Source organism: Pristis pectinata, chromosome 10 (assembly GCF_009764475.1).
Source record: "Pristis pectinata isolate sPriPec2 chromosome 10, sPriPec2.1.pri, whole genome shotgun sequence".
Taxonomy (NCBI): Eukaryota; Metazoa; Chordata; class Chondrichthyes; order Rhinopristiformes; family Pristidae; genus Pristis; species Pristis pectinata.
The window spans coordinates 47,396,698-47,540,876 of NC_067414.1; the positions used below are offsets into that span (position 1 = coordinate 47,396,698).

Here is a 144,179-nt window from a genome sequence, read left to right on the forward strand (position 1 = left end):
AGTCCAAAATGTCACAGCTGTAAGTTGGAAGGGACTGGGCAACGGGGGAAAAAGTACTGAGTTAAGATAGGAAGAAATATGTCTGAGGCAAGAGCAGGCTAGGTTATTCTCATACTCTACTTTTCCTTATCAATTTATGGATCCTCCTTTGAATTGTTAAATTTTCCCAATCCTCAGTGCTCTTTTTGGCAGCATTAAATGCCTTTTCCTTTTAATATTTAACCTCTCTGGTTTGCCACGACTGGAGCTCTTTTCCTTTCAGATTTGTGTGCCTTACAGGGGTACTGCATATGTTTGTTGTAAAATCTATTAAATCTTTAAACAATAGACAATTGTTTATGTGATATCGTAACTCTTTAATGTAGTTTCCCAACCTATCATCGCCAAATTGCACCTTGTGCCTCCATAGTTTGCTTTATCAGATTCAAGACTTTGGTTGTGGATTGAGCTAAATTGCTTTCAATCCATGTGTAAAATTCCATTTTTAATCACTCTTTCCTGAAAGTCCCTGTCCAACCAGATTAATCAATTAATTAACTCTTTCTCATTGCACGATTTATATATCTAAAATAGCTGGTTCCCTCTGGTTGCTCAACATACAAAGACAGAGACCTGGCATTGGTCAGTGTCTTACTTGGGCAGAGGCCTGTTGCCATTTAGCCCTTGTGGGTAAATCTGTGGAGCTGGATCACTGAAAGGCAAAAGCTGTGAGATTCCACCTCCCATCGGTGCATCGAGAGATGAGTTTGGTGAATGAGCAGCCAGAAGGTAACCAACTTAGCAACAGCAAGCCACTCTGCTGATCTGGATACCCACTGACTAGACACAAAACTAAGTACTGGCAGTTTGGATGATCCAGTCCTTTAAAACATCAGGCTGGAACGTTTGACCTGTTTCTAACCAGCTTCTTATCTGGCAGTAAAGGCCACAATGTGCACCTCGTGGCATAGCCTCATCCATTTAGCCTAACAGTTCCTCCCTTTAGTTGATGCCCTACCAGGTTGATCCCATTTGTGCATGTGGGAGTTAGCAGGTCCACCCTTGGAATGATGAGTGTTAAAGCTAGCCACTCCAAAATCTTGGTTTCAATTTGTGGACTGTGGGAATCAAGAAAAGTTCCACCATTACACATTTTATAAACACAGCAAAATATTTTATAGTCCACATTATGAATCTTAATGAATATCCTGATATCTCAAATGAAATCAAGTCCTTTGTAATGAAGTTTGAAAACCAGTTTTGTTTCAGCAAAATCTTCCAATGTGGCTCCTGTTTTGTTAACAGTAATCTTTAGAGCCTTTTGTGAGAATTAACTGTCCAATTTTTTTTTTGTACAGAGTATGCCTGTATATTTCTGTATATGTTGCCATTACTACAGATTTAAAATACCTGCAGGCATTACTGCACAGTCAATACTACAGATATAAACAAGTGAGAGAGGTGAGTGTTGATGAAGACTGTGATGGGGAATGGAGAGCCTTGGGACAAAGATGGATACCACACTGCCATTAGCAGCTCTCCTGAACCACCCACCCTTCTGCTCTCCTCCCTACAATATTCCTTATCATCCTCTCTGCCCCACAATGAATACATTATTTCTCCTTGTGTAAGGTTATGCAGGTACTGGGATAACCCTTGAGTTATGTGGAGATTGTGAAAAGCACTTTGTTTTTCCTACACTTGCCATGTTGGATCTCCTGAGTGGATATCTCACCTAATTTTACCTCCACTTAAATGGCACATTTGGACAAACAATCTTAATGATACGGAATCCTACAGAAGTAGTTACAGATTGAGAAAGTTGTTAATTATTTCCATGAATAATTTCAAACCAGCAACAAATCTTATTCAATACAGAATGGGACACAAGGACTCATTTTTACTCTGATTACTGATTCATGATAAGTAGTTAACAAGCTGATGACTGAATGAATTAATAGCAGAGTGGGTATCTATCTTTGCCCCAAGGCTTTCCACGCCCAATCACCATTTGCTGTATCCGGTGAAAGAGCAAAGCAATTTGTTACTGAGGCAAAGATGTTTGAATTAGCCAGACCATTAATTGCAAAGCTGCTGAAGCTTTTTTCCTACCTGCCCATCTTCTCCCTTTTGGAAACATGCTATATACCTGCAATCCTTTGTAGGTTAATTGCATTTGATTTGGGAAATTTAGAGCTGGTACGAAAGTGATCCTCTCTTTGCCTTGTGGTGTGATTGGGTTAAGAATGCCAAAAGAAAGTAATAGAAATTTCTGGTTGCTTTTCCTTTTTATTATTCAAGATGTGACATCCATCCTTCAGTTTCCCATCATACCAGGCTTTGTAGTACAGTTCCCTACCACCCACACTCCATTCCCTGAGGCATGACCCAACAGAAAGGAGCATTCACCAAAGGCAGGTTATGTATGAATAATTATTAGCTGAAGAGAAGAAATTCTGCATTGTTGTAGTTATGTTACTAGATTACGAATAACATGAATGGAACAAAGACTTAATTTAGTATTTACACATATAAAATGAAATTATTTTAATGAAGGAGAACATGGTAATATATTTGATTAAAAATTACTATTTGGAGATATTCCTTTCCCTGTAGTTGGCTAACTTTTATTGTGAGAGATTTGAGGGACTAAAAGCTCATCAGTAATGTATTATTTTTTAATATAGAACATAAAACAGTACAGCACAGGAGCAGGCTCTTTGGCCGATGATGTCTGTGTCAACCATCATACCAATTTAAACTGGACATCCGCCTGTAAGTGGTCCATATACTTTGCTATCGTATCTGCTTCCACCACTTCCCCGTGCAGTGCATTCCAGGCCCCTACCACTGTCTGACTAAAAAAAACTTGCCTCAAAGCTCCTTTAAATTTCCCCCCCCCCCCCCCCCCTCACCTTAAAGCTATGCCCTCTAGTACTTGACATGTCCAACCTGGAGAAAAAGACTCTATCTATCTAAGCCTCTCATAATTTCATACATTTCTATCAAGTAGGTGGAAAATCATGAGAGTGCCAATGTTCTGTCCTCCCAGCATACCAGGCTTTGAACTAGGACAATTAAAATAAAATTTTACCTTGAGTACTTTATCAGAGTTTTAATTAGGCAACTAATTAGATTAAAAGTGAGTGCAGGAATCAGTTTGCAAAATCCATTTTGCAAGAAAAGTATTAAACTGCTGAAAGTTCCCTGTGTTTGGTGTTAAATAATCCTTTATCTTAAACAAGTGACTACACTAGGAACAATAGATAAACAATCCAAGATTAGGTCATACATGAAGACATAAAGATTAAAATATTGTTAATTTCCTCAGAGTGGTGAGTATTTGAAACTTGCTACTTCAGTGAGAGTTTGAAGCACACAGTATGGATGTCCTTAAAGAGAGGTTGGACAATCTGAGGAATGAAAAGGGAATGGAAAGTTACACTGTTAGATTTAAATGAGGAATGACTGGAGGAGGTCCAAGTGGATCATAAACACTGGCGCTGACTGTCTGGGCTGAATATTCTACACAGCCCTTTATACCTATTATCATAACCATAGTAATGAGTATACTTGCTATTTAGACAGCATTAGTAAAAATAATCAACGATGAAATGTAAAACACAGCCATCTGACATGAGTTACATGGGGTGGTGCAGTATTGGAACAGTTAACACTGCTGCCTTACAGCTCCAGGGACCTAGGCTCGATCTTAGTCCTGGGTGTTGTCAATGGGGAGTTTGCTTGACCTCCTGTGACCAAATAGATTTCTGCCTGATGTTCCATTTTCCTCCCATTTGCCAAAGATGTGCTGGTAGGCTAAGTAACTACTTTAAATTACTCCTAGTGGAAATAAATAACCATTTAAAAAAAAGCAAAAAGCAGAGTTGATGGAATGTATGAGAGAATAACTTGTAGGGCCACAGGGAAATAAGGAGGGAATAGGACTGTTGGAAATGCTCTGAGAGCTTGCATCAATCCAGTGGGCTGAATGTCTACTTAGCTGCTTGGAAAATCCACAGAGGGATGAAAGAATTGTAATTAGTAAATCTCTTGCTTTCAGCATGTTCCAGTGCATTAAGCGGATTCTATCACCAAGGAGATTTTCTAGCCACTTGCACGTCATTGGAGTGATATATTCCATTATTTCTTTTTAAGATTCCCAGTATTTTATCTCATTGAAAAGTTTATCAAGTTTTTAGTAACAGGAGACACCTTATCAGAAATCATAAAGAAAAACTGCTTCAATACCAAAAGATTATCATGAATATGTTTGGACATGCGGACTTTCCAGATTCCCTTTGTGCCTTATCTTATACCTTGCAGAGAACAGCCTTGTTGTAATATCAATAAACTTATTTGAGAGATTACCAATTCTAAAATACTGGTAACAGTCATAAGTTAAAGTATCATTTACAGGGAGAGAACAGAATTGATGTTTTAAGACTATGATCTTTCATCAAATTTGCAGTATTTTGTCTGCTTTTCTTCCGGGAATGGAATTGTGATGAAAGGGCATCTGCCTGAAATGTTAACTCTGTTTCTTTCTCCGCAGTTACTGCATGACTTGCTGAATACTTCCAACGTTTTCTGTTTTTATTTCTGATTGTCAGGAGCAAGATTTTTGTCTCTGGATCGACGGTTTTGATCTACTTGCAACACACTTCTGCAACTTGTATTTCAGGAGAAAAGTGTTGCAGGGAATTTTTTTTTTCTGTAAATTCTAGCTGGAGGAATGGGGTATCCTTGTTGGGCTAAGAGTGAAGATATATACACGTATTTTGCGATTCACTGGTTCACATCCCACTGATTTAAATTGTGGAACACATTTTGAGTATCTGATAGCTATAAAAGGATTATAATACTATTGTCAGCCATGACTAAATATAAAGCATGTAAATTTGTATCAAATGATAACCATGAAAGAGGTAAGGTCATTTTCTGCATACTGGGACAAATCTTCCATTGCCCCAAATCTTTGACTTGGTGCCCTGGGCCATACTATCACAGCTTCTGCTGGGAGTCCAGTTGTCAGCACTGGAGCAGCAGAGTGAAGTCTCTCAGTGCAGTCAGGTTATTGCACTAGCACATTTGACAACTGGCAAGGGCCCAGCCTTGCCTGCCAAAGCTGTCATTGTTATAGGGGCCATTGAAATTTTGTGCACATCTTTGATGTTCATAGACAGTATCACTTGGAACCCATATGAAAAAATCTTTTCTTTTAACATTTAACATGTCAAACCACATGCATATATTTAAAAAACAAAAATGAAACAGACAAATAATAAAAGAAATCATTCTACTTCTGGCAGCGGATGTCTTTGTTTCATTTGACTTTTAACTTGGTGCCTGTTGAGCAGGCAGGCCTCACAGCCTAGCAGCTGGGAAGCCTGCAGAAGCTCGTATTGGCTTGTGGATTCAATGAGTAGTCCCCAGAGGCAGCTGCAGGACAGGAGGTGGGATGGAAGACACCACTGCTGGATAAGGCCCATGCCAGTGCTAGAAACAAGGATCTGTATGGCGAAACACAAGTAAGCTCCAGCATTTAGCACTGGCATGGAGTCTGGCGTTGAAGGTCAATATTATTTGACCATTGAAGGAAATGAAAAATACTAATGTTGGTCCTTGCATTGCCTGTTGTGGTTCCTGAGTCAGCGGGACCAGAGAAAATCATGCCCAGTCACTGAGTTGCTCAGGATGCACTAGTGTTTCAGATAGAATTTATGAAAAGTCAATGATGTAGAATGAGAGGCCACGCAAGGGTTTTGGAACTTCAGTTATGTTTTTGCTTTCCGTCAGGAAATGAGCTGGGTTGAATTGATGCTTTCTTAAGTGTTGTGCTTCTTCCAGTGGACACTTTAGGTATCTTTTGATTGAAGGAGATCTGGGTCTTGATATTTCACTTGCCTTGAATGCAACTGGGCAGGAAAAGTTGGGGGGGGGGGGGGGAATAAAAAAGTAGAGATTTATGCACATAAAGTAAACACAATTTGAATAACAGCATTTTGTGGGCATAAATGTCCTGGTATTTCTCCAGCTCTTTCATTGTAGCTTGACGTCCTTGAAACAAAAAATGGTAGAATATGGAACAAATGGACATAAATAAGAATGTATGTGCCTGCGTGTAGGACCAGATTCCAGGTAATTTACAGTGGGATGTGCTCCTTGCAAATGCATTTCCTGCTGATAATGTGGTATTGGCTCCCTAATACAGGCAGGCACGGTAGTGTAGCGGTTAACGTAACGCTTTACAGCACCAGCGACCCGGGTTCAATGCTGGCTGCTGTCTGTAAGGAGTTTGTACGTTCCCCCTGTGTCTGCATGGGTTTCCTCTTAGTGCTCTGATTTCCTCCCACATTCCAAAGATGTACAGGTTAGGAAGTTGTGGGCATGCTATGATGGCACCGGAAGCATGGCAACACTTGCGGGCTGCCCCCAGAACACACTACACAAAAGATGCATTTCACTGTGTGTTTCGATGTACATATGACTAATAAAGATATCTAATACTCTGAAGATGAAATTATGCCATGTGATTATTTTTATGTGTAATAACCCAAACTCTAGTACCCTGTACATGAATGCATCAATGCTTCAGATAGAATTTAAGAAAAGCCAAGGAAGTAAGTTCATCTGTCCCATATGTTGTGGTAGCCAACTCAGTTTTGAAAAGGGACAAAAGTGACATCATTATCAATTACTGTTGTCAGAAGGCTTGTGTACTTCTGATGAACCTTCTGCTGTTACACTCATCCTGTCAATTTTCAACATCTCATTTTAAAAAAGGAATGAATTATAATTTTTTTGTTTCAATTCAGCAATGAAGCAGAAAATGGGTAATGCTTATGGTGCAACAACACTACTATCTTGTGATTCTGGGTTCTCCAGTAATTATGGGATATAATCCAAGTGTTAATTTATTCATCCAATCTATCATTACTATTTAACTTCTATGTAATGGCACTTCAACGTCTACATCAATGCAATGACTATTTTTTTTTCTACATTTGTACTGAAGAGAAAATACTGGGTTGTGGCCAGATGAGCTTTTTTGAAATCTGAAAGGTCTGGTTACTTTTTCTGTCTTCGTTGCTACGACGATTAACCAGCTCATACAAATGCTCAGTAGCAACGGTTTAGTGAGGTACAATCATTTTCACAGCCAAGTAGCTCTGTATTTAATTTGTATGCACAGCACTGGTTTTTGTCTGAGCTTTATAAAGATTAAGCTGTGGGAGAGGTTAGACCAAAACCATTGATAAAAGAAATTGCCACAAAAATGTAAAAATCCCACTACTTCCACTGCCCTGCAGACAGAACGATTGAGCCTGTCACTCGTAAGAACATGAAATACCTTCAGTTTAAAAGGAATAAAGTCATTTCCTTACTTTAAAGGAGTTTTTCTGTCACAATTCCAATCTGAATTGGTAAGCTGAAACAGATCAGAACTTCATAGTGCAGTTTTCTTAAGGAATTAAAGTTTATGCTTAGCAAAGAAATATTATGGCAGCAGCAAGGAAAATCCCATAGCAACTGAACAAAGAAAATAGCCGTTGTCTTGCATTTTGATGCTGTTAAAGGAAAAATAAAGTTTAATCAGAACTATAGTATCTTAAGGACTAGATTTAGAGAGGATATGATTGGGCAAGTTTCCTAGTCATGGACTTATTGTTGAATTGTGAGACAAGCTACTGTGGAATTAGAGTTCTGATGTGGCCATTTAAATACAACCCATTGTTTGGCCTTTTCCACTTATTAAATAATGTCATGCTGCATAAAGTTAGAAGAGCAGCATCTTTTCAAATTGAACTAATTATTCTGGAAACTAAATATAATGTTTTAATCATACTTTTGCCACTCTTAACATCAAATACATTTCAGGGCAGTTTTAAAAACAAAAAAATTATTAAATCTGTAATTAGTATTCTAAATTTATTTTTGATGTGTTGTTGGCTCTCTGAACAAAAAGTTACTGTCATTCAGCACCATTGCTCATAAAGTACAATATTCCTATTGTACTCACTTTGAGCCAAAAAACAACTATTGAAGTATGAATAACAGCTGCCTGTTGTGCTGCACACTGATTAATCTTTATTCAGCTTGGCCTAAGAGTTCACAATGCTCTTAATGAGACAGACTGAACGATAATAACCTCTTGGCTTAGCCGAATAAGCCTGGGTATTCGTGGAGCTAGGGGTGGTTGTCATGAGCAGTCAGAATTGATAAAATATTAGTTGATACGACAAATTTACTCCAAGAGAAAGCTTCAGAGTTCAGGAAATGCCACCAAATTAACTGATGTGAGATTTTATTTAATGGTCCTTATCTTTTGTTGAGTTGCCAACATTTTGTGTTCTTAGAATGTAGTTAGTTCAGAGAATATTTTACAGATTGCCATTAAATTAATATTGAGTACTTCTTAATGGACATCTGCTACAGGATGCCCATTCATTCCATCTGTTGCTTCACTCAATCACAAAATTAGGTCCTTTTGTAGATTACCACTTAAATTTAATTAGCTGGTTCACTTGACTGTGACTTCTAATTACAAGTGTAGTTGATATTCTGTTCAAAGTCAATTTCACATTAAATAGGTACAATTTTATTTGGACAGAGTGAGCAAGTACCATACAAAGACTATGAAGATCAATCTTTTAAGTGTCCTGATGTCATTGACTTAATTTTTACCATTAATTGTTGCAGAAAACAATTTTCAAATATTGATACTTTGATTTTAAAATCTAAATATAAATTTCATTTTTATATTTTTCCTTCTGGCAATTCTAATTGCTTTGTAGATCAATAATCTGAAGTACTATCGTTTGGTCTGAATTGTTGCCTTTAAATTCCTTGCAAACAAATCTCATGGAAGTAATGAATAAATATTGTCTCTTTTAAGTTTACTTACAACCAGAATAAAAGAACTACAGCAAATATAGATCTCAAATTCATTCAAGAAATGGTTACTTATGTTCAGAAGCAGATAAGACGTCATGGTTATAATACTGAATATTCACAGGTTCATTATCGAACTCATCTGGAGAACGCTAAATATTTCATTTGTCCAGTAATACAAAATGTTAAAGAAAGACCATTTAATGTCACACATTATGCAATAGAATAAAATTCTCCATTTATCTCCAATGCTCACTACCACTATCTCAGTGCTGTCAATGAACAAAAATAACCCCAACTGACTATATATGGTAATCCTTGTCAGCAAAGGTTGCTGCAGATTTGTTCCATTGCAAATCCTGATTAATTAAATGCTGAAGAGTCAATTTCTGATTCCTATTTTAAATTCAGGCAACCCAATTTATGAAAGGAAATATATCTAAAAGGGCTGAGTACAAATTTACAAGGCAAAACTTTCACTTTCAAAAATTGTTCTAATGTCCTGTCAATTTTCCCTAGGTACTTTTACACTATTCTTTGCCAGTCTATGTGAAAGTAGTTTTATAAATTGAATGATTCAGTCTATTGTAACTATGTACACAAGGATTGTTGATTTATTTCCCACATGATGTCATTGAAGAGTGGGAAAAGTCTGCGCACTTAGTGGGATATCCTTTAGTCTCATGCTTCATTGCAGATCTGACAGTCCATGAATACCTTCCTTCAGTTTGCATTGTGTGCAAGGCCTCTCACTGGGCTCTGATTTAGTCCTAAGCGGATTGTGCTTCAAGTGGACTGAGCATGACCAGTTTGGTTGCAGCCACTCAGTGTGTGGTTTGCCAGTTACATCACCATCAGACGATGGATGCTATACAGTAGTAGTCACCTCTTCAGTCTTAATGATCAGCACTGAAGAAGCCTGGGAAAAATGCCATCTCGGCAACTTGGAGACTGTCTTCATACACTCAGTGCATTCTAATGAACGTGTCTGGAAATGAGCTTTCTCCAAGATGGGCCTGTGTTTCACTACAGTGCTATTCATTTGGAACAACTTAAAGAATCTATTTCTTAATGGTTAAGATGTAGGAATAAAAGATTGCGATGGCTAGGGAAGGAAATCGTCATGCATCAATTCCAAAAAATGTTTGTTTGATTCTGACCTTTCATTTTACTTTCATATTCTTACATGTGGAAAACACCCAAGGCAGGCTTTAAGTGGGTAGGGAATGGGAAATGAGAGTTAATTTAATAAACCAGTGTATAAAATTTAAATTAAACCTGTTCTAAAATGTAATTTACAAGGACAAAATAAATCATGAACATTTTAAGGGGCAACAAATGAAACCGGAAATTTGAATAGGTAAAGTGTTGCAATTGGAAGTATCAATCAGCATTTGAAAGGAAATGAGAATTTATTACTTTCATCAGAATTGATCTCTTTTAATAACTGGCCAGCCTGCTGTGCATTTCCAGCAGTTACCAAAAAAATTAATGTAATTTCAATAAAAAGATTAAATTTTGTAGCTTCCAGTGGCTTTGAATAATGTTTGTGAATGAAATTATTGCTTGACCTAAACATTTTATATGGGAATTTGAATATGTGGATGAAAATTTTAAAATCGGCCCACTGGTAGATTGGGAGCCAATGTAGGTCAGTGAGCATAAAGCTTTCAAAGTCTTTTCCTCTAAAGATGCTTGATGCAAGGTTAATTTTAATTGATAGGTTTTTGTTAACCAAATCTATGTAGGCAAAGTTGGGTGGATGAAATTGGGTCACACTTTTGTAAACAGGATTCAAACTACTTAAGGTAACCTGTCAATTCTAATTCTTGTTATTTTGCTTTCACAATCTCACATGTAAGAATCTTCACAGTTTCTTTTCTCACAGTTTATCATAGCTGACTAAGCTACCTTTTTTTCCCCTAATTACATGAAGAACAAAAGTGCGACAAATACACAGTATTGAAACAGGCATCTGTCATTGTATCTCTAACTTTGTCATTCAAGTCTTCAGCTCTGATGTGAGTGCTGGTACTGTGAAGATATTAGTCTATCCTGAAAGGTGTAAATTGAAAATTTCTAATTAGGAATTCTTAATATGGTGTATTTTTCTGAATATAGGGATTTTTTTATAGCTGTTAACAGTCTTTTCACAAGGCATTGAAGGTGATGATAGAATTCAACAAGGATCAGTGCAAAAGTATGAAATTTAATGTTGATCAGATTGTGGATCAACATGACAATATACTTTGTCCACAAAGCAGATCTGAGGGGTTTTATTGTGGAATGATAATTATAATGAAAATAAATACAGGAAAAATAGAAAATGAACAAAATGCTAATTTGTATAGCTAAGGTGCCTGAGACAATGTTGAATTTTTATCAGTCCTTGCAATATTATGTTCATTTGTGGTTGAGATCTGATCAAAGCCTGTCCTTCCTTGGACTTTGCTTCCTGCAGAAATGGAAGGTAATTGGAGCCCCATAAGACCTTTACAGGAATGGACAATTTTACTCAAGCAGTGCTTTCCTAAAAGGTGTCTGTTGTATTGACCAACAATCATAGTTCAAAGTTAAGGGCACCAAGAAAAATTAGACAAGTAGCCAACATTTGATGAGTAAAGCTGATTGAGGTGAACAGAAACTCATGTTGAGTTTTTACAAAAGTAACATTTCAAATTCTGGTTTATGAATTGGGAATGGGGCTGCTATTCCTGGAATTACACTGTGAAGCTGATATGAGTTTTAGATAGACTAGGTGATTTATTTTCTTTTGGCTAAATGCAACAGGTCTTTGGGTCCTGTTACATTATGATTTGTCCTTCAAGCAAGCAAACCATTCTCATCATATGTATTCACATTGTCTCCCTATTCTTTCAGACATTTTTCCTTTATCAACGTAACAACCTAATCTCGAATGCCATCATAGTTTCTGCTTCTGCTACCAACCTGCAGATAGATTCCGCAGCTTCTCATCCCTGTAGAGAAGTTTCTCCTGTTCTCATAGAATCATACAAGCCTATAAATTACACTGCTCTACCAAAAAGAGATCCCATTTTCCAAGTTTCCATTTGCATTACAGATACATCGTACAAGGCAATGTCCTGGTGCGACTCTGTTGTACCCTGTCTAAAATGACAATGCTTACTGTAAAGTGGATCCTAATCCTGCAAACTGTACTCTAGTTGAGGTCTTTTCAAGACTTTATAGTGTTTAAAACCTGAAACTTCAGCAGCATTTTGCAGGGCCATAGTAACCCAAGGCCTACCCACAAATCTCTCTGCTCCACTATTGGAGTAAGTCTTCCTCCTTTCCAAATGTGACTGCTGGGGTTATGTTTGCCCATATGAATACCTATCCCGTTGCTTCAAGAATATAAAGTGATAATATCACAAAAATATCATGGGTAGCTGCACTAATTGAAAAGCTGCTCTACTGAAGGCAGAAATTTGTGAACAAAACACATAAAATACCAGCAATGCTCGAGAAGTTGGGTGGCATCAGTGGGAAGATGAACCAAGAGTGTAACATTTCAAGGTTGATTACTTCCCATCAGATCTAGATAAGCCTGGAGATGCAATCAAAACAAAAATGCAAACGTGGAAATTTGAATTAAAACAAGTAGTTGCTAGGGATACTCAACAGGTCAACAAGCATGTGTGGAGAGAGAAACGGAATGAACATTTCATGACGAGGGTATTTGATCTGAAGTGTTAATTCTGTTTCTCTTTCCAGACATGGTGCCTGACCTGCTGAGTATTCCCAGCAGGGTCTGTTTTCAATCAAATTAAAGATGCAAGTGCTTTTAAACAAGTGGAAAGGCAGGGAAATTGGAGAGGGGAGGAAACCTAAAAGGGAAGACCCTGATGGGTTAGGAGGTAGGAGAGATTAAATGACAAAAGGATGGTAAAATGAAATCCAAGAGGTTGGTGAAGGACCAAGAGAAGAAAATAGATGGGTCCAAAGGTGCTGGAGTTGGAAATGACAGACTCATCCGCAGTTAAGTGGTTGATGTAAGAGTGGCGTGAAAACAGCATCACTATATTCTATCCTTGGTCTTTTCCCCACAGATTTAAAATAAAACATCATATTCATTCTCATTCCAGATGGGATTCTTGCTACATTTCTTTTTGAATTTCTGATATCCACTATCATGAAGTGCTTCGAGAGGCTGGACATGGCATGCATCAACTCCAGCCGCCCAGAAAACCTCAACCCACTGGAATTCGCCTACCACCGAAACAGGTCTACGGTGGATGCCATCTCCCAGGTCCTACACTCATCTCTGGAACATCTGGACAGTAAAGACACCTACGTTAGACTATTGTTTATTGACTACAACTCTGCCTTCAATACTATAATTCCAAGCAAACTCATCACCGAACTTGGAGACCTGGGACTCAACACCTCCCTCTGCAACTGGATCCTTGATTTTCTGACCAACAGACTGCAATCAGTGAGGATAGGCAGCAACACCTTCAGCACAATTATTCTCAACACTGGTGCCCCACAAGGCTGCGTCCTCAGCACTTTATGCCATATATACTCATGACTGCATAGCCAGATTCTGCTCTAACTCCATCTATAAGTTTGCAGATGATACCACCATAGTGGGCCGTATCTCAAATAACAATGAGTTGGAGTACAGTAAGGAAATAGTGGCATGGTGTCATGACAACAACCATTCCTTCAATGTCAGCAAAACAAAGGAGCTGGTCATTGACTTCAGGAAAGGGGGTGGTGTACATGTAGCTGTTTACATCAATGGTGCTGAGGTCGAGAGGGTTGAGAGCTTCAAGTTCCTTGGAGTGAACGTCACCAGTAGCCTGTCCTGGTCCAACCACATAGACGCCACAGCCAAGAAAGCTCACCAGCACCTCTTCTTCCTCAGGAGGCTAAAGAAATTCAGTATGTCCCCTTTGACACTCACCAACTTTTATCGATGCACCATAGAAAGCATCCTATCTGGATGCATCACAGCTTGGTATGGCAACTGCTCTGCCCAGGAGCGCAAGAAACTGCAGAGAGTTGTGGACACAGCCCAGCACATCACAGAAACCAGCCTCCCCTCCACGGACTCTGTCTATACCTCTTGCTGCCTTGGTGAAGCAGCCAGCATAATCAAAGACCCCACCTACCTGGGTCATTCTCTCCTCTCCCATCAAGCAGAAGATACAGGAGTCTGAGGGCATACACCACCAGGCTCAAGGACAGCTTCTGTCCCACTGTGATAAGACTATTGAACGGTTCCCTTATATGATGAGATGGACTCTTGACCTCACAATCTTCCTTGTTATGACCTTGCACCTTTTTGTCTACCTGCAATGCACTTCCTCTGTAGCTGTGAAACTTTACTCTGTATTCTGTTATTGTTTTTACCCTGCACTACTTCAATGCACTGTGTAATGAATTAATCTGTACGATCGGTATGCAAGACAAGTTTTTCACTGTACCTCAGTACAAGTGACAATAATAAACCAATATCAATTTTTTATATTGAAGGATGAAGAAACCAATGTGGGTTTGCCATAATTCACAGCAGAATAAGGGACTCACAATGGCCAGGAACTGAACATGGTTTAGTTATTTATAGCCATATTTAAAACAACACAGATTGTTTTTGTTATGTCTTGGAAGCAAGATAATTTTCTAGATTTGTGTCTCTGCACAGTTCTCACAATTCTTTCCACTGTTGTATTAAATGAAATATTTCTCAGCAGAGAATGATGCATGAGGTGGACGGTAGGAAAACCACCTAACTTTGTCCGTAATTTAGTTCATTCTTGTGGATCCAAACTCTGCAACTGAAATCATTGTGATTCCCGACTCCTTTCCAGCATCTACCAGCATCTGCCTTGCAGCCTAACAACATGAACATTTGATATGTCAGTCCTCGGCCTCCTCCGCTGCCAGGAGAATTACAAGCGCAAACTGGAGGAACAGCACCTCATTTTCCATCTTGGAACCTTGCAGCCTAATGACATGAACATTGAATCCTCCCACTTTAAGTAATCCCCACACCCATTCACCACAACCACCCCCCCACCACGCTTCTTCTCTTCTTCCCTCTCCTAGCCTATCTCTCTCTATTTTCTACCTTTTTTTCCCTTTCTCTCCTTACCTTTGACCCATCCCCCAGTGGATCTGCTCTGCCCTCCTCCCCCGCACCTGCCTATCACTATCTCTTACCTGCATCTACCTATCACCACCTTGTGCCCACCCAGTCTTCCTTCTTCTGTCCACATATCACTGCTCTGCTTTTCCTTCCTACATACTGGGCTTCCCCTTTTCCTATCTTCAGTCATGAAGAAGGATCCTGACCTGAAACTTTGACCACCTGCTTTTCTCCACGGATGCTGCCTGGCCTGCTGACCTCCTCCAGCATCATCATGTTTTTCATCTAGATATTCCAGTATCTGCAGTCCTTTGTTTCTCTACCAGTGTTCAATGTGTTCCTTTGTCTCATTTTCATAAAATGGTATACCAGAGGAGGAGGTCATGAAGCCCATTCTTATGAGTATCCAATTAGTCCAAATCCCCAGCTCTTGCATTTTGACCTTGCAATATTTTGCTGTTCCAAAATTTATACAAATCCTTTTTAGAAATTTTCACTGAAATTTTCAACACCCCCTCAAGCAGGCATTCACAGCTCACAAAGTAAATGGAGCAGATGTTCTTGGGAAACTGCAGCAACTTTACATGGATTTGTTGACATTTACAGAGTCATAGAGCTATACAGCACAGATACTGGCCCTCTGGCCCAATGATTCCTCGTCGACCATGTTGTCCACTCAACTAGTCCTAATTTCCTGCATTTGGCCCATATCCCTCTAAGCCCCACACCTCCATGTACCTATCCAAGTGCTTCTTAAGTGACACTATTGTATCTGCCTCAATGACTTCCTCTGGCAGCTCGTTCCATATACTCACCAGCCTTTGCATGAAAAAATTGCTCCTCAGATCCCTTTTAAATCTTTTCCCTGTCACCTTAAACCTATAGTCCCTAGTTTTAGACTCCCCTACCCTGGGGAAAAGACTGTTACAGTCCACCTAATCTATGCCTCTCATAATTTTAAACATTTCTATAAGGTTGCCCCTCATTCTTCTGCATTCCAAGGAATAAAGACTTAGTCTGGCCAACATTTCCCTATAACTCAGGCCCTCTAGTCCTGGCAACATCCTTGTAACTCTTTTCTGCACTCTTTCCAGTTTAATCACGTCTTTCCTATACAGTAACCGGGTGACCAAAACTGTACACAGTCCTCCAAGTTTGGCCTCACCAACAACTTATACAACTGCAACATAATGTCCTAACTCCTCTATTCAATGCCCTGACTGATGAAGGCCAGCATGCTAAACACCATTTTCACCACCTTGTCTACTTGTGACTTTCAACGAACTATGCACTTATACTCTTAGGTCCCTCTATTCCATTACACTCCCTAGTGCCCTACCATGTATAGTACAAGTCCTATTCTGTTTTGACTTTCTAAAATGTATCACCTCACACTTCTCTGTATTGAAATCCATTTGCCACTCCTCAGCCCACTTTTCCAACTGATCAAGATCCCCCTGTAATCTACAATAACTTTCTTCACTATCAACAACACCTCCTAATTTTGTGTCATCTACAAATTTACTGATGAAGCCTTGTGCATTCACATCCAAATCACTTATATAAATAACAAATAACAAGGGTCCCAACACAGACCCCTGTAGCACACCAGTAATCAGCAGCCTCCATTCCGAGAAACAACCTTCAACCACCCTCTGCTTCCTACCTCTGAGCCAATTTTCAATCCACCTAACTAGCTTTCCCTGGACTCCATTGGACATAACCTTCCAGACCAGCCTACCATACAGGACCTTGTCGAAGGCCTTACTACAGTCCAAACAGACAACATCCACTGCCCTACCTTCATCTACCTTTTGGTCACCTCTTCAAAAAACTCTAAAAGGTTTGTCAAGCACGACTTTCCATGCACAAAGCCATGCAGGCTCCCCGGTTCAGACTCTGCCTATCCAAATGCTGGTAGATCCTGTCCCTCAGAATTCCCTCCAGTAACTTCCCCACTACTGATGTCAGACTGACTGGCCTGTACTTCCCTGGTTTGTCCTTGCTACCCTTCTAAAACAATGGAACAACATTTGCACTTGCCAGTCTGCGGGAACTTTACCAGTGGCTAATGAGGAAGCAAATATCTCCACAAGGGCCTCTGCAATTTCTTCTCTAGCTTCACACAAAGTCTGAGGATGCACTCAGTCAAGCCCTGGGGATTAATCCACCTTAATGCACTGAAAGGCTGCAAATACCTCCTCCCTGGTAATACGAATTTCCTCCAAAACATCTACACTTGTTTCCCTTATCTCTTGTGGAACCACAATTTTCTCCTCAGTAAACATCAAGGAGAAATATTAGTTAAAAATCCCACCCATCTCCTTCAGCTTGAGATATAGGCAGCCCTGCTGATCTTGAAGGGGACCTATTCTCTCCCTGGCCTCTCTTTTACTCTTAATATATCTGTAGAACTCCTTGGGATTTTCCTTAACTTTACTTGCCAGATCCATCTCATACCCTCTTTGCCCTCCTGATTTCCCTCAAGTGTATTCTTACTCTTTTTAGAGTCATCAAGAGATTCACTCATCCCCAACCTCCTAAACCAATGTATGCTTCCTTCTTTTTCTTGACCAGAGCTTCAATATCTCATCAGCCAGGGTTCCCTAAACTTGCCAGGTTTACCCTTCACCCTAACAGGAACATGCTGCTCCTAGACTCTTAAAAACCTCCCACTTGCCATTCGTTCTTTTCCCTTCAAACAGGCTCAACCAATTGACCTCTGCTAGATCCTGCCTAATTCCCCCAAAATTAGCCCTGCTCCAGTTTAGGACCCTAACCGGTGGATCTGTCCTAGCCTTTTCCAGTGTTCTCTTAAAACTAATAGAATTATGGTTGCTAAAGCCAAAGTGCTCCCTGACTGCCACTTCAGTTACTTGCCCTGCCTCACTCCCCAAGAAGAGGTCCAGTATTGCACCCTCTCGTGTAGGACCCTCAATGCATTGACTCAGGAAACATTCCTAGACACATTTCACAAACTCCACCTTATCCAGCCCCTAACACTTTGGGTGACCCAGTCAATACCAGGGTAATTAAAATCTCCCACTAATGCAACCCTGTTATCCTTACAACTATGAGCAATTTCTCTACACAACTGATCCTCAAGTTATCTGTACCTCTGTTATGCCTGTAGCATCTGTATCCTGGAATATTGAGCTGTCAGGTCCTGCCCTTCTCTCAGCCATGTCTCTGTTATAGTTATAACATCCCATCCATGCTCTGAGTTCATCTGCCTGACCTGTTAATCCTTGTGCATTGAAATAAATGCAGTTTAAGTGAGTATTCCCTTCCCTCCCTTTACTGTGCCCCTGGCTATCCCGATTACTAAACTTGCTCTTGCAGGCTACTGCTTTATCCCATGACTCGTGCCTGCTTAGAGTCCCACCCTGACTGCCAACCTAGTTTAAATCCTCCCATGTAACACTAGCAAGGATATTCATCCCTCTCTGGTTCAAGTGCAACCCGTCCCTCTTGTACTATGGAAGTCTGCAAGCTCAGGACTCCTGCATAAATGTACATGAAAATGGAAGTCTTAACTTGTTGAGAGGTGCCCACTAATAATTTCATGACTGCACTCCAATATCAGACACTTAGAAGAGTGCCAACTTCCTGTAATTCCCTAGTGATTACATTGGGAAATCAACCTGCTGAACATAAGTTCAAGGACCAAGCGTTGCAGCTCTCAAAACTCAATGTTGAATTCAACAATTTCGGATAGCCAGCTTTGATTGTGCAGGTTAGTTTAGTTTCAATTTGTTCCTTTCATTTTTTTTCTTCAATGGCTGGAATTTAAAGTAATTCTAGCAGGACAGGCTAGAATTTCTGCTTTGTCTTTTCTGGTTCGCTTTTTCCATCTTCATCATCCACTTCCTTTCTTACAGCAATTTCCCATGCAACTGCAGGAGATGCAACAATTGCCCTTTAACCTCCTCCCTTCCCATCAAGCAGGGACCAAAACAGTCTTTCCAGGGGAAACAGCACTTGCACCTTGTCCAGTCTAGTTTCTAACATTTGGTGTTCATGATAAGGTCTCACCTATGATGGAGAAATCAAAGACATATTGGGTTACCAGTTTACATAACGTGCACGTTCAGTCCACAAGGGTGACCCTGAGCTTCCAGTTGCCTGTCGCTTTAATTCTCCAGCCATCTCCTATTCAGATCTCTCTTTGACCTCTTGTGTTGTTCAAACACAGCCCAATTTCTGCTGAAGGCACAACATCATATCTTCCGTATTTATTGAATTCAACAATTTCAAATAACGAGCTTTTCCTGTTTGAGTCAAAACTAGTCAGTTCTGATGTAAGGCCATCCCCATCTTAATTCAACTTTTTTCTCTCCATTGATGCAGCTTCATCTGTTGGACATTTCCAGCATTCATTTTTATTTCCAATTTCTGGTAACTGCTGTGTTCCACATCCTACAATTCCAGTATATTCATTTGCTTTTTGTTCTCTCTCTAACTGCCCTCATTTATCCATTAATTAGAATACTTTGAAACCATGTGTAACCTGGACAATTTGGTCTGTACCCTATCACAGACACTCTCTTTGTTCTCTTTCCACACCCCCACCTCCCATCCTCCAACACAAAACACTTATTTTCTCACTTTCCCTGTTCTGATGAGGAGCCTTACCCTGAAACTTTATCTCTGTTAATCTCTCTGCACACACTGGTTGACCTGCACATAACCAAAATCCCACATTTCTGGAATTATTTCAACAAATTTCTTCTATATTCTCTTGAAAACCTTTACAACATCCCTATAGTGTCTTGTGTACCAGTTTTATTGACTCTTATCAACGTTAATAATTTAACTCTGTTCAAGTATTGGCACTGAAGACTGGTTTCATATTTGAATATAATAAAATGCTTACTATTCAAAATCAAACTAATAGGTCTGATATTGCAATTCTTTTCCGATTGTAATGTGCTTATAGCAGTTATATAGAACAAAATATTGCCTGTGTTTCTGTCCAAATTGCAGATGATACAAATGATAATGAATTAATGTTTTTCTGATGTACAAAATTAATTGGTATTGGTATTGGTTTATTATTGTCACTTGTACCGAGGTACGGTGAAAAACTTGTCTTGCATACTGATCGTACAGGTCAATTCATTACACAGTGCAGTTACATTGAGTTAGTACAGAGTGCATTGAGGTAGTACAGGTAAAAATAGTAACAGTACAGAGTAAAGTGTCACAGCTACAGAGAAAGTGCAGTGCAATAAGGTGCAAGGCTGCAGATGCTGGATATCTAAAATAAAAACATAAATGCTCAGCAGGTCAGGCTACATCTGTGGGTCGAGAAACAGAGTCAAGGTTTCAGTCAAAGACCCTTCATCAGAACTGGAAAGGAGACAAAAGAAGCTTGTTAAGCTGCAGGGAGGGGTGGGGAGGTGTACATCTCCAGTTTGGTATAATCAGGGTGACCACTGGGATAAGCTGTCAACAAACATGTCTGGTCATTGAGTGAATGGGAGCAGTTAGAGAGTGAGAACACAGACAGAAGAATGTAGGAGTTGTGAAATGCAGGGCAAGAAAACATGCTTGGTAGGTTCAGTTGGGTATATCCTCTAATGCCAGAGGGAAAAATGAGAAAAAAAGGGGAAAAAGAAAAAAAAGGGGAAAAAGAAAACAAACAAGCTGAGCCAATATCACTGATGGACGACTGATACAGGCAGAAATCAAATTGTAGAATTGAATCCAGAAGGCTGCTACGTGCCCGGACAGAAGATGAGGTGCTGTTCCTCAAGTTTGCATTGGGCCTCATTGTAACAGTGAGGTAGAGGTCATTTGTCCACGAGGTCATCCTTCTTTCATCTCATACTTCTCTCTCACCATCTGATCATCGCCTTTTAACTTTTTTAATCTTTTTAACTTTGATAATTTGAAACATGACCCTAGATCTTTGATTTAACTTGCTTAATATATAAATATATATGAAGCCAAGAAAGAAGTAGACCCGAAGGAAAAGTAGATTGAAAGAGATCAAAGCCAATTACTTAGATGACAATCCCATGTGGTTTGTGATTAAGAGGTTGATTAATAATGAATGATAATGCAAAGTTTCAATAACATGAACAATGCTCACAAAGTAGTTTTGCAAACAGAGTGACAACAGTAGATGTCTGCTGACATTGCATTCCTTTTGACAGTACACCATGCGGTTCTGTTAATGCTGGTCCAATTTACCAGACTGGTAAATTTAAATTTTCAGTAAGCGAGGTATTACCACATTTTAACTGCAGGAAAATAAACACCCAAAGATATGTTAATGTTTTATCCTAATGACATGTTACTATGTATTAAACAATGGAATGCTGACCCACTTTACTGATATCCAGAAGCAACATGATGAATATGTTCTTTAATATTTTGTCGCCCCCTTACTGGTGGAATATATGCATTGCAGGCTCAATGTCTTTTTTATTAAGTGAAATCCTAAGAAAATAGGTTAAGAATAAGAGATAATTTAAGCTGTGAATAATCAACTTTTATACAGCTTGAAAAGCATTACCAATACCCTGAAATACCACACTCTCTCTCTATTAGCTTGCCCCTCCCTTGTCCATTGTTGTCACAGACACATTCTGCTGAATTCTAATAGTAAATTCTTTTTTTTAAAAAGTGTACAAAAATGAAAATCTAAGGTGTAAACACAAAGAAGAAGCCATCTTGCTTCAATTGGGTGGTTGCAGAATGTGGACATTTATAGGTAATTTTTCCAAAATAGGTTGCATGAGCTAAAATAAAGCTCGTGAATGAAATCAGTACGACAAATTCATACTCTTAGCAAAATGATCCTCATGATTTATTCTTTTAAAGAACTTTCAAACTGGAAGTGAAATAAGTGTTTCTCTACTGTTGCGTTTAATCAATATAACCACATTTAAATTATGGTATTGTCCTGCATAATGCATGCGTACAGAAGAAACCCCCCCCATCAGGAGTGATAGGGTCAAAAAACTGACTTTTCTCCTTTCAGGGTAGTCTAGCACAGAAGCTGGCCTTTCGGGTCAACTTATCCATGCTGACCAACTTGTCTATTTGAGTTAGTCTCATTTCCCTGCACTTGGCCCATATCCCTCTAAACCTTTCCTATCCATATACCTATCCAAATGTCTTTTAAACATTGTAGATGTACTCACCCCTAATACTTCCTCTGGCAACTCATTCCATATCCCCACCACCCTCTGTGTGAAAAAGTTGCCCCTCAGATCACTTTTAAATCTTTCCCCTCTCACCTTAAATCTTTGCCCTCTAGTTTTAGACTCCCCTACCCTAGGAAAAAGACTGTGACCATCCACATTATCTATGCCCCTCCATGATTTTATAAACCTCTATAAGGTCACTTCTCAGCCTCCTACGCTCCAGGAAAAAAAGTCCCAGCCTATCCAGCCTCTCCATATCGTTCAAGCCCTCCAGTCCCGGTAACATTCCTGTGAATCTTTTCTGGACCCTTTCCAGTTTAATGACATCCTTCCTATACCCAGACAACCAGAACAGAGGTCTATTCTGACTAAGTGTAAAGCTGATGATCTAACACTGCTGGACAGAAAACACTGAGGTATTATCCTCCCCTGCTACCCTTGACACTGCAATCCACACATCCCCACTCTTTAGGGTGGCTGCAGAATACAAATATTGGTTCATGTTAAAATATATATTGTCACATTTATATTTGCATAAATAAGTTGCATTAGTCTAAATGAACACATTTTAAAATTAAAGCTAGTTGTGGATGAAATCAGAATGACCTGTTCATTCTCTGAGAATAAGAATTGGTCCCTGTGATTTACTCTTATAATGAACTTGTCAGTTACTAAAGAGAGAGCCCTGAATTCTCCTTGCACTATTTGCTCCAAACTGTGGCAAGTTCTGTTGGTGTCCTGCCTCGAGGCAGTGTTTCTAATGCCTGCTATGAGGATTTAAATAGATAGCTTGCCCCAACATTGGAAAGTTTGGGTTGGAGTTAGTTATATATTTTCAATCCCATTTGGGCAGCTGCAGAGGTTGCTGGTGAGTATATCTTGATACTGTTTCACTGATAGTTGGCACAATAATATTTTAATCCATGCTAATTCTGTTACCTCTCCAGTGTTCAATACATTCAGTCACTCTATTTCTTAACCATCCCTCCTTTTCTCCACGCCAGAGCTTGGTTCCACATTTAGCCTGTTTGATTGCAGCATATCCATTGCTTGTAACAGTTCTTTTTGCTGATCACATTGTTCTCATTAGATGTGTTGCAAGTCTCCATCCTTTTCCTCCTTCTTAAATTTGCACGTAACTGCTTTGCAACAGCTTTAGCTGTCTGGGTTCAGCTTTGCACAGATGCTGATAACCTCCTGCTTTATTGCTCAATCACAGCTCGATTCCCTTTCCAACCGTTTGGAGTATCTTACTAACCTCAGATAATCTAATACATTGATGTTGCGGAGACCAAACCAATCTGTTTAGTTCTCACTAGAAGTTCACACTTTAACACCCTTCCCTCAAGCATCTTTTTCAACTCTCAGATGGAGGCTTAGTATATCTGTACGCAAAGACGTACTACAATTAACAGGAAAACAGGAGTAGGAACAGGGCTTCCGAGCTTGCTCTACTATTCAATATGATCATGGCTAATCCTCGATTTCAATAGCATATTTCCTCTTTCTTCCCACACCCCTTGATGTCTTTTGTGTCTAGAAATCTATCTCCTCCTTAAATATATTCAGTGGCTTGGCCTGCATTACCTTTTGGAGTAGAGAATTCTACAGCCTCATCACCCTCTCCACATATCCTGAGGCAGTTACCTCTCATTCTAGATCTGTCCAGCCCTGTCAAAATTCTATATGTTTTGATGGATCCCCCCACATTCTTCTAAATCCTAGTGAATACAAGCCTAGTCAACCCAATCTCTTCTTGTATCATGGTCCTTTCATCCCAGAATTCCTGCAGTCCTATAATGGCAACTATAGCCTTTCTTAGGTAAGGAACTAAAACTGCCCACAGTACTCCAGGGTTTGTCTAAATGTAATAATATGTCTCAGCAACTGTATACAAAATTTCTTGCAACAAAGATCGTTTGCCTTAACTGCTTAACACCTATATGTTTGCTTTCAGTAACTGGTGCACAAAAGCATCCAGATCCCTTTTGTATATCAACATTTCCCATACTATTCTCTTTTAAATAATACTCTGCCTTTTTGTTTTCCCTGCTGAATGGAATAACTTCAAATCTATTCATTTTATACTGTATCTGCCTTGTACATGTCCACTCACCCAACTTCTGAAACCTCTTTGCACCTTCCTCATAATTCATCATCCCACCAATTTAGTGATGTTGTCAAAGCTAGAAACATTACATTCGATTCCCTTTTCCAAATCATTGATATATATTGTTAGTAGCTGGGGCCAAGGATTTATCTGTACAATACCCCACTAGACGCTGCCTGCCCACTGCCTCCCCCATAGAGATGGACCCATTTATTCCTCTGGAGGGAAAGGAATGTCACATTTTAGAGTCCTGATGTTGGGTCTCAACCTGTAAACTTGACCATTCCTTTCCTCCCACAGATGCTGCTTGACCCTTTGAGTTCTTCCAGCTGCTTTTTTGGCTCCAGATTCCAGCATCTACAGTTTCTTGTGTCCCCATTTATTCCTACTGTGCTTCCTGTCTGTTGACCAATTTTCAATCTATACCAGCATATTTACTCCCAATCTTGTGTGACTTAATTTTGCATTCTAATCTCTTATCTGGGACTTTAAAATAGCTTCTGAAAATACAAATACACCGCATCTATTGATTTTCCCTTATCCATTCCACCAATTTTATCTTCAAACACTATTTCCTTTTCATAAATCTGTTGACTTTGTCTAATCCCATTGATATCTTATGTGTCCTATTACCACATCCTTTATGACAGACTATTATTTTCCCCACTAATGCTGTTAGCTAATTGGTCTATAGTTTCCTTCTCTCTCCTTTTTTCAATATATGACAATTTCTTTCAATAAATGTCCATGTCAACCATCAAATACCTATCTACACTAATCCCATTTACTAACACTTGATCCGTTGCCTTCTATGTCCCGATGATTCAAGTGCTTGTCTATATACTGCTTAATATTTTGAGAATACCTGTCTCCACCACTTTCTCAGGGTACAATCTCTTGTGCCTTCATTGCTACCTGATCCACTTGTGCTGTCATCTTCAGGGACCTTGGACTAATATGTCAAGGTCCCTCTGTTCCTCAATACTCCATAGGGCCCTACCATTGATTGTGTATGTCCTATGCTGCTTAGTCCTCCCAAAGTGCATTACCTTGCACTCATCAGGATTAAATTCCATCTGCCACTGGTCTGCCCATTTAACCAACTGATCAAGACCTTACTGTAACCTAAGGCTATCCTCCTCACTATCAAAAGCACCACCAGATTTTGTGTCGTCTGTAAACTTATCAACTATACCTACTACATTCATATGCGATTCATTAACATATATGACAAACAGTAATGTCCCAGCACCAATCCCTGTGGTACATCACTTGTCACAGGCTTCCTATCACAAAAACAACCATGCACCATCACCATGTGCCATCTATTCACAAACCCAATCTTGGATTCAATTTGCCAATTTACCTTGGATCACATGATCTCTAACCCTTTGGACTAGTGTCCTACATCCAAGGTCCTTACTGAAATCCACTTTTACTATATTAACTACACTGCCATCATCAACACATTTGTTACCTCTTCAGTTTTATTATCCTCAGTTCTTAAGATGCAAGTCAGTGAGGGAAAAAAACTGAGAACATCACTGATGCCCGAGAGCCTGAAAACCGAGGCAAGGCTATTCCTCAGGATGTGCTGTATTACTTACACTTCCTTCAAGGTCTTTCAATGGGAGTCACACCTTTGTATCAGTTGTTAAATAATTAAATGAAATGGATGTGAAGCAAGGAATAAAGAAGTGCATGTGATGAATGCAAGAAAAGATTAGCAAATGAAGCCCCCCTTGTTCATTACAATATGAAAAGCACCTTGAAATTGACATGTAATGTTTCGAACTATAGCAGCTATGCAGTTATGGGCCACATATGGATGTTGGAAAGAGAAACCTATTATTTTTGCTTCTCATGTTATCACAAGGAGAAAGTCCAATATACACAAGACAAGGAGGAAGTACTCAGAATAGTGTTTAGAATCAAGAAATCCCCTCTGATTCTTTACCTGAGTAACAGATCACAAGACATTGTGAATGATATGAGGTCTTAGATCAGTGATACCTTCTGTGGCAGCTCAAGGATGCAAAGACAGACAATCCTAATTTTTCGAATAGAAAATTCTAGGGAAGCTCAGCAAGTCAGGCAGCACCTGTGGACTGAGAAAGAGAATTAATGTTTCAGCTCAATGACATTTTATCAGAACTCATTCTAATTTATTATATTTTGAGGATGTACGGAAGGAAGCCAGCAGATAGACTGTACTTGGATTTTTAAAAGCCAGTTGATAAGATACCATAGAATGGCTATTACTCTGGTCTGGGGGGAAGTGAAATTACTACTTCTGGGATGTTCAAGGAAAGCAATTCTATCAGAATCAGACATATTATCACTGACATATGTTGTGAAATTTGTTGTTTTATGGCAGCAGCAAGACATAAAGACATAAAAATTACTATAAGTTACAAAAATAAATAAATAGTGCAAAAGAGGTATAACGAGGTAGTGTTCATGAGTTCATGGACCGTTCAGAAATCTGATGGCTGAGGGGAAGAAGCTGTTCCTGAAATGTTGAGTGTGGGTCTTCAGGCTCCTGTACTTCCTCCCCAATGGTAGTAACGTGAAGAGGGCATGTCCCAGGTGGTGAAGGTCCTTAATGATGGATGCCTCCTTAATGATGTCCTTAATGATGGGGGTCTCAGCAAGGAACAGTGTCTGAGACATATTGAAATCTGACATCCCCTGCCATCTCAGATGAGGGTGAGGATTACATTGTCACGGGCTATCAGGATGAGCAGCTGCAAAGATTTTTTATCCACTTGGCTCCTTCCTAAAGCTGCAACATGCAGCTCACTAGCTGGAGCACCCATCTTTTCAGGCAGAGCTAATTAATCTTTACTGTCTCTCGCCAGCAGGTGGCAGGAGACCACACAGTTTTGCTTGGATTAGAGGTGCAGTGCGCCATTGACTCCACATACATTCTTGGCAGATGCCACATATCCACTGAGCCCTCTACTGGGATTAAATGGAATTTCTTTTCTGTAGCTCATGTGTGTTCATAGGTAGCAAGGCATACAGTTCAATGTTGGGTATCCTGGCTGTATTTGCCATTACCCTGTGGCAGTCCACTGCCTCAGTTTCATTCACTTGGGAAACCAAAGAGTAGCTACTGGGCAGAGGAGACTGTCGGCTGATGACTCCAGTGCACAATCCATTCACAAGTCAGCAGCCGACAAACAGTGAAAGCCGTGCTGACAAATAAATACAAATGGCTTAGGTCATTTACAGTGATGAAAAACACATTGATGCTGGAGGAACTCAGCAGGCCAGGCACCATCCGTGGAGAAAAGCAGGTGGTCAACGGTTCAGGTCAGGACTCTTCTTCAGGACTGAAGGTAGGAAAAGGGGAAGCCCAATATATAGGAAGGAAAAGCAGAGCAGTGATAGGTGGACAGAAGAGGGGAGGTGGGGTTGGCACAGGGTGGTGATAGGTAGATGCAGGTAAGAGATAGTGCTAGGCAGGAGGAGGAGAGTGCAGATGCACTGGGGGATGGGCCAAAGGTAAGGAGAGAAAGGAAAAAAAAAGTAGAAATGTCTCTTCTTCCCTTTCCTAGCCTATCTCTTTATTCTACTTTTTTTTCCTTTCTCTCCTTACCTTTGACTCCAGTGGATCTGCACTCCCCTCCCCTGCACTTGTCTACCACTATCTCTTACCTGCATCTACCTATCACCACCCTGTGCCCACCCCGCCTCTTCTCTTTTGTCCACCTATCACCGCTCTGCTTTTCCCTCCTATATATGGGGCTTCCCCTTTTCCTATCTTCAGTCCTGAAGAAGGGTCCTGACCCAAAACGTTGATCACCTGCTTTTCTCCACAGATGCTGCCTGGCCTGCTGAGTTCCTGCAGCATCATAATGTTTTTCATCTAGATTCCAGCATCTGCAGCCCTTTGTTTCTCTAGATCATTTACAACACTGAAACAATGCATGCATTTTCTAAACAGCAAGTGAGGAGCTCTGCACTACATGACAAGTAAGTGCCAAGATTCATGATGGAATGCCTCATCAGGAGGAGCACCCCTTACCCATGGCTATACAGAGAACAGCCAAGAATACGAGTACAAGGAGGAGAATTACAAGGAAAAAAGGAAGGATGGAAACTTGGACAACCTTTATGCTTGGCCTGTCCATGGACACCAGTAGTCACGCCACAAGTTCATCTTCACCAACAGTCTCACCCCTTTTCTCTGGGTTCCTAAAAGGAGAGCAGGTTTGTGCTCCATGACACCAGGTCACTCTTTGGTCAGGTCCTTGGCAATCTTAGAAATCCAGTGGGCAGGTAGCTGGACAGCTGTGACATCTTGCAAATCTTTTCATATGATGCACTTCACAGTTATGACGTGAGCTTGTATGGCACTAATTTGACCTTGCATGACAGCAGTCTGAGCTTACATTACACCACTTTGGCTGTCTGCTACTAGTGATGCATCACCTGTCAGATTCTTCATCATGGATTCATCCGCAGTGTGACTGGAGTTAGCCAGAGTTTCCAGGCTGGAAAGGGTGAGCGAGTTCTGCACTAGATTGCATGTCAAGTTGGTGCCAGCCTCCATGCTACTTGGCATTGGACTCAGGAATCTGCAAACGTACACTCCAAGGTCCCAGTACTTCTCAGCCTTCCTATCACAATGACACCCATCAATCATTACTTTCAACTTCCTGCTACCAAGCCAACTTTGGATCCAACTTGCCACTCTCATGTAGATTGCATAGGCATCAAATGTATTGCCTTTTACACCCCTTTCAATAGCCTTGTGAAAATCCATGTAATCTGCATCAAACAAACTACCGTTATCAACACTACTTATTATCTCCTCAAAATCAATCAAATCAGCAATTCACAACCCTTCTTTGACAAATCCATGCTGACTGTCCTTGATAATCTGTGCTTTTCTTTAAAGGATGGTTTGTACTGTTCTTCAGAGTTGATTCCAATAATCACTGAAGTTAAACTAACTCGCCTGTAATTATTGGATTTATCAGTTCCTTTTTAAACAACAGTACAACATTAGCAATTCTCCAATACTCTGGCACACTTCTGTGGCCAAGGATCACTGAAAAATGATGGCCTTGGTCTCCACAATGTTCTCCCTTGCTTCTTTTAATATCCTGGGATATATTTAATTTACTTTTAGAAATGCTAACCCCTTTAATATTTCCCCTCATATGTTTATCCCATTCAATATGTCACACTCTTCCTCGTTAACTGTAACATCTGCATTATCCTCCCCTTTAGCGAAGGCAACTGCTAGGTATTCATTAAGAGCCTCACTCATGTTTTCAGCCTTTTTTGCACATGATAGACAAAAATCTTTTCTCTTACTGTTTACCAGCTTACAACAGATACTTAAATTTTCTTTGATTTTGCTTGCCAATGCCTTGTTTTCCTAATTTTTAATTTCTCCCCTATGCTTTCTACAACCTTATAGATGTCCTGCAATATTGAGCTCTCCATATCCACCACTAGCTTCCCTTTTTTGCCTCATGTTTCTTTTTGTTACAGGTCTCACTTCTTGGATCCCTTGAAAGAGATCATTATTTAGGTGGCAAGGGTACACCTTGGCATCAACAAAGCTTTCATTCTGTTGACTAGTTTTCCTTAGAGAGGGCAGGATTCTTGAGGAATAAATTGTTTCACGTCTAGCTTTAGCATGGATGATGCTTTCCATTCAGATCACACACAATTTAAAAGTTTGGCAAGTGGTGCCTTTCCAATTAAAAATATTAAGGGCATGAATTTTAGGAGCTTGCATTCCTACTGGGACTTCCATCTTTTGAATCTTGTTTATCAGGAAGCCCCTCAAAACAATGAACTAAATGGTGGTATTATTCTCTTGTTATGTCAGGCTGGATGTATTTCCCAGCTCTTTTTGAACTATTATCAGTTACCGTATCAATTCATGTTAGAAGGACAAACTGAATTATATTCAACAATCTCTTTGCTGAACCTGTAACATTATTTTGTTAGGGTGTTAGCCTTCACAGCCACACACAGAACTGACTGGACTGCAGCTCTTCATGAAGTATGTAGTGTTGCCCATCAGTGCCCCTTCCATACACAACTCCTGCAGGGTTGCAGAGGCTGTAATGTCTCGTAGGGTACTGCCTCCTCAAAGATGCTTCATTCTTGTTTCCTCCATTTGAGCTTCTGGTCAGGGGTGACCTCCAAGATGTTGACTGTGGGGGACTCAATACTGAATGTCAACAATAAGTGGCTAGACTCTCTCTTGTTGGAGAAGGTCATTGCCTTGGACTTTTGTGGCACAAATGTTACTTGCCACCTATCAGTCCATGCCTGATGCTTCATTTGGTGATGCTTCATTTGCTGAGACATTAATGACTGGAGGTGAGCATTATGCTATCATCATTAAATATCCCCACTTCTGACCTTATGATGGAAGGGAAGGTCATTGATGAAACAACTAAAGATGGTTGGGCTTAGGACACTTCAGTTTTACCGGGACTCAAGGGCAGCTACTGACAACTCGTTTCTGAATTTCAGCCCTTTGGTCTATACTTGGACCAAGACTAATGAGGTCTGGAACTGAGTGGTCCTGATGAAACCCAAACTGTCATTGGTGAGTAGGGGATAGACAGCTTCCATCACCTTATTGATGTTTGAGAGTAGACCAGTTGGGCAATTTTCCATATTGTTTGGTAGATGCCAGTGTTGTAACTGTATTGCAACAGCTTGGCTAGAGGTGCATCTAGTCATACTGCACAGGTCTTTAGTACTACAGCCAGGAAGTTGTCTAGCCTTTGTTGCATCCGGTGATCACAGTCATTCTTTGACATCGCATGGAGGTGAATCAAATTTATTTAAGATTGTTTTTTTGTGATGGTGGGGATTTCAGGCAGAAGTTGAAATGGGGTCTGCTAGAAATTTACATTTCAAAGCCTTTGGATTGATGCCATCATACTGAGGTTATTGGGAATAAAGGGGAAACATTAAAATGGCTGGGGCCATCCCTCACACCAAGGATGATGGGCTGTGGTGGTTGGAGGTCAATCAGCCCAGTCTCAGGGAATTGCAGGAGTTCCACAGGACAGTGTCCTCAGCCCAGCCATTTTTGCCTGCCTCATCAATGACTGTCCTTCCATCATAAGGTCAGATATCGGAGCTCTCATTGATGATTGCAGAATGTTCAGTTCCATTAGCACTTCTTCAGCAAATGAAACTAACTGCACGTTCACATGCAGCAAGACCCAGACCACATTCAAACGCAAACTGATAAGTGGCAAGTGAGGTACATGGAATGGCACAGTAGCACAGCTATTAGAATCATTGCCTCACAGTGCCAGAGACCTGTGTTCAATCCTGACCTGGCATCCTATCTATGTGGAGTTTGCAGGTATGGGTTGGCTACATGGGTTTCCTCTGGATATTCTGGTTTCTTCCCACATCCCAAACACATGTGGATTGGTAGGTTAATTGGCCGCTCTAAATTACCCCTAGTGTGTAGAACGAATTGAAGAATCTTGGATAACGAGAACATGGTGAGAATAAAAACAACGGAATTTATGCAGGATTAGAGTATATGGATGGTTTATGGTCAACGTAAGGGCCTGTTTCAGTGTTGTATCTCGATGACTCTACAATTCTAACAAAGTGCCAGGCAATGATCATTTCCAATGTGAGAGACTCTAACCACCTAACCTTAATATTCAATAGAATCATCATTGCCAGGTCCTCCAACATCACCATCCTGGGGGTCACTATTGACCAGGGAATCAATTGGACCAGTCACATAAATACAATGGCGACAAGAACAGGTCACAGGCTGGATGCTCAATGGTGACTGATGCACTGCCTGACACCCCAAAGTCTTTCATTCATCTAAGATGTGTACTTCAAGATTGTGGATACTCTTTCACCTACCTGGATGAGTGGAACAGCACTTGGTGGTCAGCGCCAGAGACCGGGGTTCAATCCTGACTTTGGGCACTGACTGTGTGGAGTTTGCACATTCTTCCCGTGACCACGTGGATTTCCGCTGTATTGCTCTGGTTTCCTCCCGCATTGCAAAGGCATGTGGGTTAGTAGGTTAATTGGCCACTCTAAGTTGTCCCTAGTGTGGAGGTGAGTGGTAGAATCTGGGTAGTGGATTGATGAGAATCTAAGGAGAACAAAAAATGAGATTAATGTAGGATGTTGATGGTCGGCGTGGATTTGGTGAGTGAAAAGCCTGTATCACTCTATGACAAAATGGTCACTCGTTTAGGCTCCTCCCAAACCCTGTCATCTTTGCCACCAAGGAAGACAAGGGCAGCAGGCAAATGGGAATATCACCTCTGTGAGTTCCCTTTGAAGTTGCACCGGTCCTTCATCACTGAGTCTCTATTCTAATGACTTCTTAAGAGATAGAAGCAGGCCATTCAGACCATTGAGTCTGTTTTGGCACCCAGGGAAATCTTGTTACTCCACTTATTTCCCTGTAACTTATTATCCTTCACATGCCCATTAACTCCACCCTGATTCTCCTAACCACCTACCTATGGAAAGTGTAACTTATGGTGACTAATTAACCTCCCAACCAGCATATCACATGAGGGAGACCGATGTGCCCGGGGGAACCCTTGCGGTCAAAGGGAGAACATGGAGAGCTCTACATAGGTCAGGTTCCTGGAGCTGTGAGGCAGCAGTACCTCCTGTTGCACCATGACACTGCCCATAAATCCTGAAACACCCTTCCCAACAGTGCTGTGGGGGACTACAGCCCTTCGAGAAGGTAGCTTACCTGCATACTTCTCAAGGACAATAGGGACACCTATAGATGATGGACAGCTTTTCAGGCAATGCCTGTATCTTAAAAATTGAATGAATAAGTAAATTATCCAACACAACACAAACTCATGTAAGTGACTTAATTCTGCTATGTTAAACTTATGGGAAATATACAGGATCATTATCAAATATATCCCTCATAATGCCTAATAATTATGTTTGTGATTATAATATGCAACAGCTTAGCATGTTCATGTGCTGTTCCTCCATGCTACTTGAAAGAGGCTTTAAATGTTTATTTTAAATGGTTTAAGAGTGAAAGGATGACTATCATAATAACAATTGCTCGGTAACATCACACCAGCCATTTCGACCATATAAAAGTTCATTTTATTATGCAGTTATGCCAGTGGGAATTGGTTTTGCATTAAAGCTTGCCCTTGAGATAATACCACTGATGATCTTTGCAGGATTTAATTCCCTATGTGAACATAAGGGAAGCTGCTGAATCTTTAAACTCAACAGCTGTTTCCATTTCATCCAAAGGACGCAGAAAACCACCGCTGGAAAAAATATTGCATTGGCAAATATGCCATCACAGTCAGGAGGGGCTGTAGTTAAAAACCTGCCTTACATTTTCAGCTATGACAACTGTGAATTCTTTGCTGCTTTCATAGGAAGCTGTGATATTATTATATGCAACAATATCATAATTTAATGCCAATGCATCCATCACATTTATGATTTATAAAATTTTTATTTGCATCCATTTATGCTTTTGGGTAGGAAGCATATTTGCTGTTTGGTAATGTGTCAGCATCATGTTTTTCTCTACAGAAACAAACTGAGTATTTGAACAATATACAGTGAAAAATGGAGCTTATGAAAAGGTATCTGTGATCATAATTAATAAGAAGAAAAAATGAGTCTATCACCAATTCAAGCATTGTTCATTAAGGAAGCATACTAGTTATTTTTTAAAAATATAAATCTATGCTTGTGGCTAGAAAATGTAACAGATCAACAACATTCAGAGTAATAAAGTAATGCAAAGGGCAAGGAACATACACACACACACACACACACACACACATATGATAAATAATGCCATTATCAGATACAAGACACTGAGAATACAAGTAGAAGGGGAAGTCTTCTATACCTAAGTAGAATAAAAATAAAATCTACCTTGTTGCATTAGTTTTTTTAATCAATGACTATTTCCCTGTTTTCTTTCTTTGTTAAATATGCTTGTTTAAGCTTGCTGAAGGATGAAAACATTAACATTTACAATGGCTCACTGAGTACAGTGTCTGTTGCCTTTAATGAATACAACTATGCGTGATTTGCTTATAAGTGGAGTGTAAATTTAAGTGCCATGGTGGCCTATTTCTTATCTGGGACAAATTGCTCTTCATTTATCCTTAGATGTTACATGGATTTCCTTTGATAGCTTGATCTATACTCACTGTTACTTGTGTCCAATTCATTTCTGTGGACATAGAGATTTAAAATATATTTCATAAGCTGTCCCCTGTTTTTCCAAGAAACTGTCAATGCAGAGCAGTCAGTTGCTTCAGCTTTTATTATTTAAAAAAATCCATTATGCATGAATAAATCTGGTAAAGCTTCTGATGCAAAGCCATTGCTAGGTTAAGCTGTATTTCCTAGAACTATTGCACACCTGGTGGGCATGTTATGGTATATACTGTATATAATACTTAATATCATTTTAGTGAACCTTGGTAGGTCATGTAATCAATCCTTCAGTAACTAACTCACCTGCTGACTCAATACTTCCTCACCCATCACTAGCAACAAGCCAATAGGGTGTTGCATCATTTCCATATTGCCAAATGCAAAATTTGCCATGAGTCAATACATGCAATGTAAACACAACGGCTACTTCAATAGTTATGTGTGGCTATTTGGTAAATGTTGATTAGGATAGACAAATAATAGAGTAGAAATTCATGATGTGGAATGGAAGCAATTCTAGGTGGAATTTGGAGTGATATTTCCAACTGCACTCAAAACAGAACCACAGTTATTCTAACGGATTACAGCCAAGAACTTGTCTCATTGAGTTAAATGTGGATCATTTATTTTTAAGAATTACTGATTCCTGTTGTTTTACTAACAATATGACTATTTTCAATGTATGGATTAAAAGGGGGCTAGGTTCCTTTACAGCAGGCCAGTTGATCAACAGAAGGATTATTGCATCTGTTGGTCTGATATGAACAATTAAGAGACAGTCAAGAAACTGAAATGCCAGTAGGTAGATTAGGCCAGCTGTTCCCTCTGCAATATTACTGTAGAATCAGTATTAAAGTGACTGAACTATATGTTGCTGCAGAATTAAAAGAGGAAAAAAGGTTCATGTATGATGAGATGTTGGCAAATTGGATGCTTGGTGCTTCATGAGTAAGTGGAAGCAGCCACATCAGTTCTGAACCTGGTTAACGTAGAGTGCCCTCATAATGCGCAGCCCAACAAACCTACAGCCATCATAATCACTGCAGCTGTTAACAAGGACACATACTCCTTCCACTAGGGATCAGTCTGGGACCCTAAACAGTAGACATTAGTTATGAAGAAGAAATGACAAACATATTGTCACTATTCATGCATCACTCAATTCATTCGATGCATTTTGTTCTGCTTAATGTCTTTGCTAATGCAGTACAATATGGCACCACACCAAAAGACAGATACTAATGTGGAGAAATAGCTGAAGATATTTTATTAAAGGGACTTTGACCAGATTTTTCAGTGTATAAGAACCAAAAAAGATGCTTGAAGGGGCAGGTCAGGCAATCATATCTTTCAGTGGCATGGCACATCCATTTCAATGTGCAAAACTGTTTAGTGAGTGATTTCCACTGGCTCCATTCTCATCTGGCAACCTTCTGAGCAAGTTATTCTTCCTTCATGCTTGGATGTTACTGATTGAAGTTGTGAGTATGTAGATTACTACAATGAACTTGGGCAGGATGTACTGCTATCTGCTTTGGGTGGTTTGGGTATTTGAGGAGCTGCTATACGATTTCAGTAGAACAATCCTTGCCATGGCCTGGCTATAATTATATCTCCATTTGATTTTTGGCAAGGGTTGCTGAGACGTTGTCTTTCATCATCTCTGAATGAAGAATCCCCTGTCACCCCGAAACCACCCTCTATATTTCTCTTCAATTCCTATTGTGTTTCATGTGGAAAAAAAGTAATGCCTGGAATCTCACATAAACAGCTGTTGTCTACTTAAAAACCATTACTGCTGACAACAGTCATTTTATGGCTGGAAGGATCACTTTGGATATGACACTTAAAAAGGTTTCATTTTCCATCTCAGATAATTTTCAGATTAGTACAATATTAGTATCCCTAATAGATTTAATGAGTGAAATTTTAACTGTTCTTATTGGGGATAAAGCAGGTAGAAACAAAATCAGGAAAAATGCAAAGTTAACTGTTGAGTGGCTATTACCTGATAAGCAATTGCAATAGTGATCAGAACAGAATTCTCCTTTTGAGCCTAATCCTGGAAAAAATTACACTTAAGTACATTGAATTACTGCCAGTATAAATTTCTTTACCAGCACAATAACGTAAATAGGACTTAGCCTTTGAAGTTGCTTTGCCATCCAATAAGCTTGTGGCTCACTCAGAACAACTTTGTTGCCTAATTCCCATATCTTCTAATTCCCTTGGTGACCAAAAGTCAACCAATACTTGCCTCAAATAATGACTGAGCACCCACAGATATACAAGATGTCAATCACATTTCCCACGACTCTGATTTTATAAAGTGTTCTCTGATTAGACAATTCCATAATCCCTGCAATATACACCACACTTTAGTAGCATACATTTTCGTTTGTTTCAGGTTCACATTCAAACTTATTTATCAAGAAAAGCAACCAAAATCTTCAGAGAAAATAAAACAGGGATATGGTTTGGTTTGAGCTGTTTCTGCCTTGTAAAGACATTCTTGTAGCTCCCATGACTGTCTGAGTCCTCTGTCAGTGACGTGTTATAGGAAGCATCTATTGCTTCATCAATTAATATCAATAGAAATGCTTCATTTTGCTGCATGCTCATGAAGCAATGAGGAATGACTACTATAGTAATGCAAAGTATCTTAAAATATTTTGTCTGTTTGGCAGCTGCAGAGGTCTTGTTTTGGCAGTGACAGCCTGTATGCTTGTGAGGCCAGCACTAACTTTATCTGCCATCTTGACATAGCCTTTTCTAAAATAACTAAAAGGATGCCTCTAGATGTCCCCAGTGTCCTCAACTGAAAGCCAAGCCAAAACCTTCACTTTTATGAGGGGCATGATTAATAAAGAACTTAAACATAAAAGCAAAGGCAATTTAGAGACTTGAACAATAGTGAGTTAGTGTCCAGAGTGTACCCAGTCCCACTGGTCACAGAAAACCTTCAGCATATTTTTACATGCCATCAATATTAAGAGACTCTGGATCCCAAATGAATATATTTCTTTGTAATGTTTATAACAGAATGCAGTTTGAAAGAAAGAAAACTAAAACAGTAGGATTTTTACTCTGAAAGGATTTGAAAGTTGTATAATCCTAAACTGACGTTAGTGAGGACCTCACCACGGGAAAAGCATGCTTCACCAAAGAAAATAATAAGAAAACTGTATCAACTGCTGTGTTAAGGTCCAAACTTATTATTATCTGCCTGGAAATCTCTACCAATTGAAGTGAAAGACATCAACAATTAGTGAAATTTGATGTCAATAGTAACATGTTTTTTCCAATGTTAAAGCTAGTATTTATCATCATTTTGAATTGTACTTGCCACTAATGACTGGTGGTAGTATTCAACACCAGCATAATTATGAGCTTACTGAGCTGGTAATTAATGAGAAAATGGCAAGTAAATTACTCCTACGTGACATTCAGCAACAATTTCTGATGTTAACCTTTAGCAGAATATTGAACCAAGTTGAAGTTACATATTAACATTTTTGTAGAAGTTATCAACAGTTTCATTTATATTAGAAGGGTCATAATAAATGCAGGAGGAAACACTATTTGAAAAAAAAACAACAGGATGCTGCAGGAATTCAGCAGGCCAGCCAGCGATCGTGGAGGAAAGCAGACAGTCAACATTTTGGGTCAGGACCCTTCCTCAGAACTGAAGATAGGAAAAGGGGAAGCCCAATATATGGGGGGGGGGTGGGGAAGGGGGTGGTAAACAGAGCATTGATAGGTGGACAAAAGAGAGGAGGCAGGGTGGGCACAATGTGGTAATAGGTAGATGGAGGTAAGAGATAGATAGGCAGATGCAGGGGAGGAGGGGAGAGTAGATCCACCAGGGGATGGATCAAAGGTATTGAGGCAGGCAATTCTGGCATCTGCAGTCCTTTGTTTCTCAGGAAGTACTATTTCACAAGGTCTTCATGATTTCCTTAACTTACTCTAAAATGACTAGGAGGCTTTAAGTTCATAAGAGAACAAATTAATTTGTCTACAGTGACAATACACACTCACCACCACCTTCAGAGGGACAGTCAGGACTCGGCAACAGATATTGGTCTTCCCAGTGATATTCACAAAAGGTTTTGTTTTAAAACTAAATGGTAATATTGTTATAATTTTACCATGGTTTTAAATTATCTTTGAATGGGAATAGAAACAAGTTTCATGCATTAGTTCTTTCAGTGCCATATATTAATGAAGCTGGAATTAGTTTAATCTGTTGTCACTTGTAGTAAGTAAAGCAAACAATGAACCTGATTAGTCTTTCTCTTCAAAACATCCAACAACTAGTGAACAAATACACTTGAAAAGTCTTATCTTAACTTTCTGCAGTGAGTTTACTTCTTACAGTAGAAGTTTGGGAACTTGATGCTGTTCAATGCATTTAAATAAGGAACCAGATAAATTAACAGAGGAGCAGCACAAATGAGCTAGCTGTTTCTTAATTTCTGTGTTTAATCCCATGTTAATCTTTGCCTGTTGATGTGCCATTTACACTTGAGTTATATCTCTTCTTAGGCAGTCCTTCAGATCAAGGATTTCTCCTTCCACTTCATTGCTGAACATGAGAATGCCTGAGTGCTAATTCTTTTAACATGAGATGGTCAGACACACACAAGGATATAAACATATGTGATCTTGCTCAGATCCCTTTTCTCGACTCCCCTTCCTGCCTTGCTTGTCACCCTGATTCAGTTTTCCCTCCCATCATCTCCCTGCCCATGCCCTCCCATCACTAATTATCTCCCTCAGTCTAACCCACTCCTGGTCCCCATCCTTCTCAGTGCTATTCCCCTTCACACATCCCCTTCCTTACCCTCTCAATTACCACCATCCCTCTCACACCCTGATGTCCCATCACTCTCCATCTGCCAATTGCTCCCAGAATGAGGTTGCTTCCAACTACCTCCATTTGCCCTCTTCAAAGTTTCTCTCTCATTGCCATTTGCTCTTTCCTGAAGCCATGCTGTTGAAAGCCCACTGCTCAGCAAAAACCTCTCAAATCTCCTAACAGAACATCTTGAGGCAATCCTAGACCACCTACCTGGTGCTGCCTGATATTGGCTGTTTGCATCCTCCCAGTGCTCTGAGGATGAGCTGGTGGATCCCATTGCATGATTTCTTGGCTGACTGAGGTGGATTAATCCTGCAGGAATAGGAGCATCAGCTATCATCATCACAGCATCTGTACACATTGGCTACCGAATCCAGTTGTATATAAATCCAGAAAAAATTGATGTGAGTAGTAGTTAATATTTCCTTACTCACAATAAAATAGAAGTTTTTTTATATTTCTAATTTTCCAGGAGTAAAAGGATAAAAGAACAACATTGCCAACTATTTTATTTCATCTTTCATTTTCAAAGAGCTCTAGTGAGGTTATTTTCCTGAATCACAACATCTGAGTAGATCAATGGTCTTTTGAAAGAACTTTATTTTGTCAAGTTGTAGTGAGTTTATCTGTTTCTTGGTCTCATCTTCATTTTGTAGATGTTCCAGAGCAAATTGTGCAGAACGGTTACAAAGTCTCACTTTTCATCTCCAAAACTCAGAAAGAGTTGTAGATGGGAAGAAATTGTCCATCCATTGACTTTCTTGTCAATCATGTTGTTTTTCTGCCAGTTTGATTATATTGGTAGCACTCTCATCTGTTTTGCATCAGATAAACCATTTTGTGAACCAATATTCCAAAGTGGCAGTCAATTTTGTTAGCAAGTATCCAATCTGATGAAAGGTCATGCGACAGTACTCAATAAAAGAGAGCAATTGGAAAATAATAATATATTTTGATAGAGTCATCATGGATTTATGACAGGTGAATCATGTTTGACAAATCTGCTGAATGATTCCAGTATTTTGTTTTTATTTAAGGCAAACTATATGTTGACCTTCATTGCAAAAGCATTTGTGCACAAAATTAAAGATATTTTGCCTTTGGTGAGATTGGATCTGGAATATTGTGTACAGGTCTGGTCTCTGTACCTAAGGAAGAGGGAGGGACATCAGTATTATTGAGATGCAAGCTAACTCAGTTCTTGAATGGCCCATCAATTTTGACCCAGCTATCGAACTACTGAAAATGAAATAGTATAAGAGGTAAGGATTAAAAATAAGAAATCATAATAAATAGCAATAGCACACAATAAAGATTAATGTATAAAATCTTTGACAGGTTGATGTGCTTGTGAATATTTGTGCCTTTTCATTTCTTAATGAATATTTGAAGGTATACTTCTGAAAGAAATAGAAAATGTACAAAAGTATTTTGAGTTTTGACTATTTGTGAATATTATAAAGGCTTTTTGGTGTCATTATTGACTCAGGAGGTGGATGTGTCAAAATAGGATGCTGGGCATATATGCTATATTTTATGCTGATGACTATCACAGTCTAGTTCATGGATTTAAAACATACTGTAGCATCTTTTATTTTAAAATCAATCCTCATATATGCACAACATCATCCTTGATCCAAGAATCACATTGATATTGCTACAAAAACTTTAAAACAGTAGTGCTTGCAGCATTATGTTTATTTTTCAATATATTGCTGAAATATATAAAGGCTTCTGTTGCATGCTTAATTTAGTTGGTGTTTATGATTTGTATTTAAGTTTTAATCACATATGACCAGAATGAAAATCAACACAGAAGTTATATTGTGCATTATTCAGCCTGATGCTGTGAACTTAAAAAACATAAATGATTCTGCTGCTTAATTTTACCAAATGAAATCACGATCATTCAATTTTGCAATTCCTGATGTCCATCTTCTCCTGACCTGAGGCTTTAACAATACATAATAGCCTTGAGCATAATAAAAGCACTGAGAAGTATTAAATTACTTACAGGAAAAGTGTGAGACTTACCTACATAATCAAACCTGATGTACATTTCTGAGCACCTTCTGTTGATTCAGGACAGGTATTGGCAGATTGCTTGAAAAATAAGTCACATGGGCCTTGGGAATAAATGTAGTAGTCGACTCACTCCATCCCCTGTTTTCAATTGCTGACAATGAATTTTTAAGGTGGGAAAAGGGCAGAAAGCCCTTGAAGTGGATTTGAGTGACATCAAGTCAGCCATGATGCTATTATATGTTGGAAGAAGTTTGAGGAGCTGAATGGCCTCCTTCTGTTCTTCCTGCTTAAGGTCTTATAGTTTTATGGTCCTTTGAAACTTTGTTATGTCTTTCAGCAGGCTGCAGGTACCAAGTTCTGGCCTGTCTTCACTTGTTGAAAGTTTCCTCTGTGCTTCAAAAATGTGAGTCTATTCCATATAAATCTTTCTGCAACATTTTTGCAAGTGGCAGGCCAGTTTGCTCTTTCTTTAGCCCCTCATACCCCTGCTCATTAGTTCATTTAACTCAGATTTGATCAGAAAATGTATTATCATAATTGGATTGGAAACCTTTTTTTTTCTCTAGCATAGACACCAAAAGCTACAGTAATTTTGATTGGATTCTTGGATCAGTCATAATGTCTTGCTTATGAAGCTTGATTTTAAAATTTAAAAAATGTTACACAATGCACTGAATCCATGAATTAAGTCGTTCATTGAGCAAAATCAGCACAAAATACAAAACTTGTGCACACTATCCAAAAACTGATGTGCCTACTTCCCGAATCAATAATGACATTGAGAAGCCTCTGCAATGCCCATAAAGATCCTACTGAGATTTTGCACATATTTAGTATTGAATCTGTTGGTTTTCAGCCTTGTAATACTTGAAGTGTACATTTTATTCAATAAAAAAATATCTGTTCCGTGTTGTTGATGGATTCTTGCTCTTGTACCTTACTTTTCAGGTCATATTTCTATTATATCCAACCTACCGATTATTGTGGAGGAAACAGAAAGGGAAGTAATTGTGAGATTTCACTAATGATGGAAAAGCGGGTGGTGACAGAGCAGGGGCACAAAATCAGAGCAACAATGCTGCAGCACTGTCTTTAATCACCTTTGTCCTACAACATTCTGCACAAGCATGAACACCAACAATTTCTGACTTTGATAGCAATTCTTCATTTTACTTAAATGACCATGATGTGCCACAGAGCCATTGCCTGTTTTGAAAGTCTTACCACCATGCACTTATTTTAGGAAAGCACTGGTTTGTTGGTGTTGGTAGTGAGAAATGGATCCAACGTAGAGCAGTACCAATGAGCCTGTTAGAAATTTACTGACAAATAGATATTATTATCATCTCTGATGATTGTGGCATCAGACCAATGCCCCAAAGTGAAGCTCACTTCTGCCATCTGTTGACTATTATTGATTCCGCCTCCTGGAAACTTTCTATTGTACTGTATGTGTATACATGTAAAGGGGCCCAACATATCAATTAATATAGTAGATAGATAAATATTAAATACTTTCCAGCCATTGAAAATAAAATCAAGGAAGTTATATAATGAACTTGTGCAAGATGTTGAATTATTTTGTACTCTTGTGTATTCAACATATGTAAAGAATTGTAAAAGATATTATAACTATGCAAAATAGATTTAATAGAAAAATACCAGGATTAATGGAAAATTATACAGATTACGGATCAGAATTATGGACTCATGGATAAATTCTCCATGCATGTTTGTGCTAGGAATGCTACATTGTAAAATTTACCATATAATCAAGGTAAGAATTGTAAAAAGTGGACCTGTATGACTGAACAATACAAGCAGAACTGCACTTAAGGTTCCTAATATCCCAGCATTGTTGTACCTAGCTTGCCAGTTCATTGACACCTTCAAATAGCCTAGAAATATTTTCCTTACAATCAATCATACAGCAAATTTTGGTTCCATGGACAATCTTCTTAATTTTGACTCCAACAAAATGTCCAAATCATTTATATATACCCTGAAAAACAAGGACCTAATGCTGAATCCTATTGCATAAAACATTCCAGTCACAAAAATAAATTGACTATTATCCTTTGCTTCTTGCCACTGAGCCAATTTTTAAAATAAATCATCATTTTCCTTGCATCTCATGGACTTTTACTTTCTTCATCAACCTGTCATGTGGGACTTAGTCAAAAACCTTGCTAAAATCCACATATGTCTCATCAAATGCTCTCCCTCAACAGCAATCCGTGTTTTTTGTTTTAAAACTTCAATTGAGTTAATCAGACACAATCTTCCCTTAACAAGTCCACTCTTTGCGGTCCCTCAGAATTTTTCACAACAATTTGCCCACTGTTGATGTCAGACTGATTGGTCTGTAATTACTCCATCTATTCTTTCCTCACATTTTAGACAACAGAACCACATCAGAGATGTTCCAGCTCTTTGGCGCCACACCTGTAGCCAAAGAACACTAGAAAATTATAATTGGAGCAAGTGCTATTTTCTCCTTCTGTTTCTTCCAATAAGTATAGCAAATAAGGTAAAAACCATAATTTAGATCTCTGTGATCCCGAGATAAAAGATTGAAATATTTGGATTATTCACTCTAGTTCTGAGAGGTGGTTATGAAGAGGAGAGTAGAATTCACATAATAGATTGCAGAAGTCTCCAGGTGGTTCCAAATCCATTGACTGCCATATTCTGTCAGGAGGTAGATATCTGATTTTCAAACTATCAACGCAGGTGCACCGTTAAGACTCAGGATGCTACTTTGTAGTGGAGTCTCTTATGCAACTTGGTAGCAAAATCTTTGTGAAAATCCAAGTGGACAATGTCTTCTAGGTTCCTATCATAAAGTGTGATTTCTTTTGATAACTTGCTTTGGGTTTCCCTCTTAAGACCTCCTTGAGCTATAAAATACTTAGCTGATGATTCCTCAGACATGTAAGATCTCACGGATGTTGACCCACACATATGCAATTTTCTTTATCACCTTTTTGAAAAATTGGAATTGTATTAGCCTCTAGTCTAAGGGAGCAAATCACAACACAAAAGAAACTGTTAATGTTATGATTAAGAACTTGCATATCTCTTGGTCCCGTCTCCGTAAGGACCTCCCACCCTGTTGTCACTTGAATATAATCATCATTTGGGGTATCCGTCATACCCTGGGAATCTTTTTTGATTTGTCTCTGAATATTTTTCAATGGATCAGCAAATTTTGATGGTTCCCTGACTCTTCATGACACTGAAAATGCTTTACCCCTTGTTATTAAACTTATCTGCAATGCCTTTTTACAATGAATATCAAATAAAAGTAACAGTTACTTGTAGCTATATTTAATATTTGCCCTACTATTTATTATTTACTTTTTGTTAAAATAAAAGTAAGAGTCAAGAGACTGATCCTTAGTTGAAACATTGAAAATTTGGAATTATTCAGTCTAGAGCTGAGAGGTGGTTATGAAGAGAAGTATCACATAATAGAATACAAAAGTTAAATCTGGAATATTACTTGAAGTTAAATAGATAAATTGATTGATAGATAAATAAAATAGGTAGTTAAATTGAAGTTCAAATAGATTAAAAGAACATGGATCTGTAAATGAAAAAGGTAAGTTTTTGTGGGGGGGGGGGGAATTTGAACAACTTGGAACAATTGGATACTAAAAGTGGGAACCAGAAGATCTCTCTAGAAATGGACCTCCAGACTGAGGGAGGAACTTGAACACCTGAGTACAATTAGATGCTGAGATGGGAAATTGCACCATCTATCTGGATTTATAAACAGAGATACATAGCCTTTTTCATCCATCACTGTCTTGGGATTTTTGAATATTCATTACTGTCTTATTGTCATGAGAAATTAAAATTCTAGTTCAAAAATCATATTAGATTTTCTGACAGGAAAACCAGTAGGTAGCCAGGATAGAACCCAGTATTATCTCTTGTTACTGAGCTCAGATAGGAAGTGTAAAGAATGTGTAATATGTCATTGTTATTGAAGCCGAGGCTGCAGGTTTACTGCAAAGGGTTCATTCATTCCAGTGTGTAACAGAGGGACTGGCCAGATCCTCTTTATCTTAACTTTGGGCACGTATCAACTTCACTTCAATGCCATTTTATTCAAATTAAGTGATGACTTTCAGAGGTGGTGCAGGGGGCAGTGATTCAAGTTCTTGGATCACTGGGATCTCTTCTGGGGTAGGGGTGATTTGTGCAAGAGAGACAGGTTGCACCTGAACTGAAGGGGGACCAATATCCTGGCTGAGAGATTTGTTAGTGGTACTTGGGAGGTTTTAAACTAGAGTGTTGGGGTGGACCATGAGCAGTAGAATGGCTGATGAGAAGTCAGGGGATAATAAGTCAGGGGACAATGAGAGCAAATTTAGTCATCAGGATAGACAGGAGCCCAGTAAAAGGAGAGGAAGGACCATTGGTTTAAACTTCATTTATTTCAATGCAAGAGGCTTTACAGATGAGGTGGATGAACTCAGGGCATGGATTGGCTCTGGGGACTGGGATTTCATAGCCATAACAGAAGCATGGCTGAGAAAAGGGCAGGAGTGGCAGCTCAATGTTCTAGGATACAGATGTTACAGGTGTGACGGAGGTCCAGGTAAGAGAAGAGGGGAAGTTGCCTTCTTGATGAAGGAGGACACAACAGTCCTTAGAGAGGATATTCTTGGGGAATCATCCAGTGAGGCCATGTGGGTAGAAATAGAAAGGGGATGGTCATTCTGATGGGATTGTATTATAGGCCCCCCAAAAAGTCAGTGGGAATTTGAAGAGCAGATATGTAGAGAGATTGCAGATAGTTGTAAACATAATAGGGTAGTATTAGTGGGAGATTTTAACTGCCCTAATATTGACTGGGCCAACCATAGTGTGAAAGGTTTGGATGGAGTAGAATTTGTGAAATGTGTCCAAGGAAGCTTCCTTGATCAACATATAGAGGGACCTACTAGGGAGGGTGCAACACTAGACCTCCTCCTGGGGAATAAGGTAGGGCAAGTGGTAGGAGAGTCTGTCAGTGAGCACATTGGGTTCAGTGGCCATAACTCTATTAATTTTAAAATAGTTATGGGGAAGGATACAGTCAGTTCACAGGTTAATGTCCTGAACTGGGGTAGAGAAAATTTTGGAACTATTAGGTGGGATGTTTCAGTGGATGATTGGGTGAAATCTTTTGCAGGGAAAGGAGCGTCTGCCAAGTGGGAGGCCTTTAAAAGTGTAATGTCAAGAGTTCAGGGCCTGCACGTTCCCGTTAGGGTGAAGGGCAAGTCTGGCAGGTTTCAGGAACCCAGTTTGATAAAAGATATTGAGGCTCTGGTTAAGAAAAAGAGGGAGATATACACTGTGCTTAAGCAATTGGGAACTAGTGAATCTCTTGATGACTATAATAAGTGTGGGAGTGCACTTAAGAGAACTTAAGAGCACTTAAGATGTTAGGAGATCAAAAAGAGGATATGAGAAGGATCTGGCAGGCAAGGTGAAGCAAAATCCCAAGAGATTCTATAGGTATATTAAGATTAAAGGGTGGCTAGGGAGAGAATAGGTCCCCTTAAAGATCAGCATGTCCGTCTGTAAGTGGAACCAAATGAGATGGGTGAGATTTTTAATGAATATTTCTCATCAGTTTTTACTGTGGAGCAAACAATGGAAGTTAAGGATATGAGGGAAATGAGTGGTGATGTCTTGGACCACATACACATTAGCAGGGAGGAGGTATTGGAGGCTTTAAAGTTCATTAAGATGGATAAATCCCCAGGGCCTGACCTGGTGCATCCTCGGACCTTGTGGGAATCTGGAGAAAAAAATTACAGGGCCCTTGCTGAGATTTTTGCTTCATTTCTGGCCACAGGTGAGGTTCTGGAGGACTGGAAAGTGGCTAATGTGGTACCATTGTTTAAAAAGGGTAGCAAAAACAAGCCAGGAAACTACATACTGTTGAGTCTGACATCGGTGGTGGGTAAGTTGTTGGAGGGGAATCTGAGGGACAGGATCTACCAACATTTGGAGAGACAGGGTCTGATTTGAGACAGTCAGCACAGCTTAATGTATGGGAAGTTGTGTCTGACAAATCTCTTGGAGTTCTTCGAGGAGGTAACCAAGAGGGTAGATGAGGGTAGGGCAGTGTCTTTATGGTCTTTAGGAAGGCCTTTGTCAAGATCCCTCATGGCAGGCTTGTCTGGAAGGTTGCAAGGGATTTGGGGGAGATAGCTGACTGGATTCAAAATTGGCTCAGTGGTAACAAGCAGAGGGTGATGATCAAGGGTTGTTTCTCAAACTGGAGGCCTGTTCTAGTGGTGTGCCACAGGGGTCGGTGCTGGGACCTTTATTTGTAATTTACATAAACAGTTGCGCGGCATGGTAGTGGTTAGCGTAACGCTATTACAACGTCAGCGATCAGGGTTCCATTCCCGCTGCTGTCTGTAAGGAGTTTGTACATTCTGCCCATGACTGCGTGGGTTTCCTTTGGGTGATCTGGTTTCCTCCCACGTTTGAAAGATGTACGGCTCAGCAGGTTAACATGGGTGTAATTGCATGGCGGGGGCTCATTGGGCCGGAAGGGCCTATTACTGTGCTGTATAAATAAAGTTTTTAAAAAGTAAAAGTTTAGATGTGAATGTACAAGGCGTGGTTAGTAAGTTTCCAGATGATACTAAAATAGCTGGTGTTGCAGGTAGTGTAGAAGGTTATGAAAAATTACTGGGGGATCTAGATCAACTAAATACGTGGGCTGAGGATTGGCAAATTGCTTTCAATCCAGATAAATGTGAAGTATTGCATTTTGGGAGATGAAATCAGGGTAGGACTTGTACAATGAATGGTAGGGCCCTGGAGTGTTAGGGAAAAGGACCTAGGAGTGCAAGTGAATAGTTCACTGAAAGCGGAGTCACAGACAGATAGGGTGGTGAAGAAGGCGTTTGGCACACTGGCCTTCATCAATCAGGGCACTGAGTACAGGAGTTGGGAAGTTATGATGCAGTTTTTTAAGAAACTGGTGAGACCGCACTTGGAGTATTGTCTACAGTTCTGGTCACCCTGTTATAGGAAAGATGTTATTAAACTAGAAAGAGTGTAGAATGGATGTTACCTGGATATGGGGGCTTGAGTTACAAGAAGAGGTTGTGTAGGCTCGGACTTTATTCCCTGGAACGTGGGAGATTGAGGGGTGACCTGATAGAGGTATATAATATCATGAGGGGCATAGACAGGATGAAAGCACATGGTCTTTTTCCCAGGGAGGAGGTGCTAAAAACAAGAGAGCATAGGTTTAAGATCAAGGGTGACAGATTTAAAAGGGACATCAGGGGCAGCTTCTTCACACAAAGGATGATGTGCGTTTGGAATGAGCTGCCAGAAATAGTGGTTGAGGTGTGCACATTAGCAACATTTAAAAGCCATCTAGGTAAGTACATGGATAGGAGGGGTTTAGAAGGCTATGGGCCAAATGCAGGCAGATGGGACTAGCTCGCTGGACAACACAGTTGGCATAGACCAGTTAGGCCAAAGGGCCTGTTTCCATGCTATATGACTCTATGACTCTAAATTTTCGTAACAAAATCATGTAAAATGTCTGTAAACCAATCATAATAATTACCTGTTTGTCTTCCAGATGTTTTTAAGACATTTAAATGAAGACAGGGTTGGAAATGAAGTGTATTTTTGAACACAATTTAGTCTGCATTTGGAAAACTACATAAATAATGGTTTTAATGCGCATAAAATATTGCCATTACGCCGCATCTTCCAATGTGAAGTGAGAAATGGTAGTTTCTTTATGACCTTTATTCCTGGAGATAAATAAAAGGATTGAGAGGAGTTTTTTATTTTAAATGTTCAATAATGGATAGATTGGGCACTGGGCTGAGTTCGACGGGAGAAGGTGGTGCTGTTCGCCCTCTCTCCTCCAGCCATTGTACGCCCAGGTTTCCCATGAAATTACATCAAGTCACTTTCACCACCACCTCCAGCACTGACGTAAACCTGATAGGACGCAGCAGCAGGCCGCCGAGTCACTGAGACGAAACAACAAAAAAAAACACACACACACACACATGCACACGGGTGAAAGAGATGCACAATACGAGTGGGACAGCTTCAGGTCGACGAGGATCCTTCCAAGCAACCGCATGAACGCATTTCTCCTGAAATGCAATAAAATAGTTGCTGAGAATTTAAATACATCTTGCTGCAGGGTGCCGCATTGCCTGGGTGATGGTAGGAATCGTATTCTGCAATGTGGTGGCTGTTGTATTGATCTGAGGTGCATTTATCTACTCCATGCGTGCTAGTTGGCTGGATATCTTAGCGCTGGGTTACAACGCCCATTGTCAATCCTGTACATTTTAATGTACATATTTCGATTGAGTTACTGAATTCGCACGATTCTGGGGGGAAATCAACAGCGAGGATGATGATCGGAAGCTGAAAGGCAGGTTGGGTGCCTGTTCGCTGCACGGATTTGCACTGACATACCCTGCACAAATTACAGAGGGAGCAGGAGAACAATGACTCACTTGCAAGCAGGGCTTTCGCCAGAAACTCTGGAGAAAGCCAAACTAGAGCTGAATGAGAACCCAGACACCTTACATCAGGACATCCAGGAAGTGAGAGATATGATTATCACCCGACCAGACATTGGCTTCCTTCGGACTGACGATGCTTTCATCTTAAAGTTCCTACGAGCCCGAAAGTTTAACCATTTCGAGGCGTTCCGCCTCCTGGCTCAGTACTTCGAGTATCGTCAACAGAACCTGGACATGTTCAAGAACTTCAAAGCACCGATCCAGGGATCAAACAGGCGCCTGAAAGATGGCTTCCCTGGAGTGCTTTCTAACCTGGATCATTATGGCAGGAAAATCTTGGTCCTCTTCGCTTCCAACTGGGACCAGAGCAGGTACAGAGCTGCATAATCCATCTGAAAAGCACCAAAACCTCCTCCCCTTTTCCCCTCCAAATAAAACAGCATTGTATCTAATCATTTCAAATTTAGCTTGAATGCTCGGAAACATTTTACCCCCGATATTAAGCTCTTTTACCGAGAAATATCCTAGCTATTAGGACCCACTTATCATAGAATTACTAATGGGGAAAAAAGCAATTAGCCGATAGATATAACCATCTTTGCAACAAATAGATGGAAAAAATCCGAACAATCCTTTGGTTTTGAAATCTGAGACGACAATTGTATATTTATTATTAAACAAAATACATTCCTTAACCAATATATGCCACTAACGGGGCTAGCTTCCATAATAGACAAACTACAGCACTTGTTTGCCAATTAAATTGTGATTAATTTTTGAATCAAAGAAAAAAATACTCAGAAGGCATCATCAGTAAGTGTCAATTATCACCACCACCACCACCATATCATGATTTTTTTCCGAGTGCAAAATTTGCTAATGAGGTTACAAGTATCAAATAATCGCTGGTAATAAAGCCAAAGCTAAGGATTTTGCTTTACATTTGAGCTGAGAGTCGGGTGGAGAGGGGATGGGGCAGAGGCGAGGGAGTGCAAAGTCTAAAATGAACACATTTGATATGAGTGCTTTTCTACATACTGATATTGATGCATAAAAGCAAAGAATTTTAATGTAATATTATTTGATTAAAAATTTCTGCAGGAATTTATAATGAACACAAGGTTAAGCTATACTATCTCCAAATTAGTCAATGACATACTTGTAACATAGGAAGGTGAGGAGGATATATGTATAATTATACTGTAATATAATTCAGAACAGAGCTATTATAAGACTTGCAGGAACAAGTATTGTGTTTCTTGCTTCCCCCATTCCATCATATGCCATGAAACTTGGATGTTGGCACATTTCACATACTAATGGCACAATGATTCAGCCCGTTACATTAATTTAACAGGAATGACAGCTATATAAGGCTAGGACTTCTCAGGATATAAGTGAAACAAATTAATATCAAAATTTGTTTTCAACATAAATATGTATAAAAACTTCTCAATGGACCTAACTTTCATTGCATTATATTTCTGAATAAAATATAAAACTACAAAAATAAAAAAATACAAACTATAAAAATGAAGTGAACATAGTTTAATCACATTATATATAAAACGAGGCTGCATATTTCTCAGTTGCCATGACACTTCAGTGGAGCCATATGTTGATTTTATGGGTGAAATCAATTGTAGCTTTAACAATTTCCAGAAACTTCTGTAATCTTATGGTTTTCGTTGCAAATCAACAAACCAGGACCACACATTTATAAATTATTTCTATTCAAATCCATCAAAATGCTTGAGGCACTTCCATGTCCAGAGTCATTGTTTACAAACCCATTTTTGTGACTAGCTTGAACATTACTACACCTAAGCATTTCAGCAAGCTTACTTCTGCAATTTGTCAAATTTGAAGATGGTCTTGACAGTTTGGCTCAAACAAGGGCATAATGAACTGTATAATACTAAGAGTTTTATATGTAACCCATCATAAATGAAAGTGTCACAAACCAGAAATGTCCATTTTGCATATTCTGTTATAAATTGCATAATATTATGGCAGTTTATAATAGAAGATGAATCCAGCCAAGTAAAGACTACAGATTACAATGTTTTTTTTCCAGCTGGCATGGGCTAATTGTGACAGTCAGTCTGATGATAATTAAAAGTGAATATTATTAGAAGTAATGTAATCTCATTCGAAAGGTAAAGTTTATTAAGAAAGTATGATGTCTGCAAACTAAACTGTAGCCTACATTAAAGGAAGAAAAAATACATTGGAATATTTAAGCAACACTGTACTTGGAACAGTCATTGCAATTTATCTAGTTGCTTCCAGAATCCAGAGGATTTTATATGTTATTATAATACTTATGTCATTCAATTGCTGTAGTTATTAACAAAGTCTAGTTTTTAAGTGACAATTTACCTCCATTGTATTCCTGTATCACTACAGTTATGCAGTTAAATCTAGGTATCTGTTCCCTTTTCCTCTTTAAGTATAGTAACAGAAATTACTTATACTTCTACAGCTGGAGCCAAGTTATTATTCTACACAGCTCATGGTCAGGGTCTTGAACTCTGTCTTTTTATTGTACATTTTTGGGAAATGGATATTGCTTGCAATGGTGACATTTATTGTCCACCTCTAAGTGTCCCTGGCCTGACTGACTGGCCAGGCCATTTTAAAGCAGTGATATATCAAGCACATTGGTGGATCTGAAGTCATATATAGGCTAGCACAGTAAGGATGGCCAATGTTCTTCTTGGAAGGACATTAGTGGACATTCTTCTTTGAAAATGATAATCCAGTAGCTTTGTGGTTACTATTACTACTATTAGATATTTAGTCCAAATTTATTTGCTTAATTACATGGAAATTCACCAGATGCCAGGGTGAGATTCAGTCTCAGGTCTTGGATCAAGAGTTTAGGCTACTTTGTACTAAGCAGTAACCTCATCATTATGTTGCTATACCCATATCCTCTGGCCATATATGCATTCCAGCATCTTATTTTCTGCTTTTATTGTTGCAGTACCCTGTGCTGATGGTATCAAAGAGTATTATTTAGCATTGTTCCAGCCTCAACTGGATTGTTCAGTTCATTATAGGAAGGATGTGGAGGCATTAGAGAGGATCCTGAAAATATTTATGAGAATGGTTCCTGGACTGATGTTTACAAGGATAGATCGGAGAAGCTAAGGCTGTTTTCTTTGGTGAAAAAGAAGGCAAAGGGGAGACTTGATAAAAATATATAAAATGTTGAGGGTTTGGACAGAGTGGATGTTGTTCCCTTTGGTTGGATGGCTTGGGAACAAGAGGACACAAGTATAAAATAATAAGGAAGAGCATGTAGTTTGAATCTCGAGTGCATTGCCTGCAGGTGTGGTGGAGGCAACTTCCATTGTACCCTTCAAGAAAGAATTAAATGCTGGAGGAAAAATTGTAAGGTTACAGACAAAGGCCTTGTGGATGAAATAGGAGAGTTGCTCCATTGGAGAGCTGGTGCATACATGATGGGCTGAATGACCACCTTTTGTGCTGCAATCATTCCACAATTTTATGATTCTATGCTGTCCAGCAGCATCCTTGGATACGCTCCTAAATTATGTGTATAAAATTCCTGTGATGTTTTTGCCTCCCACAGTCTCATCATCTTGCATTCCTGTTCTTCACGTTGCACTTGGTTTAGCACCCCAGAGCTGTCAGTCTATATTTGGCCTACTTACTTATTTTTAACTTGTAAGTTGTTAAGAAAATATGGAGAGGTTATGTTAACTTTATATTGAAACTTGATTCAATCACACTTTGAACTGTGCACAGTTTTGGTCTTCATACATAAAAAAGATACAGAGGAATTGGAGAAGTTACAAAAAAGATTCACAAGATGAACTGGGCTTTTTCCAAGAAAAGGGAAAGTTGGTGGTTAATCTGTGAGAGATTGTTAAAATTGTTGAAGTGTTTGCAAGCAGAATGACAGAGAAGATACTTCCATTTGAAATCACAAAACCAGGAGCCATGGATATGTATTGACAGTCAGCAAGAATTCTTATAAGAAATTCAAGAGGAACTCTTTTACTTTGGCATGATAAATGTTATGGAACTCCCTACCTCAGGGAATAGTGGAGTCATAAAGCATTGATACTTTTAAGGGGAACCAATAAATACATGAAGGAGAAAAGAATAGGATGTATTGATGGGGAAGATGAAATAGGATAGAGGGGAGGCTCGACTGATGCATAATCGTTGGCATGGATTAATTGGATAAAAAACCCATTTCTGTGATGAACATTTACTGTAATTTATATAAGAGTTCTGAGTTACTAAAAAAAAACAAGATGAGTTTCAAAACTATGTCCCAATCTTTCCTATCTTTAATTTGCTTCCAAATTGACCTGCTCTGCAGCCTCAGTCAGTCTTTAATGTTAAGACTACATAAACTTCAACTCATTCATAACCTGCTTTCTATTCTTAATTGAACTCTGCTGATCCACATCCTGTGCCTTTGCGAAGCCATCTAGTATCTCCTCCCTTCAGTGCCTTGATCTCAAAAATTCCCCATCTCATTTACATGTCTTGGAATAACTCCACCACCACCACCACCCCCCCCCCCCCCACACACACACACACAAATATTTCAACCTCATGCAATCTGAAGAAACAGTTCAGACTCTCCATTGTTCAATTCTAGACTTTTGTGGAATGTCCTTCCTTTCCTTTCACCGTCTATGGCAGAACCTTCTGCCATCATGGCTACTTTTTATGAATATTTTTTTGCTAGAACCCACTATTTAATTTTACTAAAACCCTCTACTTACAGAAGTGTTTTCCAAACATTCCCCTTTGACCATGCCTCATTAATCCAAGGTATTTATATAAAACAACATTCTGAAGGACGGCACTTTCAAAAATTAAAAATGTGAGAATGATGGCTGAAAAGCATTGTTTCCTTCTCTGAGTTCGTGGTCAGTTTTCATCCAGCCTTTACACCTGACACACATCTTTGCTCTGTTTTCAAAAATTAAGGGTAGAAGATATTCAATTCTTTCTTTACATCTTGCCCTTACTTTAACCAATAGAAAAATTATTTTGTTGATAATAGTACAAACAATTGATAAGTAATTTTCAGTGCTTCCACTTAAGTTCAAAATGCTAGTCATTTGATTGGAGAATCATTGGTGTATTTTAATCCCTAAAGATGTTGAGATGGGAAATGTGGGAAGGTAGAAACATATAAGAACTCTGAAAACCCACTGCTGACCCATGCACAATTTGCTGATTCATCCACTGTGATGATTGATTCATCCCACAAATTCTTGCAACAACCAATTCATCCCAGCATTGAAGATCAATAAGGGATGGCCATTAAGTGCTGGTCTCATTAGCAATACCTACATCACATGAATGATTACAACTTGAACTGTGACTGTTCATTCTGACATGAAAAGGTAAATCTTGAGTTCATGAAATCTGGTAAAACATTTAGCAGCAAGTAGGTAGGCTCTTTGCATCTCTCTTAATTGTTATTACAACTTTACATCATTGCACAAATTAAAATTGACCCCATGGTGTCTGAAACAGGAGGTTAACTGATTTCCTTTACTTTGATGAGCACAAAATTGGCAGAAAAATATAACTGAAATCAGGGCAGTGTTTATAATTGGCTAGTTTGGACTATAAGTATCTTAAGAGAATCAAAATGCATGCACTACGTTTGGTGGCTATTTGTACTGTGCACATTTAGCGGGAGTGTAGGTGATGGTGCAGAGCTAGGGAGGAGGCCTAATTATTCACTTGGCAGTTCTAGCTGCAGATGTTTGCAAATGTTTTATCTTCCTTTTGCATTCACACATTGGATTTTCCCATCATGGATGATGGGAATGTTGATAGAGCATACTGCTCTTGTTAGTTATTTAACTGTCTTTTACCGTTCATGCAAAAGCAAGGTATTACAGATGCTGGAAATCAAAAATAAAACCATTTGCTAGAAACACTTAGTAGGTCAGGCATGAAGGGGACATTACAAGGTTGACTGGCCCTGATCTGCCCTCAAAATATTTGTATCTAATGTCTAAATTGAAATCTTGTGAATGATCTTATGAATGGTTAGTAACTTTACAGATGACATTAAAATAGGTAGTGTCGTGGACAGTGAAGAAGGTGGTCAAGAATTACAGCAGGATCTTGATCAGCTGGGTAAATGGGCTGAGGAATGGCAAATGGACTTTAATTCAGATCAGTGCAAGGTGTTGCATTTTGGGAAGTCAAACCAAGGTAGGACTTTCACAGTGAATGGTAGGGCCCTAGGGAGGGTTGTAGAACAGAAGGACTTAGGAGTATAAGCACATAGTTCTCTGAAAGTGGCATCACAGATAGACAGGGTGGTGAAGAAGTCTTTTGGCACGCTGGCCAGGGTATTGAGGATACAGTATAAGTTGGGTGGTTATGTTCAAGTTGCAGCTGTACAGACATTGATGAGGCTACACTTAGAGTATTATGTTCAGTTTTGGTCACCCTGCTATAAGAACGATACCATTAAGCTGGAAAGAGTGCAGAAAAGAGGATGTTGCCAGGACTTGGGTTATAGGGAGAGGTTGGGCAAGCTAGGACTTTATTTCTTGGAGTGTAGGAGACTGAGGGGGGATCTTATAGAGGTATATAAAATCATGAGGGGCATAGACAGGGTAAATGCACATAGTCTTTTCCCCAGAGTTGTGGAATTAAGAATTAGAAGGCAAAGGTTTAAGGTGAGAGGGAAAAGGTTTAATAGGAACCTGAGGGGTAACTTTTTCACACAAACGATAGCATGTATATGGAACAAGCTGCCAGGGGAAGTGGTTGAGGCAGGTATAATAAGAAAATTTAGAAGATATTTGGACAGGTACATGGATAGGAAAGGTCAAGACAGACATGGGTCAAATGCAGGCAAATGGGACTATCTTAGATGGGCATCTTGGTCTGCATGGGCAAGTTGGTCCAAAGAGCTTGTTTCCATGCTGCATGACTCTATGACTCTATCTGGTTTTATTCTTATTGTATTTCTTTGTACCTGTTTAACTGAATAGTTTCCACAAGAATCTGCCATATTACTGTAGGTTTGGAGTCATGTATACACTAGACTATATAACAAGAGCAATTATCCTTTCTTAAAGGGTGTTAGTGGACCAGTTAGATTTTTCAATAATTTTATAGCTTCATGGTTATGATCACCACCCATAGGATATTAGTTATTTTTGGATTTTAATTTTTAAATTTGAATGAAACATCACAACTTGGTATAATCAGATGTTAATTCATTTGATTTTTAACATAGACCCCTGGATTACTAATTCTGCAACATAATGACTATATTGCCATACAGCTCCACATTTAAGTTGTTGGTTGCTCGATAAACCAATTGATGTATAGGACTTCAGTTAAAGAACTTTTCTTGATACCCTGAACTGTTAATAAATACTAATCACAATTATGCTTATCTCCAAAAATTTTAAGTTAACCAATTTGTTACAGTTCTTCAACCACCAGACAGAAACATTTGCCGTCCATTTCTAAGGTCACAAATACAATTAATTGTGTCTTCATTTTCAGGTATACGCTAATAGATATTTTGCGTGCCATACTGCTATCATTGGAAGCAATGATTGAAGACCCAGAACTTCAAGTGAATGGATTTATTTTGATAATAGACTGGAGCAACTTTACTTTCAAGCAAGCCTCTAAATTAACACCAAGTATGCTCCGATTAGCCATTGAGGGACTACAGGTACAAATGTTTTCTATTTGTAATGAAAGTATTTAATTGATGTGTGGAGAATTTCAAAACAGTGGTGTGACTGCAATTTGTAGAAAATATTGCACTGTCCAAGATTTTAATTTTTTTAATGTGATAATTATATTTCAAGAGCAAAATACTTTTAAATGTTTAATTAGATAATCCCCAGGAAAAGCATGTGGTGCTCAGTACAAGAAAGAAACTGCTTTTCAGAACAAAATAATTCAGCTTGAAATAGTTTTCATCTCTGCAATAAATGTACTGCAGCTCTGATAAAGGACTGTTTAGTCTTTCTTCATTTTTTTATTTCCAATTTTTTCAATGAATACCTAATATATAAAATACCTATTATCCAGGCTATCATTATGAACATTTGGTTCTGGTAAATTAATTCAACAGCAATGTTGATGCCTGGATAATTTTAAAATAAAAGGACACTGAATAATGTCAATGTTAATAAGGAGAAGGAATCATATCACATTGATTCAATAAACTGGAGGCTGCAACGTGGGAGCAGTTGGCTGGAGGCAAGGCAGAGTCTGGAGGGAAAAAATGTACAGTTATGAGACACCTAGAAAGGGTGACTAGGAAGGATCTATTTCCCTTGGCAGCAGTTGATAATGAGGGGCATAAATTTAAGTTAATTGGCAGGACTAGAATGGAGTTGAGGAAAATGTTTTTTCACCTAAAGTGTACTGAGGATATAAATCTTCCTTCCTAGAAGTATGGTGGAGACTGAAACTGCCATCACATTTAAAGAGTACTTGAGTGGGCACTTGAAGAGTCATAAACTACAATCTGTAGATTGAGAGCTGAATAGGGGAAATAGCTGTACTCTGATCTGGGATAGACACAATGGACTGAATGGTCTCTCTTCATCTCATAACTTTCTCTGATTCTGTGATTCTATTTTTACCTGGTACAAAACTTTCTTTGAAATTGAGGATTTGTTTCTCTTAACATTTCCTGAACATCAGAACTTTATAAAACTTAAACTAACTTACATTTTAACAATGTAAATAGGATCATAGACACAATCCTGCAAATGGTGAGATAATCAACTTTTTAAATATAATTTATTTATGCATGACTAACAATCACGTTTTCATTAATACATCTGTATTCTTTTTTTGTTTCTGAATAACTGGACAAATACTTGTTTTCATTTTGATTCAAGACCTAGGAATGAGCAAATCTTAAAATGTTTTAAGAAAGGGATTTTAATGGTAATAATTATGGAAAAAGATTGCTGTTATAGCTGAACCTTGAACTAGTGAGGTTGAATTAGCAGCTTGCCGCACACCACAAATGACTTTCTTTTCATTTCAGTTATGTAATTGATAGTCAATCCATTAATGGCAGTTTTAATTTCAATCTCTGTCTATATTGGACAGTTATTTCATCCAAGAAGCTTCCATAAGCATGAAAATGTCTAGATTAGGACATTAGCCTTATCTAACATGAAACTCTGGTGGAGATATATATCTATATCTATATCTATATCTATAGAGATATATATATATATATATATATATGCCTATATCAATGAAGTCCAGATGGTGCAAGCTTTGTAATGGTGACTTTTAATAGTGAATGTTGTGGAGAGACTTGGGAAGAAACATGAGACTTTTACAGGCCCAATTCTCCCTGTATATACAAATCAGTTGACTTTGTAAGGTGATACATGTGGAGGGTTAATGATAATGACAATTTAGTGAGATTTGAAGCCCTGCAGAGTGAAATTGTTTCTTTGAAAGCAATGGTACTATAACAAATCAATAAAAAAGAAATATAGCAATGAGTGAAGTTTGTGCATATTTGTTTCAATATTCCCAGCTATTCAATGGTCGGGTGTGAATTCATCCATTGGAGGTGCTAATTCCATTGGGAGAATGTTTATGTAAATTCATTACTATGCTCACTCATACATATTTGCTCCATCATAGCTGACTCTTCTGAGGTAGACACAATGCCACAGCTATTGCCCTCCACAATGTAGGCACTACTTGTATCCATGACCCTCTTTATGCATTCAGTGTGGTTCAGTAACAGTCATTGTACCATGTATTGATAATTTTATTCTTTAATTCTACTCATTGCTAGAGTGATGCTTAACAGAAGAAAATAGAACATTGGTATGGATTTTGGCTGTAATTCAGTAAGATCATGGCTCATCTGACTGTGATCTCAACTCTGCATTTCTGTCTATCTGAAATAACCTTTCAACCCCCTGCTTGTCAAAGATCTTTCTTCCTCTGCCTCAAAAATATCCAAACACTCTGCTTCCATTTCCATTTGAGGAAGGAGATCCAAAGACTCATGATCACCTGAGAGAAAAAAATTGCCTAGCCTATCTTAAATGAGTGCTCATGTATTTTTAAAATGTGATCCCAAGTTCTAGATTCTCCTGCAAGAGAATCATAACTATCCTGTCAAGATTATTCAGGATTTTATATGTTTCAATCATCACGTCTTATGCTTCTACGCTCCAGAAGATACAAGCCTAATCTGTCCAACCTCTCCCCATGACAATCCACTCATTCCAGGTAATCCTATCTATTAAACTCTTTCTGAACAGCTTTCAATGCATTTACATCCTTCTCTGAGTAAGAAAACTAATATTGCTTACAGTGCTACAGATTTGGTCTCAATAATGATCAATAGCATGGAAGCATAACCTCCCTACTTTTATATTCAATTTTACATACTTTTATATTCACAATAAACAAGGACATGTTTCCTAATTACTTGCTGCATCTGTATACAACCTTGTGCAAATTGTGACTAGTGCATCGAGTTCCCTCTGCATCTCAGACTCTGAAACCTCTCACCATTTCAATAATATGCTTATTTTTTTCTTTCTCCCACTATAAGTGGACAATTTCACATTTCCCACATTATACTCGCTTTGTCAGATCCTTGCCCACTCCCCTTGCCTATCCAGGGCCCATTGTGGCCTCTTTATATTTTCGCCTTTATTTCCCTACTTATCTTTGTGTCATCAGCAAATTTGCAACCACACCTTTGGTGCTTCCATCCAAGCCATTTATATCAATTGTAAAAAGTTGAAGCCCTAGCACCAATCCCTTTGGCACACCAAAAAAAGAAACATTTATGTATCATTGCCCAGTCCTTCTTGGACATTGGGTATTGCCAGGGTATTGGAGAATTGCACATATTAATACATTGTTCATAAAGATGAATTAGAAGAAAACGTCTGGTAAGATATTTAATTTTCTGTAGAGGAGAATCTACTTGGAATGATAATTTTGGAGAAAATAGATTGTTACATGGAATAACAAAGGAAAACCAGTATAGATCTATTGAAGGCAAATTATGCTCATCTCATTTTTAATGATGCAACAAAGTGGTTGATTGGGTCTAGGGTTGATGGTGAGAATTTTTCATTTCCATAGAAAAATTGAAGTTCATAGAATAAAGAGCAGTGGAAGCAATTTGGAATTAAGTTAGATAAGTCAGTTGTTTTTGGCTGGAGGAAGGTGTTCCTAGAGTTTGAGACTAAAATCATTGTTCCTTGGGCGTGTAGAGCACACTGCAGACCACAACTAATGTGTGTTCCTCTGACGTCTTTCAGATGATATAGAAAGTAATTATCAGGGAAGTCTGGGTAATCCCAGGACAATAGATATTTTTCACTGGAGCAGAATCCAAGTAGTCCCTGGTTCCTGTCAATATTTTGAACATTCTGTGATGGAAATGGGCTGTATGTTCTTCCCTAGTCAAGGAACTTTGACACCATTAGCCCTGCTATTTGACAGCAAGACCTCATCGTCATTTTTTGCTGTCATTTCCCACCTGAACACTGGCCAATCTGAAGTATAAACAGAAAATGCTGGACCACTCAGCAGCTTAGGCAATGACTGTGATAGACACCCTTCATTAGAACTGGGAAAATAAAGGACCAGGCTAGTTTTAGGCTGCAGAGGTGGGGAAGAGGTAGAAAGGAGAAATGAACATCTGTGAGAGGGTAAGGCCAGAGCTGCTGAGGGGATAAATTGTAGAGATGCTCAGTCATTGAGTTAATGGGGGCAGTTAGAGGATGATAATATACACAAAGAAGCATAAAATATGGTAAAATGCAGGGCAGCGGGAAATGCTCAGCAAGTCAGACTCTGATAATGGAGAGAGAACAACTGAGTCAATAACACAGATGGACGACTTAAAGCAGAAATGGTCAGTTCTGATACAGAGAAAGTAAGTTACCAGAAGTTGTAGTGCAGAGTGCAGAAGGCTGCAACATTCCCAAACAGAAGATGAAGTGCTGTTTCTCAAGCTTGCATTGGTTCTTAGAGCACTGTAGGAGGCCATGGATATTGACAGCAAAAGACAAACTGCTAGAGGAACTCAGCAGATCAAGCAGCATCCGTGGAGGCAAAGGGATGGTCGACCATTCCTTTGCCTCCACAGATGCTAGTTGACCTGCTGAATTCCTCCAGCAGTTTGCTTTTTGTTCCAGATTCCAGCACCTTGTGTCTCTTGTGTCTCCACAGATATTGACAGTCTCATTGGCTACCGGAAGTTTGGGAATGTGGGAATAAAATCAGGTCAATCCCAATCACTCATATTAATGTTCAGATTTTGGTGGTGGGGTGGAACAGATGTAATTGGAAGATGGAACAGCTAATATTGGCAGCTCAGAGGCCAAATATTTTCTTGAAAAGGAGAGCCCCTGCTCCTCTTGGACCACAAGGAGGGCTGTGGAACCAGCAAACTCTGTCTTCTTTCCAGTGTCAGATTTCCTGCACCCCCCCCCCCCCACCCCTCTCCTACACCAACCAGGAAATTCAGGCAGTGACTGCAAATTTGAAACCTGGTTTGGGAGTCTTTTGATAACAGGAAAGGGTGGAGAAACTGCCTCTTTTCACTGGAGTAGGGAACATTGTGTAATCCGATAGAGTTGAAGTTGCATGATCTTAGTAAGGCATTTGGAGAAAAACTGGGCAGACGTTGAAGAGCAAGAAGACATACATTTAAGGGAGGACTATTTTATGCAGAGATATTTTGCCATGTGGGAATAAAATCAATATTAGTATTTAAAATTATAAAAAGAATAACATTAAAAATGGAATTTTTTTTATAAATTCAATTTTTGGGATGGGGAGTGCTAGAAAGACCAGCAGTTATTGTCCATCCCCAATTGCCCTTGAACTGAGATATTTGGTGGGCCAGTTCAGAGGACATTTAAACCACTTTGGTGATTCTGGATGGCAGATTTCCTCCAGGAGGACATTAGTAAAACAGATGGTGTTTTGAACTGAAGTATCTGAATTAAGTGTATTCAGGTCTATGACTCCAGTAACTCTACCACCAGATCACCACTGAATCTAATATAGATTATAGGCAAGACTAAAATTGTCAAAGGATTTGGGCATCAAATTGAAAAGAAGAAGTGATGTAAGGTCATGTCCTTGGTGACTGGCAGAGTGGGGTTGAGGGGCTGGATGTCTTACTCCTGCTTCCATTTGATATTGGTATTGGTTTATTATTGTCACTTGTACCGAGGTACAGTGAAAAACTTGTCTTGCATACCGATCGTACAGGTCAATTCATTACACAGTGCAGTTACATTGAGTTAGTACCAAGTGCATTGAGGTAGTACAGGTAAAAACAATAACAGTACTGAGTAAAGTGTCACAGCTACAGAGAAAGTGCAGTGCAATAAGGTGCAAGGTCACAGCAAGGTAGGTCACGAGGTCATAGTCCATCTCATTGTATAAGGGAACCGTTCAATAGTCTTATCACAGTGGGGTAGAAGCTGTCCTTAAGTCTGGTGGTACGTGCCCTCAGGCTCCTGTATCTTCTACCCGATGGAAGAGGAGAGAAGAGAAAATGTCCCAGGTGGGTGGGGTCTTTGATTATACTGGCTGCTTCACCGAGACAACGAGAGGTAAAGACAGAATCCAAGGAGGGGAGGCTGGTGTCCGTGATGCGCTGGACTGTGTCCACAACTCTCTGCAGTTTCTTGCAGTCCTGGGCAGAGCAGTTGTCATACCAAGCCGTGATACATCCAGATAGGATGCTTTCTGTTGTGCATCACTAAAAGTTTCTGAGAGTCAAAGGGGAAAAACCGAATTTCTTTAGCCTCCTGAGGAAGTAGAGGCACTGGTGAGCTTTCTTGGCCATGGCATCTATGTGATTTGACCAGGACAGGCTGTTGGTGATGTTCACTCCCAGGAACTTGAAACTCTCAACCCTCTTGACCTCAGCACCATTGATGTAGACAGGTGCATGTACACCGCCCCCTTTCCCAAAGTCAATGACCATCTCTTTTGTTTCGTTGACATTGAGGGAAAGGTTGTTTTCATGACACCATTCCACTAAGCTCTCTATTTCCTTCCTGTACTCTGACTCATCGCTGTTTGAGATATGGCCTACAACGGTGGTATCATGTGCAAACTTGTAAGTGGAGTTAGAGCAGAATCTGGCCACACAGTCATGAGTGTATAGGGAGTAGAGTAGAGGGCTGAGGATGCAGCCTTGTGGGGCACCAGTGTTGAGAGTAATCGTGCCGGAGGTATTGCTGCTTATCCTCACTGATTGCGGTCTGTTTGTTAGAAAGTCAAGGATCCAGTTACAGAGGGGGGTATTAAGCTCTAGGTCTCGGGGTTTGGTGACAAGCTTGCTTGGGATTATTATATTGAAGACAGAGCTGTAGTCAATAAACAATAGTCTAAGGTAGGTGTCTTTACTGTCCAGATGCTCCAGAGCTGAGTGTAGGGCCAGGGTAATGGCATCTGCTGTAGACATGTTTCGGCGATAGGCAAATTGCAGTGGGTCAAGATTGTCTGGGAAGCTGGAGTTGGTGCGTGCCATGACCAACCTCTCAAAGCACTTCATGATGGTGGATGTCAGAGCCACTGGTCGGTAGTCATTGAGGCATGTTACCTTGCTTTCCTTTGGTACCGGGATGATGGTGGTCTTCTTAAAACGGGTGGGAACCTGAGATTGAAGCAGGGAGAGGTTAAATATGTCCGCAAATACTTCTGCCAGCTGATCAGCACAAGATCTGAGCGCACGGCCAGGGACACCATCTGGGCCCCATGCTTTCCTCGTGTTCGCTCTCTGGAAGACTGATCTTACATCCTCCACTGTGATCACAGGTTCAGCTGCGTTGGTGGCTGTCAGGGTGGATGGTGACAATTCACTTCCCTTTTATTCAAAACGTGCATAGAATGCGTTAAGTTCATCAGGAAGGGATGCGCTGTTGTTAACTATGCAGCCTGTCTTCGTCTTGTAGTCTGTTATGGCATGCAGTCCCTGCTGCCATAACTTGACGGCTGGTCAGGGACTCTATTTTGAGTTGGTATTGCCTCTTGGTAAGCTTTCCGAAGGTCATACCTCGATTTCTTGTACAGATCAGTATCACCAGATTTGTGAGCAGCAGTCCTCGCCTTCAGTAGGGAGTGGATCTCCCAGTTCATCCATGGTTTCCTGTTTGGGAACACCCGTATTGTCTTCTTTGGTACACAGTCCTCCACACACTTGCTGATAAAGTCTGTGATGGTGGTGGCATACTCATCAAGGCTGGCAGCTGAGTCTTTGAACATGGACCAGTCCACTGTCTCAAAGCTGTCACGTAGGACCTCAACTGCTTCCTCAGACCAGCACTGCTCAACTCTCTGTACCGGATCCTCCCAACTCCAAACTCTCCCAAGTGTGAGGTGTTATACGATGGGAGGTCTAATGTGAGGGGAAAATATACAGTTAGTGGCAGGACCCTTAATAGTTTTGATGTACAGAGGGATCATGGAGTCCAAGTCCATGGCAAACTGAAAGTGTCAATGCATGTAGATAGGGTGGTAAAGAAAGCAATGGCATGCTTGCCTTCATTGGTTGGGGCATTGAGTATAAGAGTCAGGAAATCATGTCGCAGCTATCTGAAGCAGAAAGGATGTGGAGGCCTTGGAAAGGATGAAGAAGAAATTTACTAGGATGTTGCCTGGTTTAGAGGGCATGAGGCATAAGGAGAGTATAGACAAACTTGGGTTGTTTTCTCTGGAGCATTGGAGGCTGAGGAGAGACCTGATAGAAGTTTATAAGATCATGAGAGGCATAGATAAGGTAGACAGTCAGAATCTTTCTCCCAGGGCAGAAATGTCAACTACTAGAGGACGTGATTGAAGGTGAGAGGGGAAAAGTTTAAAGGAGATGTGTGGGACAAAATTTTACATAGAGAGTGAGAGGTGCCTGGAACGGGTTGCTGGGGGGAGTGGTGGAAGCAGATACAATAGTGGCATTTAAGAAGGTGTTAGATAGGCACATGAATATTCAGGGAATGGAGGGATATGGAACACATACAGGCAGAAGGGAATTAGTTTAATTCAGCATCATGTTTGGAATTGGAATTGGAATTGGTTTATTATTGTCACATGTACCGAGGCACAGTGAAAAACTTGCTTGCATATGCTGTTCATACAGGTCAATTCATTACACAGTGCATTGAGGTATTCAAGGTGAAACAATAACAGAGTGCAAAATAAAGTGTTACAGTTACAGAAAAAGTGCAGTACAGGTAGATGCAAGGTCATATCGAGGTAGATTATGAGGTCAAGGGTCCATCTTATTGTACTAAGGAACTGTTAGTAGTCTGATAACAGTGAGATAGAAGCTGTTCTTGAGCCTGGTGGTATGTGCTTTCAGGCTTTTGTATCTTCTGCCTAATGGGAGAAGGGAGAAGAGAAGATGTTTGGGGTAGGTGGGGTCTTTGATTATGCTGGCTGCTTTACCGAGGCAGCAAGAAGCATGGACAAAGTCCATTGAGGGGAGGCTGGTTTCCATGATGTGCTGAGCTATGTTCACAATTCTCTGCAGTTTCTTGCAGTCCTGAGAAGAGCAGTTGCCATACGACGCTGTGATGCATCCAGATAGGATGCTTTCTGTGGTGCATCGATAAAAGTTGGTGAATGTCAAAGGGGACATACTGAATTTCTTTAGCCTCCTGAGGAAGTAGAGGCGCTGTAAGCTTTCTTGGCTATAGCTTCTACGTGGTTGGACTGGGATATGCTATTGGTGATGTTCAATCCTAGGAACTTGAAGCTCTCAACCATCTTGACATCAGCACTGTTGGTGTAGACAGGAGCATGTACACCACCCCCCTTCCTGAGGTCAATGATCAGCTGTTCTGTTTTGCTGACATTGAGGGAAAGGTTGTTGTCATGACACCATGTCACAAAGTTCTCTATCTCCTTCCTGTACTCCGACTCATCTGGCTCACTATGGTGGTATCATCTGCAAGCTTGTAGATGGAGTTATAGCAGAAACTGGCCACGCAGTCATGAGTATATAGGGAGTAGAGTAGGGGGCTGAGGATGCAGCCTTATGGAGCACCAGTGTTGAGAATAATCGTGCTGGAGGTGTTGCTACCTATCATCACTGATTGCACTCTGTTGGTCAGGAAGTCAAGAATCCGCTTGCAGGGGGAGGTGTTGAGTCCCAGGTGTCAGAGTTTTGTGATAAGTTTGCTTGGAATTATAGTATTGAAGGCAGAGCTGTAGTCAATAAACTATTGATTGCATGTCTATTCACATGCACTTCTCCATCTGTCATTTTAACCTTTGCTAAATAGGACACAGTGTAACTGGTGCAGATATTGTGGGCAGAAGGGCTTGATCCTGTGCTGTACTATTCTGTGTTCTATGTAATCTCATTAAATGAGGCTGTGAAATGAGCAAAGTTATCTTTGTGGCTGGCTTGTTTACTTGTATGCTGATTTTTTGATTTGGTGATGAATGAAATTACTAAAGGAAACTTAAAGCATCCCTCATTTTTTCTGCTGCACCATAAACCCAACCAAATGTAAGAGGTAATCACTTTGCTAATTTATGTTCTCAACCATATATTTAAGATAATTGCCTGGACATTACAGCTGATTTAGCCTTTACCAAAATTTACGCTCCACATGGGATTCATCTGACCCTTTCAGCATGCCCTTGCTTCTACTGGCCAGAGATTAAATAACTCAAGGCTATAAGTCATAGTTTAAGGAATGAACGGAGGTTTGTTTTATGCAGATTGCTTCATATTCCCTTATGCTTTCAGCTTCACCCTAAATGCATCTCAGCTGTTCACTGCAACCATTTCCTGTTCCAAAAAAAGTTCTCCTGAATTGCTTATTGAATTTGGTAGTGACTATTTTATTTATATTCCTCTATTTATATTTGGTAGTGACCATCTTATATTGAACTCTACCATTAAGAACTTAAAAATCTAAAAAAATTGACGATACACTCTTCACCAGCAACATTACAAGGTGCGCACCCAGTTTATTGTGATCCCTCTACCAGCTATGTTACATTGTGAAAACTGTCCTGATTTGGGCTCACTACAGTTTCAATGTCTTTGTTGTGGCCTCTTCCTATCTCTTGATTCATTTGCATCTTTCTGGGAGCTGTGGAGCTGGTGCAAGACAATTGTAACTGCCTGCAGCATAACCAGCTGCAGGTTGCTTTCATTTTATTTGACTACACATATGGAGGAAAGCTTGGAACTAATTTGCATTTGGAAGGTCTTCTCTATCACAATCCTGTTGATTTAAGGTTAATCCTTAAAACAAGGCAATGGACACTTTACATCACATTAAAAAGGAGCAAGAGAGGTCCATTGAATCCTCTGCTATTGAATAAAATCACAGCTGAGCTTCTCCATCAACTCCATTTTCCCAGTGCATGCCCTTGTTCCCTGATTAGTTACATCCTCTAGTCTGTAATCTCAGATAAATTTCAAAAATTTGAAATTTATAGTCTGCAAAAAGCAAACCTATTCACATGCACTTCTCCATCTATCATTTTGACCTTTGTTAAAATAAGGTAGTGTAATATAATTCAACACCTATTATTATCATCAATAGGAGTAGACCCATGTTCAATTTTACCAAGAGTCTACAGGATTGGTTCCATGTCTACACTTCCATTTTAACCACTATTAATCATATCTAACTGGGCTATTTACCCCATCTCAATGAGGCAGAATCTCTTGTCCCAGTATCTACTGGATCAGCAGGTGGCAGACCATGCTGGATACTTGGACAGGTCCTTCATGGTCCAGTCACTTCACCCAATTTTCTACTTTGCAATCACCCACTTGATTCAGGAACAGAAGACTGCTCACTGTCTGTATCTATGGCGTTTATTATATTCAATTTATTTTAGTAATTTATTGACTTGCTCCTGAGTATGTAAAATAATTTTGAAGAACGGTCATGTGGACAGTTGTGTGCTGTTCTTGGAATTCAAAGATGAAACACTACTCTCTTTGAGGAATTATTTCACCTTTTAAAATTATTGCTTTTTTAAAGATGTCAACACAAATACGATCCTGGAGCTTTGTGTATATTTTTTAATGTCATGTTCTTTGTCAGCAGCCTTGACAAGCTCCCTCATGGTTAGACATTTTCTCTCACTTTTGTTGATAAATGGAATGCAGGTCAATGTTTTCAATAGCTAGAAGTGGTTTGCTTTATATTGTCTGACAAACAATTAGAACTGTGGAATTGTAGCTAATGCATCACATTGTTTTATTGCTTTTGGTGGTGAGTGATTGGAAAGCAGCAGAAAGATGAGTCCATTGAATTTAGGGACATAAAATCGAGACAGCTTGCACTTACTACTGTGTGATCTATGGAAGCAGTCCTGTGACAAAAATGTACATTGATTTGATTGCGATCACATGGTGGCAAATGAGATCAAGACCGTACTTTCACAAAACACTGTTTGAAAAATCTTTATATAATGGGGGAGGGGTCCCTGGGGAGCAATGTAAATTTATTGTCACAATGCTATTCCACAGTAATTGGTTAGTGCAATTTTAGTACCAGTTTTCTGAGGTAATATATTCATGAGCCATAACGATAAGTCAGATTGAATTTAATATAGTATAATATTGTGAAATGCTGCATATAATTTCATATGGCCCTGTCACTTTCCCACAGATATTGAGCTATTCCTTAAGGTCAAACCTATGTGCTTATTTCCAGGACTGACATATTGACAGAATTAGATACAGACTGCATTTTGTGATTGCAGACTGTGCAGTCATGAAGCAGGCAGACTGAGGAATTCAGAGTGCTGCTGTGTCTCTCATTGTGCTAGGGACACTTGCTAGGGTCAGGATGGTGGAGGATTAAAAAAGATAAGGAAAGCTTGAATGGTGGACAAAGGGAAGGGGGGAGGTAGCTGGAAATAAGGAGGGCAGGAAGGCATTTGAGAAACACAGAATAACAGAACCAGAGAGATGATGGAGTGAAAATAAATAACAAACAATTTAAATTAGAAAAATTGGATGGGCAGGAAGGGTGTGCTAATTTTGGTGATATCTTAAGCTTAGCATAGGGAAAATAATTCTTTATATCTACCTAGTAGTAAAGCAAAGACAAAGGTAGTAAGGAAACATTGTTTCATATACAACTAATTATTTGATTAGCATCTTTTTTTTTACCCTCCTCTCTATTTCTGCCACTATTATGATCACGGTTTCTGCAGTCCCTATCTTTCCTTTTAGCTCTGTTGTGATTCACCCAGTTAGCTGTCATCATCCTGTCTTTGTCAGAGCCTGCCCAGGTAGGAAAAACATTAGAAAAAGGAACTAGAAAAAGAGAATAATTAAAATAGAATAACGCAACATCAAGAATAAAAGAAACCACATATGAGAAAAATAGAAACAATTAAATTATTATAAGGAATAATGTCAATAAAAGAAAAACAAAAGAGGTAAAAACTAAGATAAATATTATGAGACTTTGATTGTTGCCATCATTATTGGAATTTACAATTTTGTCTATTTTGTCTGTGTGGAATAATTACAGTCCTTCAGTGTGCTTTATAATATGCATCACCTACACTGCAGTTGACGGGGAAAATCCTAAACCAAATTAGCTACAAGAGGGAAGTAAAACTGACTCTAATTTTGTGCTTTCAGTTATCTTAGTTGTATATCTTCCACTTATAAAGCCCTTTAGCCTTTCAAGCAATTAATGACCTGCAGCCTTTATCCTTCAACTTCAATTTGAAGCACCATTACTACATTTTCTGATCAATAAAAGCTAATGGATTGCCAATAATGTTACCCATGTAAAATCAGATAACCAAATTTCACAGTGCATCAGTTCAAAGGTAAAGGTCAGGGCATATAATAGGAACAAGTAAAAGGAAGACGTCATGTGTAGGAAAAGATATGGGAATGGAAGTAGCTGTGAATCAATTCCCTGTCACCTTCAAACAGTGCTGAAAGTTTCTCCTGTATATCTCACATAAAGGGAAGAAGAAACAAATAAAAATGGAAAGCAGATAAATTTAGGTATAGAGAAGCAAACGAAAGAAATTAGAGAGCAAAGAAAATCAGAGAGAGAAATAACTCTTAAGATGGCAGAATCAAATAAGCTAGAGAACGTAAGTTCCAATTGCCATATACAGTGCCATCAGACAGAGCTTTTTTTAAAAAAATATATTCATGGAACATGGGTTATTGTTAGAGAATTCTCATTGATTGCCATCCAAATTGCCTCTGACTGAGTCATAAGTCAACATTCAGACCAAAGAGAGTTAGGATTGTAGACTTTCTTCTTGAAAGGACATTAGTGGACCTTTTATGACAAATTGATGGTTCCTTGATGGTTTATTACTTATACCAGCTTTTTAATCCCAGTTTTATTTAATCTCATGAATTTAAGTTTCTCAGCTGCTATGGTGGTATATAAACTCATTGACTCCAGATGAGAAGACTGGGGCTCTGATTACCAATTCAGTAACTGACCACTATGTTACCGTGTTGTTATCTACGAAAAAGTTAAAAATAAGACTAAATGTATGATTTTTAAAATGGGGATAGATCACAGATATACTTTACAGTATCAATCTGTAAGAGAGAAAGCTGTCAGTAAATTTGTATGGATGGAGGATATTTTATAATTTTGTATATTTATACTTTACTAGAATTGTCTACATGAATATCACATGGTAATTGCACCCTCCTCCACAGGTGGTGCTGTAGTGACTCTGCTGGTGGTGCAGGGATGTTGTAATTACATTGGTAGTTTTCATTACACTTTTTTTTGTATAAAAACCCTTATCTTAATAAATTGGACAAGAAATACATAGGTTCTTTAATAATGCATGCATTCCTTGTCCATTCACTTCCAAAGTGCCCATTTTATCATATCTGATATCACACAGAGGTGTTACACTTAGAAGCATGTTTTCCTTGGACATTTAAGCAGCTTTTGCACCTATGACAATGTCTCCTTTTTCACTGCTCCAGATGCTAGGTGGCACTGTCGTAGTACCTTCCAGTATGGAATTTGCCCTCTTTATATAAACCTTGTGTGAGTACTTCAACCCATTAAGGAAGAATTTATCTCTGCATTCCAATTGATTTTAGGTACATTCAGGCTAGCTTGGAGAAAAGAGACTGGACAAGGAGCCATTTGACTGGTTTGGGCCAAACGCCCATTGTCATTGCCATTGTCACTTAAGTGACTTCTTTTGGGAAGAAGCATCATCCATACAAGATGTTTGCTCCAATATATCCTGGTCAATATAGTGAGGTTTATTCTAAGCAAAACAAATACAGGACTATGCATTTCTGTTATTTCTACTGAAACAACACTGGTCATTAGAAATGATATGTTCTTGCTGCTCAGCATTTTATTGGAAAGGAAAGGAGTGGGATCTTTATTTCGCAAAGGCTGCGACACCTGGTATGATTTATCACCAAGCAATGAACTGCCGTATGTGGGAGTCACTAAAAAAGCTATTTCCCAATTTTCCTTTGAAATCACCAGCCAAAACTGCTGCAGGCACTACAGTCAAATCCTTGCTCCCATCTTAAGCAGGTAATCTGCCAACACTGGAAACAAAAAAAACACAATGCACCAAATATATCCAAGATTTGGAAACTTTGGAGAGAACATAGTACCTCTGCAAAGCAGGAAGTCCTTCTACCACTACTTTTCCTATTACCTATTTGATTACCAGGAATGCTTCATTCCAACCAAAAAAAGGCTGTGTTTAAAACAGTTAAAAGTATAATGAGAGCCACTTTGACCAATCTATATGTGGAACCTTGTGCTGTAATAACAAGTTCCATAAACTTGAGGAAAAACACCTTATCTTCTCTCCGGGTATGTTGAAGCCTTCTGGATTCAATATTGAATTGTCTAACTTTAAATAACATTCTCTTTATTTCTGCCACCCACATCTATGATTTGGCTCAGTTTTTGTCTCTTTCCATTAGTATAGCCTGGCCTGCTGGGCTAATCCCACAGCCCTGCTTTTAGCAATTTATAATGCAAAGAAGGATAATGTGCTTCAAACTGCCACATTGGTCTCACACTATCAGATGTATCCCACGTGTTCTACCATCCTTCCCCCACCTTCTCTGCTACTGAAAGCTAACTTGTTTTCTCTCATTCCCAGTTAAGATGAAAGGTCTTAGACCTGAAATGTTAACTCTGTTTCTCTTTCCGCAGAAGCTGCCTGCCCTGCTGAGTGCTTTCAGCATTTTCTGTTTTTATTTCAGATTTCCAGCATCTGCAGTTCTTTTTATTTTCATTCAACAGAAGCCAGATGCATCCTGCAGCTTCTGATTTGGATCTAGAAATTTCTGAGCATGTTCTAGTCTGCTGCTATGGTCCTTTAAGCCCAATTAAAATCCACTTAATTCTTTACTCTAGTTACACATTGTAGCTTGGAGAAAGGGAAGCAAAGGTTTAAACAAGTTCCACCTCGGCATCAAAATAATATATTGGTCTATATTCATTGATGACTGAGAAAAGACAGTATTTATCTCGTGTGGCTCCCTGGTGTAAACAAACATTTTCAAACTGGTTCATTTCTGAATAGTGTCAGGTTTTCTGTGTTAGGGGAGGAGCTGGAAAACAGAACAAGCCCCACCCACAAAACAGCTGGAGGTACCTTTGACAGCTGGCCATTTGGTCCTTTGCATCTGTTCTGTACTAACCCGAGATCACTTGAATCCCTTACTATGCAGAAGTATGTTGAACTCCATCTCAATTGTACTCAGTAGCCGGGCCTCTACTCCCCCTTATGTGGAGAATTCCAAAGGTTCATTACCCTCTGCGTGAAGAAATTTCTTCTCATTGCAGTCCTGAATGGATAAGCTCTTAGTCTGAGTCTGTGGGTCCTTGTTCTGGAGATCCTAGTCAGGGCAAACATCATCCTTGTATCTACCCTGTAAAGATTCATAAGAACTTGGTACATTTTAATAAGGTGTCCTCTTATTTTTCTAATTTCTGGGGAATAGAGCCCTAATTTGCATAATCTGTGTTTATAGGATAAACCTCCATTCCCAGGAATCAACCTGGTGAAAGCTGCACTTATGCTATTCCTTGTACATCCTTTCTTAAGCAGAGAGACCAGACCTGCACACATGATTTAAAGTGCAATCCTCCCAGGTCCCTTTATTATCGCAACATGCTTTCTTTACTCTTATACTCAAATGCTCTTGCAATGAAGGCCAACATACCAAATATCTTTCAACATGCTTGATGTACCTGCCTGTTAATTTCATAGGATGTGTATATGAGGTCACAAGGTTCCTCTGAACACCAACACCTTTCAATCTCTCGCTGTTCAAAAATTACTCTACTTTTCTAGTTTTTTTAAAAGTGATGACCTTACATTTTTCCACATTCTTTCTGCTGCATCCTGGTCCATTCACTTAATCTATCTATATTTCTTTTAAACGCCCCTGCATCCTCTTCACAACTTACATCAGCACCTAGTTTTGTATCATAAGCAAACCTGAATATATTGAACTTGTATCTCTCACCAATCATTGATGTAGATTTTCAACAGCTAGGGGCTGAACACTGATCCCTGCAACCTCCTGACCTGAAAATGATCCATTTATTCCTGCTTTCTATGTTTTGTCTGTTAACATATCATCAGTCAATACCAATATATCATCCACGAGCATTGATGTACTGAGGGATCTTGGGGTCCAAGTCCATAGCTCCTTGAAGGTGACAACACGTAGATAGTGTAGTAAAGAAGGCATACAGCATGTTTGCCTTCATCATCCGGGCATTGAGTATAAGAGTAGGGAATTCATGTTGCAGCTGGATAAAACTTTGGTTAGGCCACATTCGGATCATTGTGTGCAGTTCCGGTTGCCCTATTACAGGAAGGATGTGGAGGCTTTGGAGAGAGTGCATAGGAGGTTCACCAGGATGCTGCCTTGATAAGAGAGTATTAGCTATGAGAGGTTGGACAGACTTGGATTGTTTTCTCTGAAGTGTAAGAGACTGAGGGGAGACCTGATAGAAGTTTATAAAATTATGAGAGGCATAGGTAGGGTGGATAATCAGGGTCTCTTTCCCAGTGTAGAAATGTCAAATACTAGAGGGCATAGCTTTAAGGTGAAAGGGCCAAAGTTTAAGGGAGATGTACAGGGCATGTTTTTTTACACCGAGTGTGGTAGGTGCCTGGAACGGGCTGCCAGGGGTGGTGGGGAGAAGCAGATACAACAGTAGCATTTAAGAGGCATATAGACAGATACATGAACATGAAGAGAATAGAGGGATATGGATCATGTGCAGTCAGATAGGATATGTTTTCATTTGGCATCATGGTCGGTACGCACTTTGTGGGCTGAAGGGCCTGTTCCTGTGCTGTACCATTCTATTCTATATTCTATAATCTCAGGTGCTTCAATATTGTTTAATATCCTCTCATGTGGCACCTTTTGAAAGTCCAAATGTACTACATGCATCATTTTGTTCTTATCTATTCTGCTTGTTACAATCTCAAAAACATCACTAATAGGGTTACTAAGCATGATTTTCCTTTCAAAAATCCATGTTAATTTTACACAACCCCATTATTATTTTCTAATTGCCTTGTTACCGCTTCCTTAATAATAGTTCTAACATTTCCTGTCCTAACACAAATGTCAGGCTGCCTGGTCTGAAGTTATGCATTTACTCTCTTCTTCCTTCCTTAAATAGTGGGCTAACACTTGCTACCTCCAATCAATGACATTTTGGAAGATGGTACCTGCTGCATTGACCATTCCACCATTATCCCTTTCAACGTTTTGGGATTCAGATTATCAGGTCTTGGAGATTTATCCACTTTCAGTTTCATTAATTCTCTAATTTTTTTAACCAATGTTAATTTCTTTCACCTGCTCATTTTTTCTGGACCTGTTGTTCTCCACTATTTCTGAGAGGTTTTTCTGTCTTCTTTCATGAAGACATGCAGAAAAGAAGTATTTATTTTAATTTCCCTGCCATGTTCTTATCTCCCAAAATGATTTCTTCTGTCTCAGCCTGTAAGGAACCTATATTAACATTTGCTAAACTTTTTTTTACATATCTACAGAAGCTTTTAAAGTTTGCACTTACGTGTTCCTTGCTAGATTACCCTTGTATTCTATCTTCCTTCTTTTCAATTTATGGATCCTCCTTTGCTGAGCTTACTTTTCTTCTTGGCAACATTATATTCCTTTTCCTTTGATCCAATATTAATACCATCCTTAACCTATCTTGTCAGCTATGGTTGAATCATTTTTCCTGTTGATTTTTGTGCCTTAAAAGGGTATATATTTTTATTGTAAACTCTGCATTAGTTCTTTAAATGTTAGCCTTTACTTCAAAACTACCATACCTTTTGAAATAGTTTCCCAGTCTACCACAGCCAACAGATGCTTCATACCTTAATATTTAATACTTGTTTAAATATGTCCCTGGTTTTGGATCAAACTAAATTAATTTAAGTCATAAGATAAAATTCTATTGTAATATGATCACCCTTCCATAAAGTTTATCTTTGTCCTTCACATATGTTTCTGTCCATTCAAATGAATGAAAATGCTCTTTCCAGTGCAGTTTGTTAAGGCGGAAGTTCCACCAAAACTGCTGGGGATTGGCTGCAGCTTTGTACTCTTTAAATGAAGATCTTATAGGGAGCCAAGACATAATTCCAGTAGCTTAGTGAGTATATGAAAGATTCTCGATTCCATAAGAAATCCAACTATATTTTTGTAATATACAGTGAGCAGTTGAAAACATTCAGAGCTTTCATTGTTGCACTAAGATCCCATAGTTGCTGCCAGTTGGGATCACCACATTACAGGAAGGATGTGGAGGCTTTGGTGAGGGTGCAGAAGAGCTTCACCAGCATGTTGTCTGGATTAGAGAGTATTAGCTGTAAGGAAAGGTTGGACAAACTTGACTTGTTTTCCCTGGAGCATCAGAAGCTGAGGAGCAGCCTGATGGAAGTATATAAAATTATGAGATAGAGTCTTTTTCCCAGGATGGAAATGTCAAATACTAGAAGGCATAGCTTTAAGGTGAGAGGGGGTAAGTTTAAAGGAGGTAAGCTTTTTTTTACACAGAGAGTGGTAGGTGCCTGGAATGTTTTGCCAGGGGAAGTGGTAGAAACAGATTTAATAGCAAGATCTAAGAGGCATTTAGACAGGCACATGAACAGGCAGGGAATGGAGGGATATAGACCATGTGTAGGCAAATGGGATTAGTTTGGATTGGCATCATGGTGGGCATCCTGTGTTGCACTGTTCTTTGTTCTATGTTAATTACACAGCTAAATGTCGGCTGTTATGTGGGTGACTGTCAGTTTATCACCATAAATCTGGTTCATTGTGCCCAGGAGATGGTATAATCCTCTTGTTATTTTAAAACAATACATCATGAACGAAATCAGTGTACAATCCACTGGTTTTATTTGTAAGACATTTCTGTTCATTGTTTAACATGCAGCTGGTAATGAAACAAGCTAAAGAGTTGATTACCATAAAGTACAATTTCTAATCAAAAGCAGTAAATGCTAGAAGCACTCAGCAGATCAAGCAGCATCTCAAGTGGAGAAAAGAACAGACTCAACATTTCTGGCCCAAGGACTCTTCATCAGAACTGGAAAAGTGAGAATACACGTGCATCAGTTGCAGAAACGAAAGGGGAGGTGGCAAAAGGGGGGAAGTGATGGAGAAAACAGAGGGAACGTCAGTGCTATGTTACAAGCTAAAGTTGTCAAGGTAACAATTATGTTAAAATCAGCAGTTGTTGACAAGAAAAACAAGAATGGAACAGAAAGGTACAGCCACATCTGTGGAGAGAGGAGAAAAATGTTGGGTAAATGACATTGTTAAATTCAATATTAGATACCTGAAATTGTTAATTTTTAATTGTTAATTTAGTTGTTTATAATTTATATTTGTTTTCATTATATTTAACACTGGTATTCTTAAATTAATATATCAATAATACAGTAAAGTCTCTACATCTTATTTAGACACCCATTTATACAATTAGACATTTTGTATAACCATAATTAACAGTAACAAGGGCCACCACTTATAGCATTAAGTATTCTGGCTATTTCAGTCCAACTCTGTTCATTCATTAAAGTGCAAATACTATGGCCACTTAATTCTCTGTCATTGGTATCAAGTTGCATATTACACTGACACCACTGAATGTAGCAGCTGGGAAAAGAAAAGTGATGAGCCTCAGCAAGAAAACTGACCTTCTAATAGATGGATGAGCTGGCAAAGATGAGCCAGGGTGCGGAGTGCAGCATGTTATTTGACCTAATTCTACTATCAGTGTTTTGCTGGACAGCTGCCCATAGGCTGGAATCAAAGAGAACACATTAGGGTCAGCATTAGGTGGCAACTTTGTTCTAGTTTCAGAAAAAGCTTATCAGTGAACCATAGAACCTAAGAAATTTATGGCTCAGGAAGAGGCCATTCAGCCCATCACAGCCATGCTGAGAAAAGCACCATCTCAGTTATCTCTTATTGCAGTTCTCTGTAGCTTATGCGTCATGACATTCCAAATAGGGTGGGCGACATTGCACTTGTGGTTTTCTTGTCATTCTGTTCATTCGTCCTCCAAATGTTATTATCAATAACAATGAACAGTACTTCCACAGGCTACTTCTCAGTACCTCTTGGAGCATTCAGGAACTCTTGATCTTCAGGGACAGAGGTGAGGATATCCTTGCCAAAATATCTTTAAAGCTTAAATTTAATTTCACAGAATGGTTGCTTCACCAAGTTTTGCACTTCCCCTCTTGATCTGAGCAAATAGGCATTCTAGGTGCTCAAACACAGTTTCAATCATAACAGTGGGGTTTCAGTGGGCAAAGGAAATTTTGATAAAATTACACATTTACAATGGGGTGGCATTTCAGGCGGAAAACTACAAACTTCAAAACTTCTTCACCTGCTGATGGGAAAGCTAACCACACAATGACATGAAATGCCATATGTACACAAACAAGTCCTTAAGACACGCAGTGGGATTTCTAATTGCAGCCTCTTTGTTTACATAGCTCAAGTATTCTTTCTGATGGGTTTCAACTCAGTGGCTGCTGATTATAGAGCCTATATTTATGGCCATATTGTGAATAGTATAGTCTTGTGGATAGTCAATAAAACATGGGGGCGGGGCGCAGGGTCAGAGAAGAGGAAACATAGTTAAACTTAGCAAATGCACATCTCTTTCTGATTTTGTTCTCACCATTTGTTTTTGCAGAGCCCTAGGTTGTCCCATGAGATATTGGTCTAGAAATTAGACTTTTGGTCAATTTCTGGATTTATGGGTCAAAAACTGCCTCTACAGCCATCTGGCCCCATTAATGTAAGCATAGTTGGCTAATCTTTTTGCAGATCTGACTACAACAGTGGACACCAGAACATGTTCGATTGTGATGAGCCTGGTGTTTTCTGTTAGTGCCTTCTTCACCTTTAGGCCACTCAATGGCTAAACACAAAGGCACAAAAAGACTTGAATTAAAGAATGCTGATCACCACATTAGGACAACCTAATGTGCTTTGCAGACAATGAAGTACTTTTGGAGGGTCTGAAATAGGAATACAGAAGAGGATTAAAATCTGAAATAAAAACAGAAAATGGTATGAGTACTCAAGGCAAGCAGCATTTGTTCAGAGGAAACCTGATGATCTGAGCAGTTACTGTTCCAAAACACTAACTCTGTTTCTCTCTCCACAGATACTTCCTGACATGATGACTATTTCCTACATTCTCTGTTTTATTACTTTTGGAATATAGTGCTGTAATATTGCCAAGCTGTTGGACACAACAAATTCTCACTAACACAATGTGATCGTGAACAGATGCTCTGTTTTTAGTGCTATCAGAATCAGAATCAGGTTTATTATCACTGATTTACATGATGTGAAATTTGTTGTTTTGTAGCAGCAGTACAGTGTAAAAAATGCTACAAATTACAAAATAAATAAATAGTACAAAAAAAAAAGGAACATTGAAAAAAAGTCCGCTAATTCAGGGATAATTATCTGTCAAGACACCAGGCATACTTCCACAGAATCTTTTGCATCCATTTGAAAGAGGAGAGAGGGCCTCATTTTAAAGTTCTTGCCTGAAAAATGGCACCACTGACATTGCAGCATTCCATCAATACTGCATTGGTGTGTCAGCCTAGATATTGCGCTGACAGCTTTGGAATCGAATTGGAACTGCCTAACTCAGGCAAGAGTGCAGCTAAGTGAACCATTACCAGTGCATTGTCATCATTTTACTGCAATGTGAATAGCAGTAAATATGCAATCTGCCTGCCATTAACAAATTGTGACTTCCATATCATTTTCTTTGGAAGGAATCCCCAACCCATGATTTACTATACAAATAGAATCATCCAGGAAACTGCAGATATTACTTTTGAATACTCTACACAAGTAGAATTGCAAATTAATTGACCATGATATTTTTCCTGAAATTGACAACAATGATTTGGGAGAGGCACTAGAGATAAAAGAGAATGGCAGGTGGATGAAAACAGAGCAACAGTAGATCTTTTTTCAGGATTGATGTTATAGAGTGCTATCTAGATGGAGTCAATTGTAATTAGAATGGATGTTGAAGCTTGATTCAATTCTTTCAGTAAAAGAGACAAGTAATAGATTACAGAGATCATCACCAGGGTTGAGTAGGACTGTTGTCACTTAAAATGTACATTAAATATACCATCAAGCACTCATTTTTACACTAGTTCTACCTTAACCCATTTTATTATACCCATGTTCCTATCAACAACCCCCCAGATTCTACCACTCACCTACAATCTACGGGGAATTTACAGTGTGCCAATTAACCTACCAACCAGTACGTTGTTGGATGTGGGAGGAAACAAGCACCTGGAGGAAGCCATCGTAGTCACAGGGAGAATGCGATGTTTTCAGATTAGACTAGATTAGTTCATTTAGTTTGTTATATACGCCAGGGTGCAATGAAATTCCTTGCTCACATGAAGCTCACAGAGTAAACAGTATACATGATAATAATAAATACAACAATAAATACAACACCAACAAGTGCAAAAACAATGGAATGGTGCAAAGCATATTATTGCAAACTGAGGTAGTGCAAAAAAAATTCTAATTCTAAAGGGACAATAGCAGAAGAGGTAGAATTAGGAGTTCGAGAATGTGGCAGCACCACCAGGAAGGGGATATGAAAGAGATGATTGGTTCAGAAGTCTGACAGCGCTGGGGAAGAAGCTGTTATTGAATCGTCCAGGCCTTTGAGCTTCTGTACCTTCTCCTAGAAGGCAGAAGGTAGAAAAGGGAATGTCCAGGGTGACAGGCATCCTTGCTAGATAATGAAATATTCTGGCATTTTTCTGTTTGCAGTGTGGATGAGGTATACTTCAATAACCCGAATTTGTGGCACTTGGATTTAAAAGAGTCCTAGGTTCTTTTTCAACAAGATCACAGCATCGTCTAACATTTTGATTTCCCACTTGAGCCTTCTGAGCTCAGTGAATGATTCTGCAATACAAGGAGACATTATGTTTATGGCAGAAAATTTTGAAAAGTCGTTGCATTTGCCAAATTGTGGAGCAATATCATAGCTTACATGAAGTCTATTATATTGTTTCAATGTTCATTATTTTATTCTTCTCTAGAGATCAGAGCTAATTAGATCAAAATTATGAGTTGAGGGCTGACACCTAACCAAACTGGCTTGAGACTGTTTCAAGCGTATCACAGGATGGAAACTTTTAATCTCTTCACTCTCTGTTAAGCAAGTCCAACTCCCAGAAGTTACCATCGTTCTCATTTCTTTTGCTTTGGCAGAACAAGTGTTATTGTGTGTAAGAGCCAGTAAATAATAAAAAACTGGTATAAATCACTACTATTTTTCTCAAAGGAATCCCTTTTCCTCTCATGCCATTAATTAAAATCTTCAACTCTACCTAACTTGGCAATCCATGTTTAGAAATGGAAAAATCTAATTTAAGTCAACATCTGTTCTGGCAGCATCTGCTAGCTGTAAAGCAGCAGAATGTGGAACTATAGGCATCAACATGATCAGGTTCCCACAACAGATTCATATTCAGTCATGGGTCTCACCAGTTTGAGACAAACCTTGCTCAGGGAGTTACAACCTCTGCTTAGTTCAGATCAACATGATTTATAATGGCCTGAAATTTCTACTTAAAAAGACAACAGATTAGTAAATCTATGGAAGTTCAGGATGCCCATGCAATTGTGCACAAATGTTTCCAAATTCCACACAGCTGATTGCCCTTGCCACATCCTCCATGCTCCGATGCTGGACACTTCATCAGAGGAGTGTGAACTTTCACTTTTCCAGTAGCTATGTTAAGGAATCTGTCTGCAGAACCTGCATTAGTTTGACCTGATGCAGGTATGGAGACTCCAATAATTACAGTTGCTCCAAACGAGAGAGACAAGTTACAGATAATTAACATTTCTATTGAATTGATTGTTAACTTAAATGTATTTAGTTGTTTTTTATGTTTTAAGCCTTTTCATTTTTTTACTTTCAACCTATTTTCATATTCAACATTTTTATTAATTTGATTACCTTTTAAAATAATTTCTGAATGTTTTTGAATGTTTATGAAACATGAACAAATATTCAAGCTATTTGACAGTTGGTTCACCCCAGGGAGTTTGGCCAAGCAAGTGTCAATCTCTGTGCGAATTTACAGGGCTTCACCTAAAAAGGGTTGGAGCCAACTTCATTAAGGATATTCTAAACAGGGCTTTTGGTCAAGGCAAGAGTATATTTAGCAAGAGGTGGGCGAAGAGCACAGGCAGCAATCCATTCTGAGCAAATCTCAGGCCAACAGTTGCAAGCTTATGCTTTTAGTTGGAAAATTAACAAACATTGGTCAAAATGCTATGAGGCATACATAATTCTTTGGCAGAATATTTCAATAACTGTCCTAGTGAGTCTGCTTGGTAATTCAATTTCCTTATGTGGTGTTATGGCATTATTAAATGGTGGATGTTAAATCCTTATATATTTTCTGCAACTATAGTATTGCAACTCTGTAATTATTGTGGAAGGGGGAAAATGCCTTGGGGGAGACCACCCTTTCAAAACACTTCTGGGGAAACAGAATCAAACAAAAATATCAAGAGAGAAAGAAAACATCAAATAAGGCAAGATAACAGTTAAAGTTTTAGATCAATGACCTTGTATTAAACTGATGAAAAGGTTGGCGCTGTTAAAGGTTTTAAGCAAAGATATAGTTGGGATAGATGGGAGGGGGTGGGGAGGTTGGGAGAACAAAAGGGAGGCTCTTAATTGGGTGGAAAGGTTGAATGGCAACAAGAATGTCAACAGGAAAAAAGTGATTTACAATGGGATAAGTAAATAAATAATATGGTTCTGGGTCTTGTTTCATAACTCAGGTTTTCAAATGGTAATTGCAGGTAATGTTGCTATGTTGCTATTTTCATGTCCTCTAAATCCAACTTCATATAAAAGTCATGTACCCAAAACATTAACACTGGTTCTTCCTCTGCAAGTGCATCAAACCTGATGAGTGTTGACAGAATTTTTGGGTTTATTCAGGGTATAACATGTGCAAAATTGCAATTAATGCATGATGTTTAAATTTCTATGCAGGGAAGGAATTGGGCAGTGATCTTTAATGAGGCATGTGTGTGGAGTGGTGGGAGCATGTGGCTGTGAGGCAGATGGGAGAAGTGGGAGATGAGTTAAGTGACATAATTTTTTTTGTTAGGCCAACCTGTTCATTGGAGTAATGACCTTTTATTTCCGTCCTCCTTACTTTTACTGGCATCCACCTATTCCATGATCACCCCTCCCTGCACACTCTCCGAATTCTTTGATCTCCTTTCCCTATCACCTTTAATTTCTAGTAAAGACCGACATGATTTCACTGAGATTTAAAAGTAAATTACAATAATTTTGATGACTTTCACTATGTTGCATTGGAAGCTTCTAGACATTTGAAATGAATTTCAAGATGTACTTTCAGCTCTTCTATCACATGTGCAATCGTGGTGCAGAGCTTTTTTAAATCTATTCACCTTTAAGGATGTGGGCACTCCTGGCAAGGCCAGCATTTGTTGTCCATCACTAATTGCTCTCGAGAAGTACTCTTGAACTGCTGCAGTCATTCTGGTGAAAGTACACCAACTGTGCTGCTGACAAAGGAATTTCCTTGATTTGGACTCAATGACAATGAAAGATGATTGATATATTTCCATATCAGGATGGATTGTGATTTTGAGGAGAACCTGCAAGTGTTGGTGTTCCCATGCATTTGCTCTGCTTGTCGTCTTGATAGTAGAGCTCATGAGTTTGGGAGATGCCATCAGAGTAGCCTTGGCAAGTGAATGCTATGTATTTTGTAGTCAGTACACATCACAGCCACTTTGTGCTGGGTACCTAGGGTGGTTAATGGGGTACCAATCAAATGGGCTGCTTTGTCCTGAATGGTGTTGGAGCTCCACACGTCCAGGCAAATATAAAGTATTCCAACACACTTGGAAGTTGTGGTGGTAAGGTTTTGGAGTGGCAGAGTGCATCACTCACCAAGAATATCAACCCTCTGACCTGCTTTCATAGGCACAATACTTTGTGTGGCTGTTCAGCTGAATTTTTGGTCAATGTTGACCTTTAGGATATTGTCACCGGGGAACTCAACACTGAATGCCAAAGGTAGGTGGTTTTAATCTGTTGTTGGAGATGGTTATTGGCTGGAACTTGTGTGGAACCAATATAGTTTGTCAATTATCAGTCTATTTCTGAATTGGTCCAGGTCTTATTGCATGCAGGCAGGGGCTGTTTCATTTTCTGAAGAGTTGAAAATGGACTTGAACATTGTGAAATAAACATTCCCACTTCTGACCTTTGGGTGGAAGGAGGATCATTGATGAATCTGTTGAACATGGTTGAGAAACTGCCCTGAGAAACCCCTACAGAGATGTGCTTGGACTGGGGTGATTGCACATCATAAACGACAACTATTTTCCTTTGCATAACGTGTGTTTCCAACCACTGGAGTGTTTTCCCTTTGATGCCCATTGCCTTCAGTTTTACCAGGACTCCCTGATGTTGCAATTGGCCAAATGCTGCTTTGATGTCAAGGGCAGTAATTCTCATCTGATCTCTGCAATTCAGCTCTTAGGTCCATGTTTGGACCAAGGATGTGATGAGCTCTGGCAACATTCAAAATGGGCTCAGTATACTGTATCTGCAGAAACTCACTTTAAATATAAGTCATGACTATTGGGGGTTGGCCCGAGTCAATTTGCTTTGAGTCATTGTATGCTAACATAATGAGAGTGTTAATACAGACTCCCAACCAGGCAGGCAAGTTAAGTGTTTGTCTTTGCCTGGTAGGTATACATTAATACCATAAAAATATCCTTCTTGTGAAACTAAAAGAATTTTAAAAAGATCTTTTTGTTCCACATATGTTATGTAGTTTACTCGTTAGACCTCTGGGAATTCTGACTTTCTGTAGAATCGGATGGCCCTTGACGTATTTATTCCCTGTTGGAGGATTTTGTTGAGGTGGTATTGGTGTGTGTGTGACACATCCAAAATAAATGTAGGTCCCCTTCTTCATCAGCATTGACCAGCTGCCTATCTAAGGTGACAAAGATCACCCGATGTTAGAAAGAAAACATTCAGTTGGGTGTTGACTTTGACTGATAAGCACATGACTGTGGGGAAAGGAGAAGGAATATCAATCCACAGCAGTTGATGATTCTCTTCTATAGACTACAGGATGAAACTCTTCTTATCAAAGCAAAAGAGGGATTTCCACTGAGAAATCTGGATACCAATCCCTCTGTATCCAATTGAAGTGCAGACCAAGTAGGGCAGCAAAAATATTAGCAGAATTTTGAGCACCTCAGAATTAAAAAGGATGTCAGAAATGAAGCATCAGCATTAAAACTGTCATGTTTGCCTCAGATATTCTCCTGTATTAGCCACTCTGCTACTTACCTCTTGGTGTAATTCATTAGGGTGAGGTTTGTGATTGAATTTTGGAAATGGAGCAGGAAGATTTGGTCACACCTACTTGAAGTAATTTATACGTAGTGGACTCGAGGTGAGTTGGCTGTATGTTCAGTGGGAAAAGGGTCCTTCTGGAAAAGAATTAGGGTACAATTCCTTTTACCCACAGAGTTGATTGGTAGACATTTACTGAGCTTAGCACCTTATAATTGTCTGGAAATAGGTAGTAACCCAGTGGATAATATGATATAGTGGCTTAGCATTTTACCCCGGGGAAGGAAGAAATGTGTAAAGATGAAAAGAGGCCACTGGACAGATAAATCTTTGAACTCAATATCCACAATGTTTTGGACACTTTCCCTAGAGAATAGAACATGGGTTTTTCCATAGGGAAAGAGAATCTTGGGTGGTCTCCTCTCCTTGCTGACATCAGGGTCTATCTGAATGCTTATGAGTCCACCTGACCTTCATCTGGCAATGATCCCAAAATACCTCTGAACAGATTAATGTAAAAATGGAGGAGGACATCACAGGGGTGTAGCAGGTAGATCAGCTACCTCACACCTCCAGCAACCCAGGTTCGATCCTGACCTTTGGTGCTGCTTGTGTGGGATTTGCACGTTTTTCCTGTGACCCTGTGGGTTTCCCCTCTATGCCCTGATTTCTTCCAACATCCCAAAGAAGTTCTAGTTGGTAGGTTCATTGACTACTGTAAATTACCCCATGTGCAGGTGGGTAGGAGAAGAATCAGAGGGGAATGGATGGGCATGTGAGAGAGACTACGTTATGAGGAATTAAGTGGGGAAAATGAGATTGAAGGGATTGTTGTTAGACCCAGCAGTAACTCAATGGCCTCCTTCAATATTGTAAGGAAATATGAGATCTTGTTTTGAAATCACTTATAGGTATTATGATGAGGTATTTTCTGCTGTATAACTAATAACTAGTTGCGTTTTACCTGCTTAAAATATGGCACTGTTTCACAAATACATAAGTACTTCAATATAAAATAAAAATCTGCTTGATGGGATTTAATTCCATTAGTACCAATAGATTCATGAATTGTTGATAAGCTCAATTCTGTGGGCATTTACTTCTCTTTCTATTTTACCCTGATTGGTTTCTAATTTTAGATAAGCATTGAAATCAAAACTGAATGTTCCACTGCTGACGTTCACGCAGTGTTCATAATTGCTATTCTGTTACAGTAAATCCCAAAGAGAACTTCAACTTGGAATCTTATAGCTGTTGCTAAGGCAACATCTCTAAAGGTGAACCCTTTATTTGTTGTGCATAGAGCAGATCTTCTATAAAAGCTACAGCTAATGTTGCTATTTAAAACCTGCAATTCTTCTGAAAACTTGTAGGTTTTTCTGTGTTTGGATATTAGTGATGACAAACAAGGTGGGACACTGCTCCAATAGACACCACCTTTGTGATATTCTATTGGAGGTAGTGCTAACACTGCACACCGACAGTGCTATCATGTACTTTAACCACCATCTATATGTGGATAAAGGCCAGTGGACAATCACTTCAATTTTAGATTCTTCTCCGCCAAAAGGAGGAAATTAATCACAGGTGGCCATTGGACTCATTTACTCTTAGGATATTCCACTGTTGAAATTTTAAAATGGACATGGCTTATCCAGCCTTGCACTTACCCTACCAGCTTTAGCGCAGAGCACTGGGTACAGCAGAGTTGTGCACATGAAGTTAAATTTGCTGACTTTTGGAATGGTCTGCTCTTGTATCCTGAACATTGTAGGTAGAAATCCGTAACTTCATTTTATACAATTTTTGGATGTCCATTGAAGTGAGGAACCCACCTATGTTTTCCACCCCCTGTAGTGGGCCCTCACATTTCTAAGATGGGTTGTCCCACCACATAGATAGGAGTTCTACCCAAAACACCAGGATAAAGAAGCTGACTTTTAAACAAATTTGGGTTCATGTGGACATTCTTTAAGTAATCAAATTGCCCCTCTAACCTATTCATGCAACCAAGCCATTTCAAGCTTTATAAGAGTCAGCTTATTTGATGTAATGAGTCTGCACAGACCAATATTTTGGACAGTACGTCATCAGTAAGGGAGTCACAATTAGTCACATACTTTCCAGTAGGATTGGCTAACATCTTCCTCTTCGTCATAGCCATCAACTACTGATGTAAGGGCACTAATCGATATATCTCCCAAAGTGGATTCACCTGTTGGGATTGGTTTAGTCATTACCTAGCTGATTTACAAGAGATGGTTGCCTCTCATGCAGTTACATCCTAGCAAGGCAACCAAAACAATTGGGTGAGGAAAATCTGAGCATAGAGAAAAGCAACACAGCTTTGCAATTGTGCATCTATCTGCCCAGACTAGGATTGAAGACATACAGAAGATATGAATCATCTTCTAAATGAGAAAATAACTGTGTTTGTTGGAATTTGAAATTCTGGACATCAAAAGTTGGGTTAGTATTTCCACCTTCCTGCTCTTTGATCTATTCCATTTACTTAGTATTAATTGACTAGGTAAAGTTAATGAAAAGATACTAGTGTTCAAGATCTGAAGCAAAACAAAAATATTGGGAAGGCACCACAGGTCAAGTAGTTTCTATAAATGAATAAGGTGTTTAACCGTAGGGATTTCTCTAAGCTTGATAGTTGTTTGATTCCCAGCTGCTCCTAATTTTTCTTAAGAGCATTTGAAGATTTTTCTTAGTTGCTCCTCCTCTAGCAGAACCTCCAGGCTGTCTATACACTTCTTTCTGTAGCCCCTGTATCCACTTTACACAACTATCCAGTACAGTTAAACACTGGCATCTATTTGATAATGTTGAAAATTGTACAGAAATGTCAAGTTCACAAAAAAAAGGACAATTCCAATCTGGTTAATTTCAATCTAGTCAGTAAACTCTCAGTCATTAACAAATTGACAGAAGATGTTTCCAACTAAACTCCTAACCGAGGCCCAGTTTCTGTTTTGCCAGGACCTCTCAGCTAAAGATCTCATCAGTCTTACCCCAAACTTGGACCAAAGGGATGAATTCCTGAGGTGAGCTGGGAGTAACTACTCCCAACATCAAAGCAACATTTAATCTAGTGGACACCAAAGAATCTTGATTACACTGAAGTCATTGGGCATGGAGAGAACTACTTTCCAATGGTTGGAATCAAACCTCACACAAACATTATTGGCTGTCGGAGGTCAGCCATCCCAGCCCCAGGACATCACCGCAGGAGTTCCACAGGGCACTGTGCCAAGCCCAATCATCCTTAGCTACTTCATTAATGACATTCCGTCACAAAGTGGGAATGTTTGCTGATGATGGCAAAGTGTTCATTTCCACTTGCACTCATGCCTGCATGCAGTGATACCTAAAGAACATTCAGGAATGGGCTGAGAAGTGACAAATAATAACGGTGGAGAGTCAAACCGCCTATCCATGACATGCAATGGCATTACCATTTTCAAGTCTGACAGAATCAACATCCTAAGGGTTACCATTCACCATAAACTCCACTGGACCAGCCACACACATACCATGACAAGACCTGGCCAAAGGCTGAGTACTGTGGGGCAAATGGTCCATCCCCTGACACCACAAAGCCATTCCACCATCAATGGGGCACATGTGAGGAATATGATGCCTGGATAAGTGAACTCCAACATTCAGGAAACTCAGCACTACCCAGCACAAAGCTGCCCATTTAATGAGAACCCATCCACCACCCTAAAGATTCATCCTCTCCAACACCAGCGCTCTGTGCACCATCTGCAAAATAAACTGCACTTAGTTGGCCAGGCTGCTCTAACCGCATCTCCTGAACCTATGATCTCTACCACCAAGAAGGACAAGGGCAGCATGAGCATAGGAACAACATCACCTCCAGGTTTCCCTCCAGTTTGCACACCGTCCTGATTGGACATTTATCACTGGTCCTCCATTCTTGCTGGGTCTATATCCTGGAACTCCCAACCCAACAGCACCCTGAGAGTACTTAAGATATCTTTATTAGTCACATGTACATCGAAACACACAATGAAATGCACCTTTTTGTGTAGAGTGTTCTGGGAGCAGCCCACAAGTGTCGCCACGCTTCCGGCATCAACATAGCATGCCCACAACTTCCTAACCCGTATGCCTTTGGAATGTGGGAGGAAACCGGAACATCCAGAGTAAACCCACACAGACACGGGGAGAATGTACAAACTCCTTACAGACAGTGGCCGGAATTGAACCCGGGTCGCTGGCGCTGTAATAGCATTGCGCTAACTGCTACACTACCGTGCCTTACCGTGCCGTACTTCACCAGATGGATGGCAGTGATTCTCAAAGATGTCTCACGGTCACCTCAAGAGAAATTAGAGAAGAGCAATGAATGCTGGCCTTGTCAGTGATGCCCGTATCCTGAACAATGAGTAATTGGGACTGTGAGACTCCACAGAAAACATTGCTGCATCCTTTTGCAGTCTCAGCTCTTTGAGAGCTGCTGGATGTTGTTATCAATAGTCTAACTAACTTATCCTGATAAGTGAAAAATTTAAGCTATTCAAAGAACCAGTGCAGGTGCAGTTATGAACAATGGCAGCAAGAAGCATCCTATCAAAGGAATTGGGTCTTTGAATAAGTATAATCCTCTATAGAGATGCAATATTGACAAAGCATGCTCCAGACTTCACTTATGTACGTGAGTCTGTGGAAAACTCATTTCCTTGCTTATCATTCCATTTTCGCCATCCTCCTCCACCTTTACCACTGTAACTTGATAAACAATCTGGGAGAAATTTAGGGTGGCTCAGTGGTGCCACTAGTAAAACTGCTGCCTTACAGCTCTGGTGACCCGAACTCAGTCCTGACCTCTGGTGCTGTGTGCGTGGAGTTTGCACATTCTCCCTGTAACTTCATGGGTTCCCCTCAGATGCTCTGGTTTCCTGCCCACATCCCAAAGATATGCAGGTTGGTAGGTGAATTGACCTCTGTAAATTGCCTCTGATGTGTTGGTGAGTAGTAGAATCTGGAGGGATTCGTATAGGATTGGTGGTAGATGATTAGGGCAGACTCAGTGTGCTGAAGGGCCTGTTACAGTGCTATATGACTCTCAATCTTCCACACTTAAGACAAATTTACAATTGTATAAGGGAATTCAGGAAATTGTATTCAGGAAATTCTGGATCTTAGACTGACAAAGCAAACCCACTAATTATACACTGTCATCTACCATACAATGGTTCTGTCTTCCGAGCTTCCTCTGTTAAACGAGCCAATTGGGGCTTTCTTAAAGTGGTATTATGTGATTCTCCTGTGTGGTTGCTACTGCCTGCTGCATCATAACATAACATCATGTTATGTGGCAATTTTGCCAATAAGAAGTTGTTATAGGGATCGAGATTAGAGATGATGAGCAGCAGGGAAGTTCCATTCTCCCAATATGAAATGTTTAATAATGTTTACTTGATCGTGCTGTTGCAAGGTCCATTGTAGATCTAAAAATTACTGTTGCTAACATTAATAGGCTACTGCAATACCTGTCTGCTTGCAAAGGATAACTCACTTCTTTGCAATGTGCAATGATTATAGGCATGGATTCCTATACATATCTGTTGAATGTGCAGCTAATACTAAATAATTTCCATGATAAAATTATCATAATTGCTACATCATTGTTAACAAGATATTGTTTGGTTGCTTATTTTCCCATGCTGGTGATTAAAAATAACAGACAGGCCTTTCCTTTATACTCTCATGTGTTTTTTTTCCCTTTCTTTCCTCTTATATATTGTTAATATTGCAAATTACACTAGTTATTGTATTTTCTGTTTATTTCTGACTCTTCCTTGACCTCAAGAAGTGTTAACCTATTACAGTATCCAGCAGTGCATTGAATCCTTTGTTACTGATTTTTTTGCTTCTCCTGGCAGTCAGCCATTTGTTCTGATAATTGTACACTCCAGCTTGAGATTTGGACATAAATGGCTTGTAAAATGCTTTTTATATGTTAAAGGTTCAGCTTGGAAAAAAATTACGATTGGTTGATAATTTTTGTTACAGCGAACACCCTACAAAATCTCATGTGTTTTGCAATTAATGAGTAAAAGTAAGCTTCACTTTGAATATTTTGTTAAAGAGGATTTTGGGTCTCAGTTCCTTAAAGAGACACTAATTAAAAATGTGAGTTGGATGAAGTGCTCTATTTTGAATTCAAGAGCAGTACATTTTTTTTTAATTGAGAAAACCCTGTATATTGTTTGCCTTGTGTATGAAGGGACAAATAATTAAATCCATTGGAATTAAACACACATTTGTAACAGCTGGAAGATTCACTGCTTATTTTTCTCATTACAGGACAGCTTTCCCTCTCGTTTTGGAGGAATTCATTTTGTCAATCAGCCTTGGTATATTCATGCTCTTTATACTGTCATTAGGCCCTTCCTGAAAGAGAAGACCAGAAAAAGGGTGAGACAAATGTATTCAAAAATACATAGAGGATACAAAACAATTTGTTATCAACATGTTGCATTGGCAGTATCTGTGCTGTGGTCCTCATAATGCAATATTCTTCCTTAAAAGTGACTGCCTTACTGAAGATCCTGTAGAAGTGTACTACCCCACTAGGTGTAAGGAACAATTAATTGACCTTGTATACATGAGACACAGCAGTGAATTTAGATCAGGGTTATTTCATTGTGTTACGTAAGCAAAAACAAATTGACCCAAGAATTGTTATTATTTGACAAATCGCTCATCTGTTAAGGGTGATCTTCCAACTGCACTCTCAACAGGGAGTCTTGTCCGCTGAAATTCTGGTGTGTTCTGCATATGTTACAATACACACTCCTGGGGAAAGGTCTGTGAATGTTGGAATCTCATGCTATTTTTAATACTTGTTTCCCTGAAAATATAGGCACAGAGATTGTGGGCCGAAGGGTCTGTTCCTGTGCTGGACTATCCTATGGTCTATGTCCTATAACTTTATGTTGAAAGTTTGCATTACTGAGTGCCATCTCATTTCCACATTTGTATTGTTATAAATATGCTTCCTTTACCAGCTATTCAGAAATCTAATACCAGCAACATTGAAACACATGAAGCTGGACTTGTGCAACATTAATAGATAATTTTGCATGGTGTTTCATCTCAGATGCAAGCATGAAAAATAATTATTCTATACTCACCATTTGGATTGTTTTTAGATGGCACTCTCATTTTAAATTCATGATGAGATGACATCATTTCAGTTGGATTCTCTTTCATGTTAAGACTAAGCAGAGAGACCTTTGTACCTGCTCAGAATAAATCTGACCTAAGAATGCTGGAGGGATTTTTTTGCAAATTAGAGCAGAAAATTCACTGAAAAGTTGACAGCAACTGATTCCTCCATGTTTTATAATGATAGCAGCTTCTCTAAGGTAATAAGGTGCAATTGTTATAAATAGACATAACTGAAGATCAACCAGAGTTTACAGATATCATAAGATCATTTAAAGGTTAATTGTATTTTGTAGGTTGGCATTTGCTTGCTAATTTGCAACTCCTTTCCTAATCTTGCAACTAGAATTTGTAGCCATTTTTTCCCCTCTTAACCCACACTAAATGTAACACTGAACTTGCATGTGTAAGAAAAAATGTGACAAATATATTTCAAGATATTAAGATTAAGAAGCATATTGGATTCTGCTAGATATTGGTACTGTTAATTTAAATTTGAAAAATACTTTTGAAAGGCACTGCAGTTTTATTATTCCTATATTAATATTTATGCATTGTTACTATATCATCTTCCTAGATATTTATGCATGGAAATAATCTAAACAGTCTTCATCAGCTTATACATCCCGAAATCCTGCCTTCAGAATTTGGAGGGATGCTGCCACCTTATGACATGGGAACATGGGCACGAACTCTGCTGGAACACGAATATGATGATGACAATGAATATGTTAGTGATTCCTATAATATGTCTTTCAAAGATGTGGAAAAGACCCTGTCTCCAAAATCTATGAAGAGGTTTGTATTCTTCTAGTTATCAAATCTGCATCATTATCTATACATGTCTCTGATAGATTTATCTCAATTTAGAAAATCTGTTAAGTAGAGAAGTATCAATTTACCTGAACATATATGGGGGAAAAAAACTTTATGGTTCCTTTGTTCTTGAGAAGAACTAATTTACTTTTTTTTAAATTGTGGCCTTTGACTTTGAGTGGGTTTGTTGAGAGAACTACTCATAACCTGTATTAGTTTATAGTTCTAGAGTCATGCCGCATGGGAACAGGGCCTTTGACCCAATGAATCCGCACTAACCATGTAGCGTTCATTTGCTACATTATTTCCACTTTGGAAAAAAAAGATTTTCCCCAGATTCCCATTAGCTTCCCCCAGATGCTACCACTCACCCAGACTATGCCAATTACCAGTGGCCACTTGACCTACCATCAATTTAAAAGATGGATAATCTTGTTGACTTTTGTGCCGAAATAATTGATTTATGCCAACCATTGGGGAATTAGCCTTGAAGATATTTGTTATGAGAAAACACTTAATCTATATAAATATCAAAATGCAAATACTCATTTTTTTTCAATATTTAAAATATCTCAAATGCAACATGAGGACAAGAAACTTATTAAATCATTATTACATTCTCTGAAACATAAGTTCCCATTTTATCAATTGTGAGGTCAGTTACCAAATGTTGATCTAACACTAAAACATGACCGCTTTAATTGAACCTCTTTAGACAGTTTTCTAGAGAGATGTCTGGAACATTAACCTGAATTGCTCCAAAATGCTGGCAAACACCATGATGGGGATTGAACTAGAGAGAGAGTTGTTAAGCAGTTCATTTTAATCCCTTTTGATGAATTGCTGTTTTCTGCTATCAGCAGTTTAAACAAGCTAAAATTGAGGTTTTTTTTAAGAATAGTGTCCCATTTTAAAGCAATTTTTCAAAACCCAGTGGCAATAAAGGAAAATTAAGATTGGGCTTGCATGCATTGCAATAAAAACTGCATCAAACACCATTCTATAGATTAGAGACAGAGAGTCACACAATACAGAAACAGACTCTTTGGCCCACTGAGTCCACATCAATCATCAAGCATTGATTTACACCAATACACCATTCATCCCATTTTATTCTTCCCACATTCCAATCAACTTCCTTCATCTCCAAGATTCTCCCACCCATCCACATACAGTATTAGGGGCAATCTACAGTGGCCAATTAACCTATCTCCCACATTCCAAAGATTTGCATGTTGGAAACCAGAGCACCTGGAGGCAACTCATATGGTCACAGGGAGAATGTGCAAACTCTGCACAGACAGCACTGGAGGTCAGGTTGAACCTGGGCCACCGCAGCTGTGAGACAGCAGCTCTACTAGCTGTGCCACTGTGCCACCCATTATCTGATTGACTGACCTATTAATCTATAAAACCCAGGCAGAATACAATGTATTAGAGGGATGAATGTAATGGTAACATTACTCTCATTTTGCCAGAAAGTCTTAATGGAGTTGCCAAATTTCTGTTTTTAAACAAAATTGATAACTGCCACTAATTAATCCCTCAAAGATAAATAATGAATATAAATAACAAGATCTAACCCAGTTAAAATCTACCTAAAATTTACTGCACTTTGTAGTAGCCACTTGTCTTCAAAGAACCTCCTTTGCTCTTGGAACTTTCTTGGTAATATCTGCAAGGTTTGGTCATTCATTAAAGTAATAATGGACCAGTTATTTCACAGAATGAAAAGTGCCCACCATTAAGAGCAGTAGACCACAGCTGACACAGAAAAATCACACAGCTGACCTCAATATACTTATGTCACATGCAATGAACATTAACAAATTCTGATACTGAACTGAATTCTCAGATCAGAGGGCTGCTGACCTCATGGGTGACTTCTTAATCCATGTTAAAATGTGTGGTTAAAAATGAGTTAATGCTTGTGTTAGAGTGAGACACAGGAAAGTAGCATGAACTAATTCTGTAAAAATATGTAAAGTTCACTGATTGAAAGTTCATATCTATTAACCACTGAAACTAACAAAATAGATCTGACTGCACAAATTCTAAAAAGGCGAGTTTTTCTTTCAAAACTCTTTACTCAACTGAACTTTGGTGTCCCGTTGGCTTTGACTCAAGAGTGCTGGAATAGTCATGCAAATTCTCAATCCTTTACACAGCTCCAAATGGATTCAGGGAAAGATCTCTATGCCTGAAGGTTGAAGTTTAGGAATCAGTAGAAATTTGCCCTTGCTCCTCATCTACATCTCAAGGTGAACTCCTGATGGCTGTTGGGCTTCATCAGGCAGTTTCCTCATCAATGAAATGCCCCTGGCAGATTTTAACCAAAAGCAAAACTGGGATGGAGCTTTGCTTCCTGTCCTGTAATTGATTTAATATCTTTGATATTCAGGGTCATTTAAACTATAAACATTGAAGTAAATAATCAAATAATTAAACCTTGCAAAATAGGAAATAAAATTATTTAAAACACAGAAATAATTAAAAACATTAAACTAAAGCACATTAAGTAAAACAAAAATGTACTCCTTTGCTGTCTCACCTGCATGCCTAGATCCTCCATTCAAAACAATGGGGTCTCAGATCCTGCACAGGATTGAATAATGCAGGATCCAAGATTCCCAGTGTAGTGCTGGGGTTTCCAGCAAAGTTCCACCTTGCTGCCGGAAGTTGAATCTCCTAACAAATTCCAGACTAACATTGCATGAGTTCCTTTCACTTACTTCCTTTTGAGCAGCTGCTTGCAAGCAAGATTCAGCTCATGGTGTTAAGGATGGGAGGAGAACTGAGGAAAATGGGAAGAGGGCTAATTGAGACCACCAGATCCTTCTAGCACCACATTAAAATTAAAACTAAAGTGTTCATTTACCTTTTTTGGTAGTGGCTGCTTGCTAGACCAGGCAGCCTGGTTATCCTGAGCAGAGAAGCTTGTTCAGGCATACATCACTCGCAGCACCTCAATTCTATTAAAGATCTATGTAGGGGTCTAATTATAATATTAGGCTGCTGCTTCAAAATGTATCTGATGAATTTTTCAGTGGTCTGAAAACCTGTGAGTTTAGGTACAAGCTATCCTACCACTAAACTACACCTGAAAAAAAGACTCAACACATTCCAATACCCACATTATGTTAGTCCAGTCTAAAAACACTTTGTAGCTATGCTATGGTGGTAGTGCAAATTCAGCCTTAGAAATTAATTGTAATACTTGTACCTGTTTATTCCATTTGGATCAGTTATGATTAAAGTGTGGGATGAACAGGAGGCATTTCTGCAGAATGATATTTTCTGTTCGTCAAATCTATGGTGCGGCATCATTACATCTCTCTCATATATTGGATGAGGTTAAATTAAAAATAAAGGAAACAGGTGAAACAGTCCGATTGTTCAAAGCACATTCAAAGTCAACCTGTTCTTTAGCCTTTTCTTGGTGTCCTGCATCACTTCCACAACCTTCCCAAGCTGCCCAGCTATACAACAGCTAGTAATCACAGTGATCAGTGATGTACTCTGATTTTCCTGGAACAAAACCACAGTTCAGCACCCTGCGTGTTATTCTAATTACAGTTTCATTGAAAAATTTAAATCTGTAAGCTGCAGTTTGCAAGATGTATCAATATTTTGACAGGTATATCACCAACTGTAGTTTTGTTTCATAAAGTTCATTAAAATCATAAAATTAGCATGAGCATGCTTAACACTAGACAAAGATGAAGGGACAAACTATTAATTCTATTTAATTCCCCTGTCATTTAGAGATTTGTTCACAAGCTACAAAGCACCATTCAGTTAGAATGAACAAGTGGTACAACACTGAAGAAGACTATACAATTATTGTGCCTGTGCTTACTCTTCGGAGGAGCTATAAATATATCCTCCTCGTAGCCATGATGTAGCATCTGTCTGTCTTCTGGAAAGTCACCCTCTATTGGCTAGAGTGTAAGGAGATAGCTTAGAAGACCTTGAAAAGCTCCTGTTGGGCAGGGCCCACCTTCAAACTGCTGCCCATGGCCTATTGATGGAACAACCTGGGTTTGTTGGCTGCCAGGCACAGGTGATCTGAGCAGTTGCTGTGCCAGGTGACATGATGACAGTTTGAGTAAGGACATGCTGTGCATCAGGTTGCTTTTCAGGGAACTGAGTAGACAATAACGCAATGACCAGATGGCAACTGTATCTCTCCACCACTGCATCAACCTCCAGATATTTGCTGAGATGGAATCCGGATCCTCAAACACAGTTTTCTGAATAGCAGCTCTGTATACATCTTGTAAACTGCAGCTTACATATTTAAATCTTATATCTAGTAGTATACATCTTGCGAACTGCAGCTTACAGATTTAATTTTTCAATGAAACCGTAATTAGATTAATTTACAGGGTGCTGAACTGTGGTTCTATTCCAGGAAATTCAGAGTACATCACTGATCACTGTGATTACTAGCTGTTGTACAGCTGGGCAGCTCTGAGTAGCAAGGGGATCAGGCACATGTGTCCACTTCTTCATATGAGGGATGGCCTCAAGTGAACCATATCTGTTCTCATGTAGGAGAGTGATCTGCTCATGTGTGGCTTTAACTTGTCAATGTAGGAAACTTGCAGCAACTCTTTGCTCCTGGAGAATGCTGAGCTGCTCATGAATAGCATCTCCATGCCTAAAGAAAGCAGCATTCTGGTCAAGAATGTCATAACTTAAACTTAATAAGACTTGGACGGAGGTCATTTTGCCCATTGGGTCCACACTGGTTCCCATCAGTTCTATCCCCCTCTTATTTCTCCATAACCCTGTGATATAATCTCTCTCACATGCTCATCTACTCCCCTTTGATCTTTTGCTGGTTACACAAGGGGAAGTTTACAATGGCCAATTAACTTACTGCCACATCCTTGGCAAGTGATCGGAAACCAAAGTGTCAAGGGGAAACCCATGTAATCACCTGGAGAACGTGCAAACTCGACATGATCACTGGAGGCGAAAATGAAAACTGGGTTGCTGAGATAACAGCACTAACTGTTGCAGCACAGTGTCAGAGGTGTCCCCTCCCCCTCAGAAGACAAACAAATCAAACAGAAAGACTGTGGGGATGCTGGAGATGAGACAACGTGAACAGTGTTTGGCTGATATGTGGTATTTTTCTGTTCCATACAGATATCCAGCTGCTGTCTGGCAGTGCTTCAGTGTTCCCTTAGAGCATTAAGATGCACCCATGAGACAGAGAGCTGACACCGCTGGATCAGGGCGAGTGCACGGGTGCATTCGCACTCTGTGACCTTTGTCTGTGCTTCCACTGTGGCTGACTCCTGCTCCAGTAAGAGCTGTGTTGAGGGTGGACTCCAGGCTGGCCCTTGCCTGGCAGCCTCCAGAGAGAGTCCCAAGGCATCCTCACAACTTGCTGCAAGAGCACGCTTCTCGCCATCTCCTGCATTCGGTCAGGCAGCTCTGAAAGCACGCTTACAACCTCAGCATGCATCTGCATCTGTTTTGCCAAGAAGGCATCCCAGTCATGATCCTTAGCTGTATGGACATTCCCTTGGGTGAGCCTGTATTCCTCCCACTGGACAGCAGCCTGCTGGTGCTGCTGGGTCACCATGTGACATACATCCCTCGGGACTAATATCTTGACGCCTCACTGCACCAATCTCTGAGCCAGGGCTGGGGTCATCAGGTGTAGAGAAGAAGGGTTGTTTTCTTTATCTTTTTTCTCTTTCCCATCCCCTCCCTTCAGTATCCCCACTGGCTCCTCCTGTTCAATTTGATTTTTTCTCTCTGAGGAGGAGGAGGGGGCACCTCAGGCACCCATAAGGATAATGGGGCATAAAATTGCTGTTGGGGTCTTCTTGTTGACACAGCACCATTCACATTTGTGAGGCTATGCGCTGCTGAGGAACTCTGTGGGAATATCAGCATCAGAAGGAGCATTGAAGTGCTTACCTGGCAGTTTGACAACCCGCCGGCTCTCCCAACTGTCTGCACCCTCTTGGCCCATCCTTCTCAGTAATGTTGGCCCCTGTTGAATGGGACACCTCCCTCTGTTGGGGAGGGTGAGCCTCCATCGTCTTCCTTCTATTGCTGACAAATGTTGCTTAAGTGGAAAAGATAAAGGGCATTCGTAGACTTGTCATATGTTTCCATTCAACTGCTGACCACCGAGTGGGGACTAAGGTGTTGGAAAGTGTATGGTGATGTGAGGCTGGGAAACAGGTTTGGAGTGGCAGTAACATGTGGCAGGTGTAGAGGAGTACCATTTTCTTCTCTGTGTCTGGGATATTGTATGAGAGCATGAAAGAGCTCCTTTATAGGGCTTTACATCTGCTCAAATCATGAAATATTTCATGAAATTGCTCCCTGGTACAGGGACTATCAGAGTGGCCAGGCACCATCCCAGCCTCCTCCTGTTACCCTTCCTTAATGATGCCCCCTCAGGTACCTGGCCTTAGTAAGTTGCTCCTACATCTGGGGCAGTAATCACCACCCATAAGTCCAAAGGTGAATTAAGGCGTTCTCTATTCTCTCCCTTTCTCTGCAGCCTGTTTACCTTTGCCACCATTGTGTGTGATCCTGCTTTCTGTGTATGTTGGGGCATGTGCCTTTAATGCCTGATGACCTGTGGGATTGATGTGTGCAGGTTCTATAAGTGTGCTTTGTAGAGCAGTGCTGGTCCCATTTTACCACATAACTCCAGGTGAAAAGCATACCACTACTTTTATTAAAGGTATTTTTAACCAATTTCACAATTCTTTATATGCAATAGGTTGCACCCATTTAGATTTTAATTTCTCGACAATTGATTGCAAAATCTACGCACAAGCTAATTGCTCCCAGTTTGGCTCATAATACTCTGTTTATATTTTCATTTGTGTCCTTCCCTACTCTCCTTTCAATGTTGTCAAGCTGGGTGAAGCTCTGTGAACACCAGCTGTCCTCTCTAACCTTGCCCAAGTGACTATTCTGCATCTTTGAGCCTAAGCGGCTAGGCAAGCACTGACTCAAGCACAACAGGCAATCTTGAATACTTTGGGGGAAAGTGTAAAGTCTAAAGTAACTCATATTTGTGTCTTTATCCTATTGCTGTGTACACTGCTTTGATTTTGTAGGTCCCAATCGGTGGTTGAAGCTGGAGTTCTGAAACACATAGATAAAGATGACGAGAATACCCAACCTTTGCTTTCCCTGGATTAGCAACTTCCAGGCCACAGAATAACCAAGAGAGAGTAAAGCACTTCTTCAAAAGGGGTTCTGCGCTTAACACAGAGGACACTGTGTAAACTACTGTGGTAACATGTCACTTGGCATGGACATTGCAAACTAGAAATAGGCTGTAATATTTGCAGATGCATCCTTGCCTGCCTGTTTGGATGGTAACTGTTGGTAAATAATGTCTTTATTCAAAAAGTGGAAGTGCCAACTTTATTGTAAATACATTTTCTTATCATCATTGGAAAGTATTCAAAATCCATTCAGCAGAATTCAATATAAAATAATAGCAGAAATACTTTCTAAGCCAAGTTTACCGGTTGTGCAGCCTGTACCAAGTACTGTCTGGTTAATCTTTTACCCTTACCAACAGCCTTTTCCTTCAAGAAAGGTAATGCTTTGGTTGGAGAAAAGTAGCTTTGGCCCAAGTTTAGGGTTCAGTATTTCTTGTCAGTTTGATTGTTTAATGCGGTAACACTATAAGAATACTACTTGCATTTGTATAGCACGTTATCGTGATGACACACCTACAAACAATTTACTAAAAATGTTTCTTTCTAACACACAGTGCACTTGAAAAAGAAAAGATCATTGATGGTAAATATGTTCAAGGGGGAAAAAACAAGCTGAGCACTCTCTTATTCTGAAATTTTCACATCAGATATTTCTGTTACAGTGTTATAAGAATGTATTTGCACTGTTTACAATTATCATGGCATCACTTTTTTACAGATAATTACAATGAAATTTGCAACACAAAAAATAGCTGTTCAGCCCAACAAGTCTATGCCACTGTTTATGTTCCACTCATCTTATCTCATTTTACCTAATATCAACTTTTCTCCCTCAGGTCTTTATCTCGCTTCCATTTAAATTAGTCACCTTTTCATTATATAAATCCTCCTGAATTATTTATTGTGTTTATATTGGCTGTCTTCTATTTGGATTTAGGTTTTGAACTCATCCACAGAGAAAAAATTGCAAAGCCTTTGCTAGTCTCAAAAATCATACATTACAAATTTTCTGGTTTGTATCCTTTCAGTATTTCTGCCTCTCCACAAAGTATTTATTGATTTCTTTCTATATTTGCACTTTCCCTGGGTAGGCTGTTTCACACATTGATCTTCCTCTATATAAATAAGTTATATTTAAATTGTGTGTTTGCTATTTTTCTCATCTAAACATATATTGTGTTACTTTGTCTTGTATTTCATGTTACTATTGTCCTGAGATACAGTTTATTTATTTTTTTGGGATCCTAATAATTTAATATAACCTGCTCTGAGTCATCTTAATTTGTTATGTGAATATTTCAAACATTTTGTTACACCACAGGTATTTTGTCCTGTTTCTCAGTTTTGTTGACATTCTTTGTACTCCTTATAAGGTTTGGATCTCCCTCCTGTGGTATAGACACATAACAGTATGCAATTGTCGAGGATCAGTATTTTCAAATGATCTTTTCCTATTCCTCAAGCTGTACAATCCAAGATTCTGTTTACCTTTTATATGACCACTTCAGTGTTGATGGTTTAAAGACCTTTTCCATTTTTTTAACATGACAAACAGGGAGAGAATTGTAAGAAATAATAGAATTTATGTGAATGTAAATCATGTGTGTGAATGTACCACTGCACACACTCTTTTGTCAGGGATACTGGACTTTATGCTATTATTATTTTAATGTATGAGAAATAAGAGAAAGAACCTGCATTTACACAATGCATCTATGACCTCAAGATGTCTCAAAGGGTTTCATAACCCTTTAAGTACTTTTGAAGTGTGATCCTCACTATTATGAGGCACACAACAGTGTTGAGTTTAAGTTAGTTGAGTGGCAGATACAATTTTGGATTATTGATCCAAAGATATGAGGTCAATGAAAATAAATCTGGAACTTAGTCTCTGTAAATATAGCCATGAAACTACTGGAATGTCGTAAAAACCCCTATGGTTCATCCTTACCCTGACTTGCTTCTGTGTATCTCCAGACACACTTACATGGTTAACTCTTAACTTCCTCCTCAGTTCAGAGACAATTAGTGATGGAACATAAATGGCAATGTGGCCAACAATGCCCATATCCCATGAATGAAGTAACAAAATGATCAGAAAATCTGACAACTAATTTATACACAACAAATTCCCACAAATAGCAGTTAAATAAAAGGTTAAGTACTGTCTACGTAATCTCCAGGATATCAAGAATTATTCTATTCTTTGAAATGTGTCATTTTAATCTGAAAGGACAGGTGAATCTTCAATTTTAATGGCTCATTCAAAACAGAGACTCTCTGACAGTGCAGCAGGGCTTCAGTACTAATCTATCAGCCTGGATTCTGACAGGGAGCATGAACACATAACCTTCAGATCCTGGGGCAAGAAGGCTACCATGGAGCCATGGACACAAATGCTGCTTAATATGTGATTAAGAGTTTAATTGTAAATTTTCACTGCATTTGGTAAATAAGACAAATGCCAAGAACAGGATTAAAATAAACCAAAAAGCAAAATACTGCAAACACTTGGAATCTGAAATAAAAAGAAGAGGCGATGGAGGCACTCAGCAGCTCAGGAAGCATTAGCAGAGAGAGAAAAACAGAATTAAGGTTTCAGGCCAATGACCTTTCCCTTTTTGAATTTGGATAAACGAATAATCATTTTGATTTAAAAGAATATTAGCTCTGACAACCTGAACTGCAAACTAAAAGAAGATACCTTATCTTGGAAATTAGATGTTGAGTTAAAAACTAAGAGCGATGAAGCTGAGGTTTGACTCTAGTCCTGCTTGAGGCTTTATTCTTTGTTATCAAGCCAAATTGGGAACCTATTGTAGACCTCACAGAGCCAAAGTAGAACCAGACTGATTGCAGGAAACATGTCAAGTGGAACATACAGCTTCTGTTACAGTGTAAGGGAAGATCAAGCAAGGTAAATTGATGGATGATTGGCTATTGCCCATGTTATGTCTCACTGAAATTGAAAGTCTTGACTGTTGAAGTCCTCATATAAATGCTTAAAAGGCCAGTGAAGAACTTTCAACAAATAGAAGTTGTTCTGTTAAATTTAATGGAGATTTATATTAAAATGCCCAAATGCTTTTATGTTTCAGGTGCCTACAATGTTTTCACCCACCCTATGTTATTTAGTTAACCTTTTTTTCTTCTAAAGCCATGTTATATTAAAAAAAGACCCCAAAACAACACATTGATACATTTTGTTATAAAGTTAAGCATTTATTATTACTTCTGCTTTAATACTTAATTACTTGAACAACAAGATATGGCAGCATCTTCAACAAGCAATTTAAAGCCACATGCACAATAAAGATGCAATAAGGATACTAGCATACTAGCCTCCCTCCTGAAATGAGGGTGCATTCATCTGTGCTCTCCTGTGACAGTCACCATGAGGCAAAGGCAGCTCTAGGAAGCTGTGTTAAATGATTGACACCCTGACAGCCAGTGCTTTTGGCAGACTGATTGAAAGCTTCTTGCAGTCCCCCAGCACCCTATGGATCTCTGACTGAGAATCCCTGATTTAATTTTTCAATATCAATTGGAATCTCACATTATTCAGCCGAAGAAAAAAATTATTGAAATCCAAGCTTTCAATGAATAATTTATTTCTTTGTGATAAAACAGAGCTTTGGATGGGTCTGAGACATTTTCATTTTTAGCAATGGACTCAATTATGTTTCATTTTAAAATGTCTATTAGCCTTTAGCTTTTACACTATTCTTGTTTTTATGTCTTCCATGTTTTGATATATTCAGAACCCATCTTCATTCCAGAACTGATGGGATGTGAAGTACATAGTGGATGCTGAGTTTAAACAAAATTGTCCTTTCCCTAGAATATAATAACCACAAGATCACTGAATTAACAGGTAACAGCTTTCAGGAAAAAGTATGGGATTATTATGTGACCATTTAATAATTTATCATTATTAAACATTAATTTATTATTCAATATTATTCGCACAAATATTGCACATGATTATTCAATTCAGCAGACTTCACATGCTATAATCAGAAGCATTCATTTGGCAAATGATGTAAATAAAAGCAATGTAGAACAAAATGTAAGTACATAGGTACTACTTAGAAGGAAATTTTGATCTAAATGATTTGCGCTAAAGTTGTTGTATGTGTTTTGAGAAATGAGCTGCATTTTATTATAACATTTTAAAGATTAGGAAATACTCAAGAGGTTTCTCCATTTCTTATGCAATCCAGTCTCTGCATTTATGAATACTTACCCAAAGTATAGAAGAATAATTTTCTCATCTACGATTCATAGTGTTGATTCATAAACAATGACTCACGTGCAACATCTGATGCAATGAAAATATGATATGAATCTCTTACAATGTAATGTACATTGTTAGTTTATTGCTTCTAGGTACTGGATAAAAGAAATCTCATGAGAGTTTGTTATATTTGCTTTGTTCACACTATGTTTTATTTGTAGCTATCTCCTTCTTTGGCATATATAATACTCCAGGATTTATTTTGTTCCCTGTAGTACTATTGCCGTGAACATTATAGAGAATATGTGGAGAAACACAAAGTTGAGGCAAATAGCATATACTGATTGTAGAAAGATGTCATGCCAGCAACTTTCAATGTACGTAGACTGCATTTATGCCTAGAAATATATTTTGTTCTATTTATGTTTGCTTTTTTTGCTGAACAGCAGCATATGGCAAAAAGAAAAATAATATGCAAATGTAGTATTTAAAATGGAACCAAAGCTAGGATTCCTGTCAAGATGAAAAGATCTTTGAGATGAAATTAAATAAGGCTGGCTTATCTTGATCTTATAGTATTATACAGTTACACAATTGTATCATTTATCAGTGGTTTTCTATTACCTCTAGTTGAAATCTAAAGTAATTGAATGTGACTTAGAAACAAGACATGAATGTAGATCAGAGAATTAGGCCTGCAAATGGTAGCACTACTTCTGATCTGAACTATGAACTACTACAGCTCTGGGCTGAATAAATATTACAAACTGAATTGTACTCCATCTGCAAAAATGTTAAGTAGGCTAAAGTTCTTTGGGGTTTCTGGAAGTCTGCTAATTTTTAAATTACTATTAAATTCTGACAGTAAAAATAGCACTTCATGAGAATATTTTTTTGTGGACAGCTTCTAATAAGGTCACAAAACTGTTTTAACTATGTTAACGATTAACCAGTTAGAAGAAAAACATAACTGCAAATCACACTGTTTGAATATTTTTTTCTTTTTTCATTAAGTTTAGTGTATATGCATACAAGAATTATGCTCAAGCATGTACAGTAATATTTCTGCTTGTATCTATCTTTTTTTTACTTAACTCAACAAATGGAAGGTAACATGAGCTTTTATAACTAAAATAATGTGGCAGTTCAAAAACTACATTTCCTCTTCGGTATCTTTTGTTCTTGTTAAACATAGAAAATGCTGGAAATACTCATCAGACTGTCTGTGGAGAGCAAAGTGAACATTTCAAATTAATAACATTTCATCAGAACTTTTCTCAGATCTAAGGAAAGGTCATCAACGTGAAATACATTTCTCTTTCCAGAGATGCTGCTCGACCTGCTGAGTACGCTAGCATCTACCATTTTTTTTGCTTTTTGATATCCTTGGTTTTGTTAAGGAGGATTCCTGGAAGCTCCACTTTGCATCATCTTCAACTCTTTGTCAGTTCCACCTATCACCTCCCAGCTTCTGACATCATTCCCACTCGCTCCCTCCTTCATCTGTTTATCACCCCCCCCTCACCTGGATCCACCTATTACCTGCCAGCTCTTACTCCACCCCTTCCCTCTACCTTTTTATACTGGCCATCTTTCAGTCCAAATGAAGGGTCTCGACCCGAAACATCGACTGTCCATTTCCCTCCTTAGATGTTGTCTGACCTGCTGAGTTCCTCCAGCACTTTGTGTGTTGCTCCAGATTCCAGCATCTGCAGTCTCTTGTGTTTCTATAAATTTGTTGTGCTGGTACTAAACCAGAGTACATAATGCATTTTTTTTTCAGGGGTAGAAAATGTCTTAATATAGAATTTGAAAGTTTGGTCTAAGATTTATAGAGTCATACTGTATGGAAACAGACTCTTTGCCCAATTCATTCATGCCGACTAAGGTGCCTTCCTGAGCTAGTCCAATTTGCCTGCGTTTGGCCCATAACCCTCTAATCCATGAACCTGTCCAAATGTCTTTTAAATGTTGTAATTGTAAAGACGTCTACCACTTCCTGTAGCAACTCGTTCCATATACCCACCACCCTCTGTGTGAAAAACTTGCCTCAGATCCCCTTTAAATCTTTCCACTCTCACCTTAAACCTATGTCCTCTACCCTGGGAAAATGACTGTGTCTAACTACTTTATCCATGACCTTCATGATTTTATAAATCTCTATAAGGTCACCCCTCAACCTCCTTCGCTCCATAAAAACAGTCCCAGCCTATGCAGTCTCTCCTCATAGCTCAAGCCCTCCAGTCCCAGCATTATATTTGTGAATCTTTTCTGCACTCTCTCTCACCTAATCAAATCATTCCTATAGTACTGTGATGAGAACTGTGCATAATATTCCAGTTAGGGTCTCACCAACGTCTTGTACAGCTATAACATAATGTCCCAACTCTTTTACTCAATGCCCCTTCCAACGAAGGCAAGCATGCCATATGCCTTCTTCACCACTTTGTCTACTTGTGTCATCACTTTTAGGGAACTATGTACTTGTAGCCCTAGATCTTTCTGTTCTACAATGCTCTCCAGGCCCCTGTCATTAACTGAGACAGTTAAGTATCAAGTCCTGCCCTGGTTTAACTTCCCAAAATGCATCACTTCACACTTGTCTGAGTTAAATCCCATTTGCCGTTGCTTTGCCCACTTTCCCAGTTGATCTAGATCCTGTTGTAACCTGAGAGAATCTTCTTCACTGTCCACCACGCCACCAATTTTGGTGTCATCTGCAGACTTACTGATCATGCCACCTACACTCTCACCTAAATCGTTCATATATATGACAAACAGCAGGGAACCCAGCACTGATCCCTGCAGTGCCCCACTGGTCACAGGCCAATAATCTGAAAAACAACCCTCCACTACCACCCTCTAACTCCTTCCACCAAGCTAATTTTGTATCCAACTGTCTAGCTCATCCTGGATTCCATGTGATCTCATCTTCTGGACCAGTCTACCTTGTGGAACCATGTCAAAGGCCTTGCTAGACTCCATGTAGATAATGTCTACTGCCCTGCCCTCTTAGTCACCGCTGCAAAAAACTCATTTAAATCTGTGAGACATGATTTCCCATGCACAAAGCCAAGCTGACTCTCCCTAATCAGTCCTGATGCAGGGTTTCGATCTGAAGTGTTGATAATTCCTTTCCCCCACAGATGCTGCTTGACCTGCTGAGTTCTTCCAGCAGATTGTTTGTTATTGCTAATCGTCCTTCCCTTTCCAAATGCAGATAGATCCCGTCTCTCAGAATCCCCTCTGGTAACTTTCCCACCACTGATGTAGGACTCACTGGACTATACTTCCCTGGCTGGTCCTTGTAGCCCTTCTTAAATAAAGGCTCCTTCAAATTTAATAACTAAGTTAGCTACCTTCTGGTCTTCCAGTACCTCACCTGTGGCTAACGAAGACAAAAAAATCTCTGCCAGATATATATCACATTTTCCTGTTAATTTTTTAGTGTAGTTTTAAATAGCTAAAGCACTTTGTGAATCTCAATTGAAACAGTAAGTGGGTCCTGCTCTTGTGTGTATGCACAACAAAGATACACATTTTATGTTTTTGAAGTTATGCTCCTTGGTAATCTATATTGTCCTTCTTGCTAATCTTTGCACTAAAAGAAACTTAGATAGTATAATGAAAGGGCAAGAGTGATACCATACCACTTGAAGTGCACGGTGCATTTAAAGTAGACTATTATTCATTCATAATGTTTTCAAAATATTGTTTAATTCTGGATGAACAAAATTGACCTTCCACATTCACTGGGACTAGGGCTCACACTGATGTTTATAGCTATTTCAGATCCTCTAGTCAAACTGACACAGCACATCAAAACCTATGGGCTTATGCCAGGTACAACATGCCCCCAATATATGACTTATTTCTGCCTAGAAATTTGATTTCGCCCATTTCCTGGTGTGTGAACCCTGGACATTCACCACAAGATCATCGAGATTGTCCCAGTGCTATTGTGACATGTGGAATGATCAATGATGTAGAGACGACCATGTGTAGCTTTGATATGCACAGTGTATGGGGTAACTTGTAAGGAATAGCAGAGTTGGACAAAAAAAGTTTAAACCAGTGTTAGACCCAGAATGCAGTACTAAAATGGGATTGAATTGTTCTTGATGGGAGCTGTATGAAAAGTTCCGAAAGCTACGTCTTTGCTGCGTTGATGACTTGGGAGGGGATCTAGCCTAAATATAATTACCCCCTATGGCAACCACAGAACTGTTGCAGGAAAGGCTGCTATGGAGCTGAAGGAAAAGGCAGGGATATTTTATTTTGTGTATGGACACTCACCATGAGATCATCTACCCTGATCAAATCCTGTGCTGAGATTGGCCCAGTGCCATTGTGACATGCGGAATGATCAATGATGTAGAGACGACCACGTGTAGCTTTGATATGCACAGTGTATCAATGCTCCAATTGATATGAAACAACCAGAGCATTGAAAACTGAGGCTGCCAGTTGCTGTGTAGAGGACATCAATGTCACAATGAAGAAACTAATTGATATCTCATTGACTATCTCAGTACGATGAGCTCCTTTACTGTGACCATTTAATAAAAGTCATAGATTGCACCCAAGAATTTAGTAGAGGAGGAAACATGGTGCATGACTTGTGACATCATGAGGTGTGTGACTGAAAAATGTCAGATGCATTAAGGTGAACCGTGCACCAAAGTGCATGGGAAAACTTCCCAATAGGTGCAATTTCTCCTGAAAGTGGCCGCAAGTGAAATCTAACCTGGGTTAAATCACTTTTAATTGTGATTTGCACATAAGGAAAAAGCACTAATGGATCCAATTTCTAGGCAGTGATCACATGCTTTCTGAAGTTTAGCAAAGGACTGAAATTAACTGGACGCTTTCTGCTTGTGTTTAGAAGGTTTCCATTGTTTAAACCCTGGTGCTTTCTATTTAATACATTAATGGATAGAGATGAATGAGAGGCATTCTTCATATTGTTTGCCGGCTTACATTTGAGAGCTTGCAAGAAATGCCATTGTACATCAATACGAATATTTATAATTCCAAAATCACAATATATTGTGGCATGCAGAATAGAATTTCCATTGCATCTATCATTGTGCATATGCAAGTTAGGTAACCCTTTTGAAGTAAAATTTTAATGTGAATTAACAACACACGCAGGAAGAATAGCATTCTTCATTAATTTAAGAGCATTTATTCCTCTTTTCCTACATAGTATATCCACTTACAAGTGAACCAAAAGTTGCAGAATTAAACCTCTGTTGGTGTTAAGTAAACTGGCCAACGATACCCTGAACTTCAAAAGCTGTGATCGGTTCTATAAACTTTAAAACCAGGAAAATTCGGCTAAATAATATTTTTTCCTTCTGAACAATGATTAAAAAAAGGAATTTTCATTGGGTTTAATGCATCCCTGCTTTAAGCCCTGGCGTAATAGTAAGTAAAATACAAATGACACAGGCAGTAGGTAAAGCTTGTTATTAACATACACTGCTGCTTAACTCGTTCACTCATTTAAAAAAAAATCAGTGACGTGGGTCACAGTTTAGTGAAAAGGGTGTACAATTATCATTTTTTAAATATAATTTCCAAGTAAAATGCTGTTGAATGACAGAATATTTTCTATATCTTTTTCTAGAAAATATTATATTTTCTTTCAGCCACCTTTAAACATATTTTTCAGATCTTTTTCTAAAACCTGAGCCATGGAAATAGAATCAGAGCTTGTTGTTATGGTAACTGGAAAATGGTTACTTCTCCATCCTGCCAATATATGTTTTGTTGTTTAAAAAAATCCATTGCTTTCGATTGATGCAACAGTTATAGGTGAGGCTTTCACAAGAAAGCGATCAATTCTTGAAGTTGTGTCATTTTTATCCTCTCCCCACTTTGGTGATCTGGATCAGAAACTAAAATGAATATTAAAATAGGAAACAGAAACTGGTACTGGTAATATGTGCTATATATTTTACATAGATTGAAATAAGTTTTACTTGCATTATATGTGGCGTTTTCAGACATGCATTTTATGAACCGCAAAGTGATGCAAATTGCATTGGATAAGTATGATGGTTTTAACTTACCTCATTGAATCCATCTTTATATTTATTTATTTATGGATCAGTATTATAATGCACATAATTTCACCAAAATTACTCTAATTTTCAGCCAAATTATTTAGAACGATATTGTACATACCTAACAGAAAGTATTGCTTATTCTAAATTTATAGCTCCCATTTATAATACCTTCCAAAGTTCACTTACAGAGAACTATACCTAGTCCTCCTTGTTCACACTTAGATGCTACCTTTCAAATATCAATTAAATCTAGCAGGTACTGGTTCAAATATCCTCAGCTCTTGGGATCTAATGGGACAGCTTTGACCTAGTAGTGAGGAGACGTAGAAAGAGTCTGGAAATGCCAGCCTCTGCCCTCCCGAGGAGCCAGCAAGATTTTCTTTTGGGGCGTGGGGCAAGATAACCAGTATGTCTTCTCCCACCAAAATTCCCACAGCTCCTGCTTCATTTCCACATGGTGATCTGAATACCAGTTAACCAGACTATTGTAGAGGGAGGAGTGGATTCTATCTGAAAAGTACTAGAGTGCTGAATTACATTGGTCTCATGATATTGTTGTCCATCAGCCTTCTTCAAGTACAAGCTTTTCATCCAGTGGTAGTGGGTTTGCTTCTCTGAGCAATTTGCCAACAGGGCTTTCTCCTGTTCCCTGTTCCCTCATTGGATGCTAAAATTATGGTCAAACTGCTGTGGGTGGCAACTGAAAATAATGAAGTTTGATGGCTGTCCCAACCCCAGCTACTCTGGCAGAGTCAGGCTCACTGCCATACATAGTTTGGTGAAGTGTGCAAAGGATTTTTGGGCTATCTTCTCTGCGGTCACAAGGAAATTCTGTGCTGATGGTGAATAATTTCACCACTGAATCCCATAGTGCTCCAATATACACTAGCAGCAAGTTAGTTATCTCACCATTTGTTCAAGCTTGGAAAAGTTGTCAGCATATTGTACTTGCTACCTGTAGATAAACTATACTGGTCGGCTTGCTGCAAGCATGTACCTTCCTATAATTATCATTACTGCACCTGGGACATTTAAATTTGCACAATAAATTATTTTCATGAAATTATGGGAAAGGCACTGTAACCTATTGTTATGCAATTTTTTCATGTATCTGCAAAAATGTTACGCTAATCTTATGTAACAGCTTCCATAAAAATGCCATGTTATGTATTATCTCTTTGTATAATGATGTTGACCTTCAACATGGAGGCCCAAGTTTGTCAAGTTTCAATCTTTTTGAAGTAATACTCACTATTTTTTGGCTGGAAAATGTAAAACGTTTCTGTAAGTCCCCCTCTTTGAAAATAAATGCATCTCTATATATTTAAATAGCCTCATAACTCATCAGAAAGTATTACTTGGTAATAGGTTCAATTATCATTCCCTGGTTGAGATTCTATCCTAAAATAATCAGAGACATGTACGTTATATAATAGTGATGTGGGTGTATTCTGTCACTACTTAAAGCATGGTTTTCCTGAGTATTCAACTGACTGATGCCTTGAGAAAATGAGAAAATACATCTGGATGCTTCAGATTTGAAGCTTGTAAAGGAATTCCTGGCATCTCCATAAGAATATGTAGGATCATGTAAAAGGCTCTGTATTACAGCTAGACATGTCCTCCTCTAGATCTGAAATGCTGAGCAAATTGCAAAGCAATCTGACATGAAGTAATATAAATGAGCTGAATGTTTCCAAGTGATAAGATAAATGTTGATGCAGTGAGAAATCAAGAATGGTAAATGCTTGGGTACCCACATCTCATCCCCAGTGTTGGATAAAATTCCTGTGAACAAACTCTGAGATCCTGGAAGTCCTGCATATTTACTTTCAAGCTCCATTAAGTGGAAAAGGCTACAGGAATATATATTGAAAGCTTGGACTTCTGGTGAGTAATTAGTGCTCACAGAGACTGGGATTGGGGCCTCAGTGAGGTTTGAGGAAGTTCTGATGTCATGGTGAATGGGGAGGCAAGGAATCAGATTGTGAATTAGTGATTAATCTTAAGGGAGATACCAATCAGCTCCTTGGGCAACAGATATTTGGGCCTGGTGAAGGAGAGGATCAAGGCGTCATGGAAGTGTGAGAGACTGGGACTTCAGTTAGTTGTGAGAGTTTGGGGTCTGGAGAATAAAAGCACTTGAGGCCTTGATAGGGAGGTTCAAGGATTAATTCAAAGTTTCCAAAATTGAGTTTATTGTCATACGCAAAGGTACATGTATGCACAGGTGCAGTGAAAAACTTACTTGCAGCAGCATCACAGGCACATAGCATCATATACTGTAAGCAGCATTCACAAGAAAAACATAAATTAAACATAAATGAAACAATTTTTACAAGAAAGAACACAATTTGAACAAAGAAAAGTCAATTTTAATTCAAAGTAATCAAAACGGTCATAGTGTTGCTAAACTATATTGATTAGGATTGTGCCGGTTGGTTCAAGAAGTGAATGGTTGAAGGGAAGTAGTTGTTCTTGGACCTGGAGGTGTGGAACTTCAGGCTTCTGTACTTCCTGCCTGATGGTAGCTGTGCAATGGTGCCCAATGCTTGGGCAGCCTGTAAGATCAATGGATTCATGAGGTATTGCTGTGGAAATCAGCTATCTACAAATTTTAATTATTCCATCCCGTAGAAGTATCTTTTGCTTTGGCCATATAATTCCCTAATCTGGGAGCACCATTCATGTTGGACTGCTCAATCAAATCTGCCCCTTTAGTGTGTCTTGTGCAGAATGTATCATTGTCCTAGCGTTGCCTGAGAAAGTTGCCTGGAAAATCTATTCTTCATTGTTCACCCCAAATGATCTCCTAAGACCTGATGCCAGTGATCAAAACATCATTCTGAATACATTAGCTGATCTGGGGGGTCCTCTATAACATAGCAACACCCATTTTGTCAAATCCTTCTCAAATTTTCAACAGCAGTGAACTTTGCAAAGAGCCCTCAGTGTGTTTCTGATTCTCACAAATAGTCCTCAATGCAGAATTTCAGGTATCTGGGTTGAAGCAGTGAAAAGGCCAGGGGCTAACTCCTGACAGCACTCTCTGTCAGATCTGACTTTCTGTTTCCTCTAGTACTGTGGAGATAATGATTGGAGTGAAACGCATTTAAAGAGTCTGCAAGGAGAATCAGTGAGACAGTCAGATTACCTTGTCTGTCTGCTCTGTTGAAGTTGTTAAACTTGTTGCACTGAAAATCATTTCTGAGGTTCATAGAGCAGACAATCAATACCCAAGACATTTTCTTCCACAGTGTGTGCACTGCATTCTTGATAAACGCCCAGCCTTCGATCTAAAGGTCAAGTAGCTTCATCTTTCTGAGGTATGTTGATCATTTCTTCTGTCTTGCTTTTTTCTTCTGACTCAAGTACTGCCTTGTTACTTAAAGTATCAGAAAGTTTTAATAGAAGGTCCCTCTTTCTCTTTGATGCATTTTTTGGATGTCCAATCAAAACCCTCTCATCACAGCCTGTTTTGGATCGAGATCTTTCCCTGATGCACTTTCACACATCTCTCATTGGCATATTTGAGGCGGACAGGCTAAATTTATATATTTTACATGATTCAGATTATGAAATCATGATTTACAAAGGAATCAGTGCCTTAACTGAAAGACAGTTAGAAGATCCTTTTCCCATCAGTGGACCAATCTTTTAAAAAGGTGTCCATGAAACTGCTTGTCTCCCAGAGCAAGAAAATTATGGGTTAAAAGCAATAGTATGGTGTGAGAAAAGAACACAGATGGGATTACAAGTTGAAAAACACGATGATGCTGGAGGAACTCAGCAGGCCAGGCAGCATCCATGGACAAAAGCAGGCGGTCAACGTTTCGGGTCAGGACCCTTCTTCAGGACTGAAGATCCCACATCCCCTTTTCCTATCTTCAGTCCTGAAGAAGGGTCCTGACCCGAAACGTTGACCGCCTGCTTTTCTCCATGGATGCTGCCTGGCCTGCTGCGTTCCTCCAGCATCATTGTGTTTTTCATCCAGATTCCAATATCTGCAGTCCTTCGCTTCTCTGTGATTGCAAGTAACAAAGTTGAAAGGATACATGGTTCTTTGGTATTCCCACAGTGACACAATCATTGTATGAGGAGAGCCAATTCATGAGAACACAGCATCTGCGGCTCAAAACCAGTGCCAGTCGCCCATGTTCTATTTACATTTGTATCGGAATTTTAGCTCTATCATTCTATCAGATCTCACCTTCCTGGCTGACTAGCTCTGGAACAATTTTCCTTTGCATTATAAAAGCCCTGTGTGACCACCTGCAGACCTCCTGCTGTGGCAATCAAACTGACAATTACACATTAAATAGCACCAGCTGCAGGTGCAGAAGGAGAAATGTGATAGATGCCTACTTATTATTCCATTGATTGAAGTGGAACAGCTACTTGTTCTGGAGTCCTGGTCAGCTAACTCTTCTAATTACCACACTCTTCAATCAAGACCAATGTTTTTAAAGCAATCCAGCTATAATCTGAATCCCTCAGTGAGCATGTTACTTACCTTATTGGAATTATTTCCTTTGGCAATGCCTACTTCAGAATATTCCTTGCTTTAGTGTACCACTTAGTTGGATGATCTAACTGAGATTCCAATAGTAATATAAATGGGGTATGGGTAGTTTCCTTAAGGAACTGCTAAATTCTCTCTGACATGGCAATTTCATATGTTATAATCTTCATCACCACCAGCACTGATTTGCAGATGCAATGTCCTCATGAATTGGCTCTCTTCAGACAATGATTTAACCACTCTGGGAAGACCAAGAAGCCTTGTAGTTTCTCAACTTCATTACTTGTAATTTGATCTGTGGCATTGATTGGCAAGACTGCAGGATATCACCTCACAGCAAAATAGAAGCTTGAACAAAGGGGAGCGAATGTGGTGCAAACAGCTACGTGCATTCCAGCAATCTTCCCCGTATACAGGAGTTATCCTATTGGGATGGGATCATATGTAGGATGTTCATTACCCAAGCAGAGTAATGTTGCCAAAACAAAATTTAAATAATAACAAACAAGTTCTGAGATTCCAGAACTCCAGAAGTGATACCACAATGAATTCCACATCCTTGTTTGGTAGTTCCCATGATCCCATCCCAATAGGATAACTCCTGTATACGGGGAAGATTGCTGGAATGCACGTAGCTGTTGAAAATCTTAGTTTGTGTCGACCAAAAGAAAAGTAGAAAGGAAATTACACTAAATGGAAAGGGCAGGAGTGTGGACAGCTGAATTTGAGGAAGGGTACATTAGAAGGCTCACACTTTGATCTATAGATTTTATCAAGGTTTCTCCTATTCATTCAAAAGTGTTAAATTCCACACACAGCTCCAAGAAAAGTGAAATTTGACGTTATTGCTTTGATGTTTCATAGCAACACAACATAACTTGTCTTTCTATTATTGTATCTGTATATTTTTTTCTACTATGGTCTTGATTCAATGTCAAGCTCAGTTTGTGTGGCGATCTGAGCTAGAGACAAACATGCTTGCTGAAACCAAGACAGTTTCTGACTCCTGAGCAGAATTTCATTATTCTTTTGCTTAAATGAGTGTCAGCCAGCGTAGGCAGGAATTTGGATATTCCTTAATAGTTAGGTAGATATGTGGTTAGATATTAAGGTAGAGGTAAAGTTAGGACAAAGGAGGTCCAAGGTATTTGTATAGGGCTAGGAATATTTTTCAAAAATATTTATTTTTATTTTATCTTGCTGGACCACATTTAAAGAGCATCCCTGGGCTGGTGATAGGTTTACTTACCAAGTACAATTTAACAATTAGAATACTTTAATTGGTATGGACATTTTTTGCTTTGAATTATTTGGGTTCAGCTAGTGTAGCATTTGGATGTTATAACTGAACTCAGCGCATTCAAGAGTAGAAAAACTATGGGTTATCTTATCCAGTAACCCCAAATGGATATCCAGTGAAAATACGAGCTATGACTGGACAGCACGTGCAAATTATAAGCCAACTGTCCATAGGCGGGAGAGAACTTGCATGAAATGTCTGACAGTGGCAAAGACCTGAGGTAGAACCAATTGGGTTTCTGCCCCAGTAATGCCAAGAGGGAGGCATTATTTCTTTTTATCTACTATAATCCATTTATAGGTGTTTATAAGACAATCCAAAATACCAGGCCACAGGATCTCCCTATACAGCTGATATTTGCTGTGTATTCCACAAAGAGCCTCAGAAAGATCTCAAAATTCCCCAAGACTAAAATAATCAATCCAAGTGGATTCAGTAACCAGTGGCCGAAAGTCCTTTCCCTGTAGGGAAGAATTAAAATATATAAAACAATTTTTGGCCTATTCGGGCTAAATTCTCCTCTCATCAGTCAATATCTTCATCAGCATCCCCAGCATCAAACCAGGGACTCCAAAACATCAAGCCTTTACAGTCAAATTTCCTACATGAAGGATGGGTTGATGCATGAGCTACCAGAAGACCCTCAAAATTAGACTTGCAAACAAGCAGTAGGACTGGGAAATGTAACTGGGTGTGGAATTATCTTCAAATAAACAAGCAGGAGTACATGTAAAATACCAATATTTAATCATTTAAGTTACTGAATAGCCAAGCTGTTTTGAGAGGATATATCCTTGCATTAATGTTTAAATCTGAGTCTGTATTATAAGACAAGATTAAGCAGCTTTGTCAGAATTGGATGATGTTAGTTGCAGCAGAATATTATCTTTATTTCATTCACCACAAACATATAACCAGTCAAAGATGTCCCACAGTCCCTGCTGGGCTGGTCAGACAGGTGCAACAGACATCCACAAGGCAAGCATGATTGAGTGCATAATCCTTTTAAAATACACACATGTACGGAGGGCAGATGAAGCCAGCTGTGTCGATAGGGACTGTGAGCCTTTACTGATTGCAGCAATTACTGAGCAGTCTGCTTGAGTCCCTCCAGGCATCAACTGCTTTGCTCTTTACAATGAACATTACAAAGAAAATGCACAGGCAGTATCCAGGCAACGGAAAAGTCAAGATCCTGCTGTTAATCATGAGCTGAAATCTATTACACACAGTACTGAAACAAAATTATTTCGGATATTATGAAATATTGTCTTTATTTTTAATACCGCATATGCATGACCAAAACATTTATTTTCTCCCCTCATCTAAAATGAACCTTTAGTATAATTTAATGGACAAATACATAAGTCATGTCTAGGCAACAGCATTTAGAAAGTCAAACAAGAACTGTTTTATTATGGACAATCCACCATATTTTGAGCGTTCTTTCAGTTCATCTATAATAATTCAGCAAATTGGAAATAGGTTGCCATAGTGGATTAGAACATATTTCTTTCAGTTTAGGAATTTGGGTGTTTTGATATCTTTTATTTACAACAGATGATCTTCTTTCAGTCGGCTATCAGTAAACTTGGGATTCAGTTGGAGCCAGAGTTATGGATAGAAGTCTCTCATTGCTGACTAAGTGGCTCCATCCTGGAGGAAATCAGCTTGGAAAAGTGTCAAACAAAGATATATAACTGCAAAATGGAAGCCCTGAAGAAGCAAACAGAGTCAGTTCTCTATATCCAGGTGTTTCCCTTAATTTTCACATATTAGCTGGTGAAATAATTCTCTGCATTCCTCTGAGCACTCTGTGTTCTCATGGTCTCCTTCATTCTGAGGGAGTAAATCAATGTGAGTAATTTGTGGAAGAAAATCACTGCTCTGTTTCTGTCTCCATGGATGCTGCCTGACTTGTTGAATATTTCCATTACTTTCTGTTTTACCTCAGATTTCCAGCTTCTGCAGTTTGCCTTTGCTTTTCAAATAATCTAGGTGTTGGGTGGTATCTCTGAGCTGCCCATGTGTTAACAACTAACAGTAGGTGGTCCATTCAAATAGTTAAATTGTTTCATTTTGCGGGACCAGGATGGTATTCTTTCAGTGTCAAAAGAAAAACATTCTTGGCTTTAGCTATTCTATGTCCCTCCTTCTCCTATGAATGGCAATTTCTCTCTAGAAATAACTCCCACTCCCACATAGGTCTGCCTTCACCCAGCCACATGGCTGAGAAGCAAACCCAATATTGTGACAGACCAGCACGTTGGGCCATTCCAGCTCTTGGTATCCTTCACCAACATAAGACAGCACTTTCAACTGTGGCAGGGATTTAAAATGGTCAATCTATGACCCCTGACCTCCAAGGAAAACTGGACAGGTTGCAACATCAAACAAGGACCATGAATACAGAATGCAGTATGAGTCAACAGAAATTTTAACTGGATGATTACAGTGATGCAAGCAAAACTTATAAAGGCTGGAGTGCGAAGGTTGAACTTACTAGGCACTGATGGCAATTAGTTCAATCACTTTATAGCTACAATGCCCAGGGTGAAATGCACAGCCTGGCGTTGAGGTGATAACTTTAGTTTGAGGCACTCTTGCAACTTAATACTGACTTCACTTACTGCAAAAGCCTCAGAAAGGCCATTAAACATTTTATGCTGCAGTGACTATTAACTGCACAGGAAATTTTCTGTCACTGGAATATTGCAATGGCAGAAACTGAAGTATAATTCAAATGAGAATTGTGTAATTTAAAAAAAAATGTTGAAAAAGGGATATGGTCAAAGGGAAAGGAAATTGTAAACCAGCACTGATATAGGATTGATTTATCAATTGCTCTTTGTCTATGCTGGTTCTATAATTCTAAACCAATAATTGGCCATTCTGTTATAAAGAGGTCATCTCCAAAACTTCTTTTAAAAAATCACAATACATATTTGTTACACTGTTTACTAATTATTTATGCCATCTTGGGTTAATCATTCAAATTTATAGTATTCTGTGAGAATAATTCATAGAATTGTAATCGTATAGCACAGAAACGGGCCCTTTCAGCCCTCCTTGTCCATGCTGATTATAATGTCTATCTACGCTAATCCCATTTGCCTGCATTAAGCCCGTACTCCTCTAAGCCTTTCCCATCCAAATACATGTTCAATTGCCTTTTAAACATTGTAATTATATCTGCCTCTACCACCTCCTCTGGCAGCTCGTTCCAGATAACTATTGCCCTCTGTATGAAAATCTTACCCCTCAGATCTCCTTTCTCAGCTTATTCCAGATCTAATTTCTCCCTTCTCATCTTAAACCTGTGCCCTCTAGTCCTCGACTCCCCTGCCTTGGGAAAAAGACTGTGACTATCTAGCCTATCTATGACCCTCATAATTTTGTAAACCTTTATAAGGTCACCCCTCAGCCTCCTTCATTCCAGTGAGAATAAACTCAGTCTATCCAATCTCTCCTTGTAACTACAGTACTGCATTCCAGGCAACATCCTGAGGAATCTCCTCTGTACTTTCTCTAATGCTACCACATCCTTTCTGGAGTGTGGTGACAGGAAAGGTACATAATACTTCAAGTGTGATCTAATCAATGTTTTGTAATTAGATTTAAAAATTAACTAGACTCCATGAAAACTGTGTTGATATTTGCTTTGTGTTGTCACAATACAACAAAGGATTTGAATTTAATCTATATTGATATTGAAATGATATCTCTTTATTTGTTTATAACATTAATTTGTTATTTTAATGAAATTGTAAACTTATTTACTTATAACAGTAAACATCCTGAGAACAGTGTAATTTGACGAACACATTAAATATTTACATATTAATAATTACACAGCATAATTTTGAGGCCTACATGTCATGTTACTGACACAATGAAGACATGTAAGTAATGATTTAAAACTAGAATTCTCTGCTATGGCTGCCATTTTTTTTAAATGTAATAATGTGACCAAAACTGCAAGTGCCTGGATACTTCAGCATACAAGTGTTACCTCATCATTCTCACCTTTCTTCCTATACTCCTCATTGATAATAGCTTTTAACACTGTTTATTAAAAAGGGGGGAAAACACTCAATGCAATTTTGAGAATTTTTGGGCATTTTCTACCTAGCTGAATGAGAAGGACATGTCAAATAGCAATCTAGTGGGAACTATAGAAAATCCAATTGTCTCCTTGACTGCTTTTCTGCCGAAAGATAGGTTACCAATATGGGCAAAAATTATAAAATGAGGAATACTTGGGTGAATTATTTCACATTCAAATGAGCATCCAGTTAAGCAAAGGATGGCACCTAGTGGAGACATATCATTTTTATTTTCATTGGATAAATGTGGTGGCAAAAAGTCTTTTGACTAATACCTGATTTAGATCTTACTTTCAAGAATATTTTCTTTCTAATTCTTAGCAATAACTCAGTTTCTCCAAATGTGCCAATATAATTTTTAAGCAAGGTTATCTTTGGACTAACTTGAGCATGGTCCAATTCTATATCCAACTTCTGAGTAATTATAATCGATAATAATGCAAATTACTGTGACATGAGCAGATCATTGTCACCAAATATTGGTGTGAATATTTAATAACACAGACAAATTCTTTGTTGGTCAATCAAACACATCCCTCTGAAAACAATGACTCTGCAAGCATAAATACTCACTTGGCTGTAAATTAAAAGAAGAGGCTAGCCAAAAATGACATTTTGGGGAGAAATTGGATAAAGCTAGAAAATGTATGCAGGGATCACTGTGTGTGAGTAATCTGGATCTCAAGACTCACAGAAAATTTGTACTCCAACCTCACTGTTGTGATTTCAAGTGGTAATAACTACGTTGTTTATTCCTTCAGACAGCTCAATTTTATCCTCCAGTCCTCCGGCACCTCCCGTGCTAAGGATATTTTAAATATCTCTGCCAGGGTCCCTGCAATTTCTGAACTAGCCTCCCACAAGGTCCTAGTGGGGACACCTTGTCAGGCCCTGGAGATTTATCCACCCTAATTTGCCTCAAGACAGCAAGCATCTCCTCTTCCATAATCTGAATAGTCACCTACCTACAGGAAAGAAATCAATAAGCTTGAAAGAGTACAGAGAAAATTTACATAGATGTTGCCTGGAGTTGAGGACCTGCGTTACAGGAATAGGTTGAATAGGTTAGGACTTTATTCCCTGGGGGGCAGGAGAATGAGGGGAGATCTCATAGAAGCACACAAAATTATGAAGGGTATAGATAGGGTGAATGCATGCAGGATTTTTCCCCTCAGGTTGGGTGAGACTAGAACTAGAGGTCATAGTTTTAGGGTGAAAGGTGAAATATTTAAGGGGAATCTGAGGGGGAACTACTTCACTCAGAGGGTGGTGTGAGTGTGGAATGAGCTACCAGCAGAAGTGGTGGATGCAAGTTCAATTGCAACATTTAAGAGAAGTTAAGATAGGTGCATGGATGAGAGAGGTATGGAGCGCTCTGGTCCGGGTGCAGGTAGATGGGACTGGGCAGAAAAGCAGACCGGCATGGACTAGATGGGCTAGGGGGCCTGTTTCTGTGCTGTAGTGCTCTATAACTCTGTGACTCTGTGAAACCCTGAAGACCCAGAAACATGCAGCAGTGAAAGGAAGTCGTAATCAAGATCAATGTCCTCTGTACTGAATTCAGCTGGAGGTTCAATGCCCTCAATGCAAGTTGAAGGTCATTGAAGACACTCTCAGGAAAATATATCTCTGACTTCAGATACTGCTCCATGCAACATACTCTCACACACCTGTTAAAAATTCCTATTAATCAGGGTTCCTGAGTAAAATTAATAAGCCCCATCACATTCTCACACACCTTCTCCAAGCTTCACAACCACACGCAACAGGTTTTATACCCTGCTAGTTGTTCAGCCATGGCAGAAGTATCACCAGATATGTTGCAGGACACTTACTAATACACTTCCCTTTCGAGGGAAAACTTTGCACAGATGGCATCAACATCAACAGCCAGGCAGGATCAATCTCATATGGAGAGCATGCTGGCCATTATTGGTGCATTCGCTGAAGAATCTGTGATATTATCTGTATACACTCATTGATTCCCTCTTCTCTTGCTACTACAGAGACCTGGTTGCGTGAGGGACAGGACTGGCAGCTCAACGTTCCTGGTTTTTGTTGTTTTAGATGTGATAGAGAAAGGGGTAAAAAAGGTGGAAGGGTTGCATTACTGGTAAGGGAGAATGTCACAGCAGTACTTAGAGAGGACATACTGGAGGGCTCATCCACAGAGGCAACTTGGGTGGAGCTCAGAAATAGGAAAGGTGCAATTACATTGATGGGATTATACTATGGGCTCCTCGATAGCCACCGAGGTGTGGAGGAACAGATTATGGAAAGGTGCAGAAACAACAAAGTTGTCATAGTGGGGGACTTTAACTTCCCCAGGATTGACTGGAACTTCCTTAATACAAGAAGCTTAGATGGGGCAGGATTTCTTCAGTGCATCCAAGAAGGGTTCTTGAAAGAGTAGGTGGAGAGTCTAACTAGAGGAGAGAACATACTGGACCTAGTTTGGGGAAATGAGCCAGGCCAGGTGACAGACCTGATCGTGGGTGAACATTTTGGGAATAGTGATTGCAACTCATTATGTTTTAAGATAGTCATGAGTAAGGATAAAACTGTATCTTGCGGGAAGGTACTAAATTAAGGAAGAGCAAGTTACGACAGGATAAGACAGGAGCTAAGGGGCGTTGATTGGGAGCAGCTGCTGTTGGACAATTCCATGTCTGACATGTGGGAGTTGTTTTAAAACTAGCTGATCAGAGTTCAGGATCAGCATGTTCTGGTAAGGACTAAGGACTAAGGACAAGGATAGGCCCAAGAAGTCCTAAATTTAGTCAGGAAGAAAAGGGAAGCATATGCAAGGTTTAGGAAGCTAAAATCAGACTGAGCCCTTAAGGAGTATTAAGATAGCAGGAACATGCTCAAACAGGTAATTCAGAAGGCCAAAAGGGGCCATGAAACATCCTTGGCAAGCAGGATCAAAGAGAATCCAAAGGCATTTTATACCTATATTAAGAAAAAGAGGATAACTAAGGAGAGCGTAGGTCCACTGAAGGATAAAGAAGAAAATTTGTGCTTGGAGTCAGAGCAAGTGGCTGAGGTACTAAATGCACCAGTGTTTACCCAGGAGAAGGATTTGGAGGATGGTGAAAACAGAGTGGGGCATGCTAATGTGCTGGGACATTTTGAGATTAAGGAGGAGGTAGTGCTGGGTCTTCTGAGAAACATTAAGGTGGATAAGTCCCCAGGGCTTGATGGCATATATCCCAGAATATTGAAAGAAGCAAGTGAGGAGATTGCTGGGGCTTTGACAAGGATCTTTGTGTCCTCACTAGCACGAGGTCCTGGATGACTGGAGAGTAGCAAATGTTGTGCCTTGTTCAAGAGGGAAATAGGGATAATCCAGGTAATTATAGGCCAGTGAGCCTCACGTCAGTGGCAGGGAAACATGGCTTTGTATAGGGCAAGTCATGCCTTACAAACTTGATTCAGTTTTTTAAGGACGTAACAAAGGTACTTGATGAGGATAAGGCAGTGACAGTTATCTACATGGACTTTAGTAAGGCATTTGATAAGGTCCCTTATGGGAGGTTGATTCAGAAGATAAAGATGCATGGGACCCAGGGTGAGTTGCAAATTTGGATTCAGAACTGGCTTGCCCAAAGAGGACAGAGAGTAGGGGAGGAAGGCTGTTATTCTGGCTGGAAGTCCGTGACCAGTGGTGTTCCACAAGGATTGTTGTTTATGATATGTCAATGATTTGGATGAAAATGTAGATAGGTGGATTAGCAAGTTAGCGGATGACACCAAGATTGGTGGAATTGTGGACAGTGTAAAGGACTATCAAAGAATACGACGGGATATAGATCAGTTACAGATATGGGCAGAGAAGTAGCAGGTGGAGCTTAATCTGGGCAAGTGTGAGGTGTTGCACTTTGGGAGGTCAAATGAAAGGAGAAAGTACGCAGTTAATGGTAGGCCCCTTTAAAGCATTGAGGTCCAGAGGATTCTTGGGGCCTAGATCCATAGTTTGCTGAAAGTGGCTACCCAAGTGGATAAGGTGGTAAAGAAGGCTTATGGCATGCTTGCCTTCATTGGTAGGGGTGTTGAGTATAAAAGTAAGGAGGTCATGCTACTGCTATAAAGAACTTTAGTTAGACTGCACTTGGTGTACTGTGTGCAGTTCTGGTTGCCCCATTATAGGAAGGATGTGGAGACTGTGGAGAGGGTGCAAATGAGGTTTACCAGGATGCTGCTTGGATTAGAGGGTATGAGCTGTAAGGGAAGTTTGGACAAACTTGTGTTGTTCTCCCTAGAGCGTCAGAGGCTGAGGGGAGACCTGATAGAGGTTTAAAATGATGAAAGGCATAGGTAGGGTAGACAGTCAGAATCTTTTCCCCAGAGTAGAAATCACAAATACCAGAGGGAATGCTTTTAAGGTTAGAGGGGGGAAGTTTAAAGGCAATGTGAGGGGCAAGGTTTTTACCCAGTGTGGTAGGTGCCTGGAATGGGTTATCAGGGGTAGTAGTGGAAGCAGGCAGTTTGATGAAGCTTAAGAGGCTTTTAGATAGACACATGAATATGAAGGGAATGGAGAGATATGGATGATATACAGGAGGAGGACATTCAGTATAAATTGTCATCAAGATCAGCACAACATCTTGGGCCAAATGACCTGTCCAGTGCTGTACTGTTCCACGTTCTCACATCCCACTTTCCTATATTGGGGTGGCATGGTGGTGCAGCTAGTAGAACTGCTGCCTCACATCTCCAGTGACCTGGGTTCAATCTGACCTCCAGTGCTGTCCGTGTGGAGTTCACACATTCCCCTTGTTACTGCGTAAGCTTCATCTGGCTGCTCTGGTTTCTTCCCTCATCAAGTATATGCAGGTTGCTAGGTTAAATGGCCACATTAAATTATCCCTGGTGTGCATCTGTTTCAGGAGTCCGGTATGGGCCAATCAAAAAACATGGCCATCTCAGAGTCACTAGGGTTTCAATGTTGGGGATATTGACCTGGGTGGAGAAGGTGATGTTGGTGTAGCTTTGATCCAAAACCTTTCCTGGAGTAAATAAAGAAAATCCTGATAAGACATTAATTCATTCATTGGATCATGTGCATTCTTAATGTTTCTGGACCACCCTGCTGTAAGTGCCAAATCACTCAAACTGTCAGCAATATAAATGACCAGGTATTACAGATGATCCTGGAGGAGCTGTGAGAAACTAAGACTTCAACCGAATTTTTAAATCTGGCAAGTCTCCAACATGATTTTGCTAAAGTGGGGCACTAAACAGAACAGGTGGTGAGAATGAAACATAACTAAGAAGGTCACAGCAAGCAACTTGGAAGCAGCTGAAGTACAAAGAAGCTTCTGCCATCAGTGACCTGGAAAAAATACTACCTCTATCACAAGGACAGTCTGCTTTATTAAACTGATTTATTAAACTGATCCATCCATATCAATTTGGATTCAAGTATGAGTGCACTGTTAATAAAGTGATGATGTATTGCAGATGTTATCGAAAACACAAAGGCATACACTGAATTGAAACACAAACAGTGCAGTAGATTCAGGAAAGCAGTCATGAGACAGTTGACATTTCAGGTAGAAAACCTCGTCTCAAAGGTTCTTGTTCTTGAATTTCCAGATTAGTTTTCTATCTAAATGTTTCACTATCTGAAGATATTGGATATTTTAATATTTCACTATAACAGATTGCCTCAGGGTTGGAGATCCCATAAATTACATAGATCTCCAAATCCAATTTGAAGGTGGCAGCACAAGTAGATAAGGTGATGCAGAAGGCATACGACATACTTGCCTGCATTAGCCAGGGCATAGCATATCAAGAGTACAGAGGGTATGGTAGAACTTTATAAAACCTCAATGAGGCTGCAGCTGGAGGCTTGTGTGCAGTTCTGGTTATCATGTTATAGGAGGGACATGATTGTGCTGGAGTGGGTACACAGGAGATTCACCAGGATGTTGCCAGAGATGGAACTTTTCAGTCATGAAGAGAGAATAGATAGGCTGGATTTGTTTCCCTGGGAGTGGAGCAGCCTGAGTGGGAACCTGACTTAGGTATACAAAATTATGAGGGACGTAGAAAGGATGGATGGTAAGAAACTTTTCCCAGTAGCAGAGCTGTATAAAAGCAGATGGCACAGGTTTAAGGTCAGGGGCCAATGGTTTAGATGGGACATGAGGAGGAACTTTTCATCCAGATGGTGAGTGGAATTTGGAACATACTGCTTGAGGGAATGGTGGAGAAAGACATTCTCACAATATGTAAAAAGTATCTGGACGTGCACTGGAATCGTCAAGGCATGGAAGGGCAGATGCTGGGAAATGGGATTAGTATAGATAGGTACATGATGACCAGCATGGATACTGAGAGCTGAATGGCCTGCTTCCATGCTATATGACTTTATGACTTTGACAAAGTCCACAGACTCCAAGGATCAGCTGAAATGCAAAGCTGTCAGACACTAACACAAGAAGCTGTTAAAACTTACTTCAAAACAAAAAAAGTAAAAGTCTTAAATCACTGAAAGCTTTTACTTTTGAAAACTATTCTCTTTTGAAAATTATTATTAAATCTGCTTCCACCGAACAACATTTTTAAAAATAATTGAACTATTACCAAAGCCCCTCATAGCTATTCCCCACCATTTAAGAGAATGGAGAATCATGGCCTGAACCAGGTCTACCCAGCAACAGGATGTTCATGCAGATTACCCACTGCAAGACTTTGTGCCCCCATGTTGGAATATGAGGAGTCCATCCTCAGAGGACAATCAGTAAAGCAGCAGTGAACCACTGAATGCAACTTCAGGATGCATATGGATGTCCTTAATTTGCTCACAGAAGCACAGAGAAGTGTCAGCATCTTCCTGCAGGATATGCACTTAGAATGGAGTTGTAGGATATGACCATGGAAGAGTAGAGTTCAGAAGACTATTAGATGTACCACTACTTTAGAAGAGCTACCCAATTAATCCCATTCCTCTGCTTCTTTCATATACCTCTCCAAAGTGTTCTTCTTCAAGTATTAACCAATTCTCCTTTGAAAACTATTATTAAGTCTGCTTCCACCAGACTTCCAGCTGTTCAATGAAGATCATAACAATTTGCTGCATAAGCACATTCTCCTCATCTCCCCTCTGGCTCTGATGCCAGTTACAGTGACCTCTGGTTAGTTATCCTTCTGCCAGTGGAAATAGTTTCTGCTTATTTACTCTATCAGAATAATTACTCAAAAAAATTTCAGATGTTATTCTCAATACTTGTTTAGCCCAGTACTTGCATTCTTATTGCAAATTATTCATTGATAATAATCTATTCTGTGCTCTAAAGCTCTTATTTTCAATGATGAGAGAAAAATCAAATGTGTTTTCCTTGCCTTTCTTGGGTTACTTCATTAATTTTTTTAATGAACTTTCCTTTAAATGCCAGAAATAAACTGCCAGTAAAATAGTGACATGGAATGGTATAGCATGTAGTCGTTCAATGTGACCCACTCGACAGATCATTTCATCATATCAGTACATTGAGGTAGTACAAGGGAAAAACAATAACACAATGCAGGATATAGTGTTACAGTTACAGAGAAAGTGCAGTGGAGGCAGACAATAAGGTGCAAGGCCATGACGAGGTAGATTGTAAGGTCAAGAGTCTCCCTTACAAGAGGTCTGTTCAATCGTCTTTTAACATTGAGATAGAAGCTGTCCTTGAGCCTGGTGGTATGTGCTTTCAGGTTTTTGTATTTCCTGCTCAATGGGAGAAGGGAGAAGAGAGAATGTCTGGGGTGGGAGGGGTCTTTCATTATGCTGGCTGCTTTACCAAGGCAGCGATTTGTCTTTATAATTATACCCATGACCCCCTTCACTGCTCAGGGATTGAATTTGAAATAAAGAAACTATTAACACAAATCACATTTGTGTGGGCTTCACACATTTTGAATATAGGAAATGACATCCAAATGTTTACAAGAGGTACCTTTGCTGTTCAATACTTTTAATTTGGCATCTGTAGAGCATGATATGGCTCTAGATTTAGGCATGTAGGAGATGGAATAGTCTAATCTGTAGTGCTAATCTATAAATTCATCAATCCAAAGATATACCAGTTTTGACTCCACTCATCTTTAACTTAACAATTCTGATTGATTAATGCATGCACTCATAGGCACATAAAAATTTACAACTTGATTGATATAGCCAAAGCTACTCATTCTGATGGCAATAGTGGGTGCCTCAGGAAATGCGTATCAGTCAAATAAAATGTATATTTTGTACAAAATGGAATCCTGTTCAGCATTATAACTGGAGCCCAAATGAGGAAGGCTCATTGGCTTTCTGGCAGGTCGCAGAAAGTTAGCAGCTGGTGGGAAGTGTACGGGGACCCTCCAGGTAAGTCAAATATTTCTTCATGTGCCAGGAGATACTTCTCTAAATTCCTAGTACAGGTCCTCCCCGGGTTATAAAGGGTTCTGTTCCTCTGAACAGTTCACCAGTGTATTTCCTAACCTTCTCAAAATACTAAGTTTGGAAAATATTGAGCCAACAGCACCTTCTGTTTATGAGCTCAGTATTTCCAGCATCAGCACTAAATGAGAAATGGTGAATTTAACAAAAACAAAAATTTAACATGAGCCATGCCCAAAAGGGTCTGACTGGAAAAATCACTGCTGCAGTTCTGTAGCCCTTCCTCTAGCCAATGTTCCATTTCAATAGTTCCTTATGGGAGCCAAGGTGCACTAAATTTACTCATTTACTTTATCTCAGAGCTGAACAGTTCAGAAAATGGAAACGACAAAGATCCCGAGATGTGACCTTCGGGTCAGTGAAGGTATTGCTGGATTGTAGAGGTCATTGGAGTGTTTGTCAGCTCTCTCATCTGGAATCCTCTGGACTGGACTGTCAAACCAAAAATAATTGCATAAAAAGGAGGATATTGTGGTCAGATGTACTAGACCTCCAAACCCACCTCAGTCACACAGTGGGCTGCAGGAGATAATTTCCTATTACATCAAATAGTGTAAGAAGACTGTGTCTTTATGCAGTCCAGGTACACTCTGAAACGCTGGCGCAGTTGGTAGATTAGTGAGTAACCACATTGGTGTGAAAAAAAAGTCTCCATAACGCCATCCTGTGGCTCTCACAGATCCATGAAATCTCACAATTTCTCATCACTTTACTATTACAGAAATACAAAGATTTTATCAATTAATATTTGAAAGGAAGATTTTTTTGGTCTAATTATATATTTTTAAAGGACATGCAGTGAAATTAATATATGCTCCAGTTCTTAACTACAAAAAAAACATATTTTTGAGCCTGTAACCTACTTGTATTGTAGATAACCCAGCAAGTCATTTTTAATCCTGTCCTTGCTGTTATCAGATCTTCAAATGTATGTTCCAGTGTCTGCAATATTTGATTTCCTTCCCTTCAAGATGCAACTTCAAAATTCCTGGACTACTACAGTGACATTATACTGCTGCATCTTTAGTTATATAGGTTTTCTGGATTCCACCAGCACATACACTAAATAGATTACAAGTGCCTTTATGCCACTACAATAATTTTGATTAAAATATTACAATAATAGACATATATGTGCACACTAAAGATATTATAAAGAGCAATAAATCAGTTAAGTTATAAATGCTGGTGTTACTGCTTCAATGATGCTTCAATGAGTCATCAGAGACTAGAAATTTTTCTAATAAATAAAAACATTGTTAAATATAATGCTGCTACTCAGTAGTATTAAATGTGACTGTAGTTCTTCAGAACGTCCCAGTTTGATATCAAGAACACTATAGCCAGGGTTTTGCTGAATTTCTTGCTAAAACTCGGTTGGGGAAGCAGTGTAAACAATGGGAAAAGGGCCTCACCACCTAACTCTAATTTTCCTGTCTTTCCAAGGAAAATCCAGGACACACTCAGAGAAAATTATAGCATTGAAAAACTATTGTTAGTTCAGACGTGAATAGAATGAGATGTCACTTTGATGAAGCATGGGTTAATTTATAATTTTAAATGATCAGTATGCTTACAAAGCACATCCCTGTATATATCAATGGTGCTGAGGTGGAGATGGTTGAGCGTTCAATGTGAAAGTCGAGTTTATTGTCATAGGCACCAGTACGTGTATGCACAGATGCGATGAAAAACTTATTTGCAACAGCATCACATGCACATAGCATCAGATAAGCAGCATTCACAAGAAAAACATAAATTAAACATAAATTTGGCACAATTTTTACAAGAAAGAGCAGAAGTAGAACAAAAAAACTACATTGCTGTGCAAAGTGATCAAAGTGGTCATAGTGTTGCGATACCGAACTAGTGATTAGGATTGGGCAGGTTGGTTCAAGAACTGAATGGTTGAAGAGAAGTAGCTGTTCTTGAACCTGATGGTGTGGGACTTCAGGCTTCTGTACCTCCTGCCCGATGGTAACTGCGGGAAGATGGCATGGCCCAGGATAGTGGGGATCTTTGATGATGTATGTTGCCTTCTTGAGGCAGTGCCTTCTGTAGATACTACTGATGAAGGGGAGGGATGTGCCTGTGATGTATTAAGCTTAGTCTCCTACTCTCTGCAGCTTCTTATATTCCTGTGCATTCGAATTGCTGTATGAGACCATGACGTAACCAGTCAGCATACTTTCAACAGTGCATCTAGAACATAGAACATAGAACATAGAACAGTACAGCACAGTATGGGCCCTTCAGCCCACGATGTTTTGCCAACCTGTATAAACCTTATCCACAATCAGTCTATCCCCTTCTCTCCTTCACCTCCCATTACCCTCTATTTTTCTGTCATCCATGTGCCTATCTAATTGTATACTAAATGACCCTATCATATTGGCCCCTACAACCACCCACAGCAGTTAATTCCAGGCACCCACCACTCTCTGTGTAAAAAACCCACCTCTGACATCTCCCCTGAACTTTTCTCCACACACCTTAAATGGATGACCTCTAGTATTGGCCAATGCCACCCTGGGGAAAAGCTGCTGCCTGTCCGCTCTGTTTATGCCTCTCATAATCTTATATACCTCTATCAAGTCTTCTCTCATCCTCCGTCGCTCCAAAAAGAAAAGCTCAACGTCTCCTCATAAGACATGTTCTCCAACCCAAGTAATCCTTGTAAATCTCCTCTGCACCCTCTCTGAGGTTTCCACATCCTTTCTATAATGTGGTGACCAGAACTGAACACAATATTCCAAGTGTGGTCTAACCAGAGTCTTACGGAGCTACAACGTTACCTCTCAGCTCTTGAACTCAATCACCCAGCTAATGAAGTCCAGCACACCATACACCTTCTTAACTGCCCTATCCACTTGTGAGGCAACTTTGATGGATCTATGTACTTGGACCTCAAGATCTATCTGTTCCTCCACACTGCTAAGAATCCTGCCATTAACCATTTACTCTGCCTTCAAGTTCGTTCTTCCAAAGTGAATTACTTCACACTTCTCCGGATTGAACTCCATCTGCCACTTCTCTGCATCCTGTCTATATCCCATTGCAGCCTATGACAACCTTCTTCTCTATCTACTGCACCACCAACCTTCGTGTCATCTGCAAACTTACTAACCCATACATCCACTTCCTCATCCAAATCATTTATAAAAATCACAAAGAGCAGGGATCCCAGAACAGATCCTTGTGGAATATGACTAGTCACTGACCTCCAGGTCGAATACTCCCCTTCTACAACCACTCTCTGCTTTCTGTGGGAAAGCCAATTTCGAATCCACATAGCTAATTTTCCATCGATCCCATACCTCGTGACTTTCTGAATGAGCCTGCCATGGGGAACCTTGTGAAGCGTCTTGCTAAAATCCATATATACCACATTCACCACACTACTTTCATCAATGCGTCTTCCTTAAAAAACTCTATTAAGCTTGTGAGGCACAACCTGCCCTTCACAAAGCCATGTTGACCATCCCTAATAAGACTATGTTTCTCCAAATGCTCATAAATCCTCTCCAATAAGTTTGTCCACCACTGACATAAGACTCACTGGTCTATAATTCCCGGGATTATCCCTTTTACCTTTCTTGAACAATGGAACAATGTTTGCCATCCTCCAATCCTCCAGTACCACTCCTGTGGCCAGGGAGGACTCAAAGATCATCATTAACACCTCAGCAATCTCTTCCCTTGCTTATCATAGTAACCTGGGGTATATCCTATCTGACTCCGGGAACTTATCTATCCTTTTTAGTAGCTCCAACACTGCCTCTTCCTTAACCTCGACGCGCTCCAATACAGTTGCCTGTTCTATGCTAACTTCACATTCGCCTAAGTCCCTCTCCCTGGTGAACACTGAAGCAAAATATTTATGTAGGACCTCCTCTACCTCCCTCACCTCCAGACATATTTTCCCCCCTTATCCCTGAGCAGATCTACCCTGACCCCAGTCATCCTCTTGTTCCTCACATATGTGCAGAACACCTTTGGGTTTTCCTTAACTCTACTTGCCAAGGCCTTCTCATGTCCCCTTCTAGCTCTCTTAAGTCCCTTCTTGAGCTCCTTCCTGGCTACGTTGTAACTCTCAAGAGCCCTATCTGATTTTTGCTTCCTAAACCTTAAATATGCTTCCTTCTTCCTCTTGACTAAACCTTCCACCTCTCTTGTTAACCATGGTTCCTTCACCTTACCATCCTTTCCTTGTCTCAGTGGGACAAACCTATCTAGAACCCCACGTAAGTGGTCCTTAAACAACCTCCACATTTCTGTGGTGCATTTACCAGAGAACATTTGTTCCCAGGTTACACCCCCAAGTTCTTGCCTAATATCATAATATCATCGTAATTTGCCCTCCCCCAATTAAATATTTTCCCATAATATCTGCTCCTATCTTTGTCCATGGCTATGCTAAAGGTCAGGGAGTTGTGGTCACTATCCCCGAAATGCTCACTCACTGAGGGGCCTTTCACCTGACCAGGTTCATTGCCTAATACCAGATCCAGCATAGCCTCTCCTCCATTTGGCCTGTCTACATACTGTGTCAGGAATCCTTCCTGTACACACCTAACAAATTCTGGCCCACCTAAACCTTTTACACTAAGGAGATGCCAATCAATATTAGAGAAGTTGAAGTCATCCATGACAACAACCCTGTTACTTTTGCACATTTCCAAAATCTGCCTACTGATCTGTTCCTCAGTGTCCTGGTAGCTATTTGGGTGCCTATAGAATATTCCCAATAGAATGATCGTTCCCTTCCTGGTTCTGACTTCCACCCACATTGACTCAATAGAAGATCCTTCTATGACGTCCTCCCTTCCTACGGCTGTGATATTATCCCTGACTAGTAATACCATCCCTGCCCCCCTTCTACCCCCCTTCCCTATCCCTTTTGAAACATCTAAACCCTGGAATATCAAGCAGCCACTCTTGACCTTGTGACAGCCAAGTCTCTGCAATGGCCACAACATCGTAATTCTTGTGTCATTGTAATTCCATGTACTGATCCATGCTCTAAGTTCATCACTCTTACTGTATTCTTAACACTTCTCACATTAAGGTAAACACATTTCAACTCATCTAACTGATTGCATTTATGCCCTATCCCCTACCTATCCTTCCTCGCCTACTGGATACACATTGCATCTACTTCTACACCAACTGATCCATCCTCTAATCTGACACTCTGGTTCCCATACCCTGCCAAGCTAGTTTAAACCCTCCCCAACAGATCTAGCAAACCTGCCCGCAAGAACATTGGACCCTCTCCAGCTCAGGTGTAACCCGTCCCTTTTGTACAGGTCATACCTACCCCAGAAGATATCCCAATGATCCACAAATCTGAATCTTTGCCCCCTGCATCAACTCTATAGCTGCCTATTAGTCTACTGTATCTTCTTATTCTTTCCCTCCCTGGTGTATGGCCCAGGCAGCAATCCAAAGATTACTACCTTTGAGGTCCTGCATTTTAGCTTCCTTCTAAACTCCCAAAACTCGCTCTTCAGAACCTCATCCCTTATCTTACCTATGTCATCAGTGCCAATGTGCACCATGATTTCTGGCTCCTTCCCCTCCCTCTTAAGAATGCTGTGGACTCGATCTGAGACGTCCCTGACCCTGGCACTCAGGAGGCAACATACCATTCAGAAGTCTCATTCTTGTCCACAGGATCTCCTGTCTGTCCCCCTGACCAATGAATCCCCTATCACTCTCACACTCTTCTTCGCCCCCCCTTCCCTTCTGAGCCACAGAGACAGACTCCGCAGCAGAGACCCAGCTGCTGTGGCTCTCCACCGGTGACTCATCCTGCCCAACAGCATCCAAAACAATATACTTATTGTCAAGGAAAACAGTCACCAGGGTATCCTGCACTGACTGCCCATTCCTTTTCTCCTCTAATGTTCACTCAACTACCTACATCCCACACTCTAGATGTAACTGCCTCCTGGTAACTCCTATCTATCATCTCATCTGCTTCCCAAGTTCATCCAGCTGCAGTTCCAGCTCCCTAACACGGTCTGTACAGAGCTGCAGCTGGGCGCACTTCCTCCAGGTGTAGTCATCAGGGACACTGGAGGTCTCCCTGATTTCCCACATCCTACAGGAGGAGCATACTTCTGCCCTGACTGCAATTTTCTATATAAAGAAAATTATGAATAACAGCGAAAGAAAGAGAACCTACCAGAAGCATCCATTCACCTTCTCCGCCTCTTCACGCCGAAGCCTCAGCTCCCCATTCACCTTCTCCGCCTCTTTAGCCAAAGCCTCAGCTCCCCACTCTAACACTGTCCACTCCAACAACGGCCACTCCACTTGACCCTAACTTATTTTTCAGCTAATTAGCTAATCAACAGGCTTACAACTCACCACAGCAACAAGAACAACAACAACAGCCTACCTTTCCAAACAGCCTCCTGCTCTTGTTCTCGCATCTGTAGAAGTTTGTTAGAGTATTTGGTGACATGACAAACCTCCTTAACCTTCCAAACTTAACCCTAACCTAGTTTCCAGTTCCTAGGTGTAAATATCACCAATAGCTTGTCCTGGTTCAACCACATAGACACTCTGGCCAAGAAACCACACCAGTACCTCTACTTCCTCAGAAGGCTAAGGAAACTCAGCATGTCCCTGTTGACCCTCACCAACTTTTAAAGATGTACCATTGAAAGAATCCTATCAGGATGCATCACAGCTTGGTATGGCAAATGTTCTGCCCAAGGCTGCAAAAAATTGCAGAGTGTTGTGGACATAGCTCAGTCCATCACGAAAACCAATCCCCCCTCCATGGACTCTGATGCACTTCTCACTGCCTCAGAGAATTAGCCAGCATAATCAGAGATGCCTCCCATCCGGGACATTCTCTATTCCCCCTCCCATCGGACAGAAGATACAAAAGCTTGAAAACACACACTACCAGGCTCAAGGACAGCTTTTATCCCACTGTTATAAGACTCTTGATTGGACCTCTTGTATGTTAAAGAGGAACTCTTTTTTTTCTTTTCAAATCTTTTTATTGAATTTCAAATTAATTCAAATTGATGTACATAACATTAATAATTATACATATGATACAAAGAGATCGGGATAACAATAATAACAGTTAATATTTATACTCACAAGGAGTAAACTATGTAATCTAGACCTCCCGCACTCTTGCTAAGTGTACATGATGGGAAAAAAATTGAAAAGAAATTTAATTATATGAAGAGAAAACCCCCAAATCAAAAAAAAAGTGTATTATTAAACAAAAGCAAACCAAAAACTTCAAAGAAAAAAAAACTGGACTGATATTTCTTCGATTAAAAAAAAACACATTCTTATGTCGTCAGCTCCGCTCCTCTATATTCAAAGGTTATTGAAGGGGATTTGAAAAAGTTCTGCTCATATCATATGGAAATATTGAATAAATGGATTCCAAACTTGCTCAAATTTAAGCGAAGGATCAACAGTACCACTCCTAATTTTTTCTAAAGATGAACTCTTGACCTCACAATCTATCTCCTCATGGACCTTGCACCTTATTGTTACCTGTACTGTACTTCTTCTGTAACTGTAACACTTTGTTCTGCATTCTCTTATGGCTTTTCCCTTGTACTACCTTAAAGTACTTATGTTTTGAAATGATCTGCATGGATGGCTTGCAAAACTAGGTTTTTCACTGTATCTTGGTACATGTGACAATAATAAACCAATACTAATACCAATACTTGGACTGACAGAAGGTGAATCATGTTCTGACTTGTGAAAAAGGTCCAGGGAAGTAGTGATGGGAGCACCTCCCAATGGTACCGAGATGGTTGAAACTTTGTCCAACTTCATATAGCTCTGGCAAGGTCAGCAATCAAGGGATCAGCAGGCATGGTTTCATAGGAGATTTATGAGATGTTCAGATACTGAAATTCTCATATGCGTGGACCGAGTAGCTCAGGCAGGAAACACACCTTTACTATAATTCATGATGCATGAGCAATAAGTGTTATATGTACAAAAAGAGTGTGGCTTAGACTTCTCCTTCACTGGAATAAAAACAGAAAATGCTGGAAGTAGATAGCTTCCGTGGAGAGGGAAACAGAGTTCACATTTCAGATCTATGACTCTTCATCTGAACTGTTGTAATGAAAGATCATTGATATGAAATGTTAATTCTGTTTCTTTTCTCCACAGATTCTGTCTGACCTACTGTTTATTTTCTCTGTTTTTATTTCAGATTACCAGCATCCGCAGTTTTTGATTCACCTTTCCAGGTTTTACCTCATGCACCTTTCCAGACCTATGATTACTGGCAGTCCCTGTGTCTTTCTTATCAGTCGGACGCACTGGAAAGCACAAAGTTAAAATCCTAGTCTCACTATAATTGGGATCTTCTAGGTCAAAATTAGATAATGATACTTGCCAATATGAGAAGCAATGGAAGACCAAGGCATGGAGGCAGTGTGTCAATGACCTGCTCGACAGATCTCCATGAGTGGTTTGTAAGTCCTGTAAATCCTGTAAGTGGTTTGTATAGGCTTTGGGTTGTTCAGACAGATTTTGCCCAAACTTCAGACTGGACTTAAAAGCATCTCTCATACCATGGCCCCTAGATTGGTTTACCTTGGTTTTCATGGTTTTCCACAAACCTTCATCTGTCTTAAGTCTCTGAGTCAATCCGGCAAACACATTGGAACTGAAGGAGGAGAGTAACATTCAAATCTTTTTGTCTTCATCAAAGTTATTTGACTAACTCTGTGAATCATCTCCTTGTTCTAACTTTTCAGCCCATAGGATATTTTCTGATGTCCTCGATGTTAAATTTACAATAAAATTGATGACACACCTGCTCATATCACATAGCTACTCTGTCTCATGGATGTCATTTCTCCTCACTTTCTCCTGAGTTCCCATAGTTCCCTGTCTTACACTGAGCAGCTCTATCTGCCGGACAATTCCAATCTACATAGTAAGATAAGATATCTTTATTAGTCACATGTACATCAAAACACATAGTGAAATGCATCTTTGCGTAGAGTGTTCTTGGGACAGCCCGCAAGTGTCGCCACACTTCCGGCACCAACATAGCATGTACACAACTTCCTAACCCGTACGTCTTTGGAATGTGGGAGGAAACCAGAGCACCTGGAGGAAACCCACGCAGACACGGGGAGAACGTACAAACTCCTTACAGACAGCGGCTTGAATTGAACCCAGGTTGCTGGTGTTGTGATAGCATTATGCTAACCGCTACGTTATGTGAATCACTTTCTCTCAGAACTTACTTTCTTGAAGTCACCACGTACCATGCCGTTCTGCACTCACAACACAGCCTTGAGTGATTTAATTCCCCATTCCCACTATGTCTAATACTCTTCAATTCACTCTTCTCCCAAATAGTCTCCTGCAATATCTTCAGGGCAGCTTTTGAATCTTTCTTAGCCCATTCTGCCTCCATATCTCAAGCACTGCCTAGTTCTCTCGGAGGTGAGGTGTCACGATGCTGTTAGCAACAGAAATACTGACTTCCTGAATAGTGTCATAGAGTTATTCAAAATGGATACAGGCCCTTTGGTCCAACTTATGCATGCCAACCAAGATGTCTATCCGAGCCAGTCCCACTTGCAAGAGTTTGGCTCTTGTTAGTCTGCCATTTTCCCTTTCTTTTTTCAAACTCAACACCTCCCTTTGCAACTGGATCCTTGACTTTCTGACCGACAGACCACAATCACTAAGGACAGGCAGCAACACCATCTCCACGATTATTCTCAACACTGGTGTCCCAAAAGGCTGCGTCCTCAGCCCCTTACTCTACTCCCTATATACTCATAACTGCATGGCCAGATTCTATTCTAACACCATCTACAAGTTTGCAGATGATACCATCGTAGTGGGCCGTATCTCAAATAATGACAAGTCAGGGTACAGAAAGGAGATAGAGAGCTTAGTAACATGGTGTCATGACAACAACCTTTCCCTCAATATCAGCAAAACAAAAAAACTGATCGTTGACTTCAGGAAGTGGGGTGGTGTACATGCTCCTGTGTACATCAGCGGTGCTGAGGTCGAGAGGGTTGAGATCTTCACTTTCCTAGGGGTAAACATTACCAATAGCCTGTCCTAGTCCAACCACATAGACACAATAGCCAAGAAAGCTCACCAGCACCTCTACTTCCTTAGGAAGCTAAAGAAATTTGGCATGTTCCCTTCGACCCTCACCAATTTTTATCGATGCACCATAGATCTGGATGCATTGAAGCCTGGTATGGCAACGGCTCTGCCCAGGACCACAAGAAACTGCAGAGAGTTGTGGATACAGCTCAGCACATCATGGAAACCAGCCTCTCCTCCATGGACTCTGTCTATACTGCTTGCTGCCTTGATAAAGGAGCCAATATAATCAAAGGCCCCACCCACCCTCGACATTATTCTCCCCTCACCCATCGGGCAGAAGGTTCAAAAGCCTGTAAGCACCTACCACCAGGCTCAAGGACAACTTCTATCCTGCTGTTACAAAACTATTGAACGGTTCCCTAGCACGATAAGATGGATTCTTAACCTCACAATCTACCTCATTATGACCTTGCACCTTATTGGCTACCTGCACTTCCTCTGTAACTGTGACACTTTACTCTGTATTCTATTATTGTTTTACCCTGTACTACATCAGTGCTCTGTGTAATGAATTGATCTGTATGGATGGTATGCAAGACAAGTTTTTCACTATACCTCAGTACATGCGACAATAATAAACCAAGTCTAATTCTTCTAATTCATTCAGCAATCAATTAGTGTCAACATTTTTATAACTAGCCTCAGCTTTTGCTTTCTCAGCCCATAACAGCAACATCTCTGTCATTCATATTTTAAGCTATCATTTGTTCATTTGCAGGCACCAACAAATTGTAACAATTATGGGAGGTTTAGACACTGAAATTCACCAAACCAAAGTTGACTCCCTCCACCATCAGTACACTGTGGCTGCATTGTACTGTGGCAACTTGTAAAGCCTTCTACAACAGCACTTGATTAACGTACAGCTTCTACTGTTTAGAATTGCAGGTGCATGGGATGACACATCATCTCAACTTGGACATATATGAATGATCCTATGGTCACAGGGTCTAAATACTACAGTCACATTCCAAAGGTATTGTGGAAGTACCTTCAGCAGAATGATTGCAGTGGTTCAAGAAGGTGATAGCAGTAGTTCACCTTGTCAACAGTTGGTGCATTCTGTATTATCAGGTTGATGTCATTGATAAGAAATGAGTAATTGGAAGTGTGTGATAATGGGACAATTCCTACGGGGGCAGTGAAGTTAAGGGGGAACTTAACATAGGGTTTTACCAATAGGTGAAGCATTCTTTGAGCTAATAATGGAAAATTATTTCCTCTGGGGGAGTAAAGTGGGAGTAAAGCAAATATTTCTCATGCAGCTAGCTACTGGAAGAGGGAATGTCTTTATACATGGAGAACTTGAAGTAAAGACCAGGCAACTTTTCAAGAAAAAATGGAGAAATCTTTTAGCCAATGAAGTCTTAACCGAGAATAGGAAAATGGAATAGCTTTGGATTATTTATTGTGCAAAACACGATGGCTTCAATAGCTACCACTTATGCAGTGAACAAATGTGGTGCAAACATTTAGGATGAGCAAAGGTGTCATATTCACTTCGTCCACTTTTATAGTTTATTCCCAGTTCTGATGAAGTGTCACAGACCCAAATCATTGACTGTTTCTCTCTCCACTGACGCTGACTGGCCTACTGAGTTTTTCCAGCATTTTCTGCTTATGTTTTAGATTTTCAGCATCAGCAGTTTTTTATGGATTTTCATCTATATTTTCCAAGGCTTTGTGTTTAACCCAACAATTATTTCACTTACCAAACAAAGGCAGATATTGTTTAAAATAATTGTCTCAGGTGATGTGATATTTAATACTGACATGTTACATGTGTATCCAGCAGAGGGAGCCTGACCTGGGAGGTGGTGCTGTCACTCATTCAGCCACAGTCGTGATTCTACCTGGATCCAACTGCAGATCTGGAAATGAAAGGTGTGGAAAAGTAGAGGGAAATGGGTTTACTGGAGCTTCATTAATGACAAAAAAAAAGTCCAGACAGTATTTTCCAACATGTTGACAGTTACAAATGTTTGCAAACACTTATTTGCATTATTCTTGTCTTGATATATTCCTGAAGATTTAGTCAGGTGGCACTCAACCACATGACATTTCACCATGTGTCATCAGCCCACTGTTTGCAAATGTTACAGTATTCATCTCTTGTTTAGCGTCTCACAATCATCAATAAAAGATTTGACTTTTTGATTAATCGTGAGATGAACAATACAATTGTTAAAATAACAACATAATTGTCAACATAAAGAAACAAAGGGCTGCAGATGCTGGAATCTAGATGAAAAACATTATGATGCTGGAGGAACTCAGCAGGCCAGGCAGCATCCGTGGAGAAAAGCAGGAGGTCAACATTTTGGGTCAGGAAGATAGGAAAAGGGGAAGTCCAATATATAGGAGGGAAAAGCAGAGCAGTGATAGGTGGACAAAAGAGGGGAGGCAGGGTGGGCACAGGGTGGTGATAGGTAGATGCGGGTAAGAGATAGTGATAGGCAGCTGTGGGAGAGGAGGGGAGAGCAGATCCACTGGAGGATGGGTCAAAGGTAAGGAGAGAGAATTAGGAGGGGGAGAGGACTCCTTACCAAAGAAGAAGGCACGGAGGTGGAGGCAGTGGAAAAAGAGCTCAGCATTGTGCCGGGCATGGAATCTGTTGAGGCGGGGACGCAGAGGTATGAAGGTGAGGCCTTTGCTGAGAACAGACTGCTCAGCCTCAGAGAAGGGGAGGTCGGGGGGGATGGTAAAGACTCGGCAGGGGTTAGAGTTGGGGCTAGAAGAGGAAGGATGGGGGAAGGGGGCTGGGGGGGCTGGGCTGGTGAGAGGAAAGGGGTGAGAGGGATTAGGAGTGACAAAGGAGTGAAGGGAGAGATGTAGGACAGGAGGTGGATATAGGGGAGGGAGCAAGAGGGGGAGAAGGAGAAGAGGTCAGATTGTCAACATAACTGGCCCCGACGGTATACCTGGCTGGGTACTGACCGACCAACTGGCTGGAGTGCTCGAGGACTTCTTCAACCTCTCACTGCTGCAGTCTGAGGTACCCATCTGCTTCAAAAGGGCAGCAATCATTCCAATGCCCAATAAGAGCAGAGTGAGCTGCCTCAACGACTATTGCCTGGTAGCACTCACATTTACTGTGATGAAGTACTTCGAGAGGTTGGTCATAGCTAGAATTAACTCCTGCCTGAGCAAGGACCTGGACCCGCTGCAATTCACCTACTGCCGCAACAGACCTACAGTGGACGCAATCTGACTGGCTCTCCGCTCTGCTTTAGAGCAGCTAGACAATCACAGGGCATACGTCAGGCTACTTCTCATTGACTACAGCTCGGCATTCAACACGATCATTCCCTCAGTACTAATAACCAAGCTTCAAAACCTGGGCCTCTGTACTTTCCTCTGCAACTGGATCGTTGACTTCTTTATTGGGAGACCACAGTCAGTGCAGATCAGCAATAACATCTCATCCTTGCTGACTATCAATGCAGGCGCACCTCAAGGATGTGTGCTTAACCCACTGCTCTTCTCTCTCTACACTCATGACTGTGTGGCTAAGCACAGCTCAAACACCATCTATAAATTCGCCGATGACACCACTGTTGTTTGGAGAATCTCAGATGACAATGAGAAGGCTTACAGGAGTGAGATAGATCGGCTGGTTGAGTGGTGTCCAACAACAACCTTGCACTCAACATCAGCAAGACCAAGGAACTGATTGTGGATTTCAGGAAAGGGAAATCGGGAGAACACACACCACTCCTCATTGAGGGGTCAGCGGGGGAAAGGGTGAGCAGCTTTGAGTTACTGGGCAACAACATCTCAGAGGATCTATCCTGGGCCCAACACATTGATGCAATCACTAAGAAGACACGCTAGTGGCTCTACTTCGTTTGAAGTTTGAAGAGATTTGGTATGTCACTAAAGGTTCTTAAAAATTTCTATAGATGTACGGTGGAGAGCATTCTGACTGGTTGTATCACAGCCTGGTATGGAGCCTCCAGTGCAAAGGATCGCAAGAGGCTGCAGAGGGTTGTAGATTCAGCCAGTTCCATCACGGGCTCAACCCTCCCTACCATCGAGGACATCTTCAAGAGGCGGTGCCTCAAGAAGGCAACATCCATCATTAAGGACTCTCACCATCTGGGACACACCCTCTTCTAGTCACTACCATCAGGGAGGATGTACAGGAGCCTGAAGACCCAAATTCAATGATTCAGGAACAGCTTCTTCCCCTCCGCCATGAGATTTCTGAACA

General features: G+C 39.7%; 1 protein-coding gene across 3 annotated transcripts; it reads left to right on the top strand.

Moving 5' to 3' along the window:
* The first annotated feature begins 49,422 nt into the window (after positions 1 to 49,422).
* Positions 49,423 to 112,762, top strand: clvs2 (clavesin 2). Of its 3 annotated transcripts, none has more exons than XM_052024994.1 (5): positions 49,423 to 50,253; positions 57,425 to 57,599; positions 92,242 to 92,352; positions 93,683 to 93,903; positions 101,025 to 112,762. In XM_052024994.1, the coding sequence occupies exons 1-5, from the start codon at positions 49,865 to 49,867 to the stop codon at positions 101,107 to 101,109; spliced, it is 981 nt and encodes a 326-aa protein (XP_051880954.1). In that variant the 5' UTR covers positions 49,423 to 49,864; the 3' UTR covers positions 101,110 to 112,762. The 3 variants fall into 3 exon arrangements, with proteins under 3 accessions (XP_051880954.1, XP_051880955.1, XP_051880956.1); XM_052024995.1 differs by lacking the exon at positions 101,025 to 112,762 and adding an exon at positions 99,079 to 99,328; XM_052024996.1 differs by lacking the exon at positions 92,242 to 92,352.
* Positions 112,763 to 144,179: the final 31,417 nt, after the last annotated feature.

Bases quoted from the DNA above. Each gene is read 5' to 3' on its own strand.
- clvs2 (XM_052024994.1), top strand. From the start codon at position 49,865: ATGACTCACTTGCAAGCAGGGCTTTCGCCAGAAACTCTGGAGAAAGCC. The intron at 92,353-93,682 runs GTGAGACAAATG...TCATCTTCCTAG, and splicing joins AAGAGAAGACCAGAAAAAGG to ATATTTATGCATGGAAATAA. The intron at 93,904-101,024 runs GTTTGTATTCTT...TTGATTTTGTAG, and splicing joins TCTCCAAAATCTATGAAGAG to GTCCCAATCGGTGGTTGAAG.